We start from the raw sequence: 117,584 nt of genomic DNA on the forward strand, positions 1-117,584 counted from the left end.
TTTTTTTTTTATTGGGGTTGTTTATTTTTTATAGTTGTCGTGAATTCAACTCGGCGCACCGCAGTGAAGTGAGATTCCTGTTGGAGGGAGAATTCGTGCAACCGGTGATGATCGGCGATGCTGTTGTTGGATTTCGATTATGGATCGTACCTTCTATACATGACTACGACCGAGAATCGCTCGGCAGAAGTAAATGCGATTGGAAGAGAAATACACACAGATGACAAAAATTTGAAATGTAATTATTGAGTAAAAATAACGATTCCAATTGAATACGATGATGCGACGGCTCGTATGCGAAATAAATTGTAGAAATATCGGTCGGTGGCATGAGAATAAGCAGCTGCTAGTATAGCGCCCATCCTTCTCTACTTTGTCCTTTGAGTCCGCTAATTATTGGCGTTTATCTACCATAATTATAATGCGAGGCCAACCACAGCCCAACAGTCAGTCCACCTAGAGAATGATTGAATAGTACGCCCACTATAATGTGCAGCAGATAATATACATTAAAAAGAAAGCAATTCTTTGTGAATATTTGTAAGCATAAATAGTTGAAATGGGAAGTAAGAGGTGATGGGAAATGCAAAAAAAAAAATAGCTCAATACTAATTCATTTGTGGCTTAAAAAATAAAAATCAGCAACAGAGAGGACTCTGTTCCTAACCCAAAAAAGCACAGGATGGAGGTCAGCCTCGGGTAACAGTGGAGAAAAAGAGCGGTAGGAAGAGTGAACATAATGGTAGGTATTTATGATGCCATTACTTATACGTTCGTGTCCGAAGGACCCGTTCACAACATCTAAGTCTGTGGTAATAAAATTAACTCGGAGCCTCGCAGTGACAGTTCACTGTTTCAAATTAAAGGTTAATTCATTCATTCACTCACTCATTCATTCATTCATGAGCCTCTCTGCTATTATATCCAGTCACACTTGTTCCCTCAAAGGCCTGTTGCCAATTGGCGAGGCTTCAAGAAAGTACGACCCCTTCAAGCACTCTGTGCACAATTGGGGCAGTGTATCAAAGGCAAAAGCACTGATGCAAAGAATGGTTTTTAAAATTTGTCGCAACCACCTTCAAGCACTTCTGATTGGACTTGTGTTAGAACTTTGAATGACCCATGCAAGATGTCTTAGTCAATGTAGTCGCAAGGTAGGCCTCTGGGTGTCAGCTATCGGTATAGAAGTATGTCATCATTTAGCGGTTCAACTTCTTTCATTTTTTTTTTCAGAATGTTTTATATCGAGCACGTATTTCAAGTGGCTGGATGGCCAGCACACTTCCTGCTTCGGAAGTATGCTAGACACGACATATCTGGCATTCGTGTCGAGAGTTGCCGCATATGTAAAGCCCACGTTCTGCAAACATTGCAAAACACGCTGAACAACTGAAAATTGTTCTGTTCTTCGGCAGTGCAAATTTTGGGATTATGAAGATTCGAAAGAATATATGTGTCGAAACTAAACTTTAAATGGAGCGAATTAATTGGTGCCTGAAGGAAATAGCTGTAGCAGTTTAGCCCACCAGTCCTGTCAGTGTTACGACAACATCCGCGCAGTCTTTTCATTTTCTTCGACATCCTAGGAGAGAACTGCGCCCTGCACGGTGGTGTCGCTGATTGCGTGCAGCTGCCTTCGGTCAGATGTCGCACGGGAATACTTGTCGAACGCCGATACTTCAGCGAAACGAAGCGCGTTACTGCGCTTCGCTCGGAAGGTAAGACAGCCGCTGGCGCCAACACTGTTGTTCTTCGTGCTTTTTTTTTGTTCTTTCTTTCTTTTAGCATTATTATTTGTTGTCTCGGAGACGCCGGATTCAAAGGGCAGCCGCAAGAATTTCCACTCTTCCGAAGTGCGACGCTCCCATGCGGGACGGAGACGTGACGTCATGATTGGAGTGACAACCGTGCCTGCAGCGGTCGGGCGACACTTTGGGAGAAGGTGACCGCGACCGACCTCACCGCCGGAAAAGCGTGATGGGAGGCCCACCTTGGGCTTCGACGGGAGTAACGGACCTGCGAACTTCCCACCGACAACCGAGCAATCCCGAGGAAGAGTTGCGTTAGGTAAGCAAGGTGCTTTTCGTGTATGGTCACGGTTCCTTTCGCGGGCAGGCTGCAAGTGGCCTCCGTTTTACGAGTCTAACAAGATGCAATCCTGTCCGTAGAAGCTTGAGGCAGCTTACTGTATTACTTATTCTGCCTAACGCAGGTAACTGAAGGGAGAGAGGCATTCTTTAATAGGTGCTGGAGATGTTTACCTGACCATACGCCTAAGCGTGCTAGCCTGATGACATCGGCAATGTGCGAAGTGGGCCATTCATACTTAGTAAACGTGTACACAACATACACGAGTAACAAGCACAGACATACACAGTGACAAGCATTTGGAGCACCTGGTTTATGCCAGTATCCCACCGGCGTTGACGGACACACTGTTAACCCTTTGCTGCGTGCAGGTAGCTCCAAGTAGAATCAGTTAACCATTACAAAGACAAGAATGAATATGTGCTCTTCTTCTTGTGTTGGCAATGTGTTAGCTTGTTGTTTTTATGTACCACACCCATGTGTGTGTGTGTATATATATATATATATATATATATATAGAGAGAGAGAGAGAGAGAGAGAGAGTAGTCACTGGATTTTTTAATGGCCTGAGCGTACTTAGAAAGATCAGAAGCACGACTTCGCCGTTATCTTTCGTTTATTTAACCAACAGTTTCGCTCTGTGGACCGATCTTTTTCAAGGGATACCTTTAAAGGGTCGGTCCGCCAACCGAAACTGTTGGGTGAATAAACCAAAGATAACTGCAAAGTTGTGTTTCTGACTTATATATGTACATAATTCTAAACATGTTTTAGGAATCGCCTATAGTAGTAGAACGATTCTGCTTCATCAGGAGGGTTACTCTGAAGAGGGGAAAGGGGACGACATTATTTCCGCTCCAAACCTAGGTGCCCAGCTAGCTCATTTAGAAAATTCCACTGAACTTTTAATTCAATTAGAATTTTTTTTAAATTCACCCAGTTTTTGGCCTGTTTGTCTATATCTAACCAATTTTCCGCCAACTTAGGTTACTGGTTAGTCCATTGTCTAATAGTTAAAGGATAGGGATGCTGTTGTGCTGGGAGAACCGAGTTAGAAACACAAACCGTCAGGTCAACTTGGGTCACTGGGTATATGACATTGGGTATGTGTAGCTCTTCAATTAACCTTTCTGACGACTACTTGGGTCGCCGGGCATGTGACACTGGGTACGCCGTTTTCACGAGGTCGCGGGATCATTCGATCCCGCGACCTCGTGCTCAGCAGCCTAACACCATAGCCACTGAGCAACCACGGCGGGTGACTATTGAAATCCTAAAATAGTTCAGAATTGCCAAGTTCAATAAATTCTTAAGCACCATATTCACACCGTCGCAATTCTGGGTTAGCTATAGTTGCCACAATGCTTCTTTCTTTCTTTTTGGCGTCTGGGTTCATGTCGAGAAGCCCTGTCTGCTGGCACTTCAACTCCGCTCTCCATTAAATAACTTCTAGCCTTTCGCGTGCTGAAGCTACAGCAGCATGAACGTTTGGGATGGGAATCGTCTTGTGTGTGTGTTGCGTGTGCGTTGCGATGTACAATGTTCTATTTTAACTTTCTGTGAAGTATCCTTTAGCATGCTCTAACTTTCTGCATATTAATCTCCTGTCTTGTTCGAATACTCGTTTCGGTCATATGTGTTGTTTGACTAAGGGATAAGTACTACTCGGCATCCTTCACAATGTCAATCTCTCTAACGCTCACATTTATTAAAAAGAAGGATACCACAATTTTGCAAACTGAATGTATTGGTATGCCTAAAGCGAATCAAATTGTTACATCAATTTTAACGTCTACGCCTAAGTGTTAATTTCTCTGCCTGGCAGTTGAAAAAATCGTGTTCACAAAATCGTGGCATCTGACATCGTCACGTGTAACGCAACATTTGAGTTCGCTTTAAATCATTGAACTGTTGCACTTTACATATTTTTTATTTCAGTTGTAGCACATCTTCAATGTTATTTGCTTCATGCTTCAATTTTCTTGAACTTTCTTTATTTCGCCATATTTTTCCACAAATACGAGGACCTAATATCATGCCATAGTGTAGGTCATTATTTATCATTGTCTCTTTGAAACCCAACGAATTCACTTAACTTCAGATCAGCAGTTACCAAACTACAGCCGTACTGTGTTACACACGTATACTAATAGGGGCGGTCCGAGCTGCCGTGAAAGATGTGAATGAAGTGATGGGCTGGGACGGAAACGACTCATCAAGAACAGCGATACCGTAAGTACTAGGTCACATGTTAGCGAACGTGAATACCAAGATGAGTCGACAACCTCGGACTCAAGAATCAATTCACAACCATCCCGACACGAAGACAAGCATGTTTCAAGATCCGGACAGAGCTATTATAATAATTACACGGAACAAACGCTTAAGCCAACGTACGGCTTCTCCTCACGCTTGCAAACGTCCACGGATGTTTTTCACGATGGCCGAATCTGCTGCATCTTATTTTTCGACGAAATACGGGGACGCGGTGCGCTTATCAGGAGGACAGAGGGAGCTGTTGTTGGGTGGGATGGCTGGTGCGGGCTCTTCTGCATGATTATGCTTAGCGCAACGCTTAGACGGATGCAGGAGATCGGGTGAAGAATAGACGAAAAGAATTTAATTGTTTACCTTGGTTCTCGCCACATACTTCCGAGGCCGAGTAACGCGCACGAGAATAAACCGCGGTGACGTCACAGTGAAATCAGCTGCGTTGCTTGTCCGTTTCGGCATCTAAACGGCGGCGTGATTCAGGCGCAGCGGGCGACAGCAGAGGTTCGGCAATGCCGACTTCGCGTGGTGTGCCGACAACAAAGCCATCGTTTGTCCACTCACGTGCTACGTCCTAACGTAGCCTGAAAAATCATGAAGGCAAAAGTAACAAGTGTAGAATAACACAACACGCATAGGAACGAAAAAGATTGTCGAATGTTTCCACATTAGATTGTGATTGCACGGCAGGTGTTTTAGCTCGCCGTCCGCAGCATATAATAAGTATGATAAAAATAAGTCTAGGTATACATTCTACGGAACAGTACGAGATGTATTAAAAGAAAAGGTGTAAGGTAAGAATAGTATCAGTCCAGAATGAACATTATATCCATGTTGCTGAAACTTGACGGATAAAAATGATAAGAAATCTGATCACAGTGACAAGTATAACTTGTGGAACGGAAAACGCTAAGGCGTAACGTTACGAAAGAGGAAGACCACAGGGTACATTAGTGAAAACAAACTTCTGCCCGACTCTTGGCCAATTCAAGGACACTAAGGTCATCGCCATCATCATCATCATATTGCCGCGTCTGCAGTGAGGCAAGGACGATGACGACAAGAAGGTGCATCGGCATTTAATGGAAACATATAGCGAACAAGAGTAGACCAGCCCGCGGTATTAAACAGTCCTTTGTTACTGTGCCTGCTGACTAGTGCGTTTGTCTTTCACGTTTCCGATGCTGCGACAATATCAGGTCGACGTCTTACTCTTCAAAGGACAAGATTCTTGGAGAAACTCTTTCGAAGTCGTGACTAGAGCTTGGCTCTGCCATGTGGCCCTTTCCATTGGTGAGACCCTACTACAGATTTAGCCAAAGGAACGTTTCTGGTGCCCTCTGCAGTTTTCTGTGGGGAAACAAGACATGAAAAAGTTTCTCTTTGTACTACTCTTGTATCTGCTTAGTGTAACATTTAGTTATTTTTACTTCAATATCTGTGTCAGCTATCTTTTATTTCACAATCTCCGGTTATTAACTTCGTTTCAGTTTATATTGCGGATTTTTTTTTTTTTCATTTTCTTGAACCCTCGTCCCGCGTCATTTATGGCCGATCCCCAGAGTTGGTTGCGACATTGCACAAAGGAACAACCAAGCAGCTCGGATTGCCGCTTTGAGATTAACAGGTAGAAGAGTTGGGCAGGTCATGTCACAAAATACCAACATATGCATAGTAGCAGATTCGGAGCCACAGGGCCGGACAACGCGGACGATAAGGGAAGAGGATTAGATATGATGATGTTAGGAAGTATGCAGGCGTAGGTGGAGTTGACTTACGACAGAGAAAAGTAATTTAAGATCACTGGGAGAAGAAGCTTTTATCATGTAGTGGGCATGAGAGTGTTGTAACTATAAGTACGTGAAATATTAACCGCAGAAGGAACATTCAGCCTCGGGTTAGTTCTCGCGTAAAACACAGGAAAAGAAGGCTTCTCCAGCAGCATTAAGCGGATGCTGGCTGCTTTGGAACATCAAATCAAATGGGATTTTACTGTCAAAAAAAGAAAAGAAGAAAAGAATGAGGGATGAATATCTGCAAAGGTATTTGGACAGTTAGCCTATATGCAAATAAGCTATCGGTCAAATTTAATATACATGTTTAGGTAAGCCAGGTTGATAAGCCAATACCCGCCGTGGTTGCTCAGTGGCTATGGTGTTGAGCTGCTGAGCACGAGGTCGCGGGATCGAATCCCGGCCACGGCGGCCGCATTTCGATGGGGGCGAAATGCGAAAACACCCGTGTGCTTAGATTTAGGTGCACGTTAAAGAACCCCAGGTGGTCGAAATTTCCGGAGTCCTCCACTACAGCGTGCCTCATAATCAGAAAGTGGTTTTGGCACGTAAATCTCCATAATATATATATTGATAAGCAGAGCTGTAATGAATAGGTTGTGCATAACCTGCATAAACCTGACAACAGTGTAACTTTACAATCACATGAAAAACACAAAGCACAACAAATACAAAATAATAACATTTGCGTACTAAACATAATAGTGATGTCTAACATTTAAGACAATGTCAAACGTACAAAGGAAACTACAAAGTGCATGTACATTCGACACAACAAATCGTCCCGATGAAAACGTTTTAGTAATATGATAGGAATATGACAACGTTATAATTGATGAGGATTAAGTCCCAAAACTACACGCTGACGATGAGTGACGCCGGAGTAGAATTTTGGCATTGCTTTCAACCACCTGGTCAAAGTCAACGAGTCATATTTGGCTCGGGACATTAACCGGATTGCCACCTGCGTGGCGAAAAACAGTGGGAAAAGTGCGAAGCCGGGGTGTCGTCTGCTTATGTTCAACCCTTTGCTGAACGGAAATGGCAGGTGGTGATGGTAGACACTTCGTTATTGAAACAATGGCCTCTGTTCCTGGTTCACGGAATACAGGCCAGACTCCACGATGTAAGAGGTGCGAGTTCTGATGAGGGAGGCCACCGCTTGACTTAGTTTCTTTAAAGAAAATGAGATACTCAGGCTCGTTACAGATTAAAGAAGCGTACGAAATGGTTATATGCGTTTCTTTTTAACTGTACGGGCCATCTTAGGGGCTAGGCATGCGTTCGCATTTCTGTCGACGACCGCAGTTCTAAGGTGCCCCAAAACGACGTCGTTTACAAGTCCACTCGTTAGCGCATTGCTCGTTCCCGGCTTTCTTTTTCTTCCGGCCACGTTCGCCGCTTCCGCTTTTTGTTCCGGCCCTCTCGTGCTCTTCGCCCAGTGAGGACCGGTCGCGCAAGTCGGCTTCCCCGCGTCACTCGCGGGAGGGAAGGAAGGGAAGGTCTGGGTCGCGCCGCCGGGCGCCTAAAGCGAAGGCATTGACCGTCAACCGCGTGACGCCGCCGCCGCCGCGGTCTCAACGCGCTCGCTTTCAAACTCGCGCTCGCTCAGGAAGTTACCGGTCCAGGTTACGCTCACCAATCGGAAGCGGCGCCGGTACACGCCGGCCGGCCAATGGCGTCGCCCTCTCGGAACCGAGGGCGAGGAGGGAGCCACCTGGCGGAGAGGGAACGCGCGCGCGGCGGCTTTTTATAAAACGTGCACCGCGTCGCCTTCTTGGTCGTGCGGAAAAAACACACACACGCGCACGCGCTGTGCCACCGGAGCAGGCAGGCGGGAAGGGGAGCCCACCCGAAACACACACACACCCTCGCGATCGAAAAGGAAGAAGCCCCACCGATTTAAGGTGGCCATGACTTTAGCCTGTACGACCCGCTTTTGACGTGTGTGAGTGCGCGTGAGTGGAGGTGTGAGTGCGGCGGAAGCAAGAAGAGGAGCTCCTTGATCAGAGTGCAGAGGATCGGCGCAGTCCCGGCGGCACGTGACAAGAAGAGAGGCAGCCCAGCCGAAACGCCATCATCGGCGAAGCATCGTCAAAGGTTGGTTGGCACCTGCTAATACATAGCCGTTATTTCCTTCCTGGGATCGTCGAGCGCTTGTCGACCGATTGATTCACTGCAGGCGATTTGCCGAAGACGGTTTTATTTCTATATTCTGGAATAATTTACGTGCTTCGTTTGCACGAGGTCATGTGTCCTTGTCTGGTATGGCGTAGGGAAAATGAAAGAATGGTCTTGTTGGATGTATTCGTCCAGGACTTGAATATTCGCACAATCGAAGACGCCACTCAAGCTTCGTGCTTGATACAGATGATGCAGCATTAGAAATTCGTAGGGAAAAGCCCCCAAGACCGATAGGAGAAACTGCGTTTAGACAGCGACTTTCGGAGGTACTGCTCTGGGGGAGTGAGCGTTTGTCTCAAAAAAGAAAAAAAGAAAGAACGAATGCTGAAAATTTGTTATAAGCGAAATTTCTTTGAACGTGAATGTTATCTACATATGTAATTAAATGGAGATTGAACGGTGCGGTGTCTCGGATGAAGTTATTTCATTTTGACTCGAGCTTACTCCTGTAGTTATACATTAGCTCATAATTGTTATAGGGGGCCGGAGGTTCTGTCCCCACTGCACAATCTTGAAGCGTGAGCTATATGTTACACCAAAGCTTTGAACTTATGTAGTTATTTGGAGCCGGGTTAAGTGCAGGATAAGAACCTTTATCTGTATTCTTTAATCACGCCTGTACTTTCATAGACGGGCCGGTCTTGTACCTGTGAATTTTGTAACCTCATGGCCTTATGTAACTATGTGCCATTCTGAACCATGTTTATTTTTCTTGTGCCCTTAATAAAGGGTCAGACAGAATCCTAGACTACCGGTTACCTTCTCATCACCTGTCCTGGCCTAGTCATCTCCTTCTTCGTAATGTTGCGTTCGACAGTATAAGCTCCTTCTTGTAATCTAGTCTATACGCTCCTCTCCCAATACTTCGACGTCAGCTGATTATTTTTGTTAATTCACCTGTTACGTTGTTCTCTGGCTCGTTAAAGAATGCAAAAACGCTAGAGTACTTAGATTTAGGTGCACGTTAAGTAACCCCAGATTGTCCAAATTATTCCAGAGTCCCCCACCAGGGCGTGCCTCATAATCAGGTAGTGGTTTTGACACGTAATTCCCAGAATTGATTAAACGTTTAGCCGGTGGAGACGTTCTAAGAAACCCTCGTCGCCTCTCAAAAGCGCAGCGATCAAGCTTACACTCGGGTATACTTCTACTGATTCCACTTTCTCTCTCTTTAATTTTCTTTTGACATGAAGACATATTCCAGTGACGTTGATTTGTGCCGCATGACTTGCTACCGTGTTGCAAAGAACGAGTCACGTATCTGCCACATGGGAGAGACAAATGGACGTTCGAGGAAATTGAGATAACCCGTCTCTGATGTCGCTTCTCGAAGCAGTTGCGAAACCTCGGCACGACTCTGTAATCCCCGGCAACCACGGTTTTCGCGACGAGGGGTGGATACTCGCATTTATGTCTATAATCCTTCGATCGATGAGATATCAAGAAACAAGGAACGAACCTGAGACAAAAAACGATGTGGTGTAAGCTCAGACGTATATGGTATATGGCGGTGTTAGCAGTCTGGCCAAGTTTGGGCAGACCAAGGCTAGCACATCGCCTTATTAACGCGGTCACTGCCCAGAGGTGGGCGTATGCATGCACAACTTTACAGTTGACGATAATGCTGTTTATTTTCCGGTTTGTTCTTTGCTTACTTGTACGCATGTTTGGTGTGCCTGTTACCGGGTATGGACACTGCAATTTCTTGTTTTGTTGTTTGTTTATTTGCTTTCTTTTATCTATCATTCGCCTCAATAATACGTTCGACCTTGACAACGCGGGTCATCATCTTCCCTCCCAGGTGGTCCAAATTTCCGGAGTCCCCCACTATACGGCGTGCCTCATAATCAGAAAGTGGTTTTGGCCCGTAATACCCCATAATTTCATTTTTAACCTCTGGGCACCTGTGACTATTAAGGCAATTTCTGTAAAACCGCACGCGTCAGCGAACTTGCCACAATTTCATTCTTTCCTTCCCTCCTCTCTCTCCCTGTGATCTTTGCTTTCCCCTTTCCCATTCCCCCGGTGTAGGGTAGCCAACCGGACGTTATTCTGGTTAACCTCCCTGCCTTCTTCTTTTCTCTTTCCTCCTCCTGGGCACCTCCTTCGTAACTTCACTTTCTCTCCTCTAATTCAGTGTGTTGAACTCTTGAACGATGATTGTGGTGATCATTTCCCGGACAAATTATAATTGCCCAAGTTGTCTTAAGACGAGAAACCAGTAGACCTTTGCGCACGCTAATTAACTTCACCTCCGATAGCGTAATTCAATTCTGCCTATGGAACATTTAATTCTGTCAGATGTTCGTTCTCAAGGGAAACACATAGATGAGAAGGAGGAGAAAAAAGAGAGGAAAAAACAGAGGTTAGCCAGTGTAAGTACCGGCTGGCTATCCTGCTCTGGAGAAAGGGGTGAAGGAAATTAAACGCGTTGCTCCTATACTTAAGGACTTATGGGCTGTGGCACCAATCCTAAAATTTGTAGCGCATTGCATCGCGTTAAGGTGCGCGCGTATTTGAAATCCCTCCTTTCGCTCTAATGTGGGGAGTATAACGCACGTTATGCGTAAAGCTGGGCATAGTAAGTGGCTGTGCTTATCCGGCCACTTGATTGGCACATATTCGTACATCTTTTCTTTTTTTTTTTTTTTTTTGAGGACAGCGATATCTCACGTTTTTTGCGCCAAACAAACATTTTCGTTTTCACGTGAACCGTGCGGACGTCGGTTTAGTCTGATGGCTCTAGTATTCTTCAGAAGCAGTTTTAGCCAGCTGATTTGCGTAAAAACCACGGTTAATGCCTGATAGTAGTAATTTTCGACAGCGATTAAATCATACCGGCAGCAATCACAGCAGCCAAATAAATATGAAATTTAAAAAAAAAATCTGACTTACTGAGCAAGCACAACTGCTTCTTTCTTGACTCATATGAGTGTTGAACCGATGCATCAATTTACAAGTGACCACGGTCTGGTCCCGACTTTGAAAAACGGCCGTCCTCTTTGATGAACGAGTTACACAAGATGAGTTTTATTACCTAGTTAGCCTGTGTTAACAGGTTGTTGTCATTGTCAGTTATCTTTACTCTGCCGCAGTTAATAGCGCCTGTCAGTCGTGATTACGCGGCAGTTGTCAGGTGACAACTGCTCTTCGCCTGCACATCGTTTAGACGAGAGATCGTCAGAGACCATATCGCTAAGTAATGGGAGTCAAGCGCGAGAGAGAATAGAAAATACCGGGCGTAGTAATTCCGTTGCCCAGCGTGCCGCGTGCTTCCCGCCGTAGCAGTCTTTCTTTTCCTTCATTGTTCGCGCAGTCTCTCGCGTACACTTACTGAGATGCTTAGCGGGCTGCCCGCCGCAGGTAGCGTGATTGTTCGCGCCGTAGAGTATATATAAATATACTCCCCTGCTGTGCCCGACCTTACACGCGAGAGAGGAGGGGGCTGCTGCCTTGAGGAACTCTCGGACGCCCTCCGCGGCCGCCTCATTCGTATAAACACCGCTAACGTAATCACTTCCCGTCTGAGCTTCCCAGCTGTACACGCGAAACAACATGGCGACGCTTGCAGGGTCGCGCGTGTGTGTATACGTACGAAGCCAGAAAGCGCCGCGGAATTCACGGGGCACGTGGGATGAATGAGAAGAAAGCTTGCGCGTGGTATCAGGATCACGTGGTTGCAGGATACTTGCGCGTGGTATTACTGCCACGTGATCTTTCTTGCATCTTAAAAAAAAAAAAGATCTCGCAACGCTTTTGTAGCTCCCGGCGCAGTTAGGTGCAGTCGGCTTGCTCGTATCGAAACTCCTTAGCACCTCAATTATTTCTTAACTCTGAAATTGCTTAATGCCTGAGTGTACCGACAAGTTCCCCCTGAAACGTTCGTAACTGAATTGACGCCATCTACAGGCGTATATACGTTTGAATCGCAGTATTAGTTGACCTTGGCTGACAAGTACGATCTATTGTACTTTCATCATTTTCTCCACTGCTACTTATTTTTATTTCACGTTTCACCCTGGTCATTTGGGACCGGATACACAAATCTTTTCTTTCGTGAGTACTGCATGCTATTGTCCGGCCGCCTTCGCTAACGATATATCCGACAGCAGGATTGACTGGAATTTGCTCTTTACGAACGATTACAGCCTAGAAACTTATTCTTTTTTTTTCGAATAAGGGCCTGTAGTATCATGTTATGCATTTGTCTAGCATAACGTTTCCCGCTTTAATTAACGTCCCCTATCTCTCTCTCTCTCTCTCTCTCTCTCTCTCTCTCTCGAGCTGTCCTGCTCGGTTTCATCGACTGCAGAACTCGCGCTGGCCTAGTTTGTTTCAGAAACCAAGTAGCTTCAATTTCGTTATCAGAGGTATGCCACTGTTTGGATCGGACTGCTGGTACGATCTGTTGGGAACTCGGCGCTGACGCCCGTGGTTGTACCTGGGTCGCAAGCCCCAAGGGTAGCGTTGGCCTGGCGGCCTGGGGTACAACTGGAAGCATCCGAAGGTCCCGGCAAAGCAAGAGTCGACTGGTAACAACGAAACAACTTGTTTATTTTAACATCGCAAAGAGTTGGCGGTCAGGTTTGACCGAAGTAGAGAGACGGGAGAGCACTTCACTCAACAGAAGAAATCGGAGCCCTCTTTTTGGCGTCCGGGGGCAGCTGTTTTTATACTCTCGCAGTTGAGGGCAAGAAGGAACCCCTCAAAAGACGAGCACGTGAATGTACAATGGGCTAATGGTGACGCACACTGTCGTAGCGATGCCGTAGCACCATGTCGAGCACGATCTCGTAGCACCCTGTCGTGGCGCTGCCGGTCGGACACAATGACTGTAATGAGAGGATGGTCCCTGCTTTGGCATCGCCTGTTTCGGGCATAATGACTGGAACGAGATCCCTGCTTTGGCATCGCCTGTTTCGGGCACAATGACTGGAATGAGATCCCTGCTTTGGCATCGCCTGTTTCGGGCACAATGACTGGAATGCGAGGATAATCCCTGCTTTCGCATCGCCTGGTTCTGGCACAATAACTGGAATGCGAGGATGATCCCTAGGCGGTCGCATCGCCGCAGTCGCGCCTGGAAACACCTGGCGATGAGTGTTGCGGCGACGACGATCGGGCCAAAATGTCTGCCGCCCCGCCGCAGTCGCGCCGGCAAAACCACGTGTCGCAGGCGAAACGCAACAGACCGCCCCGCCGGGGGAAGGAGATCCCGATGGACAGGGGACTGCATCCGCTGTCCGGAGGGATGTCGCTCGATGATGCTCATAACCGAAGTCGGGCGTCCCTCGACGTTTCTTGAGCGCAGCGCACAGAGAAGGCCTCGTTCTCTCGTTCAGGTTCGCACGGGACACTGCAAAGTGACTTCGGGAGAGTTCACATTTTTGTTCTCGTTCCCGGCAAGCGTTAGAACTACGCTGAAACTCAACCGCTCAGTCAGCAAGCACGGCACAACCCTCACTAAGCCCTGCCAGGCTCTTTCCCCTTTTTATACCACTGCCTAGTTCCTTACAGTAGTCTAGCATCACTCAGAACGCGTCCACAAATTGAAAAATTGCACTAGAAAGCATATCATCACTTTGAAACACTAAACAAAAGCAATATGTTAAAAAAAAATCCTGCCTCAGGAAGAAAAACATCAGTAACAAACAATTTTGAGGCTGATTCCTACGTTAGGGGCTTCGACTTAAGCCATCGGCGTTACCGTTGAGACTCCCCTTTTTGTAACGCACCTCAAAGGAATATTGTTGTAAAGCGAGGCTCCAGCGCAGGAGGCGGCCATTTTTGGGAGAGATGGTCTGCAGCCATTGGAGAGGGCAGTGATCCGTCTCAATGATAAACCTCGAGCCGGCTAGATAGCATGACAATTTCTGAACGGCCCACACGAGACATGCACACTCTTTCTCGGTGGCGCTATACGCCTGCTCACGACTGGTCAGCTTACGACTAGCATACAGGACGGGGTGTTCTACTTCTCCATTTTCCCGTTGGCACAGTACAACGCCCATGCCTCGCTCACTAGCATCGCACTGAACAATGAACCCTTTTGTATAGTCTGGCGATCGTAGCACAGGCTGGTTTGTTAGGGCACTCTTTAGGGCGCTAAAAGCTCTTTCCTTTGTCTCGTCCCAGACGACTGTTTGAGGCTCTGTTTTTCTTAGAGCATCCGTCAGGGGAGCCGCGATATCAGAGTACCTAGGGATGTACCTCTGATAGTAGCCGGCGACACCTAAGAACGACCGAATATCGGTCTTTGTGCGCGGTTGCGGAAAGTCTCGCACAGCGGCCACTTTTATTTCAGAGGGGCGGCGACGACCCTGACCAATCACGTGACCGAGGTAGACAACCTCGGCCTGTGCTAACTGGCACTTAGGAGCCTTTACTGTCAAGCCTGCTTCGCGCAGGCGGGTTAGCACTGCCCGCAAGTGTGTCATATGCTCAGACCAGGATGCGGAGAATATCGCTACGTCGTCTAGATACGGTAAAGCGAATTCTTGCTGTCCCCGCAACACTTTATCCATGAGACTTGAAAAACAGTATGGCGCGTTCTTCAAACCAAAACTCAACACTTTAGGACGGAATGTTCCCATGGGTGAAATGAACGCCGCATACCTACTAGCCTCTTCTGTAAGTGGAACCTGCCAATAACCCCTGACAAGATCTAGGGTGGAAATAAACTGAGCGCTACTAACTTTCTCAAGGCGCTCCTCGATGTTAGGGATCGGATAAATTTGATCCTTAGTGATGGAATTAAGCCTGCGGTAGTCGACGCAAGGACGAGGTTCCTTGCCCGGTACCTCAACTAAAATCAAAGGGGAGGTATAATCACTCTCACCTGCCTCAATAACACCGAGCTGTAGCATTTTCTTTACCTCAGCCTCCATAATATCGCTCTGGCGGGGTGACACCCGATACGCCTTGGATCGTACTGGCTCTGGGGAGGTAAGTTCAATATCATGAGTAAGTACAGAAGTCCTACCAGGCCTCTCAGAGAACAGACCTTGAAACTCTTGTAATAGCTGGTGTAGTTCGGTTTTCTGCTCGGGCGACAGCGGTGCTTTACTGATAAGGTCACTAATGACTTGACCGGTGTCTTCCCTGTTCGTCACTGAGCCTAGTCCCGGAAGCTCGACTGGAAGCTCTTCAGGAACGTTTATCATCATGCACACCACTGCTTCCCGTTGTCTATAAGGTTTGAGCAGATTACAGTGGTAAACTTGCTGTGCTTTCCGCTTTCCTGGCAGACTTACCACGTAGTTAACGTCCGACAGTTTCTGAACAATTCGTGCTGGGCCCTCCCACTGCATGTCTAGTTTGTTGTTTAGCGATGTGCGCAATATCATGACCTCATCGCCAACCTCAAAACGACGGGCCCTGGCTGTCCGATCATAATAAACCTTGGCCCTCTGCTGGGCCTTTGTCATTGCTTCACCTGACAACTCCTGTGCCCTTCTTAAGCGTTCGAGGAGCTTAAGTACGTACTCCACCACGACTGGGTCGTCGCCCCTACCTTCCCATGATTCTCGAAGCATGCGAAGCGGAGATCGAAGCAAGCGACCGTACACCAGTTCAGCTGGCGAAAACCCCGTAGCCGCATGCGGCGCGGTCCTTAAAGCAAACATCACCCCAGGCAGACACAGCTCCCAGTCAGTTTGATGTTCAAAACACAAGGCTCTCAACACGCGCTTCATGACGGAGTGGAGCTTCTCAACGGAATTCGACTGTGGGTGGTACACTGAGCTGTGTAACAGCTTTACCCCACACCTTTCGAGAAAAGTTGTCGTCAAAGCGCTAGTAAACACTGTGCCCTGATCTGATTGAATTTCTGCAGGAAAACCAACTCGCGCAAATATGGACAGTAGTGCATTGACTATCTCAACTGAGCTGAGTTCTTTAAGCGGCACTGCTTCAGGGAACTTTGTCGCTGGGCAGATCACAGTCAAAATGTGTCTGTACCCCGTGGCTGTTACCGGCAGAGGTCCCACTGTATCAATAACGAGCCGTCTAAAAGGCTCCGTTATGATAGGTACCAATTTCAACGGCGCCCTTGATTTGTCCCCTGGTTTGCCCACCCGCTGACAGGTGTCACATGACCTTACGAAATGGTCTGCGTCCCGAAAACACCCTGGCCAATAGTACTCTTGCAAGAGACGGTCCTTAGTTTTCTTAACTCCTAGGTGTCCGGACCACGAACCCCCGTGTGACAAGCGCAACAGATCCTGACGATAGCATTGAGGCACGATCAGCTGATCGAACTCCACTCCTCGGCGGTCTAGATACTTCCGGTACAGGACTCCACCTCTTTCCACAAAACGCGCAGTTTTCCTGGCGATACCTTCTTTGACATTGCAGCGCACGTTTTCCAGGCTGCCATCCTTTTTTTGCTCGGCTATCAAAGCCGACCGGCTGACTTTTAGCAACCTATCAAGTCCGTCTGACGTAGGCGCGATGAGCAAATCAGTAGATAGCTCTTCTAACTTTCCCGCATCGGGATTTTCCTCTCCGGTATCTGGTGCCTTTAACGTTACAGACTCAAGTTTATTCAGTTCGGGCGTGCTCTGAATATCAGCTTGCTGCGCCTCTGACCCTTTTTCGTTGTTTGATAACGTCGGCCCCGCAACTACCGCCTTTGCAGCGAGCTCCCGAACCTTCGATCTGGTTAAGGCCTGAACACTAGCTTCACCAAACAAAAGCCCCTTCTCGCGCAGGAGGTGATCGGACCTGTTTGAAAATAGGTACGGGTACTGGGGTGGCAGCATAGATGACACTGCCGCCTCTGTCTCAAGCGCTCCGAAAGGTCCTTCAATAAGCACTTTTGCTACCGGCAGACACACGCTATGAGCTTCCACGGCTTGCTTGATCCATGCGCACTCGCCCGTGAACATATGGGGTTCTACGTAAGACGGGTGAACTACATCCATCGTAGCTGCGGAATCGCGAAGCACTCGGCACTCTTTCCCGTTCACGAGGAGGTCTCGCATGTAAGGCTCGAGAAGCTTCATGTTCTCGTCAGTGCTGCTTATTGAAAAAAACACAACTTTTGGTGTTGTTTCCGGACACTGCGCCGAAAAGTGACCCGGCTTCTGGCACGTATAACAAACGCCCGCTCGCCTCATCTCGAACCGCTTTCTGCGTTCGGCTTCGGCTGCCGCCGTCTCCTTAGGTTCGGTCGCACTGCTTCCACTCGCATCCGCACTACGCGTGTTCCCCTTTGCTCTCATGGGTGTGAACTTCGGCCTCTCAAACTTCGAGCCAAATTCACCCTTTTGACCGTCCTTAGCTCCGCGAGCCCGACGCGTCACAAACTCCTCGGCTAGCTCCGCGGCTTTAGCCACCGTACTCACGTCTGGCCTATCCAAGACCCAGTATCGCACGTTCTCCGGTAACCGACTATAAAACTGTTCTAGCCCGAAACACTGCAGAACTTTATCGTGGTCACCAAACGCTTTCTCTTCTTTGAGCCACTCCTGCATGTTCGACATAAGCCTATACGCAAACTCTGTATATGACTCACTTCTGCCTTTCTCATTTTCCCGAAACTTCCGACGGAACGCCTCCGCAGACAGCCGGTACTTTTTTAGCAGACTCGATTTTACTTTGTCGAAATCCTCTGCTTCCTCTCTATCCAAGCGAGCGACTACGTCGGCCGCCTCGCCGGGTAACAAAGTGAGCAAGCGCTGTGGCCACGTTTCCCGAGAGAACCCCTGCTTCTCGCACGTTCGCTCAAAGTTAACCAGGAACAAACCAATGTCCTCTCCAAGCTTAAACGGCCGCATCAGGTCAGTCATTTTGAACAATACTCGTTCTCCTGCACCGTGTGCCTGACTTCCATTACGAGCGCGTTCCATCTCTATCTCGAGACGCTTCATTTCCAAAGCGTGTTCGCGCTCTTCTTTTTTCTCTTGTTGCTCTCGCTCTTTCTGTTCTTTACGTTCACGCTCTTCTTTTTCTTTTTGCTCTTTAAGTTCGCGCTCATATTTCTCTTTTTGCTCTTTAAGTTCGCGCTCCTGTCTTTTTGACCTCTCCTCAATAGTCTCAAGGCATTCCGACAGCTCGTCATCCTCAGCCTCTAACTCAAGAATAGCCTTTAGCAGTTCAGGTTTTCTTAGTTTGTCTGAGACATCCAGACCCAACTCTCTTGCAAGCTCCAACAATTTCGGTTTGCGCAACGACTTCAAATCCATGGCTGCTCTGAATGCTGCTTTCTCTACTGCTTACTATTGTCTTGCCGCAAACTAACCCGGCAGCAACGACAACCACAATTACCAGCTCTGTTTCTAACACTAACAAAAGCCTGGCAAAGCTCAGAAGAAGAAAGTCCCGCACTCACCAAACCTCGCAGGCAGGAATTCCGCGCAGTCGTTCCGCTGCAGGCAACCAGTCGTCACACAGGGCTCGTTGCACTGCTCCCGGATCGTCGTTGAGCTGCTCAGCATACAGTCAACTGCATCTCTTCGCTGCTGGCCTCCGTTGTCGCGATCTCACCGCTGGCAACCAGATGTTTGGATCGGACTGCTGGTACGATCTGTTGGGAACTCGGCGCTGACGCCCGTGGTTGTACCTGGGTCGCAAGCCCCAAGGGTAGCGTTGGCCTGGCGGCCTGGGGTACAACTGGAAGCATCCGAAGGTCCCGGCAAAGCAAGAGTCGACTGGTAACAACGAAACAACTTGTTTATTTTAACATCGCAAAGAGTTGGCGGTCAGGTTTGACCGAAGTAGAGAGACGGGAGAGCACTTCACTCAACAGAAGAAATCGGAGCCCTCTTTTTGGCGTCCGGGGGCAGCTGTTTTTATACTCTCGCAGTTGAGGGCAAGAAGGAACCCCTCAAAAGACGAGCACGTGAATGTACAATGGGCTAATGGTGACGCACACTGTCGTAGCGATGCCGTAGCACCATGTCGAGCACGATCTCGTAGCACCCTGTCGTGGCGCTGCCGGTCGGACACAATGACTGTAATGAGAGGATGGTCCCTGCTTTGGCATCGCCTGTTTCGGGCATAATGACTGGAACGAGATCCCTGCTTTGGCATCGCCTGTTTCGGGCACAATGACTGGAATGAGATCCCTGCTTTGGCATCGCCTGTTTCGGGCACAATGACTGGAATGCGAGGATAATCCCTGCTTTCGCATCGCCTGGTTCTGGCACAATAATTGGAATGCGAGGATGATCCCTAGGCGGTCGCATCGCCGCAGTCGCGCCTGGAAACACCTGGCGATGAGTGTTGCGGCGACGACGATCGGGCCAAAATGTCTGCCGCCCCGCCGCAGTCGCGCCGGCAAAACCACGTGTCGCAGGCGAAACGCAACACCACCGAAATGGTTTTATCTTGCGATTATCAGAAACAATACTATTTTTATCGCATAAACAGCCTCCCGCGAAGAAATATTTTACGAAGGGGCTCTAGAGTTATTTGTATAGAGACTTGAAGGCATATATGCAGTATAAATGTACAAGGGATTGCAAAAGGATGGAGAGAGAGTAGGCCGGGCGTGTGGTTCCGGACTGCCACAACTGCCTGTATCTCTTCTGCACCGATACTCCTGCACTCTTCGGTTCCGGCCAACGCGTCGTTTTCCCCTTTGTGTCCGAAACCGCACGAGAGTCCGGTCGTTACGTCGTGCCCCTTCTCTCAGCGTCTTGGACCGCCGCCCATGTTAGAGAGCGTCACGCCGAGGTTCCGCTTCTCCGCTGGCTCGCTCCGTAAAGGCTGTCGACAGCGCCAAGATAGATTGGGCCATGTGGCGCAGTCTATCTCGACCGGAAAGTCATTTATGCCAACGGCGTCCGTTCTTTGACAGTTGACTAACGTGTTTCTCTGTAAACGAAGGTCCTTTTCGTTTTTATGCGAGGCAGTACGAGGATTTAGAGGATAAACTTTGACCTCGCAACACGCACGTTATGTACGAGAGAGCTGTTCGCATCTCGTAATGCCCTGCATATTTCAGTTTGCTTTCATATTTCATTCGGCTACCTTTCTTCATTGTTTTGACTTCCCGGTGTCACAATAGCATGTTTTAGGGTATCTGTTTCGCTTTCTCTGGTAATGAGAGGGTCGCTTGAGTTAAGCCTATGTTCTTTCTTATCAGTTATTCCTTACTTTCGTGATTTTTGTATGGCACTGTCGACATATGCACGTTTATAGAGTGATAAGCTCCCGTATGTCAAACTGTGACTAGGCAAAATTACTGTTGCAAGCACGCGCAACAGGGTGTCGGTATCTACTATGCACCAGGTTGTCTTTGACCTCGACCACCTGTTAGACCTGTTCTATGAAACATACAAAAGAATATCCAGTTCGCATTTTACCCATGAACATTAGTTGGCATTGTCATTGATTGTACTTGGTGGAAGCTTGAAGCGTGTAAGCAAATAGTGGTCATAGTTCGTTTTAGCCACTTGTAGCTATTGTTCCGCTAGTATTATATCCCGCTCCAGTTTGTTTGTTTGTTTGCGTGCTTGTTTGTTTGTGCAGACGTCGCTTCAGTGGCTATATTGTAGTGCCATAGAACAAAATTTATGGGAGCAGAAAGAGTGCAATTACAAGGAGAAAAGAAATATAATGATAACACTAAATAAACAGCGTTATTTAATATTGAAGGGAACTATTAGTCGTACTGGTAGCCTTTAACACTACGCGTTAGCTTGCTCCATCATTCCTTGATATCTGAAAAAAAAAAAGACCTAGACATCAGTACGACACATTTTTTCGTGTAACTTAGGTGTACACCTACGACAGTATCATTCCCTAATCTCTAATCACATCCCTCCAACCCCCTCTAAGCCACGTTGCGCATGTATAAACCACTGGCAAAGGAAAAGGCACGATGCCATATCAGAAGTTTAGGTGTCACATCAGCCTATCAGACCCTGACAAGCGTTGATGTGGCACACATACGGCGATGCGTATAAGTCCAGCAGCTTGGTTTCTGGAAGCTGTCGAATCGGTTGGTCTATCGCTCTTTCCCCTATCTCAGCCGGAAGGTCACCAGGTGAAATCATTTTCAGTTCAAAACGCATTCTACGCCCTTTTTTTTTTTCCAGCGTTTTCTCTTACTCTGAATATTTGCGACGAAAACGCTGACGTCACGACATAGTCGGGAGAACGAATGACTGAATCGTTCATTATGAATGGATTACGGATTTACTTTCGCGTGCATTAACCGGCACCGCATGTGACTGACACTCGTCACCGGAGCTTATATACGCTGACAAGCAGAGTAAACATCTCTAACCCAGCGTGAATCCTTGTCCCGACACGGTTTTATACCTCTGATGGCTACAGCAGAAGCCGCGTTTCTTCTTTTTTTTTTTTTCTTTATATAAACGCATGGGGAGCGAAAACTGCAGTGAATAAAACAAAACAAGCAACACTTTCAGATATGCCCCCCCCCCCCCCGGCGTTTACAATCTGCAGTGTTTTGTAAACCTGCCCTCCCCACTCTTGCTGGAACGTTCTCTTCAAGCCTGCAATTTGCATTCGTGAAATCAGCGCCACAACTGTCCTCACAGGTACTCCAAGCTACTTGTTGATACCCGACTGCCACCGACTGCAAAATCAGCGCGCCAAGCGTAGTATGGAAGCTGACGTCCGGCTGTGTACGTCATTGGTGGAAATAAAATAAAACTGCGACAGGAACTAGGCGAGTTAGTGCACAATCCTGAATAGCGCAAAAGAGCGAAAGAACGGCAGTAAAACGAAGAAGAAAAAAAGAAACCCTTGCATAGCGGGAGACATCAAAAAGACAGCGGGAATGCATGTTTTCGCGCGCTCTGCGGGCTTGAGAGAGTGTTTCTGATTGTAAATTACACCGTGCTATAAGCTCTGTGACTGGCATCCCGTCGGGTCCACGAAAATGTAGAGGGGGAAGAGTGAAAGAAAACGGTAGAAGGAAAGTGACCCTTTTCGTCAACTGAGCCGCTGAATTGTGTGGTGGACGTCGAGGTATAGAGTTGCGAGACAGGAAGAACATCGAGAAAGTGCGTACACACAAAAGGGACAGTCTCTAGGCGGTAGCATCAAAACTTCGATTCCGCAGACCGCGGCGTTTTCTTTCTCGTATTCTTGGCGCTGCGCTCAGCGACCCTGCCTCGCTTTTTCTTGCGGGCCGGTAGGCGTCTCCCCTCTCCGTCTCGGCGGCGAAAGCCGTACGGAGAAAGTGAAAGTTGCGTCTTCCTTCTCGGACGAAGAAAATGTGCGAAAAAAAGAAAGAAACAGATCCGCGGGAGCTGACGTCCGTTGGTGTGCTGTCCGTATTCCCTCCCTCCTCTGACGAGCGTCGAAGAGAAACAGGCGACGGGGACGTCGAAAGCAGCAGACGACGACGCGCGCGCGGCCAGTAATCCCCGAGGCGCGAGCCAGGCTGGGCTCGGCTTGATGCCGCCTATTACGCTACGATTATTCCTGTCATCTTGTCTGCCGCTATGCGAACGGGCCTCGTGCCGTGCTGTGTGGGGTGGTGGAAGGGAAGGGAAGAGCGGATTCAGGCGTCTCACCCACCATTCTCTCTCTCTAGTTGCTATTTTATCTATTTTCTGTTCTCCTTCACCCTGTGTCATCCTTTTCGTGGCCGCCGTCGTTTGCATGCATCGACCAAGCGCGCGTGTGTGTCAGGAGGGTCTGGGACATCGTCGTCGCATCCGTCCTCTTCTTGCGCGCACTTCTTTTTGCCTTTATTTTATTTTTCCTTCCATCTCTCTCTTTCTGCAGTTTGGGTAATGTCTCCGCTGGAAGTAGAGGGGGGGGGGTGAGTACTACCACGCTTTCGCCGAAGAAGACTCGCCAAAAGAAAAGGCCCAAAGCGAAAGGCAACTTCAGTAGCAAGTGTTTACTGGCAGCGTAGTAGACACCCAAGAGAGACACTCAGTGGCGCTTAATAGCCCTGAGCACTTGGCTAAACAAAAGAGCGCGACTCTTTGACGGTCTGTAAGCAATTCCACGCGTCCATAACGCTACTGCAGCCGTCTAAATCGCGTAACATTCTTGGTGTAGCGGAAGTTTCCTTCCCAACACATGGGGGAGAGGACATTCCTGCATGAGATGTCACTATACGGCGGTACGCAAAGTGCAAATTGCGAGGTTCTAAACAGTTTTGTTGGTGTGTTTGCTTCTCTTTTGACTGAACTTCTCAGGATGCGACGCCTCTGCACTCGCCAGCGCTTTTCTTGACACGTTTGTGATGTCTGATATACACGTACGTGAGACCCGTTACGCGGCGTCCGGTGTCCAGCGTCCTCCAGCAACAGCAGAAGCAGGTGACGTCATGTGCCCCATGCTTACTGAAGACACGACTCCTAAAATGAATAGCATTGTACGGATAATTTTTTGCAAGGTCTACGACTTAATTACAATGCCAAACGAAAAAAAAAAGAACGTTCTTTGTTAGTGATTCCGTGGATGCTTTTTTTATTTCATTTATACCGGGTAGAAACCATGTCTATTTTTTTTTCTCTCTCTCCTCTTCTTTAGCCTCTCTGGTAGGCAGAGTCGATGAAGGGGGCTGGTGTAAATGTTTGAAACGCTTGCTTCCCGGTACAATGTTTCACCTCTGATTGGATACGTACATACAAGTCCTAATCTGACGCAACGCCTGCCTTTGGAAATGTAAGCACTGAGGCCCTATGAATGACTAACAGCTTCGAAAATGGGAAATCAGGCCCAGTGAAGGACGCGTTCAAATAACAACGAAAAAAAATCATCGCTCAGCACACTTATTGAGAACCCATACGAACGGCCACGAATCGCGTGACTCCCCGGGGAACCGTTGCCTCCCGGCTGCCAATCGGGGCTCTGACGTACAAATCTCCTCCTTGACTCCGTTTGGGTCTTCCTCGTTGCCGGATGATCGGTGCGCTACCGTGTGTTTCTTTCATAAACGAGAGATTCCACTTGCGTGCGGGTTGCGAGGAAGGCTTTCCGCGTCGGCAGGTATAACGGTGCTTCATTTCGCGGGGTTTGATCGAGTCTTGTTTCTATTGGAAGAGAACAATGACAAAAGGCCTTCACTCCAACGTCACAAGCCCATCACATAGGCGAACAAATGTGTGGCATTGAGCCTAATTACTGACACCAATTTTTGTTATCATCTCTCATTCGCCAGTTAGCCCTCCCCAGGTATAGGATGGCAAGCTAGATGTATATCTTCTGGTTAACGTCATTGCTTTTCCTAAGCAACATTTCAACAACCCTTAACGCTGAACTTACTAACGTTAGCGCATGGTGTGCTAAAAATAAGCTTTTGATAAATCCCTCGAAAAGTAAGTTCTTAATTTTCTATTCCAGGTCAATAAATAACGCGCAAGTTATGCCCCTCTTTATAAATACACATCCTATTCATCTGTCAGATCAATGTGCCTTCCTTGGTATCAAACTTGATTCCCGCTTAAAATTTATTTTGCATATTAATGAGCTACAGCGGAAAACTTCCTATGGTATTAGGGTATTACTAAAAGCTAGATGTTACTTTGACTTGACTACTTTGGTAACCTTATACTATGCATTCATTCACAGTCATCTAAATTATTGTATTGCTTCCTGGGGTCAAACATATCATTGCCACCTTTCTTCCCTCCAACATGTACAGAATCAAGCCATTCGCATTCTCACCTGGAGCAACCGACGTTCACATGTCACTGATCTGTACCGGGAACTGCACATACTGAATATTGACAATCTAACCAAATTTAATGTCTGCACATTTGCTTACCAAACAGTTAAAGACCATAACCTTCTCAAATTTGTTCTTATCCGACACCTTACTAACTCAAATATTACGCGCTTTTCCTCCAATAACAATTTTATACTCCCTAAGGTACGAACTAACTATGCTTCACAAAGAGTAGCATTTGTTTTAATCAAACTTTGGAATTCATTGCCTTTTAACATTAAATGTGCCTTTTCTATATCATCATTCAAACATCAGCTTCGCAATCTCATGTTTAACCTATAGCTCCGTTTATTGAATATGTCTTTTAAAACACAACTTCAGTTCTGTCGTTTCTAATACTGTTTGCCTCGTTTCTTACTTCTGCTTAAGCCTTATCCCTACCGTTTTATATTTTCCATTGTATTATTCTTTTGCATCATTATGTATTTGCATTTGTATTTGCATTTTCGTATTTTTTTTCCTCGCTGCCTTTTTGCTGCCAAGTAGTATTAGCTTTTTTAACATTATAAAAGGTCCCCCTACAGTATTTACACTATGGGACCTTTTTCTGTACTAAATATCAATATTTTTGTATCTGCACCATGTATTCAATAAACTTCAAACTTCAAACTCCTTCAAAAAAATCATTTCTCCCTCTTTCTATAACATTGTTGAAAAATCGCGCATCACTGCCATATAAACGGTTTGGCGCGCGATAACAACAGCGAATGTGCTGCTCCAACAAAATTTCGGTTACGTGGCTTATCCGTCTACTACATATTAAAGTTATTTCATATAAAAGTTATATCACTCACTCGCTGCAGCACGTTTCTAAATTGTTTCTAGGCACAGAAAGTCTAATTTCACGTGCATAGTGCCTCAAGACTAATGCATACAATTTTCTTATAACTTACAGCATACCCAACTTGCAAAATTGTGGTTACGTACAGGGTCAAAGGGGTGAAAATCTGCGCGCTTCTGTTCTCATTCCTGCTACTCGCCGCTGCTTTTCTTACCTGCTAAATTTAGCGGTAATGGTCAGTGGGCAAAACCAGAAGCAGTCCAAGTCGTACGTTTGTAAGCAACGAAATGACCCCGTAAAAAGGGTCAGTTCCACGTCGCGCTGCGTTGTACAGCGACGAGAGCGATGTGATAGACGTGGCGTTAAAAGACAGGAAGACGTCAATGGGAAAGCAAATACAGGTGGCTTCTATTGTGGTTGAGATTAAGACGAAGTAAACCCACCGTGATTGCTTAATGGCTATTCTGTGGGGCTGCTAAGCACAAGGTCGCGGGATCGAATCCCGGCCATGGCGGCCGCATTTTGATGGAGGTGAAGTGAGAAAACACCCATGTACTTAGATTTAGGTGCATGTTTCCGGAGTTCCCCCCACTAAGGCGCGCCTCATAATCAGGTCGCGGTTTTGGCATGCAAAACCCTATAATTTAATTAATTTTTTTTAGATGAAGTAAGTGGTTTCACGGGACATGTACCGACGTAATATAGATAACGGGTGCTTTTATCGCAGTGCTCGTGGTGTGCGTGGACTAGTTCCTCGCGCTGTTTTCGCAACGAGATGCAACACCAAGCAGCCCATTGTCGAACTGTTTTATAGATAACGGGTTGCCAGCTAAAGCATAGAATGCGAAGAACAGAAACGGAAACGTAATCGAGGACGTCGGAGGTTTAGATGAAGTGATAAGGACGTGCATACATTGAATCGGTGATGGTAGCCAGCGCAATGACTTACAGAGACACTAAACAAAGAACCAAAGACCACAACCGCAAGCTTCAACTGAAATTTAATGCGGAAAGTGCATACATATAAGCCATGAAGACGGAAAAAGTGGGGTTACCCTCCCACCTCGACTGACTAGTCACTGCTTTAAATAAAGGTTCATTCATTCATACAAAAGACAGACATCACATGCTTTGTCAAGCGCGCCGCTCTTCTTATACTATCATTCACAGCTGCTAGATATTTTTTTCCCTTGTGAGCAACGAAGTGTAGTGTCCCTGTAAGTCATTGCGTTGCCTACCATCATGAAGTTGTACCATCTATAGCCCGATCAAATGGCTTGTTCAGTTACATAGGGTCGAGTCAGGTGAAGTCGGACATGGGTAGATATGGGTCGTTCGGGAATGTCTCGCTGGGCACTGAAATAAAATTTGCGATGGTGACAGAAAGCGATGTGTCACAGGGTCCTCATAAACTGACACCTCGGTCCGGGTTTGATGACTCGCCGCCTGAATTGGCGCGAAGTTTATCGTGTGGATTCACACTGACTTACCAAAAGGGTTCGAGAACCAGAAAAAGAAAACATGTTCAGGGCTTCCTCTGAATACCAGCTTCGGGCCATTACGAATTCTATAATCACGTTTCACGAATTCACTCTTCAACGTTTCGTTGTGACAACGCATCGGCCCGAGGCAGTTGGTATGTATAGCAGAATGACTGAAAGGTGAGCAAGTTGGCAACGCCTGGGCAGTACGCGTAACACGGACGAAAGAAGAGGCGAAGGTAATGGACCGGACAGGTGCTGTGCTCAATAAAATACCAGTACGGTACCCTGCCAGAAACTACATGCGGAATGTCCTTGAACTGTCACCACTAGACTCGAAAGATTTTCGACACGCCGCCAGCTCAACCCATGTAGTTTCTTGGAAATATTACCAGACGAAACTCTGGGGCTACAGAGTCTATACGGCAGCAGCAGGTACGACATGTCGGCTAGCGTGGGAATGACGCGTAGTTCGTGGATTCGCCTAAGCTTCGGCTTTGCGACTTGGTAAAATGATAATTTTCATCAATACATTACGTTATAAATGCAGAAATTTACAATGATTATGCATCTGCGTTGAATGTCTTGCTGCTTTCATCCGTTATAACAAATGTTTGCTTGCAGATTTAACATAATGGAAGGACGATGAAGCGGAGTAATGAACAACACATGAACCTCTGAAGCCACAAACACAAAGCTTAGACAAATGTGCGTGCTATCCGTGATGCTCGTGACAGCTAAACTTTCGCAGTGCCGGAGTTACACCTATTAATTGTAATACAGTCGACACTCGGTAATGCGACTACTGTTAATTCGACTTCCCGCTTAATTCGAATGCACTAAAAAGTCTTGGCGCGAAAGCGTACATTGCTGTTGAATAAAAAAATTATTAGTTCCAACGTGACAGCACTTCGATTATTGCAACGCCCGCCGGCATGGCCTGAGGCTCCCAGCCGTTGCTAAGGCTTGATAATACAAGTCGCCAGAAAGCGTTACTGCTTGCCTAGCTGTGAAGCTGCTTGACTTCATTTTTACTTAACTTTCCTTGTCTTTCCAAAACTTCACTTTTCCTTTCATTCCTACGATGAGGTAGTGTTTAATTTTTTCGGCGTTCTTCGCCGCCTGCTGGTTGAGTCGCGCTTCAAGAGCAAGAAGCAGACATAATTATGAACTACTTTAACAATGAAAAGACATTTGAATTGGTTCAGTTTGCCGCCGCTTCTTAATTCGACCTTTCTGATAATTCGGCAAATTCCAGTGGTTCAGCAAGGGTTGAATTAAAGGGAGTCGACTGTAGGAAACTTTACACGTCCGATCGACTATTTCGTCTTGGCGATGTAAGGCGGAACAGTTTACGTGCAGCCGTCAGGTAGCAATGTAACAACGATGAATCATGGTCGAAACATGACGGGACCCGTCTGCTGTCTTTCAAGCCGTATGGCAAGCTTTGCCTTATGCGTTCATAGAAACTACAGAAGCGATGGGCACCAGGATAATTGCAGGGAAACAGGATGGGGAGGGGAAGGTGCTGCCGTGGAAGGTGTCGTTTCCAGGTGACGTCATGGAAGTCACCCGCCTCAATAAGCTACCGGACTCTAGAAGACCCCGTTTTTAACCTCTCAGACGGCGGCGACAGCGACGGGCCTGTTACGCGTGACTAAAGCCCGAAAGAAGCGCCGCCAATTTCACCGCACAACCTCCTCCTCCCCGAAATGCCTGGCCAGTTCCAGCTACCTTGCCCGGATGCTCCTGAACCCGCTCGCATGCTGAGGTCCAAAAGAACGATAAAGAGAGAGAGAACAAAAAAAATCTGCGCATGGCTGTAGGCGAACGTGCGCCCGGAATCACTGCTTGCACGCTTCGTGTACGGGTTTTTGTCTCGATTGCTGGGTCTGGCCTGCCGCAGTTGTCGATGTGCCCGATGCCACCGAGATCCGCCTCGCGTCTTTTAGAATCGCACGCGAGCGACAGCCGGTCTGTCACGGCTCGTTCCGGGGAAACGCGCGGACGACGTTGCCCAATGCGTGCCGCGCGCTGGGCTCGGCAGCGCCAGCGACGCACATGATGGGCGGGAGACGGCACGACCCCCGCGTACGCACTGCCTGCGCGCCCTCGCGGCGGGAGAGGGTTAAAAAAGAGTCACAGGGCTGTCCCGCATAGGTTTCGTATAATGTATACCTGCGCTTGCCGCAGCAGCGTACTGAGACGAGACGCACAAAAAAAGCTCCGGTGCGCGTGTGCGCGAACGAACGTGTATCGGAAAAGATGGAGACGCTACACTCTCAGTTTTACGTTCGTAAGCACGTATATACTTATCTCAGAAGAGAGAGAGAGAGAGAGTCGGAAAATATTTCTATGAGTATTTACGCGTGCTTGCAGGCATCCCGGCGTTGTCGCTGGAGTTACACGTGGATCCTAAGCCGTGGAGCGTATCTTCGAAGCATTTGCTGCGCGTGAACCCAGGCGCAAAAGCCTTGCAGATGCTGCAGCTTATGCCTGTGAAGTCGCGCGCCACAGTCCATAGAAGAGGCTCTCGCTCTCTCCAATGAAAACGCCTATAGGTCTAGCCCTGGGCTTGTCAGCCAGCGCCATACACTAACAGACATGAAAGTGGATGCCGAACATCATTTAAACCGCATGATTGATGGTCTACGGGCTTCTTTTTTTTTTTCACGTAGTTGTCTCTATAGCAAAAATAGCGAGCCCCTCGGATCTCCTTATTCTTTACGATCTACCCATATGGACAAATTAAAGACAGGGTGAGGGCCAAAGCTGCGAGGATATGTCACTTTTTCGTGACTTCCATGCTCCAAAAACTTTCTTCTTGGGGAGAACGTGTCGTGCGTATCGACGTGTCTGCGCTGTGCCTCTGCTTGGCGAATTAACTCCAACTCGATACCGCCGCAGCATCCACAGCGGAACTGCCTGTCATCCGCCACCCTTCCTCCCACTCTTGCTTATCAGCGTCAAAGTGAGAAAGTACAGGGAAGTGTCCATCGATAAAGATATCTCAATAAACACCGTTACAGCTTTGTGCGCTTCAAAAAGACGACAACGCTTAGACTTCTGTTGCGCGATTGTTCGTCGATCAAACAGTCGAAAAACCAAGTCACAAGCACCACCACGCGCGCGCACGAAGGCGGTACTTCAAACTACTAGCTGTGGAACGCGCCAACTTGCAAAGGTGCACAATTGAAAAGACGGTGTCGATACTTCCGCGCAGACACCTCTGACCTCTCGACGCACGTTGCCATGGGTTGCCGCCGCGCTGCCCGTCATTGATATCTTTCTCCTGCCCGACACCTCGCATTATTGAGTTTTATCCCGGAAGAAGAGCGATAAAAATCCCGGCCGCCCGACGACCTCAGTGCAAACAGCGTGCTATCCTTCGCATGGTATCAACTGCACGCAAACCGTAATTGACACTTGCCGAGTTGCGGCGGCGCGAATGTCGGGAAGCTGCTGGACGACGATGTCAGGCCGGATTTTTTTTCGAAGCAGCTCTTGCGGACAGACTTCGTGACCGAGTTTTCTTGGCGAGCCCCTCGAGCGCTCGGCACCCTCTGATTGGCTGGTCAGAAATAATAGTAAAATGAGGGTATAGGTGCCAATACAAGTAGCTCCAACACCTTTGGAGCAAATATACAAGCGTGCGACGAAGGCGGGGACCTGGCGCGCTGGACTACTCTTACATGGGGGATTCGTGCTGGTGTACGTCCGTTTCACGTTCTTTTCTTTATTTGTCCTTTATTCTCGATTACATTGGGAGACTGTCGAAAGAGCGCGTGGGTCGCGAACTGACTTGTTTGCGCTCGAAGCGTGCACGGACGTTCGAAGGGGGGGCAACTCTGGTGCAGCTGTCGGCTCGGGCACGCTTGATCGAGCATCTGCCGCGATGGCGCGCAGCGCAGGTCACGGATTCGATTCCCGCGCCGGCGAAGAAAACGAAATGGATTGAGGAGATGCGCCAAACGTCCGTGAACTTACGACTTCCGCGTGCGCCGTCACGGTATACTCGGGCGTTAGTAAAGCTAACCGGGAACGCTGGCCGTCATGTTGGACTACAGTTAACAAAACTTCCCGAATTCTGGACGTGACGTTCCGAGCATGTGCTATAGCGAAAATGAATCTCATAGGTGATCCTCTTATACTGACTTCATCATAGTCATCATCACCATGCTATTTTATGTCGGCTGCAAAACAAACGTCTCTCCCAGTGACGTGAAGTTCCCAAGAGAAAGAGAGAGAGAGAGAGAGAAATGAAACACAGGAAGATAAACAAGGACTGAGGCCGGTCGGCTACCCTGAACTGGAGGAAAGGCAGGAAAAATAATTAAGAGACTGAGAGAAAGTCCAGTGTCCACGGCTACCAACGTATGGAAAATTCTAAGCGCTATACGTGTTCCCAATATGTGGCACAGTCCTTATGCCTTCGGGAATAGTGGCAGCGCTTTCAGTGGCATTTTCATTCTCTTGCGTAAGTGAAGGAGGAACGGTATTGCTTGAAGCAGTTGGAGCTATAGACTGGCTAATTCCGCTGGCGATTGCTCTTTCCGAGTGGCACTTGTCAAGAGAAGTAGACTCCACCATGCGCCGGCGAATTTTCTAATTTCATCGTGCGATTTCCCCAATGCCGAAGCAAAGGTCCCGGGAGCCTCGTCTCACAGCTCATCAGCCCGGAAAGCCACACGAGCTCTTCTACAGCACGCGAACGCGACAGACTTAACCCACTGTAGATATGCTGCATCTTGTATGGCGCGTGTGATTGATCCAGACTCATGCCTGTGGCTGTCACATGGCGGGTCGGCCAGCTCAGTTTACTAAATCAAACCGTCATCTTTTTTATACGAAATATTAACAAGCATGGGAAGATTATTTATCAAGCCAGCAAACTAAACCAATTTGAAGTCAGATTTTGTATACGCGCTTGGTTATATAACCGGGCTAACATCTCCAGCATATCCTTAAAAGTTGTATCTCTCTCTCTCCCTCCCTTTAACGTTGCAGAGAAGCAGCGGCAACATAACTGTTTCCGACATTTATAATACCATGATTAGGCAAATCAATCAACCGGCAGCTCACTGAGTGCATTAGTGTACGCGCGAACCGAATGAGAATGCGGAGCATGGAAAGCGGCGCTCTCCCCAGTTGTTGTTTTCCCCGCCAAGCCCGCACGCCGTCAATCGTACCCGGTAGAAGCAGTGAAAGGGGGGGGGGGGGAACAGCGGGCCGGAAGGGGGGATCCTTGGAAGGCCGCCACGGTGAAAGGGAAGATGCTAACGGCCTTGGCATCGCCACCGCCCGCCACTAAGGAGGAAAGCGCCCGCGCGGAATAAAAGGACCGCGAGTCCTCCTCCTCCTCCTCGCAACTGTCGCCGCATCTCGGGCCGCGTCGATGCGGCACACGAGCGGCGGCAACGGCGCCGCTGCCTGCCGCGGTTCGCGCAGGCAAGGCCGCCACTTTTGCCGCCGGCTTGTGAAAGTGCAGTCGGCCACACGAGTCCACCGGGACACTGCCTCCCACCTGTAATAGTACTCATTTCATGCAGGAGATTACGCGAAGTTCACAGCGATTCGACATTCTCGGCGCAATATTTCTGCCAGAGAATTGAGGCGTTATGTCGCCTGACGAGACCACGTTCCCGTTGATTGCAGACACCAACCAACAGCGGGGAGGAACATTTATATAAAGTTTACCGAAAAAAAAAAGAGGAAAGAAGAAGAAAGCGCGAAAATACTTTCAGCCTCCAGGGCAAATGTTAATTTCTGCTCCCTAATTCATGGCGCTGCTAATTCGATTGACCCTATGTAGACGTCCCCAAAATGCCAGATTTAAACTTTCAATTTCAGGTAATGTGTCCACGCTTCGCGGAAAGTGAACGTTATCATAAATCCTGCATCCCGTAAGCTTTTGTCGCCAACTGTAAACTACTTCAGTTTAGATGGAATTAGTTTAGAATGAAAACCTATTCGGATGGGTAAAACATTCCTTCAAAACGCTGCTTTCACTCACTTGGCGGAGCCTTTGTGGGGGTTCAGCGACCGTGGTGTTCTGCTGATGAGGTCGTGAGTTCGACTCCCGTCACCATCAGCCACATTTTCATGGCAGCGAAAGAACAAACCGAAAACTCAAACAAACCAAAAAAGCACTCGTGCTCTTGGACTTGGGAGTATAAGAAGCCCTAGATGGTCAAAGCGTTCCAGTACCCTGTCTCTCAGAGCGTCTAGTATTGCTATGAGAAAAGCCTATGAATCAATCAATAAAACATTACCTTGGCGGAAGATGTTTGATTAATAACTGAAATTCTCTAGGCCCGAAATTCATCCCCCCCCCCTTTTTTTTAATTTCGCGCTTACCTCTGCGCAAGTACGTCAGTGTGACGTCACGGCTTTCAAATTAATTTATCGTATTTGGGCCAGTTTGGTGCCGGAAAATGCTTCGAAATATCCTAGGTTGTCTTTGGTTTATCCACTATACAATGGAGCCCTTCCTTACCAATGAGCAATGAAATAGACACGACTGGAAATCGGCAAAATTCACTACGTCACGGCATGCCAGCCTGGAAACTTTAGGGCGGTGGCGTCATTCGTCTTTCGTTATATGTCGTGTGTAATACTTCAGTTTTGTCCACTTTAGGCGCATTATAGACGCAGGTTAAAGAAGTATGCTATCCGTTTTTTTTTTCGGTATTGTAAAGCAGGTAATTGTTCTTTTTTTTTTCTTTAATTCTGCGATTTTCAAAGATATTTCTTCAACATTCACGGCGTAAAAAAACTGCTTCTACAAAGTTGGTAGATTTAAAATTTTATTTTTAAATACAGCAGATCTCATCAAAATCAGGACAGTGAATGCCGAGTCAAACAATTTCTTTTTTTCCCGTGTATTTAGATACGAGCTACCTAGGTAAAGTTTTCTCACAAGAATGGTCTTTTTGCTATTGCGGAAGATTATTATACTAACTTTGCTTAACTCGTTGTTGCTCTTAAGTGCCCTAAAGAGGGACAGACCGAAAAGCTCATGAAATATTCTTGAATGCAGTTAATTCTCCGCGTAAGGATAGGTATATATGAGCTGTCAATCGAAGCTCCTTAAGTTTTCCACGTGGACACAATTGCGAAAGGAGATTAGAGCCAACGTTCGATGGTTGTTATATGGTTGTTGCTGATGGGTCAAGAGTATTTAGAATGATGAGATGCACAACTTCGCGGTTATCTTCAGTTTATTTACCCAACAGTCTCTGTCGGCGGACCGACCTTTTCAAGGGCTACAGTACAAATGCCCTTGAAAAAAGGTCGGTCTGCCGATCGGAACTGTTGAGCAAATAAACCGAAGATAACCGCGAAGTTTTGCTTCTCATCTACACATACACGCAGATCCAACGCGCCTGTTCGAATATATGTCGCTGGTAAATAAATGCTTTACAACTAAGGGTGACGCGTAAACTTTTGTTTACTTTCATCCTATGCGAGGTGTAATCTGAGGAAACGTTTATGTCCATCAACCACAAAGGACAAAACTTCATTGCCATGGAAATTTTGTTTCTTTGCACTACATTGCTCACAAGCTGTGCTGAAATACAAGCAACAGTACAGGCACAATTCGCGAAAGTGTACTTAAAAGGGTGAAATTGAACAGTGATCACTCAGAATTGACTATGAAAGATGAATTATGGACAACACATTTTATAAGTGACTATTGCATTATCTCTATTGAAACAGGGCTGCATTGTTATATTTAGTTCCACACAGGTGTTACGCCGCGTGGCAACGCGAGCGAAACAAAAAGAAAGCGCCAAGTGAGGCGGGTGCACAGTGTGAGGCGCGTACGCGGCAATGCCACAGTGACAAAGGCGATGTCTGATGCTTGCCGAGCGAAGAATGGGGACGGCAGGTGTATGCACGGCAAAGTACGAAACTTATCGAGCTGCATTTATGGAGCCTGTACGTCTTCTGTCGTAGAGTTACTGTATATGCTACCATAGGTAGCATATACAGCTACCTGCGGTAGCACATACAGTAACTCTATTCTGTCGCAACGGCACATGTCCCTTCTGGTGGATTGGTCCAAGAGCGGGTACGCATCCTGTGAGGGACACTGAGTGGCTAAAAAAAAATTAAGTAAATCAGGGAATACGTTAAATATATTTCGTCCTTCCAATAACAGAATGGTGCTCTTTAGAGATGTGTGCGAGCCGACATTATATGTTCAGGTTTTAGGCAGGAGGTTATTTTTTCAGTTTCGCGAAATAGAGGTTGGCTTACTTGGTCAACATACAAGGGTTATATAGGCCATTTCCCGGGTACTTTCATATAACCGTTGTATGCCTGTCTTTCCTGTCAGTTAGATCTCTCCCTCTCTCGTCTATACACACCCAGAAATATATCCAGCGAGATAGCGGCATTAGATTCCAGAACTGTCCTTAATTTAATATACGTCGCTTTTCTATTAGTAGCTTTTCTGAACTCTTGCTTTTATGTCTCTTCTCATGTCACTGTCACGCATTGCTGACTTCTGTTGTAGTGATGTGTTCTGTTAAATCTGTTAAACCTCTCTTTCCGCCGACCCAACAGTCACGCAGCCACGGCCACACTCGGGAAAGTATAGGCAGAGAAAGTTTAGTTTTTAATATTATTCCCAGGGTTTTACGTGCCACAACTACGATACGATTTTGAGGCATGGCGTAATGGGGACTCCGAATTTTTGCCACCTGGGGTTCTTTAACGTGCATCTAAATCCAAGTACACGAGCGTTTCTATTTTCATTTTTTTTTTCAATTCGTCTCCGTCGAAATCAGGCCGCCGCGGTTGAGATCGAACAGTCTTCCTGGAGCGATGCATCACTATTAGAAAGGAAGCACTAAACGAGTGTCACTGGAATGCTCTTTTATTACCATATCGGCAAAAAAAAGTTTTTTTTTTTCCTTCTTGGAATCACGAAAGGCGTCATTGCCGCAAAGGCCCTCATTCGCAATCCCTTTGACGCATAAAAAAAAAAGTGAGCTGTACGTGTGCTTAGAAATCTCGACGACGGTCTATTTCTACGGGGGCGTCGCACATGCATCTCCATCTCTCTTCCGAGAACATGTCTGGTATTGCGAAAGTACTTCGAGGCGTGAAACCACATAACTGAGCATAAACGCCGCATGTGACGCGTTACCAAAATTACGCACACGGACAGATGCAAGAATTACGTCACTCCTAAAATAACGCTTCCGTACATTCTGTACAGCGAGCCGTTCGTGTTGTTAAGGGTGTCGCGGCGGCTAATCGGTTAACGCGAAAGTGCACCTATACCCGCTCGCACCTGTTGCGATACGCCTCTTCATCCGCGGGCAGCTGGGAGACGAACCCGAGACTTGAAATCTGTGAAAGGATACTCGGGCACTATATTATGGCGGTGGGCCTAAACAAGAGAAGACTTCGTGCTTTCTTGCAATGAAATTGTTGCTCGTTATCGTGCGAATGTGATGAACCTGGGAAGAACAGGCCGCCGAATAAGGGCCGGCTGTCTTACAAGCACGAGAGATAGACTGGGCCGGTTAAAGAAAGAAAGACGGCCAAGAAACATAATATCAAGTAATGCAAGTAGTCAGTCATCTATGTCAAGTGTAAAATCGGCCACCACACAGTTCGCCGAATCGGAGCACATGAAACTATCTTGCAGCCCATCAGTTAACTTTGTTTATGTTGCTATATCCAGGACACGCACATCTGTGTCAGCCTATATTGACCTGTCGTATAGCAAACATGAAAAGTGATGGCACTTCGCACATGCGTGCAAAGAAAGAAAAGAAAGAAGCAAACAAACAAACAAACAAAGACCCCCGGACCCACTTCAGAATTTTGCTACGCGTTACGTTACGAGTGATGCCCGAGCTTTTCCGCGTTCCACTGCCTGTCTAAAGCTGTCACGCAAGGCGACTGGGAAACGACGCATGATGGCACGGAACGCAGCGTGGATTCTGGCGACGTGATAATGAGTATGATACGCCGGATCCCCTAGGGCAGCGATGACCGACCGGGCGGACACATCTGATGCCTTTCCGCGCGCCCCCGACGCGGTGTAGCGTCGGCGATACGAAGGCTGCCAACTGTGTGAAAGTTCCGATGTTGCCGAATTCCGGGGCCAACGCGTTAACGTAAAGATGGCATCGTGAGTGATTGTAGCGAGTTAGTTTGCGAGTGTGCGAGTTATTATCCATCGCTGTTTGTGAACCAGACCTGATTTTCTCCGCTGGTAAGCAATTCTAGTTAGTTAGTTAGTTAGTTAGTTAGTTAGTTAGTTAGTTAGTTAGTTAGTTAGTCAGTTAGTTAGTTAGTTAGTTAGTTAGTTAGTTCCAGACGTTCTGAGAAAGCACAAGAGTGCTTTCACCGCCTTCTGAGCCGATGATCGGTGGGGACGGTGCTCTAGTACTGTCTGTTCACTTAGAGGACGATCATCGAATTTCCTCAATGCGTTGGACAAAAGTTTATTCTCCATCACTGTTTGTGGGCCAGACATTGAAATTTCTCTCCGCTAGCAAAGAAAGCATTTCTTCTCATAACTAATGCCGAGTTCAAGGATGCTAATGTATCAGTCTAGCCTGACAGTGTTCGACTCTGCGAGGCACGCGTTCCCGTAGATCTGACAGCTGCACTGTCGTCAGTCCCGGGCTACAGTTTTACAGCGTGAAATTCCACACGAATGCACACAGTGAAAGATACTCAATCAAACCGCTGCTTGTGCTCGTACATTCAAGCTCACACACCTGCCTCCGGTACAGCAACAACCGCAGCTGCGCCCGCAGAGCTGCGCAGTAGGCTTGCACCGGCGTGACGTCACAGATGGCCGCCCGCGGGCCTCGTCTTCGTCTGCGGGGTGGACCTGGCGTGTCGCCTCCTAATTCTCGCGCGATGCCCTCGCGCTGGTGTAATTTGTGGCTTCGCAGCGTGTGATTAGCGCGTGCCGCTCTCTCCTCCCCGATCCTTCACCCTTCTCCTCCTCCTCCGTGTCTGCATAGAGGCCAATGTTAGGCGGAGACCGCGACGCGATCGGCCGGGCTACGCACGTGCATTATAGCGGGAGGAAGGCGGCAAATTGCGGCGAAACTTTACGCATAACCTCGAGGAAAAGAAAGCCAGAGAGAGAATGCGGGCCTGTGACGTGGCTGTTGCTGTCGCAAGCGTATTTCTTATATTCGCGCCAGAACTTTATTTTTGGGGAAGTATTTGACGCGCTGCGTTTTCAATGAAGATGGAACTGTTTTTTTTTTCTTTTTTTCTTTTGATTGATGTACTTTGGCTGTTTTGCGTGCGGGCTTGGGGACCTCGCGATGCTTTCGGGGTTGTGCTTGCATCAGTGTTAAGATTTGGGCTTGTCGGTATGCGTTACCGTGAATGCTTTCCGGTGTACCGCTGTGTGTGTGTGCCTTGTTCTTCGTGTGCGTCCATGTACTAGTTGTGCTTGCACGTTGTTGTTGTTGTTGTCGCCTTAAAAGATGGCTCGTACCCGCGAGCGGGATTAGCCACACTGGATAGATTGAAACGCACACCCAACGACATACCAAAAGGGGTAAAGGCGAACATTCAGGACAAATCGTATATGGCAATTAATTGGTAACGCAGATTTGGAGAGTATCTATACACAAACCAAATAATAATAATAATAATAATAATTATTATTATTATTATTATTATTATTATTATTATTATTATTATTATTATTATTATTATTATTATTATTATTATTATTATTATTATTATTATTATTATTATTATTATTATTATTATTATTATTATTATTATTATGTTCCACGGTCGGTAGCCTAGCAGCGCAACCTTCTGAACGCTTCAACGAACTTGTGCCGAGCACTAATCGTCGAAGCATGGCTTGTGCCTAATTGACAGGCACCAAAAGACAAAATGTTTGGCGTTGCTACAGGTCCGCTTTCGCGCTTCTTTTCTCTCTTCTTCGATAAAGCGCTTGTTCCAAACGATGACTTTGCGGTACTTGAAGCCGATGCGTCTGTTTTAACAAAAATGCACTCTTGAAAACTATTAGCGGTGCAACAAATGGAACGACCTACAGCCACCTCCGGTCGTTTCACTCACAAACGCCCCAGCGCGTTTAGAGATAGGCTTTCTGCTTTCTCTTTCTTCCTTCTCTTTCATTTTCTTCTCTTTTTCCATTTCTGCAAGATACAGCTGCTTTGTTTACTCCGACGCGCTGTGATTCACCCATTCCAGCTCCGGGGCCTTGGAAGAAAAATAAATTCCAGTTTCCGCCTTTTCAATCAATTATCGTTTTCCTTTCTTATTTCTTCTTTCCTTATGCAAAGAGCGGCGAAGTAATTAACCTTTCACTTTCGCTGTCTACGCGCTCGGCGCGCTTTTGAGGACTTCTTTTATTTATTCCGTTGCCGCGCTCGCTCTGCGTCCGGCAGAGAGACGCATGCAAAAGTGATGAGTCACGCCGGAGCCGGCGCGCGATAGCTAACCCTGGCATCAGCGACGAAAATGGAAAGAATTGGTTGTTTCTCAAGAAGTATGCGATTTCTAACGGAAGTGCCTCGAAACACACACGTTACTGTAGTTTGCGAGCCAACATTAGACCTCCTTCAGTCGTTGCAATTTTGTGCAGATGTAGCATACGAGACGAAGACGTGATGGTGAAAAAAAAAAAAAGATGACGGCTTGAAAACGGAGCAAGAATTTGTTAATCGTAGAGCGCAATTACTCCGCATTAGTCACAAGCGTGGCCCGCCACACACACGAATGATAGATACGCTTAATAACGATTGAAGCAAGTTCGTTACTATGATTGGCCGGTGCCTTTTCTTACAGATTCCGCTGGCGTGCGAAGTCTCTTATGAATTCAACATAAAATTAAATTATGAGGTTTTACGTGCCAAGACCGCTTTCTGATTATGAGGCACGCCGTAGTGGGGGACTGGAAGTTTGGACCACCTGGAGTTCCTTAACGTGCACCTAAATCTAAGTACACGGGTATTTCCGCATTTCGCCCCTATCGAAATGCGGCCGGAGTGGCTAGAATTCGATCCCACGACCTCGTGCTTCGCGTCCGAACACCATAGCCGCTAAGCAACCACGGCGTCAATACGAATTGAAGACAGTAAACACGCGAGTGTTCCCATTGAAAAAAAGAAGAAAGAAAATGCTATAGTTGGAAGTCGATGAACGATAATGTCTTTCTGAGCTCCTTGAGGTGTAAATATGGCGGAGTCACTGTGCAGCGTGTCAGGCCTTCTGCGAGAAGAATATGGGACGAGCGTCGCGCTGCATCGTTTCTTTTTTTTTTCGAATATATGCAGAGAAAAAAAGGAGGGAAGCAGTGCTACACTCGTCCGTGTTTTCTTTTTTTTTTTTGCGCTATATTTGAAATGGGTCTGCGTTCTTTTACAACACCGATCTTCAGGATCGGTCCACGAGCAAGGCTATAAACTCAGATATCCGATGCGGGAAAGTGGGTGTAACTAGCTAAGGAACGCGTCGTCATAAAGGAAAAAAAAATACTGAAAAAAATAAAACTACAATTTCAAGGCTCCTGCAGGTGACAGGTTTGAAACGGAGTCGCTTTTGTGGCAGATCTTTCTTGCAGCCTCGCACATTAGGTTCCGCGCGAGCATTCAAAATCAACCTCTCGCCCTCCCTTCTTTTTCTGTATATTGTGGTTCATCCCACACCGCGGACGGTCGCAGCCGCTGTCAAGAGGCTTTTCTATCGGACCTGGCTGGACCTCTCATCCTTTCCAAGTGACAACGACGATGGTTCAGCTGCATTCGCTCTCCACGAATTTTCCCCAGATGCCGGGAAATCCCGCAGCGCCCATGCGCGAGTCTCTTGCCTTCTTTCGGTGTCGTAAAGCTTGGTCCGTGATGCTCTTGTGCTCGGCAGGGGGCGCACGCCCGTCCAAAAAGGAGGCGTGGGCGCGCGTGTATGTGAAGACTTGTTCGCCATCGCGCGCAGCGGTGGGCCGCTCCGCAAGGTATCGGCGCAGCGCAGAGAAGCACTGTAAGCGGTACAATGCGGAGAATTCGCGCCGAAAATAATAATAAAAAAGACACGTGGGTTTGGTCCGGAAATTTGAGAGTGCCAGCGAAGGCACACGGGTAAAAAGCAAGAACGATGAAAATTCTGCTAGGCGGGGGAACGGCCTTTATTTTTACAAAAGCGAGCGCGTCAATACGATCGGCTTCGATCAATTTTTTCCAGTTTCTATTGGGAACAGGTGAGATACGGGTTTGTTTGGCGCGACTCACCGTGAAGGAAGCACTCCGTCATGTTGCCTTGTTTGATCTGAAAGACCGCAGCACCGAAGCTTGTGCACAACTTCGCGCCCGTTTTGGTCTGCCCCCTCTCCCGCACCAAAAAGAACAAGAATGGGGATGGGTATTGGGGAGGAGGCGAGGAGCTCTGGTGACTTCACAGCTTTCCAGACTGCGTCAGGAGAGGATCACAGTGGCCGGTTGCCCTGTTATAAATGCTACATTGACGCCAGAGTTCAGCAGAACACGTTTCTTCGTGTCATAAGCAATAACACTAGCGACAGCATAGGGCGAAATATATCTGCAATTCTTAATCCAATTAAATAAATGATACATAAATGGAAATGAAAGGGGATGAAAAAACAAAGTGCCGCAGGTTGGATACGAACCCACGTCTTCGCATAACCCTCGCTATGTAATGGGCGAGAAGAAAGGAAACCGAGAGGCCCGGTTTTTACTAGCCTTATCATAAGAAGCCAACAAAGACGCCAAGGACAGCTTAGGGGAAATTATCTGCAGTTAATTCAATTATGAACAATTCAGAATATATAAATATATCATGAGTGAAATGTTGCTCAGGCACTATGTCACGCGTTCCACTAAATAGTACCTGCAGTAATATATTTTGTTACTTTGTTTTGAAGCTATCCGTCGTGGCTTACACAGAGAGCGTGTCAAAGCTAGACCCGAAATCAGTTTTGCGATGCTCTCACTGACTACTTGTTGGAGGGTGGCATAGCCAGACTAGCAATTCGCCTTCACGGTGCGTCCAAAAGGTTTTTCAATAATGGTAAGAGCCCGTATATTTGCCATCGTAATAAAAGGTCCTATTTAGTATCACCCTGACCCTAGGCGCCACGTATGAGTGGAAACTAGTCGCGGACACTACTGCCAATAGAGCCGAAACGGCGAGTCTACTGCAAACTTGTTAGCCTGAAAAGACTTCATGATAGCGCTGGCTATCTCCATGTTTCATCTGCAAATATAATTTTGTAGACAATGTGAAACCGGAACATAAAAACTAGTGTTAAATTTCTTTATTCAAGTCCTTTAAATTAATATAATCAAATGCAAATATACCTGTAACTGTGCCACTCAAACTAAACAATTTACTGCTAATTAATACTGAAGAAAGGCGGTAAGAGCGAGCAGCGATAGCAAGGTTTAGCGTTGTGCTTGAGCTCTTCGGAGGCCATGTTGGTGTAACGCAGCAAACAAGGCAACACCTGCTAGGCAGAAGGAACAGCGCCCTCCCAGCTACCAGGCGTCTCACAATGCTGGCGTGAAGAAGAGCGCCGGCAGGGGTGGCGCAGGCGTCGCGCCCAGATGGTGCACAAGATGGAGACCGACGGGAAACCGTCCGCGTTAGTCAGTGCGCGGCGACATGTCAGATAACGTTACGTTGACGTTTTACTGCCCTCTGCGCTCTGACCAGTGCCCACACACAGCAGGCCAGCAGGAACGCTTGTACAGTATGCGCGTGCGCAACGATCATGCCAGGAGCGGAAGGCAGAACGCTGCTTTGGCCACCGAGGCGGTTGAACGTTGACGTGTGTGTCCACTTTGCTTAGTCGTTTTTTGCAGCTAGACGAACTTCGCGTCTATGAAAGCCCTTTAAGCCTCCGTGTGCCTGCCGCGCATGCGCCCTTGATAGGAAGCGCACAACAACGCGGACGGCGCGAACAAGCCTCGCGTGGCCATTGCAGGTCTCACGCACTGTGGAAATCGATGTACGCTAAGCCATTGCCTTCTTTACTAGATGCCTGCGGAACGGCTCGAGCTCCCAGCGGAGCGGACCTGCCCTCAGTTGTGAACAAAGGTCGCGGGCTGGCGTTCGCGACCGACATTGTGATTTAATGTAGACGGAGGTATCAACCGGTCAGGAGTCGAGATAAGCGAGAGACGTTTAGAATATTGGTGGGAAAAAAACTCAGTGCCCTTCCACTCTGTGAAGAAGGATGACCAGCCAAGCTGTGTATGTGGGTCCCTTAATAGTGAACTGCACCTCCGCCGCGGGTCGGCCCGGCATTGAACTATCTTCGCAATCGGCGCACGTATGGGGAGTGCTTCACGCCTGCTTCACCTCCACCGCGGGTTGGCCCGGCATTTTGCTATCTTAGGGATCGGCCCACGTATGGGGAGTTTTGTGTCTACACATGGACACGATCCTGGGGGATCCAGTACAGGTACAGGCAGCGGTACGAGATACGTAGAGAAGATCAAAGAGATGTATACAAGAACGCTAGAAGGAAAAGCATTGATAGCGTACCTGAGCAACTCAAGCTGGCTACGTGACGATTTGTCCCTGCCCATTTCAAAGGCGATGCCAGTAAATCATCATCATCGTCGTCGTCGTCGTCGTCGTCGTCGTCGTCGTCGTCGTAGTCATCGTCGTCACGAGCGGCAGGCGGTGACGACGGCAGGGGTCGCAACGCACGGCGTTGAGAGGAAGCTTTAGCTCGGGCCCAACTCCGACGCGGCCTATTCAAATGCATGTAAAACGCAAAAACGCTTTCCTGAGATAACCTCTGGACCAATTTTAATGAAATTTGTTGCATTTGAGAGAGAAAGTTGAATTCCAGTGACTGTTGGAAGCGGAATTTCGATTCAGGGCCTGAATTTTGTTACAAGGATTTTCAAAAATTCGAAAGCTTGAAAAAAATAGAAGCACGAAGTTTACAATTTAATAGCTCTGCATCAAGAAAAAATATCGCGTTTCTGTAAATGGCATCCATTAGATCGTTGAAAGCGGAAAAATTCTGTGTGTCATTTTACATTTTACGTGAATTTGTTACATTGTCTAGAAGGGTTCTGCAAAAGCTGCATGTCCATATTACTAAATTTTTTTAGATTCATGAGTAACATATCAATTTTGTCCGCTTTAGATCCACTATTAGATGCAATTTACAAAATTATTTTATTAGTTTCAGTTACTGAGTTACAGAGTTGTAAACTTGATAGTTCCGTCTTTTGAAAATTTTCGATTTTTGCCATATTTTAAGAATGCCACATATTAAAAAATGAAGACCTAAATCGAAAATTCGAAACCAACAGTCACTAGAATTTAAGTCTGTCTTTTACATGCAACAAACCTCGTCAAATTCGGTGAGTCGTTGCGGAGAAAAACGAATTGTCCTTTTACATGTATTTAGATAGGAGCACCCGGCCGAGCTAAAGCTTCCCCTTAACGTGTTCGGTACCGCGGTGAAACTACGGTCAGCAAAATCCTTTGGGTGCGCTCTTAAATACGGGGGCATTCATATGTCTCCCCGACGAGGAAACCTGCCCGTCCCGTAAAACGAATCACTATAAAGAAAATAGTGTATAAAACACTGTTTCTTTGAAGGCTTTGTTGAAATGTTTGGTGATGGTGGAAAAAAAGGCATCTCTAGAACCACGTGTAGAGCCGACTTGGTGCATTGTAGACATCAGGAAAATTCAAATTTTGCGAGAATTTAAGGCCAAACATGCCACATCTCCGTTGCGTTTCGGTGGTCGCGGGATGCGCCTTTCGTTGGAGCGTTCCTTCACCGGCCGAAATACTGCCGATCTATGAGGGCTCATGCGCTCCACGTCGCGCAACACAGAAGGACAGAAAAGCAGTCGATGACTTGATAAGGATGACAAGGAGTGATGAAAGGCTATATTAATCTCATCACGGTTGATAGTGTTTAGACGCGGATGGATAATGTGCTAAAGAGCGATAAGGGCTTGTAATGGTCGGATCAAGTCCCATAAGACTATTAAGGACCGATAAGAATTGATAAGGGTCGGATCATGTCCGATAGGGTTGATAAGAACAGGTAAGGGTTGATGAGCTTTATACTGGTCGGATCAAGTTTCATAACATTGAAAATGACACCGGGCTGCATGAAGATGAGCAAGTGGCCCTAACGCATACTTAAACAACTCCCAGAGTAGTCCCTGCGTGAACTTTTTTAACGGTTGGTTGTCTGGCTCTATTATAGCTGTCGCTTGTGATGCCTGCGATCATACGCTTAGCTATGACTGATGTTAATGGCCTTCGACATCGGCGTGCACACGTGATGAAGGTTTAGGAAGCCACGCGAAGTAGCGCCCAGTGGTTCCGCCAGCCACACGTGGCGCTCGCGACCGACACTAGTGGAGAGGAGGAAAGGGAACGGGCTTGGCAGCTTAATTTTCGCTCGTGCGGCAGGAATCTAGTTGTGGAGGCAATGGCTAAGCTTTCATCATCGAGCGAGGCAAAAAGGCGCACTGCGACAAGCGACGCGCTGTAGATTTCAGTGGCGAACGCGTCCCTCAGTGGCCATGGTGGACCCTGCGACAGAGTTTCCTGCGATGACGTTGCGGAGCGAGCGAAATATTTATTCAGCCCTAAAATGTGTTGGAACCACAAAGCGCGACTCGCATGACCTTGTCATAACGTGCTATGTCGCCACAATGCAGTAGGAGACGCGCAGTGAATTTCGGCGACGAGGATGTCCCGTAACTTCCGCCTCCATCGTCAGCTATAGAAGCGCGCGCTCAGTTTTTAGAAGTAAATTGTTGCTATGTGACGCCCCTATAACGCGCCAAGCGCGTCAATGAGCTGGCTTGCACGAGGGAAATCCGCAAGGGTGATTGATTCCGGCTTTTTGTGCGTGAGTGGTCTAATGATGAGGCCATCGGGCTTGTGTGGAAACCGGGTTTGAAACCAACCATCGAAAATGTAATTGCTTTCATAAATGAATGCAAGTGTCGCAGTCACATAAATGACAGGGCATATACAAGCCGCAAAAAGGGGGGAAAAGCCAAAGAAAGTTATCGCTTTAAAACGCTCATGCACTTATTTTTAGGTCCCGTTAAAGTGGAAATTATTTTCAAGACCTTCGCGATCGTGTATCTCACAGCCCCTACGTTGCTTTCAGACGTTACATTGACCAACCGATCAAAGAACGAAAGAGAAGGACTGTGATGACTCGGACGTCGCCGTGTTCTGGGACGTTGGTTAGAGCTTGTCGGCAGTGACGCCGAGTCTCGCAGTGCAGTTCGCGTCTCACGACGAAGCATGCATGCCGTCACCTGCGTATTCACGACGCGAGGTGGCCCGCATTCGGAATGGTCTCCGGTCCGACGCGCAGCGGGGTACGTCGCGCCGACACGCCCTTTCTTTCTTTCTTTCTTTCTTTCTTTCTTTCTTTCTTTCTTTCTTTCTTTCTTTCTTTCTTTCTTTCTTTCTTTCTTTCTTCGACGCGGGGGTATCGCCCCGCGGGACAGTCCGCTCCCTTGCTGACCGTAGAGGCAGAAGACGACGAACGGCTGTCCCCGCTCGTCCCGTGCAAGTGTCCCCTGACTCACGGACTCGGTCGGCACTCTCAGATGAACGCACAGCGTCTTCTGCGTAGCTACAATCCTGGTAACGCGAACCACTACCAACTAGCCCGGTCGTCACTTCTACCACCGTGCTTACTCGAACTTCTCTAAGCGACGTGCATGAAACTTCCTCTTCGATTCCGGTCCGATTTCGATTAGGATAACCGGAACTGGTCACCCTAATCTGAACTCTTGCCTTATGAAAGCAGAACAGCCAACTCACTCAAAAAGAAAATACAATATTATTATTTTTTTCATTTCGTTCAATATATGCAAGAAGATGGCACCTCACCGGCTACTCCATTGCTCCTTCGCTTGGTAAAAATAATGGAAAGAAAACACTTAACCTACGATACAGCGCTACACACGCTGGATTGTGTACGCGGCGCACTTCGTTTGGGGACAATGATGCCAAGGACGAGGAAGCTGCGGTTAACTCGACTTCTGACTCTTGGCCAACGTTCTCGTGGCGCCATCCATCATCTTACATGCAAGGGACTACAACAGTACGGAACCTCCCATCAGCTCCCGAGTAATTGCCAGATCAAGACCGGCAGGTCGTCGTCACACTGCCGTCACTAGTTGATGCACTTCGCATGTTGTTTTTTTCTTTGTTTTCTTCGCCAAGCTTCAGTCACCGTCAGCTCGAAGAGCCTTACTTGTACTGGCCGACCTGCATCGACGGTGCTTGCGCGCCTTCAATAGGCGGCATTACTCTTCCGAAAGGAAGATGTCTGTATACGCGTGGGTTGTGCAGAAAACGACGAGAGCATTACTGCAGTGCCACAAGTCGACAGGCCTCTGCGACAGTCTGTAGACCACGTACACGTGTGCGGTCAATCAGTGTTCTCACTCTTCCATCCTTATAACCTACCTCCCCCGGTGCACGGTAGACCGCACGCGCCGTCTGACTAACCTACCTGCCTTTTGTTTCTTCCATCTCTCTCTCTCTCTCTCCCCCTTACGCTTTCTTTCTGTTTATTCGCATTGCCCCCTTCCCCGCGTGGTAGCCAACCAGACTTACCTCTGGTCAAGCGCCCTGCCTTTCCGTACATCCTTTCTCTCTCTTTTAGATGATCGACTCGCGAAAATTTCCGTCCTTAAACTGAGTTCCCGAGGTAGTTACTGCACTAGACCATAAGTTAGACCAATCTTCTAAAATAAAAAGCGAGAGATAACCCTTTTTTTTTTCGTTCTTTTATTAACCTGCTTATTGTTCGTTTGCCAACCACACACTGACTTTTTGTCAGCCTCCAGACCAGTTATAGGCGACAGTCATTTGCCCGTACAACCCGAGTTACGGAACATGTATTCCATTGCAATTTTATTTCGGAGCGATTGCTGCCTCTTTAGCTGTCTCGATCGGCACCCTCAAGTTATCGACGGCGCAGACTACATTATGTGCATTTAATATATATGCATGTATTTGCAAAACACAGGTCTGAGTAGCTTCGCTATATGTGAATCGTTTTTCATTGCCAAAACTGCATTATTATCCGTTTATGTGTCTGCAGAGAATAAGTAACGTGAATGCTTTTTTTTTTTTATTCATCTGTCCTCCTACTGCAGCACAGCCGAGCTTATACACGGCGTCGAACCTTCGCGCGACATGATTCATGCATCCGCACGCCGGCTTTATAAATCCACTTTCTTTATTTCAATGAACGTCGCCCCCTTTCTGATAAACGCGACCGTGACTCGCCACCCGACTAATACGGGCGCTAATCGCAACCGGGATAGGGGGGGGGGGGGGGGGGGGCTTGTACTCTGCGACTGCGCGGCGCAATTACGAAGGCGTCGATCGTGTCGCGATAAATATCGGCGACCTGGCCCCCCGGTAAATTGACCTCGCCCCGGTCACGCCCAGCTCCGCTCTTCGAGGCAGCAAATTAGGATCGCTGCTGAGAAGCGGCAGCTCTACCCCCAGTGGGTCGTTGGACCTCAGTCGTGCTTCTCTTGATGGGAACGCTGTGTGGCTGCGGGAACGCATTTTTGAGACGTTAGCCTGCGGCGAATCTCACTGACCGATTTGTATCTCTTCTCGGTCAACGGGGGCGATAACGCGCGTTTCACTGGTGGAATCTGCTCTAGAAAGCACAATTTCTGTTTGTTTGCTGTTCTTTGTTTTATTGTTTGTTATTTATTTATTTATTTATTTATTTATTTATTTATTTATTTATTTATTTATTTGGGGGGTCTGTCAGAAGCTACAATGAGAAAGAACACCAAACAATAAAAGATCACATGCCTTAATTGGAAATGAGAATGTGGCTCTGCCGTTAGAGGCCTCGCTAGACTTCGCGATCAGTACAGGACAAAGAAAGTGTAGGTTCTTAATGACTGGCTGTACTCGCTGGCAACGTACGCAGCGCTCTGACCACGCCTGTGGCGTGGTCAGAGCCCTGCGTACCTGCGAGAGGCGTGGTGCTCTATAGTGAGCTGCAGCTAACTTTTACCTAACCCCATTTTTGCCCCCAGTGAATCGTGGGAAGCGCGACACGGCACACGGGTTCCAAAAGTCTCCGGCATGTTTCAGTACGGTGAGAGCTGTCGATGCAAGTCGATGCTCACATTAGACGCACCGAAGGCGTCTCCAGTGATACTGACTCCTGATGCGGAGGATCACGTGACGTCAATGCACGCGCCTGACGTGAGCACGCGACGTGGGTGCCGTCAGATTACTATTGCCTGTATCTCCATCAGTGCCGCATAACCTTGTAAGCAAGCAATGTCTATTCGTGACGGAACTGCCTGCAAAGAATATCGGACGAGCTGAATTAAGAGTCGCATTATCCAATCGGAGAAGTTATGCTCACGCACCTGGTGGGCTAGCATAACAGTGTAAAAGCCACTGGCTTCTCGCAGAAATATTCCGCAGTATTCAATGCAATCGTCAATTTAATGCAACGCTGCGCTGTACAGCAAGAATGGATAGAGAAGAACGGTGACAGAACAGTCAACCGCCCCCGTCCCTCCTTTTGTGCCCAATCGCGCTCCAGTGTCGCGCTGCATTTAAGTAAGCACGAGTCTGCATCAACTCGCGCGATTATTCAGTGTACGTTCGACGGGGAGGAAACATAGTTAGCAAGCGTATATATAAAGCCAATATCTCGCACGCCGCAGAACTGTGAAATGCCCTGCTCCACCGTGCTCTGGAATGAATGAATGAATGAATGAATGAATGAATGAATGAATGAATGAATGAATGAATGAATGAATGAATGAATGAATGAATGAATGAATGAATGTTTAATTGCGGGGAGAAGAAAATAAGGATACATGAAAATTACCCGCCGTGGTTGCTCAGTGGCTATGGTGTTGGGTTGCTGAGCACGAGGTCGCGAGATCGAATCCCGGCCATGGCGGCCGCATTTCGATGGGGGCGAAATGCGATAACACCCATGTACTTAGATTTAGGTGCACGTTAAAGATCTCCAGGTGGTCGAAATTTCCTGAGTCCTCCACTACGGCGTGCCTCATAATCAGGAAGTGGTTTTGGCACGTAAAACCCCATGATTTTTTTTTACATGAAAATTAATATTGTCCCCACAGGCTTGCTTCGCGACACAGTTCTACAGCGTGGTCAGAGCCCTGCGTACGTTGCCAGGGAGCACAGCCAGTCATAAGGAACCTACACTTTCTTTCTTTGTCCTCTACTGATCGCGAAGTGTAGCGAGGCCACTAACGGCAAAGAAAATGTCTCAAAATCTGGACGGCTGAGTCTGGTACGACGCATATTATCGAACTTGACTTAGCGGTTCTGATTTCTGAGGACCGTGGCAGATTCCGCACTTTCCTTGCAGAGCTGAACTCACGCCTCCGATCGACCAGCAGGTGACACAAAAGGTGCAACGCAATTCATCGCGGTACAGCAAAGGGCGACCGCTGACGTCACGGCGTCTCTGTTGTCGCGTTCCGTCAAAAACTCGGCGCGCCCGGGTGCATTCAACTGCATTCACGCCGAGGCTTCGACGCCGACCTAGAAATTATCGATAAAGTGCCGGGCGTGTCAGAGGTTACAGCAATTGGAGCGTCGCTCGTGCGAACCCGCCGCCCAGCGTGGGACAATTCGCACAAAGCTTGAATATTTCGATGAACTCCCTTTCGTGGAGTATGTCAATACACTCGACAACCATGCGACGTTAAAACAACTTCGATGGAAAAATACATCCACAAAGCAAATTGTTCTCGTCATGTCTGATGCTGTTCGTTGCTGTAGCGCTCGGGGGCGCCGCGCCTAAGTATTTATCGTCAAACTTCACAGTTTCTTCAGGGTTTTCGACAATTCTTACCAAAAATTAGTTATTTTTCGCTCTCTCTCTCTCTCTCTCTCTCTCTCTCTCTCTCTCTCTCTTTATGTAGTTCATTTTGTAAGTTACTTTCGCTGGTGTCTTCATGCACAAGCAAAGTAGCTCGCGTGTGAGAGAACAGCTTTATGACAGGTTGTTCATTTGAGTTTCCATACACATCATTACTAAAATAACGCAAAATAAAGAAAATTGAAACGCTGGCAAACTAAAATAAAAATTCAAAAAATAATGTTGGCGTACATTGTTGCGAGTAACTTGGAATTTGTTACTTCATAATATTACCCCTCGCGCTCGAGGAAGGCTATCTACAAACAGCAGCATCTTACTCTGCATTCTAAAACGTTTCTCTTCTCATATTTTTGTATTTACTTCAATGACAATGAGTTTGTAGTCGATGCCCGCACGTGACATTTTCAGTTTTGTTCTAAGCCTTTGCCTTTCACAAAGAAAATTTTCAATTTGAAAAGTGCACAAACTGCGATGTTTTCTGTTCTAATGACCACGCACGCTCGTTTCCAAATTCCTTCTATGATTAGAAGAAACGCCAAAATTTTCGACGGAAACCCCTCGTAACGAATTTCCGCAGCACTCAAATCGCTGATGTCATGTCCTTCTTCAGCGCTATCTCGATAACCATTCACTAAGCAGCCACTTCGTGAATTAGCTGTCGTAATTCTGAACCACCTTTTGAGCCGGCGCCTCTCGATTATACACCGGTAGAATAGGTAGATGGGTGACTTAATACGAATTCACTTGTGAAGCTTCGTAAAACAAGATGACAATATTAAATATACATATACATGAAGCACCCGTGTATGTATTCTTGTCACTTAGCTTCGTCTTGATGTACACAGCTTCATAAACAGTCTCCTAATTACGCTTAGTTGGCTTGATTGAATTGAAGAGTGGCATACTAAGCAGTGGTATGCGTTGTTTCTGCAACGGATGCAACAAGCGACTGGGGAGAAACTTGAGGTTAACACGTATGAATGTGCGCCTTAACGAGCACAAAAATCCGGTCAAGAATAATACATAAGCATGTTTATCACGCCTAGTCGTAAATGTGGATGCGCATCTTTACTTTTTAATATTACTGTCATCTTGCGAAAGCATCGACACCAGCAAATATGCGAAATAAATAAGACATTCACCTTATAGAGAAATCAGTTTGTTGTATAAGCGAACTCAGTATCGCTGTGTCAAGAAGAGAAATATTATTTCTAGAAATGTCAAGTCATATAGGAGGCTCTAGATCTTGAAGCTGCAGTGGTGTGTTGCGTTTGACTCGATTTTGTTGTCGTTGCTTTGCATGCTAGGCTATAGCGACCAGCCTTAGTATTCTGTTTTCATTTGAATACTTCAGTTGATAGTCAGTGCTGACGTTGCATCTCCGCAAGTCCCGTATCGTCGCGATGTTCCAACGATGAGCTAACGCGTCCGGGTGAAATCCACTATCGACGCCTCGTGATCCGTTTAATTCTTTCGAACGACGCTTTCGAAAGGACCGCACATTCCTCCGGTCTCACGCGGCCGTCCTTAAATTAGAGGTGCGCCGCAAAACAGGAAGTCCCGGATGGAATTGCGTCGTCGCCGTCTTTCGCGGGGCCCGGTTTGCGCGTTTGTAAACACTCGCGCAACCACGCGGAGAAAGTATCTGCTTTGCAACGCCAGCGCGTCGGCGTCGTCGTTCAAGATAGTGCACTGGGTCGACGACCGGTCCGGCGGCCTGCCGCCTTCTTCGCACGTATACCGCGTATAATAGGCGTTGTACGCGAGAGGGGGGGGAAGCCCTCCCTCCCCCCGCAAGTCAAGCCAAGCCAAGCGCTGTTGACATAATCGACGAGTCGTCCGCTCAACTCGGCATTCGGGTCACGTCCGCGACGTCGCCGCCGCCGTGTTGCGTTCTTCTCTCCCCCGACATGTCTGGTGTGCTTTGGTGTGGCCGATCCACTTTCGCCGCTCGCGTTGCTCGCGAGTCAATCGCCCCCTCCCCTTCCCTTCCCTCCTCTCACTGGACAAGATCTTCTTCCTCCTCCCGTGACTCCCTCCTCTCTGATCGTTCCTCTGGCTTTCGTCGAAACTGCGCCACTCCGCTCCGTTCCGAGCGATCAGCTGAGCACACCCGCCACCGTCACTCACGCCACTAGTACTGTGCACCGGGGCAATAGGCGCGACACACGTGTACGTCGAAACTTCGGGGCTCGAAATCACAAAGCTTTTCGCTCGTTAGCGCCAGTTAGCGTCGGCTGGCCGCCTTCTCCAATAACATGCCTAATGCCACGATTGGCCGGCATCTGATCGTGCGAACAGATCTAACGCGAGAACTTCAGCAATAAAAAGTTCTTACGCTGTAGAACTATTCGTATCATCATCATCAGCTTGGTTACACCCACTGCAGGGCAAAGGCCTCTCCCATACTTCTCCAACTACCCCGGTCATGTACTACAGTCATGTACTACGGTCATGTCAACTATTCTCATAGAGCCAGCCAATTTTGGTTTTGGGCGTGCTGTTAACAAAGGCGGCTGGCAATTGTCAAACAGCATTCACGAGCAATTAAAAACTGCGCGTTGAGGGCCAGACACTCTCCAGCACGATGTGCCACTGCTGCTAGATCGTATTCTGGCATGGCATGCAGAAATACTAATGTGCTTAGCTGTTAGTTACGATAGACGAGTCGCGTTTAGGTTAGTTTAATTAAGGCTGATTATGCACACAAATACTTCGCGTGGTCTTGTTGGTAACTACGGTTCGGCACTAGTATAGACCGAGGAGGGACAGTAAAGAAGGGGCACCGCTCCTCCCCCAGGTTCCCCTGCAGTGGGCACTGCCCCTCCCCCCAACTCTGAGGGCCGACCCCCCCTCCTCCCTCCCCCAGCCCCGTATAATATAGCAAAGTAAGCCTTGATTTCATAATAACAAACAAAAAAGTTTGGGTTGGTGCAATAGGCCCGGCTCCTGGCCCCGCACTCAAGATGCACTTCCTGAGTGATTGCGTACTACCTCGGTCCTTCTCTTCGAACAGCAGCGAAGTACAGAATCATTCATGCGACTCGTACAGGAGGTAGGAGACGTGTTATTACTTTATCCGCATCACGCAGTCTTCATGATACGGCGCGATCAGACGAAGCGCCCAGTACGTCCTCCCACTCGTTCACAGAGAAGCGAGGGATCTCAAGTAACGTTTGCCGGCGTCTCCCGATCCTGATTCTCTGCACCGAACTTGCGTGGGCTCGGCCGTAATCGTCCGTTTTCCTATCATCTTTCTTCTTTTCCTTGTCGCATTCTTTTCTTGTGGCTGCCTCTCTCCAGCGTGCGATTCCAGATTCCGCAGCGATAGCTTAAGTAACCTCGAACTTGTCCATACTAAGGCCGCATCGGCGTCATTCCAGCTGAGGGTCACTTCCGCCTGCCCCCCCCCCCCCCCCCACTGGCTGGCCAACGGTGCACTTAAATTTAGGTTTATTGCTTTTCTTTGCTCTTGCCTGCTTCTCTAACGGTATTCCATGCTCGCCGAGCTGGAAACGAGATGGTAACAGACGATAATCTTGGGGAACGTTAAGCGGCACTAGGCGGCACTGTAGGTAAGTTGCCCTTGATTCTTGCTTCCGACAGGCCTCGCATAGATTAGACTTCGACGTGGCAGTTGTAAGCTGGATTAGTTTGTTTTAATACTTTGTGTCATGTCATCGTAAATTTTGGAGTTTTACTGAGACACATTCCTTGGGTGTATGCGGAATTGGTTCGTCGGAGTGAATTTATTGTTACGGGTCTAGGCTGCGGGGACCATTCGAGCGTCACAAGCCGGGCCCGCCGCAAAGGTCATCGCCCTTGCTGCGTGCAACACGAAGGTTTCGTGGCAGATAGTAGTCTGCATGCAATCGCTTGATCCTTACTTATTTGATAGCATCCTGTAAATGTCGTTCGTGCAAGTCAGGCATTGATTGGCTCAGGGGCGCAGGCGAAGAAAAAAAATTGCCCTTTGTAACACCAAAATCAGGAGGAAACGATTGTAATTCAAGAACGAGATTAGGAGGCGTAGTATGCGATGCCATCTTATCACTGCCTTATAATTGACCCGCTGCAGTTGCTTAGCGGCTTTAGCGTTGCGCCGCTAAGCACGAGGTCGCAGGCTCAAATCCCGGCCACGGTGGCCGCATTTCGATGGAGGCGAAATGCAACAACACACGTGTACCATGCATTGGGTGCACGTTAAAGAACACCAGGTAAAAAAAGAAAAATAATAATCCGGAGTTCCCTCACCCCGGCATGCTTCATAATCAATCGCGGTTTTGGCACGTAAAACCCCAGCATTTAATGAATTTTAACTGCTCTGTAATACATAAAGAAATGAAACGACAATTAAAGCATGCCACCAGAAATTAAAATTACAAAAGCGTAGAACCTAAATCTGTACATCAATACTGATTCCTTGGTAGAGTTCTTTTTTTATTATTGTTAGTTTGCTTTTGCAGAGTATGTACATAAATGTTGCTACGTACCGACAGACAGCAAAGGCAGGATATCTACTCTATCCCCTCCCACCCTCTCTCTCTTTTTTGTAGCGTTAAGCTTGATTGAAGCGTCCCCTTCGAGCCAAGTACATTCGACTAAGCGTTCTCTTCGCTTCTTCGTTTCAGCACATGATTTTTCTTCGCGTCGGTAAACTGCGCCTTATTGTAAGTCTGCGGTTGAACGGCGCACACGCCGTGAATCGCCATAACCCCTTAACGTCGACCTTGCCCTAAAGAAATAGTTGCGCTGTAAGGATTCATAACCAAAGGTAAATCACACTCGTACAGTATTGAAACGGCACTTACAATCTGCGTCAAAAATTTACGAACCACCAAATGCAAAAAAAAAGTGTTTTTTTTTTTATGAGTACTGTGACCATAGCCAAGTCGAACTGCGCAACACTGTTGTTCGCTTACAAGCTCAGAACACTAATAGTGTGCCGACACTGCGATAATGTTCAGACTTCATATTTTTATGTCCCGCAGGCCTTAAGCTTTTCGCGCCGATTGTATTTGCTGTAAGACATGATTTTTTGTAGCCCAAGAGCTCGGAAAAAAGAAAGATCAATGAAAGAACAAAAAAGAGCAGGAATACGCATGGTACTGTGTGAGGTCTTTCGCCTTCGTATGAGCTCTTGCTGAGTAACTATTTTCAATATTTTTCTTCAACGAGCCCTAAATCAAGCTGCAGTCGTTCCTTCCTTCCTTCTGTCCTTGTTTCTCTTCTTACTATTTATTTATTTATTTATTTATTTATTTATTTATTTATTTATTTATTTATTGTCAGGCGAGGTTAGCCGGCTACGGGGCATTAGACGCTATGCCCCGACTTATCTCGACAGGCAAGGTTCGGTGCGTGTCAAGGCCTCCCAACGTGGGGGTGCTAACGGTTTTAATTGCCCTGTCTCTCGGCGTGCTGTCATTCGGAATCAAAGGCTGCCTCTATCGGACGCGTAGTGCTCATCCCCAACGGCGCACTTCGTCTGCGTTTTATGTATTTTTCGATTTTATAACAGACTGCGCCTTCTGCCTTTCCATCGTGCGTATGTCCCAATGCATCTATCGCGTTGACTTCAGGTATACTGGATATAGCTGCTTAGAAGAAGCAGCAGCAATGGGCGTAGAAAAATAGCTATAGGTTAACGATTTCTCGGTCCAAATTTCGTGTTGGACGGGAGAAACTTATATTCCGTGCAACTGAGAAAAGAAACAGGGAAGTAATAATAAATTTCCGAAGCTGCTTTTCATCGTGCGTGAGCGCTGTCCGCAGTGATATTGAAGCGCTTGCTCTGTAATTATGCCCATTCTATGTTATTAGCTTGCTCGTTGCTTGAACTGTTGCTGGTTGTGAGCATTGGCTTTGTTAAAATACCGACCTTTTTGTAAGTGCCCGGAATGGGTCACAGCATTTGAAGTAAGAAAATGAGCACACAGAACAGATTCACAGAAGCAACAGCACTACCTTTCTCTTAATACGCCTCGTATTTGCATCTTCCGAAACAGTGACAAATAAGCAGCCGTTAGGTACTATTAGTCGTTATGTGCCACAATTTGTCGCCTCCTCATACTTTGCTTTTGTGGTTGTGATATTTTGTTTATCAGTTTCAGTGCGACTGCTTTGTTCCCTGCTACCACTTAATAAGTTACTTCCACGTCATGTTTTCTGGGGACGTTCTGTCTCTCAAGAGCTTTCTCTTTCTGTACCTCGATAGTTATGCAAATAATGAACTTCAGATTTCAATTGTGCTGAGTGCCGAACGCATATAAATTAAGAGAACTGCTCACAAAGCTAAATGTTCAGGGTTAGGAAATGACAAATATAAACACACACACACAGCGTGAGAAACATCTGAGGCCCAGCCCTGTTACAGAGCTCCACGTTCAGGCACAGAAATGTGCATTGCCGCCGACTCACTCTTCCTTTTCTCTCAGTGCAATGATGCTTCTCCACATTTTTTCGCGACGTCTTACTACAAGAGCTTTGCTAGTGTGACTGCTACCTAGCAGGTATACCAATTATTCACTAATAAATGTGAGCTGCGATACTCCACACCCTTTTCTTGTTCTTCTATACAGCAGGCGCACCTCTCTTTAGCATTGAATTATCCTTCCCGCACTTTATTTTGTCCACATCAATCCATTACATGTCTTATAGTGTCCACGTCGTCGTCAATGTGCCTATCCTTTTGTTTGTGTCCTTTTAGTAGCAATGTGTCTTTTAGTAAGTACCAATTATGTCAAGAACCAGTTCTAATCAAGTGCATGTTCTATTATTTTGTCTAAGTCTTGGTTTGCTAGGCTCATTGCAACCTTCTTCCATGCTCTTGATCATTCAAAATGATTCATTCGCATCGTTGTTGCATTTGATGCTTTCTGTGCTGCTACACGTACAGGAAGCGCGCTGAATGACAATGGATGTTGCTGTAAGAAGGGCAAGCTTCCCGAGCATTTCAATCCCAGACACAGCGCGTCCTTCAGAGGCAATGCGCATGGTAACTCAGTGGGAATCAAGGGAGGAAAACAAAAACAGTAACAACGTAAGACATGTGAAAGGTTTGACAGGCACAAGTCTCCACCCACCCAGCTACTGGTGTTCGATAGAGAAAGAAAGACAAGACGAACACGGCGTGGATTGAAAGAGAACGACACACTATGGTGAGTTGCACACGTGAGCGAGACAGACGGAAGACGGCGCTACCATTGCGCAGAAAATTAAAAAGAAGAAACAGAAATGTAGAAGAGAGAGAGAGTTAGAGAGAGTTTGGTGCACGTATGGAGCATAGAAAAAATGAGAACAAATAAAGAACTGAGGGAGACGGTGGAGAAAAAGTGGCTTTGCGCTGCGTCCGGTAGCCGAGTCTGATGGAGATGAGCAAGGTGGAACCGCCCCAGACGCTCTTGGCGAGAAGAAAGCGCACACGCAGTTTCAACTAGCGTCCATGCCTTTTCACACCGTTGAAGGCGTTACTGCGGTGCTGGCTCGATTTTGGCGAGGGCTGAGGGATTGAGAACCGCATTTCAGGGGGCCTTCACACTCGGAAAGTGGCAGAAGCCGGGGCGACGACCACACGAAAGACACGGATGTTTCTGAGCTATAGTCTTTTCTCGCAGCCTTCTGCGAGCTACAACCGGCGTTATCTGACAGAGCGTCGGATTGATAGAAGTGTCCGCACGGAAATGCGGTTGGTAATTGCCAAGTGCATTCGTCATCATCACCTCCACCATCATATGCTTCATCTTCAGCCCTAATTACAGTCCGTTTCACAATAAGCTGGCGCTGGAGCCAAGGCTATCAACGAGGCGTCTCCTGGCGCTCAAGACTGAGCAGACGACGTCTTGACGCGCTGGCACCGGCGCCGTAGGAATACACGCGTTCGCGTTGCGCTCCTGATTGGCTTACGTCGGCGGTAACTTACGCTTAGACGCCTCAACATCTTAAAAACGATATGTCACTTTACGCAAGCCTATCCCAAAGCTCGATGTATACTGTTGTCTGCTCTGAGCCCAGCTCACCATTGCAAAGCTATCGGTGTACCAAATTTGGCTCTCTTGACTCCATCTGATTCCTTGCCGCCCGCTACCACACACTCTATGCACGGTTCTGTTCGCCTGGAATTCATTTTCTCTCTTAACGATCGTTCCGGTTATGTGTGCTAAGCATCTCATATGGACTAATACCCTGGATTTCGTTCGGTTTCCTGCATATATTTTCCGGTCCACAGAAAACGTTTCATAGCGGCGAATTCGTCAGCTTCTCAGAGGGCCAACGCTAACTCTGTATAGGCTACAAGTGGGGCACTACGAGCGCACTTATACGCAGCTGTGAGCGTGAATAACCAAGCGCAGGAGACCACGCGTCGGCCGAAGACCAGACGATTTCCATGCTTGACCACAGAGAACGCGCTTGGCAAGCAGACGATTCACAAGTGCCCGTCATTGCGCCACACTGTTCGCGGCTTCGAGAATACGGCTTCAGCGCGTCCTTCCATCTTCGGCGGTGTTCAATCAACACAGTAGTCAGATGACGCGTCCTGTGCGATGGAAGATTAAAAGGGCCGATTGGAAAGGGCGACCTCAGCATAAGGAATCTCTGTACGAATGCAACAACCTCGAGGAGGTCGTCGTCTTCTCTGTGTGGCGTCCTTCTTGGCAGACGTCGAGCGGAAAGGCGGAATCTGTAGAGAGAGCTTTGCGATGAAAGCTCCTCGCGTTTCTCGATTGGCGAGGAGGAAGCGGCCTAATGGGTCTTGCGCAACAAAGCGAGCACGGCCGTTCCACTGGTCGGGGAGGACGGTAGGTGGGGCTGGTTCTTGCACCAACGGCCTCGCGGTCATTGGCTGAAAAGAAAAAGTTTAATGTCCGAAATTGTCTGGAGCTGCATGGTTAAGTCAATATAATGTTTAAAGTACTATTGATCCAATATTGCTTTGAGCGACAAATGCGGAAATACTTTGTTGTGAGCTGGTGACGTTAACCTAGCCAATTGCCTGGCACGCTACGTAGTCCAGGTGAGTGACCAGCAATGATTTGTTTGGTACATCGATAAGGCAGGTACATCGCACTTGTCTTGCCTCGATTAAATAAAATCAACAACAACAACAACACAACATCCCGATAACAAGAAACACATCCAAGCAACGTTGCAAGTGAAACCTGCTTTAATCACAATGATCCGACGTGACCACGAACATGAGCATCTCAAGGTCTAGTCGGGAATTTCATCTGCGGCAGCAAACTGTGAGATATTAATATGGCCAACGTCACGTGATTTCTGAGTGACGCAGGACAGATGGGGACGAGAGCAAACGCAAGACCAGCGCCAATTACCAACTGCGGTCTATTCGAAAGAGCACTGGGTGTTAACCACGGCGAACGACACAATCGCGGTAAAGTTCGCTGACGAAAACACGGCACACTGCATTTCGAAGCTGTGAAAGGCTCATTGTATACACAAAACACAGTTATTTGAAAACCTTCTTATGCATTGATATTTTGCTCTCTCGAAGATTTACCGTATACATTTTCCGCACGAGAAACTGCTGAGAAAATAGCAGCTGCTACAGTGTAAGCCTTTAAGTTATATATGTGTGCATTAAAGATGTAACAGATGTAATTGTAAAACAGCACTCGGGAATGGGAAATCGGCAATCGTTATTAGTCAGTAACACTGCAAGAAAATGTGCTGCCTGTTTTTTTCTCTCGATTATCGCCAATGTAGATACAATGATAACGGAAGGCGTTCAGCCTTAATTTACAATGCTAACATATCTTATAGGCAACAGAAATAGCCTGCACTCCTTACAACATCCAACTATGCCGACAAACACATCCATGTTTGAGGAGCATTGAAGCGGACAGCGCAAACACAAGCCGTCAAGTGGGTTGGCGAACAGCAAGACAAAAAGAAAAGAAAAGCAGAAGAAAGAAAAATAATCGCCGACGACGACGCGTGGCTGAACAGTGAAGTCATCCAATAAGGCTTCCTTTCTTTTCTCTCCCAAAGACACGTGAGATGGTTAACGTAGACCCTGCGTATACGGCACGTCAGTCATTGGCTCGGATGTTCCGAGCCGAGATTACGCTACACACGACGCACTTGCGGGAGTATACGTGTACCCACGCTCCCGGATGAAAGATTGGATTGCGTGCCGATTCCGAATGAGCGGGCTAGGAAGAATGTGCGCGTATACTGTGCAAACAGCGGCCTGCCCGTTCATTGCAGCGGCGCAACACGTCGCCGCGTGTATAGTGTAGACGCCAAGGTTATTCTTCGCTCGAATCGAAAGCCGCGTCCTTTCTGCAGACGGCGACAGAGTTATCAAAATTCCAACCCCCTTTCCTGTTTCTTCTCTTATTGCCCGTTTGTTATTATTTTTTTGCGTTTGCAGAAATGTCCGGCGATGAATACCGTGTTCGTGCATAAAACTCGTATAATTTCACGCGAACGACCCCAAGAGTCCTTCTCCAGACAACTGGTCCTCTTTGAGTAGCCGTGTGTATAGTTTGCGTGGGTGTGTTAACGGGTGTGTACACGAAGCGCGTGTATAGATGTCTGTTTCGCGTGCCAAAAGTGCCTATATCGGGGGAAAAGATATAGGAGAAAAAGGAAGAAACGCACGAAAGCATTCAGCTGGAAGGTTTTGTGCTTTCTTTTTTTTTTTTTTTGGCTGGTGCAGCGCGTGCGTTTGGATATACCGTGCACGTCAATGGGTAGAATACGTTCATATACCCTGGTTCTTATTGTTTTGAAATTGCGTATATGCGTTCAGTTGAATCTCCCTCTGTGTAATGCCACTAGGGCCCTTGGGATGTTGAAAAAAGTGAATGGATGGATGAATGAATGAATGAATGAATGAATGAATGAATGAATGAATGAATGAATGAATGAATGAATGAATGAATGAATGAGAGCGAGTGATTTGAGCGTCGGGATTTTTACGGATTCGCTTCAAATGTAATGCAGGCATCACTTCTGGAACACAGGGAACTTAAGAACAGATGGTGTAAAATTTCCTGACGTTACGAAGACTTCTATGTTGGCCGAAAAAACAACTCAACCCTAACCAAAAAATAAAAGAAAGAAAACAGAGTATTGACTTATTGAGGTATATAGGTATCGATAGAGTAGTTGAAGTAATCGACTTCGGCAAGGCTAACAGACAAAGTGACATATATTTTGTGGTAGCGCCAAATATCAGCGCCAGCCAGCATATCTCTATCTTTCGCAATCATTATACACGTATGTTCTAAGAAAAAAAAAGTGGCCATAAAAGTTTAACGCGAGAAGTTGGAGTTTGCCGTAATTACTGGCATGCGGCGACCTATTTAGCAGACGTTGGCGTCAGTTTGATAGTCTTCTGTGTCTCCATTTCTGTGACTTAACTATCGGGAAAACCGTCCCGTCGCTGCTACTAGTCAAGCATTCATCAAAGAGAACGAGCTGTCAAGAGCGTCACGTGCCGATATCCCACGCAGCAATTGCCATCCCTCTGTCGTCTACGGATATGGCTCAACATTACGGCTATAATCGTTGCGACCGTCCGCCATCACGCACGTGCCTTGTGCCAAGTTGCCGACTCTAACGTCGTCGTGCGGTTGTCTGCACACCTGAGCCGTGTAGCTATAGCCCGCAACGCAAGCACGCATCAAAGCCCCCCGACGAGAAGGATTCGGGCTGTTTACCGTCGTCTGGCTAATCTCCCTGTCTTTGCGTTTACCTTTTTCTCTCTACAATCGACAGAACGAGTCGTCGGCTTAACCAAGGGGCGCTCGTTTTCGCGTGGAATGTCTTCATCTCGTCTCCACGGACCGCAGCGTTTTCGTTCCGGGGCCGAAAACACGCGTCTCGTTGACGAGCACATCGATCTACCCTCGTCGAGAGAGGCGTGTTTGTCAACGACGGGCATCCTTGACGCGCATTGATAGCGTTCGCTTTTAGCGCTCGCGCACAACGCACAGGTACGCGGTGCGTTACGGTGTGTAGAGGTTCGCTCGCGCCGTATACGGACCTCCTCCTCCTCCATCTCGTGGAAACGCGCGAAAAAAACGCGGCGTTCCCGCCACGCGCTTCTGACCTGCGCCTCGTAGCAAGAAAATGAAGAACGCGACAAGCTAGCGGGAGCTTCACCCGGGCTCTCACGGCGACGTGGTGAAGAAGGAAGGGCTTTGCGAAGAAGAAGACTGCGGTGGCCTTCAGGTCGCCGTCGGCGGCGCGCATTGCGACGGCTTCGAATAAACACGGCGCTTCGTCGAGGCAGCGGGGGTGACGAGGCAGCCATCAGCGTCGTCGAACGAGCGGCTTGCGCGCGTCCACAGGCTCGTATATAGGCGAGCCAAGCCACGCACGCCCAGATGACGAATCGAGCGCACGGCAGCGGAGACGCGCCCCGCGACGCGCTATCGAGCGGAGACAAAAGGAGACGACGCGTCGCGTCGGACCTTGCTTGTGTGCGTGTGTACACACGCGTTGCCCGTTGATGCAGGCTGCCGCACGTAGCACAACAGCGGACCTTCGTCGCCCTCGACGCGCCTTCCTGGCGCTTTACTGCGTCGGCTTCGACGGTGCGAACGATTCGCAGTCCGCCCCGCGTGCGCCGCGGAGGATAGAGCGACCTCGAAGGGAGGATGTACAGATTGGTGCTGCTCGGAGGAGACGCCGTCGATTCTGTACAGGGCGATGAGGAGGTCCCGCAGGCTTTTCTTTTTTTGCTAGAGTGTCTCGGAGACCCAGCGACGCGTGATTGGGGCATAAGCCCGAAAACCAGAGGTGTTACCACCGCTTTATCGAATGTCTATACAGCTCTACGAAAGAACCGACCAAGGACGAACGGTCTCGTTCAGCGCGAACGACAGCTATAGGCTTCCTTCTAGGGAGTTCCGAACGATTCCACGCTAATCAATTGAACCGCATCTTGCAGGGTACAGATTCAATTTGTTTCGCTGCCCTCGAGCAGGGAAGCTGTAAGCCTATAACTAAAGCCTTGTCATTAGAGGAAGAAACACTGCTGTGTCTACTCAAGTGTGTGCGTCAGTCGGGCATCAACAGAGCGGGAGCGCACCTAAATCGACAACGAAGTCACCATTTGTTGCCGTATCTGTGCTGCCGTGATCGCAGAATTACACGAAACGCATCCGCCGCCCTCGAATGATTTACTTAGATGAATTTTGAAACTATACTTTATCGCCCCGGATAGTCCACAAGCATTGTATCGTTATCGTTATTTTGCGTGTGTGTGTCGTTTAATGTGTCGAAACTGCAAGGTGGGCTACGAAGGATACCGTTGTGGAGGGTTCCGGATTTATTTTTATTTTTACCGCCTGGGGGTTCTTTCAGCGCACTTTAGTGTGCACTTATGTACGCGAGCATTTCTTTCTTTCGCATTTTGCACTCGTCGAAATGCGTTCGCCTCGACAAGGTATCTAACCGGCGACCTCCTGCTTACCGGCAGATGGCCACAGGCACAGAGCTACCACGACGGGTATAATCGTTAAATGAGTAAAGGACGATGTCACGAGGTGGATATGAACCACCTGGCTGCGCTGTTGGGCTCGGCGACTGCCCCTTGAGTCACTCGCCGAAACAGAGAAATCAATAGAGCAGCTCGGGCACTGTAATTGTCAATAGACAGCGTCCAGCAGTTTCCACCTTTCCGAATCGCAACATAAAACTCGTAGAGAAAATTTTATTAAACAAAATGATATGGCGGCAAGCTTTTCTGTATTGAATGAAAATAAATTATGCAGTACATATCAGCCCCGTAAGATCACTGCTTGTATTCGTGAGTTGTAGTTTGTCCAAGTGAGTTGCTGCCTCTGTGATTTGCTGCAACTCGTCTTTTATATATATATATATATATATATATATATATATATATATATATATATATATATATATATATATATATATATATATATATATATAATGAGAAGCCTTGTGATGATCTCATGTCGTCTCACGTATATTAGCCATCTCACGATATGACATAAAAATCGGGCCCCTCGGTTAACCCCCTTTCTTCTCGTTTACTATATATATATATATATATATATATATATATATATATATATATATATATATATAAACACCCACAAGACCTACACTGTTTGGTTCTCGCGCCCACTAGATCACTGCAAGATTTCTGCATTCCTTCTTCGCATACCTTCGGCGAGGTTCCTGCGACACCACAACAATAAATTCGCAGAAGATTTACCGGAGACGTCTCCAGAAATGGGGATATCAATGCACTGGCGTCATTGCACGGAAAGCAACTTGAGCAGTGGCTGGCTCGGTGACTGGTGGCGTATACACTGGATCCTGTTGAGGAGGAGCTCACGGTTTAGATTCAACGCTGCTGCGAAGGCTCCGTTCCGACGGGAGTTAAGTACGAACACGCCCGTCTAGTTAGATTTGTGCGCACTGTTGCTGAGCCGCAGGTGGTCAAAGCTAATTCGTAGCCTCCGGCCGCGGCGTCCCTCAAGCCCCCCAGCGTGTGCACATTCGGGACGTAAAACCCCCGTCGGTTATTTATCGACCAATGGACAGCGCTTCTTGGTTCGTTACTTCACGCCACCTTGTTTACCTGATCACGAATACATTATACTACAGTGTGGTTGGCTTGGCTAAATTACGCAGTCTGTTCTGGGCGAGCTTGACTCGCATGCAAGCGAAGCTATAGGTCACAAAGTTATACAGTATCCCACGCCCCTCGGTTTACGAAGGTGACCGCGCGGTCTCTAGCACACATCGCAGTGCACAACACGGACTGGGTGTTATTCAGAGAACGGGGAAGGGGGGGGGGGGAGGCTGTAGGGGGCGTTCCTCGGAGCATCACGCCCAACTGTCTTCCGTCATCCCACGCGGTGGTCCTTCACCGGAGCAACAGCCACCCAGAGAGCTGGTGCGTTCACGCGCCGTCTTGACGGGATCTCTTCTCGTTTTCGAACAACGCACACCTCGGCTGACGCCGCTGACGCTGCTGCAGCTGCTAATGGATGAGAGCGCGTTGTGTCAGGCACCGACACCCCCTGCGCCGCCCCGCGCCTAATTAAAAGCGTCAATTAACGATCGCTTCGCGCACCGCTCGCAGATTTATAGAGGAAGAAGGGTGCGGGAACGTGATGGGTGCCGAGACTTACGCCTTCCACGCCCCAGAAGGTTACACCGCCCCTTTTTTCTCGCAATTATTATTTCTGGTTCTCCGGTTGATTGCATCTTTTCGTTATTTATCACGTCACCTATACCACGCTACAGCTTTCAACCTCATGGCACGTTAGGCATTGTTAGTTTACTCTGGTATTCCCCGTTATGTTTGTCGTGCCTTCAAGGCAGCCCTACTTAATGGGTTCTTCCCGGAATTGCAAATACAATCGCAAGGCGTAGATAACCTTACCGCTCTGGCTTGTTCATGAAGCGTTCCTGAGGTATTGTTGAGGATATAAGCAAGCTCTCATCTTAGTTGTCCTTGGTTAAATTAGCGCAAGTATAGACTGCGGCCGGCTGTACAACTTGTTGGTGTCGCCCATTGCTGATGCAAAGAACTGTAGTGAAATCTTCACAGGAACCACAAACTCGAGTGACTTCAAGAACATGCTGGTTCTAGTAGAAGTACATACATTCAAGGGAAGCGTTTAAGGATCTCGCTCGTTTCTTCGAAAGGGACTTTTTCTCAGATCCTTACGTGCCTATAGCAGCTTGCAAAAAGTTGCACTACATATTGCTCAAGATACATGGGAGGGGAGGGGGGTCTGGCGCGCTTTCTTTTTGTCTATCGACGATGATGGAAAGGTTTAAACGACCATATCCTCTGCACTCTATTTTGCTGTATCCCCCGCACGACAATTTCCTGCAGAGTTTGTGCCCTCACCTATGTTCTTTAGGCAAGGGTGGTCAATCCGGGCCACTAGTGCCACTGAACTCGTCACCTACAGAGGCAATGGTTGATCGCTGTTAGAGTTAATTGTGCCGACGACGTGAATTTCAGCAGCTCTGCAGTGGGACTACTGTTACAGTTCATAGGTAGCCATTCACAGTTGACATGGCGGTCAACACGATTAAAAAGAAAGAAAAGAAACAAACAACTAGAGCATATTCCTAACGACTCTCAAATTCAGTACCATCACATGAAGTCAGACGTCGCAAAGTCAGAGCTGTCGCCCTCGGCAGCCCTTAAGAACATTGACTCATTCGCTACTCCAATGTGGCTATAGCGTGCCTCTGGGTAATGGAGTACTGGTAACGCACGCCCAAATGTGAGCATGTTTTACTCTAAGCGGTTGAAGGAGCCCCCGTTCATTGCGCATGTTTCTGGATGTTGGGGACAAAAATTCGCACGTGTCCTTAGCTATCGCCTAAGAGACGCGAAGGAGAAAACCCTGTAAAACCTACTGCAATTGACCTTAATCCACACTAATCACCCTAATTTACCTAATACTCATTAATAAAACTTAATCCAACCACTGATCAGTCATTAATTAACTTAGATAATTATTATTAATCTCTTACACATGGCTGGGCATGCTTTGGTTCGCTTCCGGCCTTCCTTGAGTCACGTGATATGTTATGTACCTCATAACGCGACCTTGAAACATAGAGATCGAAGGCTTTCGTCTTAAAAATAGTGAAGGCGCAAAAAATTCCGCGCATGTGCAGAGCAGACACGATCTCTCGACATGGAGAATGGTTTTGCGATGTCGCCATTTGTCATCTGTACAGCCATCTGAAAAACTGAGAAGGCGTCTTGTGACAAACAAGCAAACGAAATAGCAATTAACCGAACGTATTCTTGGCTTAGTTGCTTCTTCCCGAGTGACATAATTGCCGGAAAAGGCGCACAAACACACACAAAAGCTAAAAGAAACACTTGTGTCGTCGTGTGTGCGTGCCTTTTTCGCGGCAGTTATGTCACTCGGAAAAAGCATTTAAATCAAACTAACGACGTGCGGGACTTTGCGATGAGACATGTTGCTATAGTAGGCCGAGAGTAAACTAACAGGCAGTTACGATCGCTTAACGAGCATCGCTGTACACGGAAGCCTTCGCGTACCACTGCAAGCTGAACACGGCCCGCGCATGACCGGGAATGATTGATCGAGAGGGCGCACGAGCCTCGCTCGCTATCTGAAACCACGCTGACGCTATCGCTACCAGTGTTTCAATTTCTTTGCTTCCACGGCACGTACGTGCCTAGCGAGGAGGAACAAGACTACGCCGACACTCGTGCCACATGCTCGCAGTAAAGGAAAAAAAAAAGTATTAACGCAGAGTTCAGTTAAAACTATGTCGGGACTGTCATAAAATCCATAAAATTCATGCCATAAGAATTCTTCGGCTTCGGCATTCGTCATTCCACATTTTGCGCTACAGCTATCTTCCACCGAGGCGGAACTGCATGTTTGCAATCCTGTGTGCCTTGCGCTTCATAACATCAGTAAAAAATGCGCAAAAAGTGGATTATTTTTAGCGATTCGCAAGGCACTCTCTCTATATTGCAAAGCAATAAGAAAAATTCTTTGAACACATTGCTTTTGTATAAGACGCTCAAAGAACATAGAAAAGCAGGCGCAATTAATCACGTAATTGCATTTCAGAGGCTACCCGGACACTGCAATATTCCTTGTGACACTGCAGCGGACGCAGCTGTGAATCGGGCGCACAATAACCTAGCGACAATTAATCTTCTTCTTTTGCGCAGTGAAATCCCGCTGCTCCTGCGACAGTTACCCTGTCGTCTCAGCAAAACTACCTGGTTTGATCAGTAATCTAAGAACTCGAAGTTATACTTTATAGACCCATGTATAAGCCTATTAACTCCGTCAAATCTGAGAGAAAACAGAACATTTGAAACATTAGTGCACAGGCTGCGGCTTGGTACTGCATTTACGCGGCACTCTGTAGTCCGCAGTTTTCTTGCGGCCATACAGACGAAGATGTGCATCATCTCCACCTCGAGTGCACTAAATATGATTCACCACGAAAGGTATTGCAAGCAAATTTGTTGCTTTCACATAGAAGACCATTCACCCTAAATGAAGATGCTTGGCCCATGGCCAACAGCGGGACTTCAGATAAGAGCACTTCTTGCTTTAAAAAGCTTTTCGAGGACAAAAACACTTTGGGGAAATATTAAAATTCAGTTTATCCTAATAAGCTAAATGAGTGATATAGACGTGTTCAAGATTGATTTATGTGGTGATCGTGTTTTTTATGCTGTGTGTAATTAGTTGGGTTCTGTATTTGTAGTGTAGTTAATTGTGTTCTCTGTGTATTGGACATTCAAAATATTTGAGTTCATATACGCGTATTTGTACCGAAATCATGCACGAAACTTAGTGATTCATGTACATGAAGTTGGACTCTATTGTTTTAATACAACTGGTGTTCTACTGAGTGCCATATTTGTCACAATATTCACGCTTTTTGCGTATATTTATTTCCTTTGCGAAGTGACAAGGAGTAGCCAGTGCCGCCATAAACGCGCCAACCTCTCCTATATATAATAATCATCTCATGAAAAAAAAGTAAGGTCTCGATCTTTTTTGTCTTTATACCGACAATCGAGTAAGATACAGGATTGCCGGTTCGCCTGATACGGTTTAAAAGGCATAGGGGTGGACGAACTGAAGAAGAAGATAGTATGATGATGATGATGATGGTTTATTTTGTTGTGACGCGTTACCACAGTAGGAGGATAGGCCACGAACGACAAGTTGTTCGGACCCTCGCCTTGAATTGGCTCGCATTGATCTGCAACAAACAATTAGAGGCAAAACGGAGAGTCGGGGACTCGTTGAGCGGAACGTGTAGTCACGGAGTAGTTACGAACACTGCTGCGCCATAGCAACGCACATTATTGCACGTGCGATTACTTCTGAAGCACCGGAAGGTCGGACGGCAGGCGGAAGCCACGCAATCTCTCATTCGCCCGCTGTAGGGCAGGCTCAAATTACCGCAGCGGTAAGGGTGAAGCCCCCCTCTTTCTCGAGTTATAAATAGGTACGCACGGCCAATCGACCTGCGGCGCCCGAGAGCTCGCGAACATCGAAACTGTTTCTCCTTGGCCGCGCTGATACGGTTATACCACATCCACGCGGGGGCCACAGAGAGCAGTTTGCCGCTGCATGCAAATGCTTGCATTAGCGCGTACCCCGTTCGCTGGCTACTTTCCAGAGCTGACCGGTCCGACCAAACGGTTGACCCTTGCACGCCGGGTCAAGATTTCCGTGCTTCGCCGACGCGGTTATTATTATTTTTTCTGTGCTATTTATCGGCATTCTTCAAATTTGCTTTGAGTTTTGTTCAGTATTTCGATGAATACATTATTTCTCAAGTACGATAAAGTGTTGCTCACTCTTTTTCTCTTTTTTAATTTTTCTTTTTGCCTTCATCTTTTGGCGCTCAGGGGAGAAGGCAAGGAGAAACGGTTCGAATGCTCGGTGGAAGCCGTCGAACGGGAGGGTCACATCGTTGTTTGCGGGGTTCAAGGTCTTTCCCGCCGTCGACTTGGCGGGCGTGCAGTTCGGTCTTCTCCGCTGGCTCGTTCGCAGAAGGACAACGTCCCCCGCGGGCCCATTCTCTGTCCGTCGCGAGCAGGGGGAGAGAAACGACGCGCACCGCGAGAGGCACGGCGCCTGGTCGCAGCCGCCGATTCGCCGAACCACTGCAGCAGCGACTCCCCGAGGAACAGGGGCGGAAGCCACGGAGCAAAGCTACCCCGTTCCTCGCTTCTTGTGCGGCGGGCGTGTGTCGAGAGAGAGAGGCTTTTTTGCGTCTTCTTTCGTCGTATTATGAGCGCGCTTCGGTTACTCGAACGAGCGCGGTAGTTGCTGTCACCTGAACCAACCATATCGCTTTCTATTTTTTCAAATCCGGACATTCCCCCTCGTCCCTTTGTTTAACTTTGTTTTTTTCTTTCTCATCTCACTGTTACGGATGAGTCTGCGTGAACGGGCATTCGGGGTTGCTGGTCTTTGTCGCTTAGAAACGCGGACCGTGTGCCCAGTGCCGTAGAAAGCCGTGTAATGGCCAACTGCAGTGCTACAATAACTCGCGCCGTGCACTAAGTCCTGTGCTTTGTGCACCTGCGCTTACAGAAGCGCGCTTTGGTCAAGTGTCAAGTTAGGCGCTTTGCTGGGCCCGCATGAGGAAGTATCATAAAAGGAGAATAAAGGAGAAACGAAATGCGCTATTCAACACATATGCTCTAAATATCTACTGCGAGGAAGTCGTTCTTTCTAAAAAGAATATATTCTGCTGCTTTACGTTCCGAAACCACGATATGATAATGAGGCACACCGTACTGGGGGACTCCCGGCTAATTTCGGCGACTTGGCGTTCTTTAACGTGCACCCAATGAACAGCAAACGAGCGCTTTTGCATTTCGATCCCGACCCGATCCCGATTGATCGGGGATTCGATCCCGCGATGTTGTTGTTTCAATGCGGCATCATGCGACGTTAGCTATTACTGGAGTTCCGCTTTTCAGATAACTGCGTCGTGTACCTCAGGCTGTTAGTAGTACCTCAGCGATGCACTTTGTTCTCTTAAGTTCATGTCATTATTGTTTGTTCACTTAAATGTTGCCGAGAATGTGACCACAAACCTTACTGCCGTTGATTGCTGGGCATTTTTATATGTAGTATATAACTGCGGGGGAGCATGACTCAACACAAGAAGACGATCTACCATCAGCATAAATTTAATGAACTATTCGCAAAAAATATTCTGTGCATGCGCGAGAAAGATCTTTCCCAACCGACGGTGTTACTTTGGACGTTCTTCCATTTGATTGTCTAAGAAACGGAATTAGTCGTAGATTACTGTTAACCTTGAGAGAGCATAAGCGATTGACCAGCTCAGGTAAAGAGCGCTCTAGGCCACGTTGTCGCTATCTCGCAAAACGCTAGTGATTCAGCCCTACCCAACTGGCCGATAAGTGGTCAAATACCACCTATCGCGATTGCATGGATATGTCTTTTTCTTTTTTCCTTCCAGATTTCTCAATTCGGCCGTTGCACGGAAAAGGGCGCGCGCTATCCTGAAAGTCGTCTATCACTTTCCAACTTGCGCGCATTCACGTGCAAGTTTCTCAGCAAGAATGACTGGACTTCTTCGGTCGCTTCCATCTAGCGGAAACCAGCTGAAAACGAAGCGCGTGTTCTTGTCGGAATGACGAGGCGAAACAAAGAGATGAAAGCGAACTGCCCCAACGCGCCAAACCTCGCTCCGAAACGGCGAACACCGCGAAGGCTACAACGCATCGGAGCTGGCGGAAGGCCTGCCGGTTCCGCTCTTCTCTCACGCTGACACCCCCGCGCCTTTTGTTCTAAGGCGCCCGGCAGCGCGCGCAATCAACACGAGTTTCGTTTTTGAAAGACGACGGCGACGCGCCTTTTGTGTTGCCACAACGGACAACGATTGCGCACGCGCCGAAGGCCAGGGTCAACGCGTGAGTTCGCCGTCTACGCGCAGTTGGGTGCAGCGCGCCGGAAGCTGCTGACGCCAGTGATCCCAAGCCGTCCGCGAGTTTACTTTTTCTTTCTCACTTTCAATCTCGTTATTCGGTCTGTAAGTAGCACGTGGTGCGGAGCTATGCAAACTAGATTTGTTCGTTGTTTCGGTTTCCTGTTAATGACGCCGTCATACAAATGTGCGTCCAGTGCTTTTTCGCTGTGCGCGTACTTCCTTTCAGCATCCCACAATTTATAAATGATTCCAAATTGACTTGATTAAAACAAAAATTCGATGCAGCGCGCATGCTTGAATCGATGTGAAGCGAAGCTTTCCTGAAACGGTTAATTATATGCTGTTATACTAACTGGTATGCATACAATTGGTTTTCGTGTTATGCAACGGGTAATTTCACGCTGGCACTATTTTGCGGGACAAGAAAGAGAGACAAATCAACCCTCTTTTTCCGTGTTTAGCACTGTCTCTTTATTTTTTTTTTCTAAACGTCATGTACCAACTTTTCCAACAGCAAGCCTGTTTGTCATGCCCTGTCATGCTAAATATCAACTGACTGAGGTGAAACCACCGTGGCTTAAGCAAAGCGAAAGGTGAAAGAAAGGAAGGGGCAGATGCGGCGGAGCACTTTAACGGAATCTCGTGGTGAGGCCACGTTCGAATTGTACGCATTCTCCGCAAAACCACGTCAGTATTTCGCATACGTGCGATACAAAACAGGTCGTCCGAGTTCACCCTACCGCGGAGGCACCCACGGTGCAACTGCACGCAACAAGCGAGACCGCAGCCAGGTTCGCGTACACACACCGATGTTGCCGCGGCTGTCCGATTCGTCGTCGCCGACGACGCGCATCGCGTGTAACGAGAGTTCACCGGGGGGCGACGCTTAATGGCAAGGCCGCGGCATCCTTGCGCGCCCGCCACACACTCGACTTCGGCGGCTGCACGTCTCGGCATGTGTCACGCTCTTAAATACCGTGCGCGTCTCTTGTCCTGCGCGTCCGTGGCGTTTCCACGTGACGACGTCGTTCGATGGAAGACCGGAGAGAAAGTTGAGTACTTTGTTTCTACATCCGAAGGGGTCACGATTGAGCCGCGATCTCCGTACGACAAAGGCTCTTGGGATTAGTGGGTCGTAACGGGGCCATATTTCCGGCACGCACTGTACGTACGTAAACAACGTAATGAAAAAAGCACAAGCAAACGGGCAAGTTCGTTGTTGGCCGAGTCGCTACATATTTGGATGGAGTATGCATGGTGCATACTTTTTGCCGCAAATTAGAACACACGCAAAAGGAAGACACATAGACGAAGGCACGGCCAACAAACAGTTCTGGCTGGTGCACTTCCTCGTCCACGCTATTTTTGTGCTCGTTTCTACATCTGCTGTGTACCTGCCCTCAATGCGACGTCCAATGCCTCTCTGTCGCTCTGAACAACTTTAAACCGGCTGGACTCCAGGCTATTTTCTGAGTAAAGAATACTCGAACGATGAATACTCGGTGATGAGGGCCACTGTCCAGGCATTCATCACTGGCGCAAAAAGCTATTTGCACACTCGTGCAGTCCTTGAAGTTTACCTGCCTGAGGGACCATTTATAACCCTCCTGTGCATCCTCCCTCAGTGTTCGCTCTCTCCCTCTCTTCCTCGTTCTATCCCCTCTTTTCCTTACCTCCAGTGTAAGGTAGCAAACCGTGCTCTAGTCTGGTTGACGTCCCCACTTATCCTATCCCTCCTTCCTCTCTCTCTCCCTCTCTACCATCCAGATAAACCCCATACAACGATGACCGTTTATTTTGTTGTATAGTTTCGCTTTTGCTTGAACTTGTACCAGTGGCATTATTCGGGCCCCAAAACCCATATTTCGGACTACAACATGCTCAGAAACTGCCCACAGAGCGATTTCTGATCGCGCTACCACGTAATGCGCGTAGCGGGCTTTCTAAGCAGAGTTCTCTTGCTCGCGCTTCAAGTAACGCCGTTGGCATGAGCCTGGGACTGCGTATAATGAGCTCTCAAACTCAGCATTGGAACATCATGCCTGCGCTGTTTGTCCTGCACGTTCGCAGTGATGCTCAGTGTGCACTTGAGGCAGGAATGAACACCTGAAAGCCTGAACTGTGCTTATTTATCCGTCGTAAGCGAATCCAGTACGTAATTATAATGGGCAGCTCTGACGTTTTTACAAGCCACTGACACAAGGCTTTAGAGGCGCCGCAAAGTTCTAGGCTTGTATATACGCCCCCCTTCTTTGATCGTCATTGTCATCACTAATAATTTTTCCCCGCCCCTTTGGTCTGGTATAGTGCATAGCAGGCCCTAGCAAGCTATAGCTAGGCTCACCTCTCAACCGTTCTGCAAACTAATTTACAATTTCCTCTGGGATTAAAGTACCACGGCATCTATTATTTGACAACGAAATTGACTGTCACACATCAAGTGCTCGCGAAAACATGCTGTTGGATTTACATCTGTTCAAACACTCCTAAAGAACGCTCTATCACGCTGAGCCGTATAGACAGTACAGTGGCGTTCGTCACGTGTCTTCATCTCCTGTCACGTGCCCTGCCTTCCCTTGCCCGGTTCCTCGGCTCAACACTCTGTCTCTCCTATATGTGTTCCCTCATTATGAAAGTACAGCTAGCTTATTCTGACGGCTTTCAATATAATAACTTGTATGTCTCCGAATACGCAATCTACCGCAGTGTTTGTTTCAGTTGTGTTTGAAGAACAACATACTCAGTACTGTTCCAGAAAATGTGAAACAAGCCAAACAATGACGAAAAACTACGTAAACAAACAAGCACTTACTTGTAACTAAATTTTATTCCGACAGTAGATGGTTTTATGCGTTACTGGAAAAAGCGGAAAAGAACCCCAAGAAGGCACAAAAGCATGGGAGCCGCAAATATAATGAAGAAAGTTAAGTCAAAGCAGCCACGGAAAGTTCCGGCGTGCAAACATCACACCGTCTGGCATATTCACTGGGCGAGCGGCTAAGGAAAAGTGTCATCTAAAAATGTCCGTTTCATTGAGATTCATTAGTGGGTGGCTTATGCACTCATATTTATTGTGATTAAAAAAAAAGAGCCTTGCATATTCGTACGAACTTAACTTCACTTTTGTGCTTCTTTGGTTTCTCGCGGTTCTTGGCCTTCTCTTTCCCATGGCTCGACGCAGTGAAATTTAGTTCGAAGGCAGCGCCTGAGTCTGCCTCGTCGTTGACGGTTTCACTATAGGGTCAACCACCAACTGACCCACTTTTCAAGCCCGTTGTGCAGGCAACCTACAGAGTGTCGGTGCCCACTAACGCCCTCTCTTGTTCCTCGCAGGCTGCTGCACCATGCGGCTACAGCGGCCGACGCAGGGGGCGCTGCTTACCGCCGCCGTCCTTGCGGTCTCCATAGCCAGCGCAAGGTCGCAGGGTGAGTGCGAGACCGTACCAATCGTGGTTTATTAACTGTTGATCAACGGGAAGGTGGGAGAGACGGCTCATTATCAGCTGCTTAAAGCAGGCTCCTCTTTCTATATGTCAGAGGCAGCTATCCCAAGACACAGCCAAGAAATTAAGGCTGCCTTTTTTCTCTATGTTACACGCACACACATACCACAAACACAGAAATATGCGAAGTATACGGAAAGCAAAACAAAACAGAAGTAGCAACAAGCGCGAAAAAAGAGAAGGCTAACACATAGAAGTTCCACCCAAGCACTATGCTATACTGCACACATGAATGTCGTATGGTTTAGTACTCCTTAAAGCATGCACTCAATTTAAGTAAATTTCGTGAGAATCTACAAATCAAATCAAATAGTTTAGGTTGCTGTCCAAGAGGAAATGACTTGTTCACAGAGCATTTATAATTGGCCAAGGCTACAGGTTTCTTGTGCCTGAAGTGGTCGCAGAATGTTAATTCGGTACCGTTTATCACACCAGCAAGAACGCTCACAGCCACGCTTCCTCCATATGCAAACATTCCCTTCAAACGATTAAAACTTTCCCTCTTGTTCTTGCTCACAACGAGGAAGTAGTTACTCTTCTCACGGATCCTCACAAAACCTTCCGAGATCATTTTGAAGCGCACGCATTATTGGAGAGACCAAGTTGTGGTTCGCGCCGATACTCTTATCTCAGGCCTCCTGTGTGAGATATGCGCCTCCGATATGTCTGATCGCGCAAAATTTAACTTGTAATTGCCCCTTCGGCTACCTCTCGAACGTCGCTGCAATGAACCAGCGTCACTCAATGGGACGCACATAGAAAGAATGATGTTCCGAAAGATCGGCCGAACTTATTCAATTTTCAGTTCACAACTTGAAGAATATACTTCTTTTTAATAACATACGCATTTTCTCCTAAATGCTTGTGTTATTAGAAGGGAGTGACCTCCCGACTTTGCTAACTGAAAGTTGTTGAAATTGCGCCGATCTTTTGAAATACCAGCTTCTTTAATTGCTTGCTGCTCATTGAGTTATGCTGGTGCATTACGGTGAAGCTCGACTGATAGCCGAAGGGTTGGGGTTTGAAATTCCCGGACGTGTAAAAGATGGGCGGAAAGAAAGCCTCGACTGATCGATTGAAACATGAAACGACTGCTCCCTGCGGCCACCTGTCTTACCGCCGCCGAGATAATTAACGCGCTAGTCAATGGCTACATATCCTGGAGCACGTGATTGCAATCAACAGAATCGCACACTCATACCTACAAGTTTGTAACCAAACACCGTGGTCCACCTTTCCCAACCCGCCACACGTCAGAATTTGCCTCGCCACGAAGGCCGGCTCTGAAAACGTGCCTTTTATTTTCCGACTACGCCCCCGAACCACGCATCCTCTCAACACACGTTGGCTCGTCTTCAAAGCCAGCTCCGTAACGTGCCGCAGGGGTGCGAAACCACGCCGACCCCCATCGCTTACGAGTTGATGCTACACGACGACAGCTATCTGGAGGTCGCTCCAAAGTGGCTCACTCTCTCTCGTCCCGCGCTGTGCTCGCAAGGCTCGGAGGTCAAGCGAGCGCAACACGCCCAGCTACGCGGCGACGACGTCGACAAGCGATGCTGCCCGTTGCATAATAATGACGCCAGCGGCACCGTTAAGGGGCTCGCTGGGGGCCGATTATAGCACGCCTGGCGGTGCTCTTTCTTCAATGGCTGCGCCCAGTCATCGTCCCTTCCATAGCGTTTCACCGCGGTGCATCGCATACTTTTTTTTTAAATATTGCTAGGGGGAAATCCTGTGCTGCAATGTTTCATCACCACGAGAACGGTAGGTCGTACATGAGAGAGAGAGAGAGAGAGAGAGAGAGAGAGAGAGAGAGAGAGAGAGAGAGCAAAGAGAGGAAAGGCAGGGAGGTCAACCAGATGAGCGTCCGGTTTGATACCCTACACTGGGGGTGAGGGAAAGGGGGAATAGAAAGAAGAAAAGAGGAAGGAAGTGATGACTGTGTGCGCAGTGAAGCACCGTGACATCAAAGCGGAATTTCATAGCTGGTGATCTGCGTTGATCACATCTGGGACGACAGGAAGGGCCAGTGGTTGTTGCGCGAATAGGTAGCTGCGGGTGAGCTATAGGGCTTACTCGAGAGTTGCAAGCACTGGATTTGCGCAACATGAATTTGCGTTGCCCCTACTACACAATACACAAGCGCAGTTCAACGGGTATTTTGACCATCCTAACGAAAACACTGCTATGACGCAGCGGGGAAGTTATTAGTCAAGCTATTAGAGGGGCGTACCCTCTCGACAATGATTAGTGAAAGTTTTTGAAGCTGGGGTGTCCTGTTGAAGTGCCATCTTTTGAAACTGTTTCTTATTGAATTACACTTGTGCATTGCGGTGAAGTTCGACATATAGCGGAAGAGGCAATGTCCTAAATTCCCGGAGATGTAAAACCTGTATATGCTTGTTGCTTTAGCAGCTCTTGCAGCGTTACTTATTACGACTTTCTTTTTGGAACTCCAATTCAATCGAAATTTTCTACACGCACGAAGGCCTCTGCGTACATCCACAATCAGAACGAATTGTTGCATTTAAACGGCAACATTTTGTTGTAAGTTGGCACAAAGCCGTTTGAAGCCAGAAATACGAAGTTAAGGCAAATCCACGCACTAAACATCCTTTCCATGCGTGCTTAACCCGCTCATACTTGCAGCTCCAGTAGACGCTGACCTGGTGAAGTAAAGTTTGTGTGTATTAATTACTGCCTTCGTAGAAATTCCTCAACTACTACAAACGGGCACGGTCAACGTTTTAAATCCTACACGGGCAAAGGTTTAATGTATGTGATTTAATTAGACAGGCAACGTAACTTCCTTTTCACTACTGCTCGAAAGAAGCAGCTTCGCCGGAAATTGGGTTGCGCTTCTGCAAGGCCGCGCCCGTCTGCCGTCTTTTCTCCGGCGTCGTCGTCGCGTACACGTCGCCCCGCGCGGACAGTTCCCCGACTCGACTCGCGTTCGCCGTGCCGAGGACGCGCAACCTTGGGCCGACGACGACGCGGCGTCTCAAGCACTAAAACGCCAGACCTATACCGGCGTCGTGAGCTTTCTATACCGGGCGGCTGATGCGCCTGTGTACGCGTCATCTTTCCTGCGCCTTTCGCGGTGCCGCCTCTGTCATAGTGTCACGGCCTGTCGCCGCTTCGAGCTCACGTTATACCGCTCTCTCTCTCTCTCCAGTCAGCAGGAGCACCGCCTGCTACACGGCAAGAAGCGTCGCGCGACTCCGTGTGACGTCATCGCACGGAAATATCTGTTGCGAGATTTACTTTCCTCTGTGTGTCAAGAAAATTTAAAAAATTTTGTGAGGATCTTACGTGCCAAAACTCCCATCTGCTTATGAGGCATGTCGTAGTGGGGAGACTCCGCTACTTAGATGAAGTATTTAAGATAACGGGAACAGCAAAAGAATAAAAAATTATGTGCTTTTACGTGCCAAAACCACTTTCTGATTATGAGGCACGCCGTAGCGGAGGACTCCAGAAATTTCGACCACCTGGGGTTCTTTACCGTGCACCTAAATCTAAGTACACGGGTGTTTTCGCATTTCGTCCCCATCGAAATGCGGCCGCCGTGGCTGGGATTCGGTCCGGCGACCTCGTGCTCAGCAGCGAGCAAAGGAATACAAGAGCTGGAGAAGACAAAAGAGAAAAAGAAAAAAAGAAAACTAGGAATAAATAAACAAATCAAGACCAGATGACTGACAAGATATCAAAGAACTTACTTAAATCTGACCAGCGTATGTGTAATAGCAAGGCCTTCGCGGCTCGTTTTTCGTTTCCACTTTTGTCCCAGGGCCCTTAAATGACTCATTTCACTGTTCCTATGACTATTCAGCGGCCACAGCTTCTGTAGTGGTTAGGTTAGGCTAGGCTAGGCTAGGTTAGGTTACGTAACGTTAGGTTAGGTTAGCTTCTGAACCAAACCTACTTTGGCTCCGAAATCAAATAGAGCTGATCATTATTTCCCTCTCTCTGGTGTCAATAACTGCAGTGTCGCCGTGCTGTCGCCGAACGCAGGCTTCCCGTGCTACCAGGAGGGCTTCTACCGGGACCCGAACCACTGCGGCCGCTTCTACCGGTGCGCACCCGTGCGGAACCGGCCGGGCGTCTTCACGCTCTACACGTTCGGCTGCCCCGAAGGGACGGCGTTCGACGAGTACCAGCGGATGTGCGTGGAGCCCCACTACGACGACCCGTGCTTCAACCAGGTGTCCCGGGGGCCGGCCTACGTGCCGCACCACTCCATGCACCCGTTCAGGGCCCCCGTGCGGTCCAGCTTCAGGGACGGCCAGCGGCTGCCCTGCCGGCGGGACGGCTTCCACGCGCACCCTTACGACTGCAACAGGTGGGCACCGCGGGTGACACCGGAGCAGCAGCGGCGCGCAGCGTCAAGTTTGATTAGCCTTGCACGTGGCGCAGTTGCGCCCCCGGTGCGGAGAATCACACTTTTATGGCGGATTACTAAAGCGATAAGTGTAAATTATTGTGCGGGATCAGAGGAAGCTACCTTGTACTTAAAGAGGACAAACCGTTGAGCTAGCTGGTCTTACTTAACTGGCGAGCAGAATTAGCACTAAAAGAAGGAAATGCTGATGTCCGTCCGCTATTCCTCCGAACTTTTCTTTTCTTTAGCTTTGACTCTTTTTACCAGTTCCACTCTTTCAAAAGTTTACACCCTCTGGGTCTTATCTTGCCCCGCAACGATAATCGTCTGTGCCTTGTTTGCGTTTCCTTTCTTGAAAACTCTGCGCTCGTTACTTTCCTGTCGGGAATGCTACGTCACGCTGATGACGCTCATGTCTTTCATGGCCTGGAAACATGGAGGGAGCAAGAATATAGGAGGGAGCATTGCGTCACGCAGCCAGCCTTGAAGCTCCGTGAAACTACAGTGGTGGTCCAACACGTGACCTCTTCCGTCGAGGTCGCGGAGCAAGAATCGAGATTTGCTTAGACGCTTGCCTTCCAGTAGCTACGCCAGTATATTATTCGGTGCGCGTTTGTTCGGCTGCCCTGCCGCGGCTCTGCCTGCAGAGCGGGAACACTAAAATCAACCGCTTACTTTGACCAGGGATCACGTGTTGGGCCACCATGTTTGCTTTCAATCGCGTTGCGGTATGCTGCCTTCTGTCTTTTTCCTTCCTGCACACCTGCAAGTACCGGCTGCGCAGCGTCGAAGGAAGGAAAGGCGCGCAAGACAGACGACGTATGTTGTTGCAGGACAGGATAAGCCCCAAAGGGTGCAAACCTTTTTAAGAGTGTATGCAAGACGTTGGACTTGGTCAGCTTCACAGTGTACGCACTCCCGAGTCCATAGAAAGGAAATTTTTTCTGTCAACGCTGTTATAAGCCTCTAATTTTTGTTCCGTACTTCTTGACAAAGCTCTGAAAATCGGTGAAGCTCTTTGAATACTCGTAAGTAGTTAACTTGTAATGGCCTGACAGGAGCTGTAAAATTTTTGTTCATCAATGATACAGCAGGGCACTCGTGGAAGACGCGGCGTTTGGTACACCGCTCAGCGCGTCGAATGGATGTCTGATCTGGGCCCACGTATCCGAAAAAAGTTCTTACACTAGAATTGTTCGCTAGAGTGGGACATTTTATCAGTGAGGGGGCGCCCTGCCAATGGAAATTGGAGGACAAAGTCACAAAAAAAGCTTTGGGAACTTGACCCCCAAGCTGTTGCAGCCTCGCTGGATTGTGGTTGGTGCGACCAACCGCGGCCTCACTGGAACGCTATAGCACTTTAACGCACCGCCCAGCGCAACAGACCCAGGGTGCTGAAGACCGACCGCAGGCTGGAGTAGAAACTGGCTGTTCGCCGCCGCAAGACGGCCGCACTACAATGTTGGAAATGCGTTTTCTTTGTTGGTCTAAGGATAAATATAAGACCACAGCGTGCGTGACGCGTGAGAAAAGGATAAAGCCCATAAATGTGATCTACAACAACCAAGTACAAATTCTGACCAGCCGACTTATTCAAGCAAAGGGCAGAAGGTAAAGTAAGGTGAATGTCTTCGAGAACTTCGTTAGTGATTCGCTGAAAAATGTGCGTTACACGCTAAAGTGCTTTCTGTTGCGCACCACACGTTGCAATCCTTCATTTCTGTGAAATTGACTGGCACGAATTCAGCCATTTTTTTCCCCGAAATTACATTCGCAGTGCCTTCATCATGGCTACTTTTTACATACGCTCGGCCATTAAGAGGAAGCTTTATAGCTCGGGCCCAACTCCGACGTGGCCCATTCAAATACATGCGAAGCGCAGAAACGCTTTTCTGAGATAACCCCTGCACCGATTTTAATGAAATTTGTTACATTTGAGAGAGAAAGCTAAATTGTGGAGACTGTTGGAAGCGGAATTTTGATTTAGGACCTGAAGTTTGTTAAAAAGATTTTCAAAATTTTGAAAGTTAGAAAAAATAGAAGCGCGAAGTGAAAAAATTAATTTCTCTGCTTTAAGAAAGGATATCGCGGTACTACAAACGGCCTCCATCAGATCATTCAAAGCGGATAAATTTGAAGTGTAAATTTATATCTTACGTGAATTCGTTACGTTATGCAAGGATTCGCTAAATGCTGTATTTTAATAACACTAAATTTTTTGAGATTCAGGTGTAACATATCAATTTTGTTCGCTTTAGATTGTACTATTAGATGCAATTCACAGAATTGTAGTATCATTTTTCATTGCTGAGTGACAGTTGTAAACATCATAGTTTCGTTTTCTGAAGATTTACGATTTTGTCAATTTTTACTAAAGTATTGACGACTTTAATGAAACATTCAAAACCAAAATCACTATATTTTAAGTTTTTCTTTTAATTTCAACAGGCCTCGTCAAATTTGGTGCAGCGGTTGGCGAGAAAAAACTCATTTTCCTTTTACATGTAGTTAGATAGATGCACCTGAGCTAAAGCTTCCTACTAAGAGAAAGCCTGAGCTCGGGAACTGTTGTCTAAAGACGTGATCACACGGAAATAATTTTCCTCGGCATCCAATGCGCCAAATTTTCAGGTGTTTCTTGCATTGAAAAAAAAAACAGTTAAATAAACCGTGGGAAGCGTAATATTAATGAATGAATGAATTCTGCGGTTTTACGTGCCAAAACTACGATTTGATCATGCGGCACGCCGTAGAGGAGACTCCGGATTAATTTTGACCGCCACGGGTTTTTTAACGTGCCCCCAAATGCACGTGACACGGAGGTTTCTGCATTTCGCCGCCATCGAAATGCGGTCTCCGCGGCCGCGATTTGATGCCTCGGCCTCGTGCTTAGCAGTTCAACACCATAACAGCTAATCCACCGCGGCTGGTCTAAGCGTACATTGTTTAATTCATGCTGTCAGTTTATTCGCAAAAAAAATTAAAGATTTTCTAGAACACACGCCGTGGTTGACTAGTGGCTATGGTGTTGGGCTGCTAAGCACGAGGTCGCGGGATCGAATCCCGGCCACGGCAGCTGCATTTCGGTGGGGGCGAAATGCAAAAACCCCCGTGTACTTAGATTTAGGTGCACGTTAAAGAACCCCACGTGGTCCAAATTTTCCGAGTGGCCCACTACGGCGTGCCTCATAATAATTCTGCCGCGTAAAACTCTATAATTTTTAATTTCCGAAATTGAGAATAAAAGAACGATAAAAATACGTACCACGCATTCAACTGCGTAATTCTATAGTAAATAAGCATGCTGGGATGCTGTCAACAGCACCTCTTAAAGCATCTAAAGCGGACAAAACCAATGGGGCACTAAGCAAAATTGATTACATTTCTATTACAAAATTATCCCCATTCGATACCGAAAATAGCACTTTCACTGCAAGAAGCAGCTTGGCGAACCAGGAAAAAGTGCCAAAAGAAACGGCGAGTGGCGACGCCACCGTGAAGTTCCCGCATCAGCTTGCCGTGACGTTATAGGTTTCCACGGCGTGTCCGATGGTCTAGCTAATTATTTATCAGTACAAATCAACTACAATGTATCCTAAAGGAGCCAGATATTGAACGTTGAAAATTTCGAGAACGTTATCTTACTTAGCCAACGGGGCCCGAGTACGAAAATATTCTTTGGTATTTGTGACGTCGCACTCACATTTCAGCCCTAGGTTTCCGGCATGATATTTGAAATTTAAAAAAAAAGATACTTCGACCTTCATCTTTTCTTATAATAATCAACCTGCTATTGCGAAACCTGAAAAAAAAATGTAGCTGCTTCGGTAACTAGAATTCACCTTTCTCTATAAAAGTCAAGAAATTTTATTCACAGTGGTCCAGCGGTTGCATATCATATCGCAAGAGCCAGAATCTTAGCCTAGAGCCCCACTAAAACAGAAAACGTTTGGTTCTGGAATCAACTTCGCGACTTCGACAACATGCTTTACGATCAGTATCTGTGCAGTCTGTCAGTACTGCCGAGTTGTGCGCGTCTTGTGCCATGACTTAGTTATTTCTATCATCGAAGCACATTACTCGGCTAGCAGGCATAACACAAGGCCATGCACACCGACATAGTATGTTTACAGGCACCCGCTATACCCTTTCCTACGCTGGAAAAAACTCTTCAGCACTCAAAATACAACGCGACCAACAAAGGGACGTAGCGAAGCAAGGGCCCTTGCAATGCCCAAGAATCCGCTCTTGTGAAGGCAGACTTGTTCATTGCAGATTTGAGAAAATTTCGGCAGAGACATTAAGGAGGAAGCTTTAGCTCGGGCCCAACTCCGACGCGGCCTATTCAAATACATGTAAAACGCAAAAAACATTTTTATGAGATAACCCCTGGACCGATTTTAATGAAATTAGTTGCATTTGAGGGAGAAGGTTAAATTGGTAGTGTCTGTTGAAAGCGTAATTTCGGTGTTTAGCCTAAAGTTTGTTAAAACATTTTCAAAAGTTCCCAAGTTTGAAAAAAAATATAAGCACGAAGTTTACAAATTAATAGCTCTGCGTCAAGAACAGATATCGCGGAACTCTAGCATACCGAGTGTGGATGCATACTAAGTAGCACTAGCAATGTCTCATTGAAAGGATGGCCTCAGAGCATGGGAGGGAATGGAGCAAGAGTATCGTCACGCTCCTACGTTTGCAAAATAGGCCAAATTGGCCGCCTAGATGTAAGAGCCTGCAATGCGAGGTGCGGTTCAGCTCCGTCTGCAAGTCGGGTTTCGACTGGCATGCTGACTTTGGCTTGTGCCGGCATGACAACGTCTCACAGTTGCAGCAGCTGGGCAATTCCTCAGCAAGTACGTGTCATTTGTCCCAGGGGTCATTGTGTTAATGGCAGAGGGGACGGCTGAAGTTGAGCTCAATTGCATTACTGTCTCGCTTGCACTTTTCGGTGACGTGTGCGTGCGTGCGTGCGTGCGTGTGCGTGCGTGCGAGTGCGTGTGCGTGTGTGCGTGTGCGTGTGTGCGTGTGCGTGTGTGCGTGTGCGTGTGCGTGTGCGTGTGTGTGTGTGTAGGGGGGGGGGCGACAACTAAATGAAGCCTGCGTGGCATCACCTCATCTCGTCAACTCACGAGGAAAGATAGCAGAGCGAGGAGGCATTAGGGCATATGTCTGAAGAGGAAGTGGCTGCGAATATATGTGGTCTGGGGTCAGCAGTACGTTAAAGAATCTTAATTGCGGTAGTTTCCACCATGGTGTCTCTTGTGTAATTTGTGTAACTTTGGGACATTTCAATTCCAGCAATGAGTGTTTCATTTGTCGCTGCTATTTCTTTCAGCTTGATTGCATTAGGATTGACCTGCCGTGCTTTAGCAAGCACTTTCACGTAATATTTTCCATATGCATATTATTTAGAATGAATATTATCAAGATCTAGTATTTGTCCATGTGTTATTTTTTCATCCTGCCATATTTCTAGCCGAAAGTGTAGCTGCTTGGGGCTGGTTGGTGCAACATTATTTCGCCACGAAAAAGCCTTAGATTGCACAAAACCCACAAATAAAGAAAGAATGCGATAGCACGCAAAATAAGATATGTATTTGACGAAATAATATCTTGCTGAGCTTTGTGGTCTCCTAATTTATTATTCTTGTATGTTAATTGTTGTTATTTCTTCTGCATTTCTGCCTTCTTGTGCCATATTTGAAAGACCAAACGAAGCTTGAGTGACAGTCCTTGCAGAAACTCACAATGCTGCTAGACTATAAGAATATCTTGCACCTAATTTAATAACGCCTCTATTGCATTTTCAAAACCATTATCGAATTGTTGGATCGTACGTGTTCCAAGAAAATCACTGGTGGAACTGCATTTCAAAGCCATTTTCGTGTTGTCGGATGGAAATCACTGGTGGAACTGCATTGGCACACGGCTCAGTGTAAAGCGGACTGTCATCGTTCTTGCAGGTTCTACCGATGCGTGCGGTACGAGCAGGACTCGTTCTACAGCATCTACGAGTTTAATTGCCCCGAAACGCTCGTCTACGACCAAGCAACCGGTACCTGCAACTACGCCGAACTCAGTGAATCGGAGTGTCTCGCGAATCAACGGCAGCCAAACAACAGCGGTAGCTGGAGCCAGAGTAGCCCTGTTTCAGACTCTTCGAGCTGGTCACTGGCCGGAGCTGGTCCCGGAAATGGTCAATGGGGAGACACTCACCAGAACATTGAACAGGGTCAGCAGGAAAGCAGCGCTTGGTCCAAAGTCCAGGGTCAGGAGTCAGTTAATCACGGTTACGCACAAAGCCAGCCACAAGATTCGTGGAATGGTCGAGGAGTTAGCCAGGAAGAACCTCGTTGCACCAGGGAAGGTTTCTTCGGACACCCGGATGATTGCAACAAGTTCTACAGGTGCGTTTCGGGTGGCGCGGATTCCTTTGTTGTGTACGTCTTCAGCTGCGGAGAGTCTCTAGTGTGGGACGAAGCGCAGAGCACGTGCAATTACCCGTATGCCGTAGAAGGGCGGTGCAAAAATGCAGCGCCTGGTCCCTCCCAACAACCAACATTCCCTGAACAACCACAGGGATGGCCGCAACAGGGTACTGGAGGTGGTCGACCCGGGGGAACGTCGCCGCAACAACCACAGCGGTGGCCACAGCAGGGCACTGGAGGTAGCCAACAGCCTGGAGGTAGTGGAGGAGATGGACCGCTGCCAGGTGACACAAGACCTGGTGACACAAGGCCTGGTGATATTGGGTCCAGTAACCCAAGACCGGGTGACACACGACCATGTGACAATCAAACTACCCCGGGGCAACCAGGTGGTTCAGCATCCGGACAAGGAACTCCTTCAAACAAAGACTTACCATGCCCCAAGGAAGGCTTCTACCGCAACCCTCATAACTGTTACAGATTTTATCGGTGTGTGAGGCGCGAAGGCGGAAGTGGCTTTGACGTCTACGAATTCAACTGTCCCGATGGACTCGTTTTTGACGAGAGGTACAGCGTATGCAACTGGCCATACCAAGCACCCCCCTGCGAAGAAAGTCACTCGGCCCAAATTGTACAACCCGGGCAAGGTGGTCAAGGGCAAGGGGTATATCCAGGACAAGGAGGTCGGCCAGGCCAGGGAGGTACACCAGGTACTCCGGGAACACCGGGGACGGGTGGCACACCGGGACGACCAGGTACTCCGGGAACACCGGGGACGGGTGGTACACCAGGACGGCCAGGTACTCCGGGAACACCGGGGACGGGCGGGACACCGGGACGGCCAGGTACTCCAGGAACACCGGGGACGGGTGGTACACCGGAACGGCCAGGTACTCCGGGAACACCAGGCACGGGTGGTACACCAGGACGGCCAGGTACTCCAGAAACACCGGGGATGGGTGGTACACCAGGACGGCCAGGTACTCCGGGAACATCAGGGACGGGTGGTACACCGGGACTGCCAGGTACTCCGGGAACACCGGGGACGGGTGGCACACCGGGACGACCAGGTACTCCGGGAACACCGGGGACGGGTGGTACACCAGGACGACCAGGTACGCCGGGAACACCGGGGACGGGCGGTACACCGGAACGGCCAGGTACTCCAGGAACACCGGGGACGGGTGGTACACCGGAACGGCCAGGTACTCCGGGAACACCAGGCACGGGTGGTACACCAGGACGGCCAGGTACTCCGGGAACATCAGGGACGGGTTCGCCGGGACTGCCAGGTACTCCGGGAACACCAGGGACGGGTGGTACACCGGATCGGCCAGGCAGTCCAGGGACACCAGGGACAGGTGGTACGCCGGCCCGGCCAGGTGGTCCTGGACTACCAGGGCAACCTCCTCTGCCAGGTCAGCCAGTACCAGCACAGCCTGGAGGCCGACCAGGTCAGCCAGGACAGGGAGGCAGCCCTGGGCAAGGCCCACAACCAGGACAAGGAGGGCAGCCCAGTGGCTCCAGTCCAAGTCATCCATCGGGAGACGAGGGCGGCCGCGAACAAAGACCATCGTGCCCACAGGAAGGTTTCTTCAGACATCCTCAAAGCTGCTACCGGTTTTATCGCTGCGTGAGCGGTAATAGCCAAGGCAATTTTGTAATCTACGAATTTAATTGTCCAGAGGGGCTTGTGTTCGATGAACGTTACAGCACGTGCAACTGGCCATCCGATGCGCCACCATGTGATGGCGCGGCACCCCCGCCTGTAGGCCAAGCACCCCCTGCACCTAGTCAGCCAGGTGGTCCTCCCGTGGGGCCAGGGAGACCTGGAGCTCCAGGACAACCAGGGCAGGCTCAGCCAGGCCAGCAACCAGGACAGGGGCAACCAGGGCAACCTGGTCGACCGGACCGACTGCCAGGCCAGCCAAGACCAGGGCGGCCAGGTCAAGGGCTACCTGAACAGCCAGGGAGACCAGGGCAACCTGTACTACCACCGCAACCAGGCCAAGGACCGCCAGGCCGTCCAGGGCAAGGAGCACCAGGCCAGCCAGGACCAGCACAACCGGGACAAGGGCAACCGGGCCAGCCAGGGCAACAACGCCCACCTGGTTCAAGCCAGCAAGGAGGACCCAGCAGGCTTCCATGTCCTCAAGAAGGCTTCTTCCGACATCCTGACAACTGCCACCGGTTCTACCGCTGTGTTGACACTGGCAGCGGTTTTGTGGCATACGAATTCAATTGTCCCGAAGGCCTTGTATTCGATGAACGGTATAGTACTTGCAATTGGGCTGATGCGGCTCCTCCTTGCGATGAAAGGCCACCGCTCGGCATGCCTGCGCCTGGTGGTGGCGGAAGGCCTCAGCCTAGTCCCGGACAGCCTAGTCCCGGACAGCCTAGTCCCGGACAACCTAGTCCCGGACAGCCTAGTCCCGGACAGCCTAGTCCTGGACAGCCTAGTCCTGGACAGCCTAGTCCTGGACAGCCTAGTCCCGGACAGCCTAGTCCCGGACAGCCCAGTCCCGGACAGCCCATGCCGCGTCCTCCCAGACCTCCGCAGACACCACCCACTGCCACGCCTACTCAGCCACCGGCATCACCACCAAGCAGGCCTCAAACACCAAGCGTGCCAGCAGGCACCACCCCTCCGGGAACTACCGGCCCCATGACAGAAAGCACTCCTATTACGCCCGGCACTGGCAGCACTCCCACCGAGAATACAGGGACTACTCCAACAGGAACAGCAGGCACACCTACCGACAGTACAGGAACTACGCCAGGAGGAACTGCTAGTACACCAACAGATAGCACAGGAACAACTCCTTCGGTGACCACTCAGACAGACACAACTGGCACAATGCAATCTTCACCAGGGAGCTCTCCTACCATGCCACCTTCCCCAGAAACGACGCCAACAGGTACCGGTAGCTCTGGTGCTGGCACGCCAATTAGCGGCGAAGGCGGCCCGACGCAAGCCCCTCCACAGCCTGGTTCTGTTCCTGGAGGTACGCCCAGCGTGAGAGACCCCAATGGACATCCATCGGGTTTGAACTGCCCCCGAACAGGCTTCTTCAGGGATCCAAGTGACTGCACAAAGTTTTACCGCTGTGTCGACTTTTACATGACAGGCCGAAATTATGTAGTATATCGTTTTGATTGTCCCGAGGGAACTGTCTTCGACGAAAGATACAGCGTATGCAATTGGCCTGACCAAGCCGCACCTTGCGACCAGACGCCTGGCTCACAGCCAGGGCAGGGTCAACCAGGACAGGGTCAACCAGGACAGGGTCAACCAGGACAGGGCCCACCAGTACAGGGCCCACCAGTGCAGGGCCAACCAGGACAAGGCCAGCCACCTCAAGGACAACCAGCACCACCAGGTAAATTTACGTTTCTGGTTGAGTTTCACGTGAAAATATGAGATGAAGCGTACACAGGAACTCAACCAGAAAACCTGAACATGAAGTAATATCTTTGTATACTGACTGGCCCGTGATAGACTTAAGAAAATTGTTTCACTTTTTAGTGAAACTACAGCTTGCTGTTGTTGAATGTACTGAATACGTTAAAGTCTTTAAGAGGAAGCTTTAGCTCAGTAGGCGTCTAATAACATAGCGACGGAGAAATCGTTTTTTTCGGCAACCACTGCAATGATTTTAATGACGCTTGTTGCATTTAAAAGAAAGCACTACGTTACACTATCTGTATGTAGGAAGCGAATTTTCAATTTATACCACACATTACTTTAGAATTTAGAATTCTTGAAAAATTGGCAATTCTAGTAGAAAAACTCCAGTATCAAGTTGCAACATTGTAACTCACCAATAAGGAAAGATGTCACAATCTTTAAACTGCACCTAATGGTAAATATAAAGGGGACAAAATATACGTATTATACACCGTTCTGAAATATACTCCTAATATGTAATGAAAACTTAGTACAGATTTCACGTAAGTTATCTATTAAAAATCAAATTTATCAACTTGAAATTGTGGATGGTGGTGATGTAGCAGCAAGTGGGATTAACCTTGCATGCTTAGCCGGCAATTTCTCCGCCCTGAGCATCTCATACATTCTTAGGAAAGTGCCTTACTAGACTTTGCCCAAATCTGTGTCTCGAGGAAAGGCAAGCAGCAGTCCTAGCATTCCTTTCCTGAACACTGCGGGCCCTTCAGGGAACACTGAATCTTCATAGTTCGCGTGTGCAAGACATTTCTTTTGCAGACTATAATGCAACGCCTTTCTTTCCTCGTCAAACTGCCGGCATAACCAGACGAAGTGTTTCACTTCACCGCCCTCACCCCATAAAGCACAAAGCGTTGAAGCAGATCGTCCTGTCTGGGTGTAAGCGGAGTTGGTTCTATTGTGATACAGCAGGGTAGCCCTGTCGTCGCGAGTAAGTCCTCGGATCACGCAGGCTTGATGTGTGGTTTTGTGGAGCACCCGTTAATAATTGCGGATTGCCTCCTTAGTTTTCTGCTAATTCTTTTGCGGTATCTCCGGCAACGACCTCGCTGACGAAGCTGCTAGGAAAGCACGCGAAGGAGCAACCCTTGTTTCTATACCTTTATAGCGGACCGACGCGGCCCAACACTTAGGCAAGCTAGCGCACTCTTTGACATTGGAGAACTGGCACACACCTGAATTCAGTCAACATCGATTGCAGTCCCTCGATCCATCTATGCAACTGCGGCTGTTACCAGAGCTTCCGCGTAATGAGGAAACAGTGCTGTGCCGCTTACGCTTGGGCGTCGCATTCTCCAATGCACATACATTTTTTATTGGAGTGGCTGATAGCGCCGAGTGCAGTTCCTGCGGTGTCGAGGAAACCATAGAACGTCTACTGTGCTTCCGCCCATCTTTTGAAAATGAAAGGCATGACACATGCACACAGCTCTCAATCAGCGAGATAGAAAGTCGTTCACCTTGAACAAGATCTTGGGACAATGGCCTCGCATATCGCGGCTACAAAACGCCCACAAAATCGCTGCTGCGATATTTGAAAGCTACCGGATTGAGTGAGCGTGTGGGATCCGGACTGAGTGACCGTATGATATCCCCAGTCGACTTTCTCTTCTTTTAATCTTTCCGTCCCCCTTTTCCTTTTCCCCAGTGTAGGGTAGCCAACCGGGCTCAGTCCTGGTTAACCTCCCTACCTTTCATTTATCATTTGCTCTCTCTCTCTCTATCTCTTTCGAGCTATCAATGTCGGGACACATACTAGCGCTTGAGATGCTGCAACAGACTAAGCTTGCAGACCTGTGACAGCTGTATTTCGTTCAGAGTTACAAATTTGTAAACTTCGCGATTCTATGTTCATTCTCAAACTTGCCGATTTTCGACAGCATATGTAGCAATTTTGAGGTACTAAATAAACCTTTTGATTCCTAGCATCACTGGGATTTAATTTTATCATTCAAGTAAGACAAATGTCATTCAAACAGTCCAGTGGTCTCATAAAAGCATTTCTGTATTTTGTCTACGCTATAATAGGGAACTAGGTGTTTTCCCCGAGCTATAGCTCCCTCTTAAAACCTATTCCGGCTTTAAGTGCTCTTAAGCATGCAAGTAAAAATTGTCACAAATATCCAGTAGTATGAGACCAAGTTATTTGCAATTGAAGCATATCAGTTTTTAACACATCACTAATCTTTCGATGTGCACCTGCTAATGAAGGGATGGAGAGCGCTCGATACAAGCTGGAATAAATACAAGGGCTTCTCACTTAAGACGCAAGGCAGTTTTTATTTCACTTGCGCAAGTAAACGCTAACTATATAGACTATAAAACTGACTACATATAAAATGAACTTTTACTAGAGGCCTTACACCAGGTTTTCTTAAATATTGAGAAAGCAATAAGTGCATGACAAAGTCAAGAGAAAATATGATTATATCATATATTGTAAGAAGTTACGACGCGTTATGGCCTGGATAGCAGACACATAAACGGGTGCATAGCCAATTTGCGGTGCTCCTGAAGTATTGTGTTATTTTATGTTTATTCAAATGGTTTCGAAGCCTTGCTCTTATGGTTTGTTAGACCGGTGATTGATAATATTGCTATTTGTATCAAAGGCCATAAGGAAGAGTGGTAATTAATCCTCTAAACACGCCCATGAGTTTCGAACAATTTACTTTGTGTTAGTAGATAATTCTATGTAGTCCTCTGATGTTAACATCGACGAAAATATTGACGTTATAGGCCAAGCAAAATTAGAAGTTGGCACAGTGAGTCGATAGCATAGGAGATGAAGCTGATTTGTCCTTGATGTATTGTTGACATTAGCGCAACTGAGAACGTGAGAAGCAAAGAAGAAAAGAAGACACAGGAGGTAGAAGGAGCTAAACTTCCGACTATTTATTGCGTAGCATTAGGAAATTGGTTTTATAGGAAGCGAACGAAACCAACAACAACGCAGCTTAAGTAACATGTGTAACATAAATGCCTATTCCTTACATGACAGAGATATAGACGGCAAGCTCACATACATCACTCGAAATCTTGCTATGGCTTCAATTTCTTTAAACTCACGTGCAAGCTGATTATGACCCTCACCCGACAAAGCGCATTCGTCGAAGTCAAGGGCACAGCCACAACTCTTGCAGTGTAAAGCAGGGAAATGCAACTAAATAAATTTTGTTCCTATTCCCTCAAACGCTCTGTCAATGTCGTGATATAAATTCTTGGTCCTAGTATAAAACGTTTTCCTTTAATGAGTATGACTGAGAAAGCGAAATTATAGCCGCTCTTCAGACTGTCCTTTCGTTAAAAGACAAACAAAAAACATGCAAGTTGATGATAGATATAGTTTATAAAAGCTTCCGAGAACTTTCCCATACAAAGAGCAACGAATCATGTATCGTAGCACAGTCAGAACCCATGATTGAATCATAATTATACTTTTGCAGATTAGAAACTTCTCTTTCGGATTTCATTTGTCCACATACTTCATCTTGATGTGTGGGCTGTTCCCTTTTAATTCTGACGCCCTTTACCTCAACTTTTCTTTTGATAATGCAGTAGGTCCTCAGCCACCCCAAGGTCAACCAGGTGGCGGTCCACAAGGTCCAGGTCCCGCACCACCAGCCACTGACGTGACGTCGCCTCGAGAGCCCACGACCCCTGAAGCATCGGGTCTCTCATGCCCCGATTCTGGATTCTTCAGGAATCCTCAAGATTGTCACCGATTCTACCGGTGCGTCGACCAGTCTGAAAGTGGACGAGGTTTTGTTGTCTACGAATTCAACTGCCCAGCTGGTTTAGTCTTTGACGAGAGGATTAGTGTATGCAACTGGCCACAGGATGCGCCTCCGTGTGAAGGTGGTCAAGGACAGGGGCCTAGTGTAGGTGCTGCACCAGTACCACCAAGTCGACCACCGAGCCAACCACCTAGCCGTCCCCCAAGTCGGCCACCGAGCCAACCACCTAGCCGACCCCCAAGTCGGCCACCGAGCCAACCACCTAGCCATCCCCCAAGTCAGCCACCGAGCCAACCGCCTAGCCGTCCGCCAAGCCGGCCCCCGAGCCAGCCACCGAGCCGTCCTCCAAGCCAGCCACCAAGCCAGCCACCCAGCCAACCGCCAAGCCAACCGCCAAGCCAGCCGCCGAGCCAGCCGCCGAGCCAGCCGCCGAGCCAGCCGCCGAGCCAGCCGCCGAGCCAGCCGCCGAGCCAACCTCCGAGCCAACCGCCGAGCCAGCCTCCGAGCCAGCCACCTAGCCAGCCTCCGAGCCAGCCGCCTAGCCAGCCTCCGAGCCAGCCGCCCAGTCAACCCCCAAGTCAACCACCGCAAGGAGAGAGTTGCAGGCCACAGTGCAGCAGGACCGGCTTCTTCCGCAACCCAAGTGATTGCACCAAATTCTATCGGTGTGTGGACTTCTACCAGGACGCCACATATGTAGTGTTTAACTTTGACTGTCCTGCGGGTCTCGTGTTCGACGAGCGTTACAGCGTCTGCAACTGGCCCCATGATGCACCGGCCTGCGATGGCTCCTCAGACCCAAGTGCCGCTGGCAGCTGCGCACCATCTCCTGGTCCCTCCCCGCCACAGCAGCCCGGCCCACCACAACAGCCGCAGCCTGCACAACCTCAACAGCCACAGCCTCGACCACCTCCATCACACCCAATGCCTCCACCCCGACCAGCCGACTCTTCGGTATGCAGCAGGGAGGGGTTCATAAGGGATCCTGCGGACTGCCACAAATTCTACCGGTGCGTAGACACCTACCAGGATGGAAGGTTGACAGCTGTCCATTTTGACTGCCCTGCGGGACTTGTGTTCGACGAGCGATACAGTGTGTGCAACTGGCCTCGCGACGCTCCACCATGTGATGACCAGCCTCAGCCACCTCCTCAGCCACCGCAGCCTCAACCGCAGCCTCAACCACAGCCTCAACCACAGCCTCAACCGCAGCCACAACCGCAGCCTCAGCCGCAGCCTCAACCGCAGCCTCAACCGCAGCCTCAGCCGCAGCCACAGCCGCAGCCACAGCCGCAGCCCCCGCCTCGACCAGAACCAATTGAAGCAACTACAGCGCCTTGCGACAAGACAACTGCACCATCCTCAGAAACGACACCTCAAGTCACAACGCCCTCGGAAGCTACACCTTATGAAGCGTCGACACCGTCTGAAGCAACAACGCCCTCTGAAGCAATGACGTCACCTGAAGCCACGACCCCGGAGACCACAATGGCACCGACGACGGCCGCGACCACTCCAGCCGCCACGACCGAAGCGCCGACAACGCTAGCGGCCAGCACGATGGAGCCCACGACGACGCCTTCCAGTCGCCAGCCCAAAAAGCTCGACGACCTCATCCTGTGCGACAAGGATGGCAACTTCGCATTCGACGGTGACTGCGTCCATTTCTACCGCTGCACTGGAGGGAAATCCGAAAAGGCCGAGCTGTTCAAGTGCCCCGACAAGTACTACTTCGACACCAAGATCGGCTTCTGTCGCCGAAAGAGGAAGAACTTCAAGTGCGACAAGACACCGTCGCCAGACTTGATGGCCCGTCTTCCTCCCGACTTCATGCAGTCCGCCATAGTGGCGGGACCTGGTTTCTTGTGGGACTGATGAATAGGACATTTAGCATACGTGCGCTGGAGCAAGATATACATGCGTAGCCGAACACTTGGCGATTCGCGAAGTGCTAGCCGTTTCCTCTTAAAGCTTAAAGTGTCCAGTCATCCATCATAGTGGTCCTCGCCCATCTGTCATTCCTACTTCTCACTCTCATTTGCCGACGGGTCCCTTTTGGCACCGCTGCTGCTCGGGGCCTACTTAATCATGTGGTTCTATTAAAAGCACAAAGCTGGTGCGGAGAGAGGAAAAAGGCAGGACAGCCAAGTGTCACAAACGGCTTCCTCCGCTGCGCTTTAGAACCGCCAGAAGTTCGGTGTCGTCAACGAGAAGGCACTGGTAGCCCCACCACGGCAATATGGACGCGCTCGCCATATGTGCTCTTGTATATCTTTCCCGCACAGCCACGCGTGGCCACCGAGCTCCGTCGCCCGCCCTGTACGCGATAGTTGTTCACAACACTTTGCTTGCCGGCCGCATTACTTGATTTGCCGTGTAAAACATTCCACCGATAGCAAGAAGACAAAAACACGTGTAGATACTCTGGGGGCATTCCAGGACAACCTGCTAGGCAAATACGCATTCTTTTGTTTTTCCTGTGTCGTGAGTAGGTTCTCAAGATGTGGTTGCTTTCTGGTCTCTCACTATTTAAGAACGACTATGAAAGGAACTGTAGCAGTATTGGACGTGAGCCCAGCCTCAGATGGTGTTGAGACGTGCGTCGAGAGTGCGACGTGTCCGCCAACTCACCGGGCTGATGACAAGCGGAACAGGGGTTTGTAGAGTGGTTAGGCTAATCATTGTCTGACATTAAAGGAATACTTCATGCCACGTTGTTGCTTCCGTGCTTGTGAATGATTTCGGGCTGGGTGGCTTTTTTCTCTTTCTTTAGACTGAATATCTTCGACTTCAAAACAAACTTTTTTTCTGTGGTTTAGCGTTTCCGTTATTGCGCTTCCTTACATCAGTCTGGCCTGCACAGACACCAGCTTCTCTGTTCTGCTTTCCAATGTCGAGTGCCTTCAGGTTTGTAAGAGCTAAGCTTCGAGACTGTAGCTTCAACGTGCTTCACTGTCATTGCAGCCAACGAGAATGGCGTGTTTGCGCAACTATATGCGCCCTGTTCTTTTTTCTCACACTCATTCTGAGAAAATGATAGAAGTTACTTAGATCCGGCATTCATTTTTCTATGCTCACATTTTTGTTCACCATAAACAGGCGGTGGTGTTAGCAAAGAAGCAACCTTCAAATTACGACTGCATATGCTTTGATGCTCTGTTGAAAAAGAGTGACCTCTAGAATCGAACAGTACGTGAGATGTGACTTTTCGTGACAATTTTTATTCAGAACAGTGGAGAGTTTCGCCACAAATTAATTAATTCATTCGTATTCGTGAAAATCAATGCTTTCCGCGAATATATTGTTTGTGGTATACGTAGTTGCAGGGAGAGACATTTAGCGTCGAAGCAAGCCTGACGCATACCTTCTGCTATAAACTTCTTCTGTAAAACATGGGGCATGCTTGAAATTACGGCATCTCAGGGCTCTCAGAACGAATAAAATGCGGCATCCGAGGTGACGCGTGTCTCGTTTTTTTATCTCTCTACTGATATGCCTCATCGTGCAGCTATTGCAGGTTAAAGCTCTCTTTCGGTACATTTCCGGTTCTTCTGGGTCATACGCAAACAGTGCTTCCTTATATTAATATGCGCTATCTTTGAGGTATAACAAAGCAATCTTTCGACGATGTTTCTCTTCAGGGTAATTCTCGTCTTCCAAAGCATGTCGAAACAAAGACTACATGTTGGGCACGAGCATGGCATCGCAGTATACCTTTCTGCGACTTTGAGGTACGCTTACTTAGTATTTATTTTGTAGCCTTCGCTTACTTATGACTATTTCGAATAAAAGAAAGAATATTACTATCTGCTTTTCAGCCAAAGTTGGCTGCTCAATTAACTGCAGCCAAAGTACTTCGCAACTTTCTTAAGAGGAAGCTTTGGCTCGGGCGCAACTCAGACGCGGCCAAATCAAATACGTATAAAACGCAAGAACGTTCTTTTGAGATAACCGTTGCACCGATTTAAATGAAATTTGTTGCATTTGAGAGAGAAAAATAAATTCTAGTGACTGTTGGAAGCGGAATTTCGATTTAGGGCTTGATTTTTGTTGAAATCATTTTTAAGAATTCGAAAGTGTGAAAGATGTAGAAACACGAAGTGTACAAATTAATAGCTCTGAATCAAGAACAGATATCGCGGTTCTGTAAACGGTGTCCATTAGATTATTCAAAGCGGACAAATCCAAAATGTCAGTTCATATTTTACGTGAATTTGTTACGTTGTGTAGAAGGGTTCTGCAAAAGCTGTATTTACATTTACTGAATTTTATAAATTCATGTGTAATACATCAATTTTGTCCGCTTTAGATGTAATATCACATGCAATCCACACAACGGTGATATCATTCCTCCTTGCTGAGTTACAGAGTTGTAAACTTGATCGTTTCACTTTCTGAAAAGTTTCAATTTTTGCCAATTTTTAATAAAATATTTACTTTCTAAATAAAAATTCGAAGCCGACAGTTACTAGATATTAAGTTTTTCTTTTAAAGGCGGCAAATCTCGTCAAATTTGGTGCCGCAGTTACAGAGAAAAACAATTTCTCCATTTACGCGTTTTTAGATAGGAGCACCCGAGCTGAAGCCTCCTCTTAAGTTCAAAATTATCTGTCGCTTTTTCTTCCTGTAGGAAGAACAGAAAAGTAGCGAGAAACCGCCATAAACAGGCCCTGGGTTTCGAGAACTTGCACCACCAAGAAGCGGACAGAGACAGAGATGACCAAGAATAAATAATTTAGAGGAATAAGCAACAATTTTTTTTCAGGGACTAGTATCTTCTACAATGTTTGTATTACACAGAAATGCGGTGGTTTACAAGACACTGGCGGAATAAAGTGCTAACGCCTGTTGGGCAAAAAATACTGTTGTCGGTTATTTCATTATAGCGATGTTTATTGAAGGGCCACCTTTTGGCAGAAAAAGAGTCATGGGCTTTTTCACTCGCTCGAAAATTCCTGAAGAAATTGGTGAGAGTGTCACTTCGGCAGTTGCAGCTGAATATGGAGGAACGGGTTACTCGTCTTGTTTGGAGCCCACTAAACGGATTTTCATGAGGCTTGTCGGATGTAAAATTGAAACCGAAAATCTCAAAATTCCTTGGAGCAGAGTGTCTATACTTACTTTTCATATGAAATATAATACCAGAAAGCTTTCGGGTCAAAAAGACGGAATTAGGCCCGTAAGTTAACTCCGGTATAAAAACATTGCAATACCTTTTTACCTTAAACAAATGGGCCGTCCAAAGATAAACAATGTTGACTTTTTGCCTCCATCACGACAGTACGAACGTGACTGACTACCGGTGAGTTCGACTAGACGTCCGTATGAATGTTTGTGAGGGTGAGTACTTATAAGTGTGAAAACAGACGTGAGCACGATTGTGAGCGAATGCCCCCTCGCGTGAATTTTCCGAGAAAATTATTCTGAGCTTATTTGCTGTTTTATTGCGCAAATCGGCGTCATCAGCTGTGTGTGGAGTAATCCACACGAAGAACCAGCACTTTATAGGCAGTTTATGGGACCGGGCCGAAGCAATAATTTTTATGGGCAATAGACTTACCTTTTTTCATTTTTCGGAGAAAATTATTTTGAGCTTATTCGCTGTTTTATCGCGCAAATCGGCGTCAGCAGGTGTGTGTGGAGTAATCCACGCGAAGAACCAGCACTTTCAGGGCAGTTTATTGGACCGGGCAGGAGCAATAATTTTCATGGGCTAGACTTACCATATTTTCATTTTCCGAGAAAATAATTCGGAGCTTATTTGCTGTTTTATTGTGCAAATCAGCGTCAGCAGGTGTGTTTCGAGTAATCCACGCGAAGAACCAGCACTTTAAAGGCAGTTTATTGGACCGGGCGGAAGCAATAATTTTCATGGGCTATAGACTTACCATATTTTCATTTTTCCGAGAAAATTATTCTCAGCTTATTCGCTGCTCTATCGCGTAAATCGGCGTCAGCAGATGCGTGCGGAATGATCCACGCGAAGAACCAGCGCTTTAAAGGCAGTTTATTGGAGCGGCCCGATGCAATAATTTTCATGGGCTATAGACTTACCATATTTTCATTTTCCGAGAAAATTATTCTGAGCTTATTTGCTGTTTTATTGCGCAAATCGGCGTCAGCAGGTGTGTTTGGAGTAATCCACGCCAAGAACCAGCACTTTCAAGGCAGTTTATTGGACCGGGCCGAAGCAATAATTTTCATGGGCTATAGACTTACCATTCTTTTATTTTTCCGAGAAAATTATTCTGAGCTTATTTGCGGTTTTATCGCGTAAATCGGTGTCAACACATGTGTGGGGAGTAATCCACGCGAAGAACCAGCACTTTAAAGGCTGTTTATTGGACCGGGCCGAAGCAATAATTTTCATGGGCTATAGACTAACCATTTTATTCCTTTTTCCGAGAAAATTATTCTGAGCTTATTCACCGTTTTATCGCCCAAATCGGCGTCCGCAGGTCTGTGGAGTAATACACACGAAGAACCAGCACTTTAAAGGTAGTTTATTGAACCGGGCCGAAGCAATAATTTTCATGGGCTATAGACTGACAATTTTTTCATTTTTCCGAGAAAATTATTCTTACCTTATTCGCTGTTTTATCGCGTAAATCGGTGTCGGCAGATGCGTGCGGAATCATCCACGCGAAGAACCAGCGCTTTAAAGGCAGTTTATTGGACCTGGCCGAAGCAATAATTTTCATGGGCTATAGACTTAACATTTTTTCATTTTTCCGAGAAAATTATTCTGAGCTTATTCGCTGTTTTATCACGCAAATCGGCGTCAGCAAGTGCGTGCAGAGTATTCCACGCGAAGAACGAGCACTTTACAGGCAGTTTATCGTACCTGCCCGAAACAATAATTTTCATGGGCAATAGATTTACCATATTTTCATTTTTCCGAGAAAATTATTCTGAGCTTATTCGCTTTCTATCGCGCAAATCTGTGTCAGCAGATGCGTGCGGAATGATCCAGGCGAAGAACCAGCACTTTAAAGGCAGTTTATTGTACCTGCCCGAAACAATAATTTTCATGGGCTATAGACTTACCATTTTTTTATTTTTGCGAGAAAATTATTCTGAGCTTATTCGCTGTTCTATCGCGTAAATCGGTGTCAACAGATGCGTGCGGAATGATCCAGGCGAAGAACCAGCGCTTTAAAGGCAGTTTATTGTACCTGCCCGAAACAATAATTTTCATGGGCTATAGACTTGCCATTTTTTCATTTTTCCGAGAAAATTATTCGGAGCTTATTCGCTGTTTTATCACGCAAAACGGCGTCAGCAGATGCGTGCGGAATGATCCAGGCGGAAAACCAGCGCTTTAAAGGCAGTTAATTGGACCGGGCCGAAGCAATAATTTTCATGGGCTATAGACTTACCATTTTTTCATTTTTCCGAGAAAATTTTTTTGAGCTTATTCTCTGTTCTATCGCGTAAATCGGTGTGAGCAGATGCGTGCGGAATAATCCAGCTGAAGAACCAGTGCTTTAAAGGCAGTTTATTGGACCGGCCCGAAGCAATAATTTTCATGGGCTATAGACTTACCATTTTTTCATTTTTCCGAGAAAATTTTTTTGAGCTTATTCGCTGTTCTATCGCGCAAATCGGTGTCAGCAGATGCGTGCGGAATGATCCACGCGAAGAACCAGCGGTTTAAAGGCAGTTTATTGTACCTGCCCGAAACCATAATTTTCATGGGCTATAGACTTACCATTTTTTCATTTTTCCGAGAAAATTATTCTGAGCTTATTCGCTGTTCTGTCGCGTAAATCGGCGTCAGCAGATGCCTGCGGAATGATCCACGCGAAGAACCAGCGCTTTAAAGGCAGTTTATTGTACCTTCCCGAAACAATAATTTTCATGGGCTATAGACTTAACATTTTTTCATTTTTCCGAGAAAATTATTCTGAGCTTATTCGCTGTTCTGTCGCGTAAATCGGCGTCAGCAGATGCGTGCGGAATGATCCACGCGAAGAACCAGCGCTTTAAAGGCAGTTTATTGTACATGCCCGAAACAATAATTTTCATGGGCTATAGACTTGCCATTTTTTCATTTTTCCGGGAAATATATTCTGAGCTTATTCGCTGTTTTATCACGCAAATCGGCGTCAGCAGATGCGTGCGGAATGATCCAGGCGGAAAACCAGCGCTTTAAAGGCAGTTTATTGGACCGGGCCGAAGCAATAATTTTCATGGGCTATAGACTTACCATTTTTTATTTTTCCGAGAAAATTTTTCTGAGCTTATACTCTGTTCTATCGCGTGAATCGGCGTCAGCAGATGCGTGCGGAATGATCCATGCGAAGAACCAGCACTTCAAAGGCAGTTTATTGTACATGCCCGAAACCATAACTTTCATGGGCTATAGACTTACCATTTTCTTATTTTTCCGAGAAAATTTTTCTGAGCTTATACTCTGTTCTATCGCGTAAATCGGCGTCAGCAGATGCCTGCGGAATGATCCACGCGAAGAACCAGCGCTTTAAAGGCAGTTTATTGGACCGGGCCGAAGCAATAATTTTCATGGGCTATAGACTTACCATTTTTTTATTTTTCCGAGAAAATTATTCTGAGCTTATTCGCTGTTCTATCGCGTAAATCGGTGTCAGCAGATGCCTGCGGAATGATCCACGCGAAGAACCAGCGCTTTAAAGGCAGTTTATTGTACCTGCCCGAAACAATAATTTCCATGGGCTATAGACTTAACATTTTTTCATTTTTCCGAGAAAATTATTCTGAGCTTATTCGCTGTTTTATCACGCAAATCGGCGTCAGCAGATGCGTGCGGAATGATCCAGGCGGAAAACCGGCGCTTTAAAGGCAGTTTATTGGACCGGCCCGAAGCAATAATTTTCATGGGCTATTGACTTACCATTTTTTCATTTTTCCGAGAAAATTATTCTGAGCTTAATCGCTGTTCTGTCGCGTAAATCGGCGTCAGCAGATGCCTGCGGAATGATCCACGCGAAGAACCAGCGCTTTAAAGGCAGTTTATTGGACCGGGCCGAAGCAATAATTTTCATGGGCTATAGACTTACCATTTTTTTATTTTTCCGAGAAAATTTTTCTGAGCTTATACTGTGTTCTATCGCGTGAATCGGCGTCAGCAGATGCGTGCGGAATGATCCATGCGAAGAACCAGCACTTCAAAGGCAGTTTATTGTACATGCCCGAAACCATAACTTTCATGGGCTATAGACTTACCATTTTCTCATTTTTCCGAGAAAATTTTTTTGAGCTTATTCGCTGTTCTATCGCGCAAATCGGCGTCAGCAGATGCGTGCGGAATGATCCATGCGAAGAACCAGCGGTTTAAAGGCAGTTTATTGTACCTGCCCGAAACCATAATTTTCATGGGCTATAGGCTTATCATTTTTTCATTTTTCCGAGAAAATTTTTCTGAGCTTATTCTCTGTTCTATCGCGTGAATCGGCGTCAGCAGATGCGTGCGGAATGATTCATGCGAAGAACAAGCACTTTAAAGGCAGTTTATTGTACCTGCCCGAAACCATAATTTTCATGGGCTATAGACTTGCCATTTTTTCATTTTTCCGAGAAAATTATTCTGAGCTTATTCGCTGTTTTATCACGCAAATCGGCGTCAGCAGATGCGTGCGGAATGATCCAGGCCGAAAACCAGCGCTTTAAAGGCAGTTTATTGGACCGGGCCGAAGCAATAATTTTCATGGGCTATAGACTTACCATTTTTTCATTTTTCCGAGAAAATTTTTTTGAGCTTATTCTCTGTTCTATCGCGTAAATCGGTGTCAGCAGATGCGTGCGGAATAATCCAGCTGAAGAACCAGTGCTTTAAAGGCAGTTTATTGGACCGGCCCGAAGCAATAATTTTCATGGGCTATAGACTTACCATTTTTTCATTTTTCCGAGAAAATTTTTTTGAGCTTATTCGCTGTTCTATCGCGCAAATCGGCGTCAGCAGATGCGTGCGGAATGATCCAGGCGGAAAACCAGCGCTTTAAATGCAGTTTATTGGACCGGCCCGAAGCAATAATTTTCATGGGCTATAGACTTACCATTTTTTCATTTTCCGAGAAAATTTTTTTGAGCTTATTCTCTGTTCTATCGCGTAAATCGGTGTCAGCAGATGCGTGCGGAATAATCCAGCTGAAAAACCAGTGCTTTAAAGGCAGTTTATTGGACCGGCCCGAAGCAATAATTTTCATGGGCTATAGACTTACCATTTTTTCATTTTTCCGAGAAAATTATTCTGAGCTTATTCGCTGTTCTGTCGCGTAAATCGGCGTCAGCAGATGCCTGCGGAATGATCCACGCGAAGAACCAGCGCTTTAAAGGCAGTTTATTGGACCGGGCCGAAGCAATAATTTTCATGGGCTATAGACTTACCATTTTTTTATTTTTCCGAGAAAATTTTTCTGAGCTTATACTCTGTTCTATCGCGTGAATCGGCGTCAGCGGATGCGTGCGGAATGATCCATGCGAAGAACCAGCACTTCAAAGGCAGTTTATTGTACCTGCCCGAAACCATAACTTTCATGGGCTATAGACTTACCATTTTCTCATTTTTCCGAGAAAATTTTTTTGAGCTTATTCGCTGTTCTATCGCGCAAATCGGCGTCAGCAGATGCGTGCGGAATGATCCACGCGAAGAACCAGCGGTTTAAAGGCAGTTTATTGCACCTGCCCGAAACCATAATTTTCATGGGCTATAGGCTTACCATTTTTTCATTTTTCCGAGAAAATTATTCTGAGCTTATTCGCTGTTCTGTCGCGTAAATCGGCGTCAGCAGATGCCTGCGGAATGATCCACGCAAAGAACCAGCGCTTTAAAGGCAGTTTATTGTACCTGCCCGAAACCATAATTTTCATGGGCTATAGACTTACCATTTTTTCATTTTTCCGAGAAAATTATTCTGAGCTTATTCGCTGTTCTGTCGCGTAAATCGGCGTCAGCAGATGCCTGCGGAATGATCCACGCGAAGAACCAGCGCTTTAAAGGCAGTTTATTGGACCGGGCCGAAGCAATAATTTTCATGGGCTATAGACTTACCATTTTTTTATTTTTCCGAGAAAATTTTTCTGAGCTTATACTCTGTTCTATCGCGTGAATCGGCGTCAGCGGATGCGTGCGGAATGATCCATGCGAAGAACCAGCACTTCAAAGGCAGTTTATTGTACCTGCCCGAAACCATAACTTTCATGGGCTATAGACTTACCATTTTCTCATTTTTCCGAGAAAATTTTTTTGAGCTTATTCGCTGTTCTATCGCGCAAATCGGCGTCAGCAGATGCGTGCGGAATGATCCACGCGAAGAACCAGCGGTTTAAAGGCAGTTTATTGCACCTGCCCGAAACCATAATTTTCATGGGCTATAGGCTTACCATTTTTTCATTTTTCCGAGAAAATTATTCTGAGCTTATTCGCTGTTCTGTCGCGTAAATCGGCGTCAGCAGATGCCTGCGGAATGATCCACGCAAAGAACCAGCGCTTTAAAGGCAGTTTATTGTACCTGCCCGAAACCATAATTTTCATGGGCTATAGACATACCATTTTTTCATTTTTCCGAGAAAATTATTCTGAGCTTATTCGCTGTTCTGTCGCGTAAATCGGCGTCAGCAGATGCCTGCGGAATGATCCACGCGAAGAACCAGCGCTTTAAAGGCAGTTTATTGGACCGGGCAGAAGCAATAATTTTCATGGGCTATAGACTTACCATTTTTTTATTTTTCCGAGAAAATGATTCTGAGCTTATTCGCTGTTCTATCGCGTAAATCGGTGTCAGCAGATGCCTGCGGAATGATCCACGCGAAGAACCAGCGCGTTAAAGGCAGTTTATTGGACCGGGCCGAAGCAATAACTTTCATGGGCTATAGACTTACCATTTCTTTATTTTTCCGAGAAAATTATTCTGAGCTTATTCGCTGTTCTATCGCGTAAATCGGTGTCAACAGATGCGTGCGGAATGATCCATGCGAAGAACCAGCACCTTAAAGGCAGTTTATTGGACCGGCCCGAAGCAATAATTTTCATGGGCTATAGACTTACCATATTTTCATTTTTCCGAGAAAATTATTCTGAGCTTAATCGCTGTTCTGTCGCGTAAATCGGCGTCAGCAGATGCCTGCGGAATGATCCACGCGAAGAACCAGCGCTTTAAAGGCAGTTTATTGTACCTGCCCGAAACCATAACTTTCATGGGCTATAGACTTACCATTTTCTCATTTTTCCGAGAAAATTTTTTTGAGCTTATTCGCTGTTCTATCGCGCAAATCGGCGTCAGCAGATGCGTGCGGAATGATCCACGCGAAGAACCAGCGGTTTAAAGGCAGTTTATTGTACCTGCCCGAAACCATAATTTTCATGGGCTATAGGCTACCATTTTTTCATTTTTCCGAGAAAATTATTCTGAGCTTATTCGCTGTTCTGTCGCGTAAATCGGCGTCAGCAGATGCCTGCGGAATGATCCACGCGAAGAACCAGCGCTTTAAAGGCAGTTTATTGTACCTGCCCGAAACAATAATTTTCATGGGCTATAGACTTAACATTTTTTCATTTTTCCGAGAAAATTATTCTGAGCTTATTCGCTGTTCTGTCGCGTAAATCGGCGTCAGCAGATGCGTGCGGAATGATCCACGCGAAGAACCAGCGCTTTAAAGGCAGTTTATTGTACCTGCCCGAAACAATAATTTTCATGGGCTATAGACTTACCATTTTTTTATTTTTCCGAGAAAATTATTCTGAGCTTATTCGCTGTTCTATCGCGTAAATCGGCGTCAGCAGATGCCTGCGGAATGATCCACGCGAAGAACCAGCGCTTTAAAGGCAGTTTATTGGACCGGGCCGAAGCAATAATTTTCATGGGCTATAGACTTACCATTTTTTTATTTTTCCGAGAAAATTTTTCTGAGCTTATTCTCTGTTCTATCGCGTGAATCGGCGTCAGCAGATGCGTGCGGAATGATCCATGCGAAGAACCAGCACTTTAAAGGCAGTTTATTGTACCTGCCCGAAACCATAACTTTCATGGGCTATAGACTTACCATTTTTTCATTTTTCCGAGAAAATTTTTTGAGGTTATTCGCTGTTCTATCGCGCAAATCGGCGTCAGCAGATGCGTGCGGAATGATCCACGCGAAGAACCAGCGGTTTCAAGACAGTTTATTGTACCTGCCCGAAACCATAATTTTCATGGGCTATAGACTTACCATTTTTTCATTTTTCCGAGAAAATTATTCTGAGCTTATTCGCTGTTCTGTCGCGTAAATCGGCGTCAGCAGATGCCTGCGGAATGATCCACGCGAAGAACCAGCGCGTTAATGGCAGTTTATTGGACCGGGCCGAAGCAATAACTTTCATGGGCTATAGACTTACCATTTCTTTATTTTTCCGAGAAAATTATTCTGAGCTTATTCGCTGTTCTATCGCGTAAATCGGTGTCAACAGATGCGTGCGGAATGATCCAGGCGAAGAACCAGCGCTTTAAAGGCAGTTTATTGTACCTGCCCGAAACAATAATTTTCATGGGCTATAGACTTACCATTTTTTTATTTTTCCGAGAAAATTATTCTGAGCTTATTCGCTGTTCTATCGCGTAAATCGGTGTCAGCAGATGCCTGCGGAATGATCCACGTGAAGAATCAGCGCTTTAAAGGCAGTTTGTTGTACCTGCCCGAAACAATAATTTTCATGGGCTATAGACTTAACATTTTTTCATTTTTCCGAGAAAATTATTCTGAGCTTATTCGCTGTTTTATCACGCAAATCGGCGTCAGCAGATGCGTGCGGAATGATCCAGGCGGAAAACCAGCGCTTTAAAGGCAGTTTATAGGACCGGCCCGAAGCAATAATTTTCATGGGCTATAGACTTACCATTTTTTCATTTTTCCGAGAAAATTATTCTGAGCTTAATCGCTGTTCTGTCGCGTAAATCGGCGTCAGCAGATGCCTGCGGAATGATCCACGCGAAGAACCAGCGCTTTAAAGGCAGTTTATTGGACCGGGCCGAAGCAATAATTTTCATGGGCTATAGACTTACCATTTTTTTATTTTTCCGAGAAAATTTTTCTGAGCTTATACTCTGTTCTATCGCGTGAATCGGCGTCAGCGGATGCCTGCGGAATGATCCATGCGAAGAACCAGCACTTCAAAGGCAGTTTATTGTACCTGCCCGAAACCATAACTTTCATGCGCTATAGACTTACCATTTTCTCATTTTTCCGAGAAAATTTTTTTGAGGTTATTCGCTGTTCTATCGCGCAAATCGGCGTCAGCAGATGCGTGCGGAATGATCCACGCGAAGAACCAGCGGTTTCAAGGCAGTTTATTGTACCTGCCCGAAACCATAATTTTCATGGGCTATAGACTTACCATTTTTTCATTTTTCCGAGAAAATTATTCTGAGCTTATTCGCTGTTCTGTCGCGTAAATCGGCGTCAGCAGATGCCTGCGGAATGATCCACGCGAAGAACCAGCGCGTTAATGGCAGTTTATTGGACCGGGCCGAAGCAATAACTTTCATGGGCTATAGACTTACCATTTCTTTATTTTTCCGAGAAAATTATTCTGAGCTTATTCGCTGTTCTATCGCGTAAATCGGTGTCAACAGATGCGTGCGGAATGATCCAGGCGAAGAACCAGCGCTTTAAAGGCAGTTTATTGTACCTGCCCGAAACAATAATTTTCATGGGCTATAGACTTACCATTTTTTTATTTTTCCGAGAAAATTATTCTGAGCTTATTCGCTGTTCTATCGCGTAAATCGGTGTCAGCAGATGCCTGCGGAATGATCCACGCGAAGAATCAGCGCTTTAAAGGCAGTTTGTTGTACCTGCCCGAAACAATAATTTTCATGGGCTATAGACTTAACATTTTTTCATTTTTCCGAGAAAATTATTCTGAGCTAATTCGCTGTTTTATCACGCAAATCGGCGTCAGCAGATGCGTGCGGAATGATCCAGGCGGAAAACCAGCGCTTTAAAGGCAGTTTATAGGACCGGCCCGAAGCAATAATTTTCATGGGCTATAGACTTACCATTTTTTCATTTTTCCGAGAAAATTATTCTGAGCTTAATCGCTGTTCTGTCGCGTAAATCGGCGTCAGCAGATGCCTGCGGAATGATCCACGCGAAGAACCAGCGCTTTAAAGGCAGTTTATTGGACCGGGCCGAAGCAATAATTTTCATGGGCTATAGACTTACCATTTTTTTATTTTTCCGAGAAAATTTTTCTGAGCTTATACTCTGTTCTATCGCGTGAATCGGCGTCAGCGGATGCCTGCGGAATGATCCATGCGAAGAACCAGCGGTTTAAAGGCAGTTTATTGTACCTGCCCGAAACCATAATTTTCATGGGCTATAGGCTACCATTTTTTCATTTTTCCGAGAAAATTATTCTGAGCTTATTCGCTGTTCTGTCGCGTAAATCGGCATCAGCAGATGCCTGCGGAATGATCCACGCGAAGAACCAGCGCTTTAAAGGCAGTTTATTGTACCTGCCCGAAACAATAATTTTCATGGGCTATAGACTTAACATTTTTTCATTTTTCCGAGAAAATTATTCTGAGCTTATTCGCTGTTCTGTCGCGTAAATTGGCGTCAGCAGATGCGTGCGGAATGATCCACGCGAAGAACCAGCGCTTTAAAGGCAGTTTATTGTACCTGCCCGAAACAATAATTTTCATGGGCTATAGACTTACCATTTTTTTATTTTTCCGAGAAAATTCTTCTGAGCTTATTCGCTGTTCTATCGCGTAAATCGGCGTCAGCAGATGCCTGCGGAATGATCCACGCGAAGAACCAGCGCTTTAAAGGCAGTTTATTGGACCGGGCCGAAGCAATAATTTTCATGGCTATAGACTTACCATTTTTTTATTTTTCCGAGAAAATTATTCTGAGCTTTTTCGCTGTTCTATCACGCAAAACGGCGTCAGCAGATGCGTGCGGAATGATCCAGGCGGAAAACCAGCGCTTTAAAGGCAGTTTATTGGACCGGCCCGAAGCAATAATTTTCATGGGCTATAGACTTACCATTTTTTCATTTTTCCGAGAAAATTTTTCTGCGCTTATTCTCTGTTCTACCGCGTGAATCGGCGTCAGCAGATGCGTGCGGAATGATCCATGCGAAGAACCAGCACTTTAAAGGCAGTTTATTGTACCTGCCCGAAACCATAATTTTCATGGGCTATAGACTTACCATTTTTTCATTTTTCCGAGAAAATTTTTTTGAGGTTATTCGCTGTTCTATCGCGCAAATCGGCGTCAGCAGATGCGTGCGGAATGATCCACGCGAAGAACCAGCGGTTTCATGGCAGTTTATTGTACCTGCCCGAAACCATAATTTTCATGGGCTATAGACTTACCATTTTTTCATTTTTCCGAGAAAATTATTCTGAGCTTATTCGCTGTTCTGTCGCGTAAATCGGCGTCAGCAGATGCCTGCGGAATGATCCACGCGAAGAACCAGCGCGTTAATGGCAGTTTATTGGACCGGGCCGAAGCAATAACTTTCATGGGCTATAGACTTACCATTTCTTTATTTTTCCGAGAAAATTATTCTGAGCTTATTCGCTCTTCTATCGCGTAAATCGGTGTCAACAGATGCGTGCGGAATGATCCAGGCGAAGAACCAGCGCTTTAAAGGCAGTTTATTGTACCTGCCCGAAACAATAATTTTCATGGGCTATAGACTTACCATTTTTTTATTTTTCCGAGAAAATTATTCTGAGCTTATTCGCTGTTCTATCGCGTAAATCGGTGTCAGCAGATGCCTGCGGAATGATCCACGCGAAGAACCAGGGCTTTAAAGGCAGTTTATTGTACCTGCCCGAAACAATAATTTTCATGGGCTATAGACTTAACATTTTTTCATTTTTCCGAGAAAATTATTCTGAGCTTATTCGCTGTTTTATCACGCAAATCGGCGTCAGCAGATGCGTGCGGAATGATCCAGGCGGAAAACCAGCGCTTTAAAGGCAGTTTATTGGACCGGCCCGAAGCAATAATTTTCATGGGCTATAGACTTACCATTTTTTCATTTTTCCGAGAAAATTATTCTGAGCTTAATCGCTGTTCTGTCGCGTAAATCGGCGTCAGCAGATGCCTGCGGAATGATCCACGCGAAGAACCAGCGCTTTAAAGGCAGTTTATTGGACCGGGCCGAAGCAATAATTTTCATGGGCTATAGACTTACCATTTTTTTATTTTTCCGAGAAAATTTTTCTGAGCTTATACTCTGTTCTATCGCGTGAATCGGCGTCAGCGGATGCGTGCGGAATGATCCATGCGAAGAACCAGCACTTCAAAGGCAGTTTATTGTACCTGCCCGAAACCATAACTTTCATGGGCTATAGACTTACCATTTTCTCATTTTTCCGAGAAAATTTTTTTGAGCTTATTCGCTGTTCTATCGCGCAAATCGGCGTCAGCAGTTGCGTGCGGAATGATCCACGGGAAGAACCAGCGGTTTAAAGGCAGTTTATTGTACCTGCCCGAAACCATAATTTTCATGGGCTATAGGCTTACCATTTTTTCATTTTTCCGAGAAAATTATTCTGAGCTTATTCGCAGTTCTGTCGCGTAAATCGGCGTCAGCAGATGCCTGCGGAATGATCCACGCGAAGAACCAGCGCTTTAAAGGCAGTTTATTGTACCTGCCCGAAACCATAATTTTCATGGGCTATAGGCTTACCATTTTTTCATTTTTCCGTGAAAATTATTCTGAGCTTATTCGCTGTTCTGTCGCGTAAATCGGCGTCAGCAGATGCGTGCGGAATGATCCACGCGAAGAACCAGCGCTTTAAAGGCAGTTTATTGTACCTGCCCGAAACAATAATTTTCATGGGCTACTGACTTACCATTTTTTCATTTTTCCGAGAAAATTTTTTTGAGCTTATTCTCCGTTCTATCGCGTAAATCGGTGTCAGCAGATGCGTGCGGAATGATCCAGGCGAAGAACCAGCGCTTTAAAGGCAGTTTATTGTACCTGCCCGAAACAATAATTTTCATGGGCTATAGACTTGCCATTTTTTCATTTTTCCGAGAAATATATTCTGAGCTTAATCGCTGTTCTGTCGCGTAAATCGGCGTCAGCAGATGCCTGCGGAATGATCCACGCGAAGAACCAGCACTTTAAAGGCAGTTTATTTGACCGGGCCGAAGCAATAATTTTCATGGGCTATAGACTTACCATTTTTTTATTTTTCCGAGAAAATTTTTTTGAGCTTATACTCTGTTCTATCGCGTGAATCGGCGTCAGCAGATGCGTGCGGAATGATCCATGCGAAGAACCAGCACTTCAAAGGCAGTTTATTGTACCTGCCCGAAACCATAACTTTCATGGGCTATAGACTTACCATTTTCTCATTTTTCCGAGAAAATTTTTTTGAGCTTATTCGCTGTTCTATCGCGCAAATCGGCGTCAGCAGATGCGTGCGGAATGATCCACGCGAAGAACCAGCGGTTTAAAGGCAGTTTATTGTACCTGCCCGAAACCATAATTTTCATGGGCTATAGGCTTACCATTTTTTTATTTTTCCGAGAAAATTATTCTGAGCTTATTCGCTGTTCTATCGCGTAAATCGGTGTCAGCAGATGCCTGCGGAATGATCCACGCGAAGAACCAGCGCTTTAAAGGCAGTTTATTGTACCTGCCCGAAACAATAATTTTCATGGGCTATAGACTTAACATTTTTTCATTTTTCCGAGAAAATTATTCTGAGCTTATTCGCTGTTTTATCACGCAAATCGGCGTCAGCAGATGCGTGCGGAATGATCCAGGCGGAAAACCAGCGCTTTAAAGGCAGTTTATTGGACCGGCCCGAAGCAATAATTTTCATGGGCTATAGACTTACCATTTTTTCATTTTTCCGAGAAAATTATTCTGAGCTTAATCGCTGTTCTGTCGCGTAAATCGGCGTCAGCAGATGCCTGCGGAATGATCCACGCGAAGAACCAGCGCTTTAAAGGCAGTTTATTGGACCGGGCCGAAGCAATAATTTTCATGGGCTATAGACTTACCATTTTTTTATTTTTCCGAGAAAATTTTTCTGAGCTTATACTCTGTTCTATCGCGTGAATCGGCGTCAGCGGATGCGTGCGGAATGATCCATGCGAAGAACCAGCACTTCAAAGGCAGTTTGTTGTACCTGCCCGAAACCATAACTTTCATGGGCTATAGACTTACCACTTTCTCATTTTTCCGAGAAAATTTTTTTGAGCTTATTCGCTGTTCTATCGCGCAAATCGGCGTCAGCAGATGCGTGCGGAATGATCCACGCGAAGAACCAGCGGTTTAAAGGCAGTTTATTTTACCTGCCCGAAACCATAATGTTCATGGGCTATAGGCTTACCATTTTTTCATTTTTCCGAGAAAATTATTCTGAGCTTATTCGCTGTTCTGTCGCGTAAATCGGCGTCAGCAGATGCCTGCGGAATGATCCACGCGAAGAACCAGCGCTTTAAAGGCAGTTTATTGTACCTGCCCGAAACAATAATTTTCATGGGCTATAGACTTAACATTTTTTCATTTTTCCGAGAAAATTATTCTGAGCTTATTCGCTGTTCTGTCGCGTAAATCGGCGTCAGCAGATGCGTGCGGAATGATCCACGCGAAGAACCAGCGCTTTAAAGGCAGTTTATTGTACCTGCCCGAAACAATAATTTTCATGGGCTATAGACTTACCATTTTTTTATTTTTCCGAGAAAATTATTCTGAGCTTATTCGCTGTTCTATCGCGTAAATCGGCGTCAGCAGATGCCTGCGGAATGATCCACGCGAAGAACCAGCGCTTTAAAGGCAGTTTATTGGACCGGGCCGAAGCAATAATTTTCATGGGCTATAGACTTACCATTTTTTTATTTTTCCGAGAAAATTATTCTGAGCTTATTCGCTGTTCTATCACGCAAAACGGCGTCAGCAGATGCGTGCGGAATGATCCAGGCGGAAAACCAGCGCTTTAAAGGCAGTTTATTGGACCGGCCCGAAGCAATAATTTTCATGGGCTATAGACTTACCATTTTTTCATTTTTCCGAGAAAATTTTTCTGAGCTTATTCTCTGTTGTATCGCGTGAATCGGCGTCAGCAGATGCGTGCGGAATGATCCATGCGAAGAACCAGCACTTTAAAGGCAGTTTATTGTACCTGCCCGAAACCATAACTTTCATGGGCTATAGACTTACCATTTTTTCATTTTTCCGAGAAAATTTTTTTGAGGTTATTCGCTGTTCTATCGCGCAAATCGGCGTCAGCAGATGCGTGCGGAATGATCCACGCGAAGAACCAGCGCTTCAAAAGCAGTTTATTGGACCGGGCCGAAGCAATAATATAGACTTACCATTTTTTCATTTTTCCGAGAAAATTTTTTTGAGCTTATTCGCTGTTCTATCGCGTGAATCGGCGTCAGCAGATGCCTGCGGAATGATCCACGCGAAGAACCAGCGCGTTAAAGGCAGTTTATTGGACCGGGCCGAAGCAATAACTTTCATGGGCTATAGACTTACCATTTCTTTATTTTTCCGAGAAAATTATTCTGAGCTTATTCGCTGTTCTATCGCGTAAATCGGTGTCAACAGATGCGTGCGGAATGATCCATGCGAAGAACCAGCACCTTAAAGGCAGTTTATTGTACCTGCCCGAAACCATAATTTTCATGGGCTATTGACTTACCATTTTTTCATTTTTCCGAGAAAATTTTTTTGAGCTTATTCTCTGTTCTATCGCGTAAATCGGTGTCAGCAGATGCGTGCGGAATAATCCAGCTGAAGAACCAGTGCTTTAAAGGCAGTTTATTGGACCGGCCCGAAGCAATAATTTTCATGGGCTATAGACTTACCATTTTTTCATTTTTCCGAGAAAATTATTCCGAGCTTATTCACTGTTCTGTCGCATAAATCGGCGTCAGCAGATGCGTGCGCAATGATCCACGCGAAGAACCAGCGCTTTAAAGGCAGTTTATTGGACCGGGCCTAAGCAATAATCTTCATGGGCTATAGACTTACCATTTCTTTCCTTTTTCCGAGAAAATATTCTGAGCTTATTCACCGTTTTATCGCCCAAATTCGCGTCCGCAGGTGTGTGGAGTAATACACACGAAGAACCAGCGCTTTAAAGGCAGTTTATTGGACCGGCCCGAAGCAATAATTTTCATGGGCTATAGACTTACCATTTTTTCATTTTTCCGAGAAAATTTTTTTGAGCTTATTCGCTGTTCTATCGCGCAAATCGGCGTCAGCAGATGCGTACGGAATGATCCACGCGTAGAACCAGTGCTTTAAAAGCAGTTTATTGGACCGGGCCGAAGCTATATTTTTCATGGGCAAATGACTTAGCATTTTTTCATTTTTCCGGGAAAATTATTCTGAGCTTATTCGCAGTTATATCGCGTGAATATACGTCAGCAGGTGTGCTTGGAGTAATCCACGCGAAGAACCAGCACTAGGTTTCAAGGCAGTTTATTGGACCGGGCCGAAGCAATAATTTTCATGGGCGATAGACCTACCACTTTATTTTTCCGAGAAAATCTATTCTGAGCTTATTTGCTGTTTTCTCGCGTAAATCGGCGTCAGCAGCTGTGTGTGGAGTAATCCACACGAAGAACTAGCCCTTTAAAGGCAGTTTATTGGACGGGGCCGAAGCAATATTTTTCATGGGCTATAGTCCTACGATTTTTTTCATTTTTCCGAGAAAATCATTGTGAGCGAATTCGCTGTTTTATCGCTCAAATCGGCATCAGCAAATGTGCGCGGAGTGATTCGCGTGAAGAAACTGCACTTTGAGGACAGTTTATTGGACCGGGGCGAAGCAATAATTTTCATGGGCTATAGACTTGCCATTTTTTTATTTTCCGAGAAAATTATTCTGAGCTTATTCGCTGTTTTATCGCGCAAATCGCCGTCAGCAGGTGTGTGCGGAGTAATCCACGCGAATAACGAGAACGTTAAAGGCAGTTTATTGCACCTGCCCGAAACAATTGTTTTCATGGGAAGCATGGGAAGTTGCCGAAGCCGTGCTTTCTCAGAAAAGTGAATTCGCCTGGTTTGGTCGACGTTTTAATGGACGATATACTTACCTTTTCTCGACGAAAGGTAATTTGCGCATAACTGTTTATCTCATCGCGTAACTAGATGTCAGCGCATGCATTCATTTTGGAAGTAACGTATGCACCGCACTAGGAAGACGACGGGTGTCGCTTGCTGCGGTGGGCCTTGCCTTGCAAAAGTGGCCGGCAGTTTCTCCGCCTGAACTGTACTTATCAACGGCAGTACGGTCCGAAACTGTTCCAATTTCAGCTAACAACTCCAGGCATCAAACACAAGTTGGGACAGCACGCACTACAATGCGCGTTTTCGAAATCATCAAGACTTACCCCCTCGCTTTCCAACTCTCTATCACGGCGGAACTTTGGAGGAGTTGAAATTCATCTTCCCTGAATATCCGATATCCTTGCGGGAAGAAAATAGCACTTGCATTGGATGTGGTGCAGTCTTTTGCTTGAGTTCATTTATTATTGTGTTACATTTTGCTTCAATTTCGGGACACTTTAGTGCGTAATGTTCAATGTCACCAAGAGCATGTGAATAATGGGCCGCCTTTTCTTGCACCGCCAAGCTGAAGTTTGCAATGACCCTCTATGGGTGCGATAAAGCTAAGTCCCTTAATCACACAAGTAATGATGTGTACTTGGCCTACAAGTTCCTAAAACATTAGTACAACAGAAGCCCACGTTGTCATATCAGAGGGTGACATGTCAATATTCCGTATGTTCGCGCCAAGCACCTCACATGTGTGGCAGGTGCGAAATCTTTGGTGATAGAACATCTGGACGGAATAGATGACAAATCTATAATTACACACCGACGGCTCTGTTGACAGAGACTGGACCTAGTGCAGTGGCGTAACCTCAATTTCAGGGCTGTCAGACTTGACCGCGTCACTTCTTCTGCAGCATGACAGTGTCGCCATTGCAGCAGCCTTGCAGGAACTGAATTACTGTCATTCTCAGCCTGTAGTTAGTTAGACAAGGCTGCGCTGAAACTATTAGTGCATGGATTTCCCCTTGGCATGCAAGCGCATTCAGCATGCAGTACATGGTGTTGAATAATTGCAGAAAGTCGTAATGACCGTTGTGTTCCAGCGGGTGTCTCCTATATCGGCGTAGGTCGCGGGATCGAATCCCGGCCACGGCGGCCGCATTTCGATGGGGGCGAAATGCGAAAACACCCGTGTGCTTAGATTTAGGTGCACGTTAAAGAACCCCAGGTGGTCAAAATTTCCGGAGTCCTCCACTACGGCGTGCCTCATAATCAGAAAGTGGTTTTGGCACGTAAAACCCCAAATATTATTATTATTATATCGGCGTAGTAGGCAACCATGCCATTGACAGACTGGCGAGCAAAGCGCTGTGGTTGAAGCCAAACGAAAAAAATTGCCGTGGTGGAACGC

The 117,584-nt window shown here is 47.2% G+C and overlaps 1 protein-coding gene across 3 annotated transcripts; it reads left to right on the top strand.

The window, feature by feature from the left end:
* The first annotated feature begins 1,846 nt into the window (after positions 1-1,846).
* LOC142589618 (uncharacterized) lies at positions 1,847-96,883 on the top strand. Of its 3 annotated transcripts, XM_075701125.1 has the most exons (6): positions 7,947-8,252; positions 75,983-76,075; positions 80,170-80,497; positions 86,500-88,214; positions 88,257-90,344; positions 93,989-96,883. In XM_075701125.1, the coding sequence occupies exons 2-6, from the start codon at positions 75,994-75,996 to the stop codon at positions 96,040-96,042; spliced, it is 6,267 nt and encodes a 2,088-aa protein (XP_075557240.1). In that variant the 5' UTR covers positions 7,947-8,252; positions 75,983-75,993; the 3' UTR covers positions 96,043-96,883. The 3 variants fall into 3 exon arrangements, with proteins under 3 accessions (XP_075557239.1, XP_075557240.1, XP_075557238.1); XM_075701124.1 differs by lacking the exon at positions 7,947-8,252 and adding an exon at positions 1,847-2,067 and having other exon boundaries at positions 86,500-90,344; XM_075701123.1 differs by having other exon boundaries at positions 86,500-90,344.
* The last annotated feature ends 20,701 nt before the right edge of the window (positions 96,884-117,584 follow it).

The sequence above is a fragment of the Dermacentor variabilis genome, chromosome 8 (assembly GCF_050947875.1).
Source record: "Dermacentor variabilis isolate Ectoservices chromosome 8, ASM5094787v1, whole genome shotgun sequence".
Taxonomy (NCBI): domain Eukaryota; kingdom Metazoa; phylum Arthropoda; class Arachnida; order Ixodida; family Ixodidae; genus Dermacentor; species Dermacentor variabilis.

Excerpts from the sequence above, each read along its gene's own strand:
- LOC142589618 (XM_075701124.1), top strand. The coding sequence starts at position 75,994 with ATGCGGCTACAGCGGCCGACGCAGGGGGCGCTGCTTACCGCCGCCGTC. Across the intron at positions 80,498-86,499 it reads CACCCTTACGACTGCAACAG|GTTCTACCGATGCGTGCGGT; the intron begins GTGGGCACCGCG and ends TCGTTCTTGCAG. Across the intron at positions 90,345-93,988 it reads AGGACAACCAGCACCACCAG|TAGGTCCTCAGCCACCCCAA; the intron begins GTAAATTTACGT and ends TTGATAATGCAG.